The 106,702-nt window shown below is 39.3% G+C and overlaps 2 protein-coding genes across 3 annotated transcripts; both read left to right on the top strand.

Moving 5' to 3' along the window:
* Positions 1 to 234: 234 nt before the first annotated feature.
* Positions 235 to 63,020, top strand: LOC121373551. Of its 2 annotated transcripts, none has more exons than XM_041500228.1 (22): positions 235 to 365; positions 11,175 to 11,742; positions 14,546 to 15,553; positions 18,277 to 18,426; positions 18,891 to 19,059; positions 19,809 to 19,933; positions 21,302 to 21,371; positions 23,187 to 23,383; positions 25,459 to 25,626; positions 35,128 to 35,383; positions 36,307 to 36,422; positions 38,223 to 38,322; positions 38,918 to 39,115; positions 42,546 to 42,630; positions 43,822 to 44,063; positions 46,040 to 46,137; positions 50,424 to 50,594; positions 51,745 to 51,895; positions 52,633 to 52,686; positions 53,216 to 53,374; positions 59,340 to 59,465; positions 61,608 to 63,020. In XM_041500228.1, the coding sequence occupies exons 2-22, from the start codon at positions 11,239 to 11,241 to the stop codon at positions 61,925 to 61,927; spliced, it is 4,467 nt and encodes a 1,488-aa protein (XP_041356162.1). In that variant the 5' UTR covers positions 235 to 365; positions 11,175 to 11,238; the 3' UTR covers positions 61,928 to 63,020. The 2 variants fall into 2 exon arrangements, with proteins under 2 accessions (XP_041356162.1, XP_041356161.1); XM_041500227.1 differs by lacking the exon at positions 235 to 365 and adding an exon at positions 4,804 to 4,917.
* A 23,034-nt stretch (positions 63,021 to 86,054) lies between these two features.
* Positions 86,055 to 103,407, top strand: LOC121373041 (chitin synthase chs-2-like). Its single transcript, XM_041499484.1, has 11 exons — positions 86,055 to 86,144; positions 87,312 to 87,381; positions 87,881 to 87,886; positions 88,462 to 88,658; positions 90,752 to 90,919; positions 93,634 to 93,889; positions 97,426 to 97,510; positions 98,008 to 98,027; positions 99,985 to 100,082; positions 101,872 to 102,093; positions 103,390 to 103,407. The coding sequence occupies exons 1-11, from the start codon at positions 86,055 to 86,057 to the stop codon at positions 103,405 to 103,407; spliced, it is 1,230 nt and encodes a 409-aa protein (XP_041355418.1).
* The last annotated feature ends 3,295 nt before the right edge of the window (positions 103,408 to 106,702 follow it).

The raw sequence follows: 106,702 nt of genomic DNA, 5'->3' as shown, positions 1-106,702 counted from the left end.
GTCTTCGTAATTTGTTTACTTATTTATTTATTTAATTATTTAATTAATTAATTAATTAATTTAATTTATTTATTTTTAATAAAGTTGAGTTGAGTTGGCCCCAAAATTTAGTCTATCTCCGCCCGCAATATATTGTTGATGGGCCATAGTGCAATAACTGACGCAAGACGACATACACACTTTGAACCCTGGCTTAGTGTCACGGCAGGTAGACTGGTGTAATGTGAGGATTTATTTATAACACGTACTCGTGATCTAACCGTCCAAAAGATACGTGATACGATCCGCATTTTAGATCTTGTCAAGAGCTCCACTTTCGGGATAAAGAAAATGGCTTCGCCAGGTTTGACAAACAGTGCGAAGTGGTAAGTTATTATTAATTTTTTTCTGTGTGTGCGTAATGTACTGCTGTCAAAATACAAACAAAAGTGAGGTAGCAAATGTACATAAACAATATAGTCAAGGCGTAGAGAGCATAGTGTTTCTCTCTGCCTCTCTGTCTCTGTCTCTCTCTCTCTCTCGTTCGGTATCTGCATCGGTCTCTCTCTCTCTCTCTCTCTCTCTCTCTCTCTCTCTCTCTCTCTCTCTCTCTGTCGTTCAGTATCTGCATCTCTGTATGTCTGTCCGTCTCTCTCTCTCTCTCTCTCTCTCTCTCTCTCTCTCTCTCTCTCTCGTTCGGTATCTGCATCTCTCTGTCTATCTGTCCGTCTGTCTGTCTCTCTATCTCTTTCGGTCTCTGTCTCTCTCTCTCTCTCTCTCTCTCCCTCTCTCTCTCTCTCTCTCTCTCTCTCTCTCTCTCTCTCTCTCTCTCTCTCTCTCTCTCTCTCTCTCTCTCTCTCATGCTAACCCTGTAAGTTGAGTGTATTGGTGTGATATGTGTAAAGTACTCCACTATTCATCTCACTACAGGCGTGCACTCTACCGATCGGCTTAACGAATAGTTCTCACGTAAACAAGTGCACTGTTCTTGGGAATTGCACGGTTGTTAAACACCAGACCGATCCATTACAGGCGTTGCCCGGACACAAACTAAGGACACCGAGACAAAGAGATAATCCCCTTTTAGTGTCGTCGTCGTCGTAGTAGTAGTTTATTTACTTTAAGCCGTGTGGCTCATAAACATACAATTATATATATATATCTATATATATCTATATCTATCTATCTATCTACCTATATATATAACTGGTTCAACAAAGGCCATGGTTTGTGCTATCCTGCCTGTGGGAAGCGCAAATAAAAGATCCCTTGCTGCTAATCGGAAAGAGTAGCCCATGTAGTGGCGACAGCGGGTTTCCTCTCAAAATCTGTGTGGTCCTTAACCATATGTCTGACGCCATATAACCGTAAAATAAAATGTGTTGAGTGCGTCGTTAAATAAAACATTTCTATCTATCTATGTACATATATGTGTGGCCACCAGCAGCAGCAATCACTGCGCGACATCTCCTTGGCATAGACTGAATGAGTCTCTCAATCCGGGCACGTGGAATCCTAGCCCATTCTTCCTGCAGTGCATGTGACAGTTGCGGAAGCGTCAGGGGCTTCGGGTCACGCTGGCGTACACGTCTGTCCAGTTCGTCCCATAGGGTTGAGATCTGGCGATCTTGATGGCCATGGCAGCACATTAATGTTCTCATTCTGTAGGAAATCCATTGTTACACGTGCCGTATGCGGCCTGGCATTGTCCTGCTGAAATAGTGCTCTCTGTCGATCCAAAATGGGAAGCATGTGACGGCGAAGAATTTCATCCCGGTAGCGTACAGCTGTCAGGTTGCCTTGTACGAACAGAAGTTCACTTCTGCCGGTGTAAGAGATGACTTCCAAACATCATGACACTCCCTCCACCGAACCTGTAAACTTGGGCGACGCAGTTGTTGGCAAAACGTTCAATGCGGCGTCTGTAAACACGTTGTCGTCCATCACGTAGTTTTAGAAGGAAACGTGACTCGTCGCTGAACCATATTCGCCGCCAGTTTCCCAAATTCCACCCCTGTACATTCGTGCACCAGCAAACACGTAAATGTCGATGTTGACGTCTCCTAGCCCGTAAACCAGCTTCTCGAAGTCGGTTCCGAATGGTTTGAGCAGACACCCTTCTCAAACCAGGTATGCGTCCAGCAGTGTTCGTTGCTGTGGCAGTTCGGTGACGCAAGGGCAGAACCCGGATGTAGCGATCTTATGCTGCAGTTGTTATGCGAGGTCTTCCACTTCTGGGCCGTTCTTCAGCTGATTAAAACTGCTGGTACCTGTCCCAGATACGTGAAATGGTGCTCTGATGGACGTTCATGTGGCGTGCGACTGCTGACTGCGATTCACCTAACTGGAGGCGGCCTATTGCAATGTTTCGATTCGGCCGGTTTAGTCTTGGCATCTTTTAACTCGTCTACGTCGAAATAGAAATGAGGCATCATTTCGAGCAATGCATTTTTAAATACCCATCACTACACCAATCTTTTTCACGAGTTTCACGTGCATTCGCCAAAATCTGACCATTTCACGCCGATTTCCTGCAATTGTCGCGTTAAATTTGTTTTAGGGTGTATTTGTGGCATTTGAGCATGCTGATATGGTTATAACAGAGAGAAGCTAAAGTTTGTGATGTGTAAACGGGGAAATAACGTCGAAACTAATTTGAGCTTGTCTCGATAACCGTTACTTCTTAGACGAACGTGCGTTTTTAAAAACTAGGGTATTCTAAGTTTACGTGCTATATGTAGAGGCAGTCTTCCTAATTCTGTTAACAAAGCTGCATTCATTGTATCTTTTTTCACATTCAATATTATTTTACAAAAATTAGTATAAACATTTTCTACATCATGAGCTCGGTCAAAACCCCATACCTCGTAATATCTGAATGCTAAAGGACTTAGTACTCTCGAAAAATATTTATTCAGAGCAAATACTTTGTTAGACCATTAAATAGGTCAGTGGTCTGTGACAATATGCCTTTAATTTTTGTTGTATGACATATGGTTAGGGACCACAGAGATACTAAGAGAGGAAACCCGCAGCTGCAACTACATCAGTTACTCTTTTTTGCCTGCAGCAAGGGATCTTTTATATGCACCATCCCACATATTGGATAGTATATGTTACGGTTCACTGACGGGGATCGATCCTGGATCCATGGAGCATAATGCGGGCGCGTTACTACTTGGCCACGTATTGTGCCTAGTGAACTGAAACGTAACAAGGTCGTTTTCTAGCCTACCTTTCAAAAGACAAACTCGTGCGTGTGAATCACGAATGTTATGTCACATGATACTATAAATCGTTCAAGTTTTCTTGACAAAGAAAGGCGATTGTCGAATTTCGTTTTCCACTAGCACATGACAGATTGGGGTGGGGGTGGTTGGAGGGTGATGGCGAGGCGACACCACTTTTTGCAACAAAAGTTAAAAGTTAAAGTTTGTTTTGTTTAACGATACCACTGGAGCACATTGATTAATTAATCATTGGCTATTGGATGTCAGACATTTGGTAATTCTGACACGAAGTCATAATAGGAAACCTGCTACATTTTTTCTAATGCAGCAAGGGATCTTTTATATGCACTTTCCCACAGACAGGACAGCACACACCACGGCCTTTGTCCATTTGTGGTACACTATTTGGAACGAGAAAAAGCCAATCGGTTGAATGGATCCACCGAGGTGATTCGATCCTGCGACGCAAGCACCTCAAGCGAGCACTCAATCGACTATGCTGTTGACAACAAAGTCAACCCAACAACATTGGTTCTTTTTCATGTTTAGGGGCGGGACGTAGCCTAGTGGTAAAGCGCTCGCTCGATGCGCGGTCGGTTTGGGATCGATCCCCGTCGGTGGGCCCATTGGGCCATTTCTCGTTCCAGCCAGTGCACCACAACTGGTATACCAAATACCGTGATATGTGCTATCCTGTCTGTGGGATGGTGCATATAAAAAGATCCCTTGCTACTAATAAAAAAATGTAGCGGGTTTCCTCTCTAAGACTGTCAAAATGACCATATATTCGACACCCAATAGCCGATGATTAATAAATCAATGTTCTCTAGTGGTGTCGTTAAACAAAAAAAAAATTTCATCATATTTAATAGCAATATTCCACGTAAGCGGTGTCGTTGTGGACTCAGGAGACATATGGCACCCTGACCTTCCTATTTTAGTCAAGTAAATAAATGTTTTTAAAAAAGATGATATTTATTTTGTTTTGTTGTTGCTTTTTCAACGCCGTCAAACTACATGAATACGTGGTCAGTCTAGAAACAATCCCCGTCGGTGGGCCCAGACAGTGCACCACAACTGGTACATCAAAGGCCGTGGTATGTGATATCCTGTCTGTGGGATGGTGCATATAAAACATATCTTGCTACTAATGGACAAATATAGCGGGTTTCCTCTCTAAGACAGACAGGGTAGTACATACAACGGCCTTTGATATACCTTCCCCCTAAACAGTTATAATTTCATTATATACTAATTTTCATATTTTTTACGATCCCCCTCATGTCATTGGGGCTCCCTAAATCCAAATATACCCACACAAACCCGAGTTCTGCACGGATTGCTTTCGTATGCACCACGGGGTCTTTCTTGATTTACTTCCTGAATAAATTCTTCAGAGGAACGACAGTAGAGATAAGGGGGGGGGGGGGGGGGGGTTGTCTCATAAAGGAGGGCGACATTTCAACGCGGCTCTTTGGTTGTACCTGAACGTGAACGTGCAACAAGTATTGTTGTCACGAGACGGCAGGCGTGAATGCTTTTATATATATAAGAAGTAGGGCAGAATTTAACACAACATTTACCAGAAAGAAACGAAACGCAAGTCCAGGGGAAAGGAGTATAAACGCACCTACATACAAAGCCGGATTAAGGATATTTATTTTAAGGGTTTAAGGGAAAAGTTCGCATAGACCAACTCGTGTAAAAGGCAAGTCATTGATGTTTTTTATTGATTGATTGTTTTTAAGCTAGGAAAAAAGGCAGTTGAATATATTCAGGATCGGGCGTGTTCTCCCTGGATCTAGATATGTAGATATGTGTGTGTGCGTGCGCGTATGCGTGTGTGCGTATATATATATATATATATATATATATATATATGTGTGTGTGTGTGTGTGTGTGTGTGTGTGTGTGTGCACCTGTGCGTGTATGTATATATTATGTATTACTGATGGAAAGAAATAAGGGAACACATCGAATTGTAGACCGAATTCACAATTAGCGTAGTAATGTCTGTATTTCATATCAAGTTGTAATGTAGGATTGAATGTCTGTAGTGTTAAATGTGACGATATATTTTATGTCCCGATTGTATATTACATTTTGTATTTCACGCTTTTGTGAACAGTTCAATCGCCGATACTGACTTCATGCGCTACGTAGCCTAGTGGTAAAGCGCTCGCTCGATGCGCGGTCGGTCTGGGATCGGTCCTCGTCTGTGGAACCATTGGGCTATTTCTCGTTCCGGCCAATGCACCACGACTGGTATAACAAAGGCCGTGGTATGTACTACCCTGTCTGTAGGATGATGCATATAAAAGATCCCTTGCTGCTGATCGAAGGGAGTGGCCCATGAAGTGGCGACGGCGGGTTTCCTCTCTCAATATCTATGTGGTCCTTAACCATATGTCTGACGCCATATAACCGTAAATAAAATGTGTTGAGTGCGTCGTTAAATAAAACATTTCTTTCTTTTTTCGTGCTCTAAGTAACGATATATTTTATGTCAGATGTGCACACATATTATCATTTGATCTTTCTACGAAACAATTAAATCATTTACATCGTATGCAACTGATGCATATGCATATCTGTATCTAAATCATAAACGCATTGTAATCTTTGTTCTGATATGACATGTCACGCGCAAAATTTTCTATAGGAATGTCACGGGTGTATATAAAAATAGGACCTGGAAATTTTATCGTTTTGATAAAGAGGTAGTACGCACGAAATGTTAGATGGGGCCTCGTTTGGGAGAGAAAAGGTTGTTACAGTAAGCTGTTCTTTATCTCAGCAGTAACGATATCATAGCTGAGTGGAGAAGTATACTACTCAAAAGAATTTAAGGGTCAGACGATATTTTCGACATTATTTTCTGAATGTCAATTATATTAGCTAGACCATAATGTCACGCATGGTATTGTTCCATTTTGACGAAAGTGGGTCTAAGCAACCCATAAATGAATTAAAATCCACTGTCATTGACACTGTCGACTAGTTCTAATGGCGAAAACATGCTTACATTTGCACGTAAATTAGGGCGAAAGCGAAAGGTCTGCTAAGTGCCCATAACTTGCTTTTTCACAAAGCGCTTCATTTGCACGCTTTGCACGTGTATTCCATGTTCCCAATGCTGAATTTCCGTACAATTGGAGCTTGCGTTCGTGTACGGTGCACACTCCAAATTCGACAATAGTACGACTTCAACTGACTATCGAAGATCGAGGAAGGGCTATTGCTTGGCTTCAGGATGCCAATACGCAAAGAAATGTTGCTCTGAGACTTGGTGTCAGTCAGAATGTCGTTGGCCGACTGTGGCAACGGTACCAAGCAACGAATTCTGTTCGAAATCGTCCACGTTCGGGAAGACCCCGAAGCACTACAAATAGAGAGGACCGCTACATCACCAATATGGCTCTACGTCAACGCACAACCACTGCACGCCGATTATGTGACAATCTGCGGACTGCGACTGGAACTCGAGTGTCTGATCAAACCATATGCAATCGTCTGAGAGCCAATAATCTACGCTGCCGTCGCCAGGCTGTTCGACCACCACTCCTACCACGTCACAGAACGGCCAGACGTCACTGGTGCACGCTTCATCTGCGGTGGCAACGTGTTCAGTGGGGTCGAGTGATGTTCACTGATGAGTCCAGGTTTAGTCTCCAGTTCAACGACGGTCGGGTTCGTGTCTACAGACGTCCTGGGGAGCGCTTTGCTGACGTTAACTTTAGACAACGTCACCGGTTCGGTGGTGGCAGCGTCATGGTGTGGGGCGGCATCTCTATCCACCACAGGACCCCCCTCTATGTGGTGGATGGCAATCTGAATGGAATCCGCTATCTGAATGAGATTATCCGGCCGTTGGTTCTCCCAGGCCTTCAGCAGATTGGCGGCGGGGCAGTTCTGCAGGATGACAATGCCAAACCCCATCGCGCCAGGGTGGTAACGGACTTTCTCAGACAACAAGGTATCGCCAGGATGGATTGGCCAGCATATTCGCCTGACTTGGCCCCAATAGAGAGGCATGGGACGAATTAGGCAGGAGAATTCGAGATAACCATGCCCCTCCGGCCAACCTTCATGGCCTGGGTCAACTTCTTATGGCAGAGTGGCAGGCCATTCCCCAAGAGTTCTTCAGACGTCTGATCAACAGCATGAGGCAACGATGTGTCGAGTGTATTCGCGCCAGGGGTGGATTCACACACTATTAAACGAATGTTCTAATGTGTAAAATCCATGTTTGACAACCTTCAACTTTGACAGCATGTCATCTGACTTTCTTGTATACAGTGACGTTTATTTGTGTTTTTTTGTAAATATGGAACAATAAAAAAAAAATTTGGTGTAGTTTACATCATCAATCTAATACACTCTGAAAGTTATTTGGTTATACATTTTTGACCCTTAAATTCTTTTGAGTAGTATATTTTAGGAAGCAAAGGTATGTGTGCGGTAACAGTGATTTGCTAGCCTTTATGCCTTTGTGTATGCGCCTTTATGTGTAGCATAATCAACATCGGTGGTGTCGTGGTTAAGCCATCGGACACAAGGCTGGTAGGTACTGGGTTTGCAACCCCATACCAGCTCCCACCCTGAGCGAGGTTTAACAACTCTGTGGGTACGTGTAAGGCCAGTACACCCTCTTCTCTCTCACTAACCACTAATAACTAACCACTAACCAACTGTCCTGTACAGACAGCCCAGATAGCTGAGATAAGTGTCCAGGACAGCGTGCTTGAACCTTAATTGGATATAAACACGGAAATAAGTTGAAATGAATGAAAATATGTGTATGCTAAGGTATGTGTGTGGTAACAGTGATTTGCTTGCTTTATATGTCTTTATGCACCTTTATGTGTAGTATAACCGTATTCGGATATAAGGTTGGTATGTACTGGATTCGCAGCCCGGTATCGGCTTCCACCCAGAGCGAGTTTTATCGACATAATGGGTAGGTGTGAGACCACTACACCCTCTTCTCTCTCACTAATCACTAACCCACTGTCCTGGACAGACAGCTCAGATAGCTGAGATGTGTGCCCAGGACAGCGTACTTGAACCTTAATTGGCTATATATACACGAAATTAAGTTAAAATGAAAAACATATGTGTTTCACAATGATGTCGTGTTGCCCTAGGTGCCTGAGGTGCTTGCGTCAAAGGATCAAACGACCTCGATGAATCCATTCAACTGACTGGGTTTTTTTTTCTCGTTCCACCCAGTGAACTACAGTTGGTCAAGGGCCGTGGTATGTGCATTCTTGTCAGTGGGAAAGTGTATATAAATGATCCCTTGCTGCTAATGGGGAAAATGCAGTTTGGGATAGATCCCCCATCACTGGGCCCATTGGGCTATTTCTCGTTCCAGGCAGTGCGCCACAATTGGCATATCAAAGGTCGTGGTATGTGCTATCCTGTCTGTGGGATAGTGCATACAAATATCGCTTGCTACTAATGGAAAAGTGTAGCGGGTTTCCTCACTAAGACTATATGTACACAGAAACGATTTGCAGAACAAGGACGCAAGGCATTATTCTCAATATTGAATGTATGTAGGAACAATTTCTTCAATATCGAAACAATGCTTGCTGTTTTGATACATATATTAACTCTATCCTTAGTTATGGTGCTGAAGTTTGGGGCTTTCACTCGGGTCATGATGTTGAAAAAGTACATATACAATTTTGTAAAAGATTATTGGGTGTAAGAAAAGGAACGTGTAACGAATTTGTTTATAGCGAACTGGGACGGTTTCCACTTCAAATAACAAGAAAACTGAGAATGTTTAAATATTGGATAAAATTACGAAACACTACAAGTTGTATTCTAAGGGGTATATGAAGAAATGACACACTATAACGATAATTGGTTAATTAACATTAGGCACGAATTGTATTCACTTGGATTGAACTATATTTGGAATTTATCGTATATTGACGACAGTATTTACATTATAATCAAAAAAAGGATATTAGATACTTATAAGCAATTATGCTTCAGCAAAACAATGACAACGTCTAGAGGACTTTTATATCAACATTTATTAAATGAATTTAGATTACAAACATATTTAAGATTGCCAATGGAAACGCGTTATATGAAAGAAATATGTAAGATTAGAATATGCGCTCATAGATTAAATGTAGAATCTGGCAGGTATCGAAACATTGAACGATCAGAAAGAATATGTACTATGTGTACCACTAATGCTATAGAAGATGAATATCACTTTATAATAGAGTGTCCACAATACACTATTTGCGTTATAAATATATAGAAATGTATTATTATAAGCGGCCAAGTGTGTATTGTTCTATACAGTTATTAATCACCGGTAACAATAAGGAATTGAATAACCTAGGCAAATATTTAATGTAAACGAATACAATTAGAGATCGGTTAATGCAGGATAATAGTTAATGTAATAAATGTAACTTATATCACTTTATTTATCCATGATTATATATAAACCACACTCACTATTGTTTTGCACGTGTGTATTTTGTATAGCTATGTTGTATCATTTATGTTATGTGTTCAGCTGATGAGTTGTAAAGCTCAAGGCAAATAAAGAACTTGAACTTGAACTTGGATTGTCAAATGTTTGACACCCAGTAGCCAATGATTAATTAATCAATGTACTCTAGTGGTGTCGTTAAACAAAGCAAACTTTAACTTCATTGTTACCCTCTTATCTCTAGTCCGAGTAATTTGCCGTTCGAGAGTTAGAAATTTGTCCGCGCATGTAGTCTGCTGTTTGACTGTGATTATTTCATGGCAGACAGCTTTGAAGTAGCAACTATTTGACTGAAGATGATAGGGGAGAGCATGTAGTTTGTAAACATGTGTAATTTGTCGACATTGAAGACTTGTTTGTGGTAATTCCAGCCCATGCAAAAGTAGTGCTTTTTTGTATAAAATGGGTGTACTCCGGCCAGGTTTAGTGGGTGTGTTTGTTTAAACCAATATGCTGGGAGAAAGAGCTGGACAACAGGGGTTGTCCTTTTCAGGGTATGTGTCCCCCAGGCAGGCAAAGGTACATACAAAAATCCATGGGCCTGCTGATTTTTTTTTTTTTTTATTTTTTTTATTATTATTATGTTTTTTTTATCCCAGTGCCCCCTTTCCTTTCTCTACTTTGAATTCCATCTGATTTCTTCCCGATCTGGCAACTCCTCCTATCTTTCAACTTCTTTCGCTGTCCACCTCCACATCCCAGTCCTTGTCTCTCCAACCGCGACAGGTGCTTGTCTCTTGTGGCTATCTGTGCCACACACCTGTTCCCCATCAGCTTTTAGCTGTGGGCTTAGTCTGACCACTTCGGGGAGTGTTCAGTAGTTACTTCTGGCATTTTTAAGAGGCACTTGTAACCATCTACTATGCACCCCTACTACTGGCGGTCGTTAGTTAGTGCCGTGGGTCAGACCAGCTTTATTAGCGGCAGAGGACGAGGGTGCCAGGTGGGTGCAGGGATATACACAGAGACTGCACCCGTGGAGGAAGTTGAGACAGGTAGGCGATGGTGTGGACAGTTCAGAAGACAGAGTCGGAGGAAATTGACAGAAAGGGTCGAAACAGATTGAAATCGTGGGAGAAATTGGAAAGTTTTTTTTATATTAAGATAATGAGAATGATAGGCAGAGGGTGATAGATGAGAAAGATGAATGAATGTGTGAGCCAGCTTTGACGGGATTTGAACCACTGTCGTCAGCTTGATTGTCCAGCAGCTTATCCACTAGACCACGGAGCTCACTTGGGCCTGCTGATATTAATAAAAATGTTATAGCCACTAACGCTATATAGAAACATATAGCGTAATTAATTGTGATCAGTGGCCATTTGAACAGTTCTAATCGCTCTCTCTGTCTGAGATAATTCTATACCGAAAACACGGAATGTTTATCAATATTGTAATCATCCTCACCATTATTAGCATATTATGTTTATGTGTTGCAGGTAGCAATGGAGTCGATGACTGCCCTGTGACTCTGGCTGTATTTGTAACGGGGCCATATTTAGTATGCCTGGTCAACGCAGCGACTCTACCAGATCTGCAAACAACACAATGGGCTCCATTCCACAGCTTCCGTCTATAGAAGAGGCCATCATGTCTACTTCAGTGGCATCCACTTCCAACGTCAGCGCCACCTCGTCGCGAAGGGGCAAAACTCTTACGATATCAAGGAAAGAAACAATTGAATCAAAACGCGCTAAGAAATGGAATGCCAACGACAGTACCTCGCGCATCGCTCCGATGGTGAAGTGGTTCGTAGCTCTTACTCTTGGATTGAGTTTTCTGGCCTGTCTTGGCGCAAGCAAATTCTCCCTGATACGACTGACACAGAGTCTAAGAGATGCTTGCAAAGATCATAACAATGTCCAGATGAGGACAAGGGCGACCAGACGGTTTCTCATGTTGGTGATGACGATGGTGATCCCAGCGACTCTGAATTTCTTAAGAGCTGTTTGGATTGGTGGATCCAGAAGAGATTTGCCTTGGCCGAAGAAACGTGCAATCGTATTGGTAGATAGATATTAACTACAGTTATTTCTAACAAAACACAATTCTTAATATCGTATCAAAAGTATATTTTGAGAGAGAAATAGAGAGAGAGAGAGAGAGAGAGAGAGAGAGAGAGAGAGAGAGAGAGAGAGAGAGAGAGAGAGAGAGAGAGAGGGAGGTGTGTTTGTTTCGTTTTACGACACCACTAGAGCACATTGGTTTATTAATCATCAGCTATTGGATGTCAAATATTTAGGAAACCCGCTACATTTTCCCATTAGTTGCAAGGGATCTTTTATATACACCATCCCACAGACACAGAAAGAAAAAGATATACCCACCACCAGTTTCGGTGTATATATTTACGGGGGCGGGATCAAAGGCCGTGGTATGTGCTTTCCTGTCTGTGGGAAAGTGCATATAAAAAATCCCCTGCTGCATTAAGAAAAGGTAGCGGGTTTCTTCTATAGTCAGAATTACCAAATATTTGACATCCAATAGCCGAAGGGGCGAGAAGTAGCCCAGTGGTAAAGCGCTCGCTTGATGCGCGATCGCTCTGGGATCGATCCCATCGGTGGGCCCATTGGGCTATTTCTCGCTCCAGCCAGTGCACTACAACTGGTATATCAAAAGCCGTGGTATGTGCTGTCCTGTGTATGGGATGGCACATATAAAAGACCCCTTTCTGCTAATCGAAACGAATAGTCCATGGAGTGGCGACAGCGGGTTTCCTCTCTCAATATCTGTGTGGTTCTTAACCATGTGTCATATAACCGTAAATAGAATGTGTTGAATGCGTCGTTAAAGGGACATTCCTGAGTTTGCTGCAATTTTTAAGATGTTATCGACTAACAGAGACATTTTAACGATTGTAATTACATACCAAATATGTTTCTATGCATAAAATATTAGTGACTGTATATTAAACATGTTTCTGATCGTGCTAAAATTTTTACTAGGTTAAATTTCATTTTATTTCCTAAAATATTGTTTTTTTCGTACATACGAAATTATTTGAAGACAAAATCCAGTTTGAGCTTCTTACAAATATTAAGACGACCACAAACATATTGCATATAAAGACACTGATATTCTAAACAAGAAAATATATTTAATATGTAAGTTTAATCGTAGAAATATTTTATTAGTCGGAAATATCTTACAATGCAGCAAACTCAGGAAAGTCCCTTTAAATAAAGCGTCCGCAACAACAATCAGTGGAGACACCGGTGGACTGGTTGGTGGAGCTGTGACCACCACGTGCCCAGTCTCCACCGGTGATGGTGCTGCTGTAGAAAGGACCGTCACTGTCAGTGGAGCTGACAGCTTTGGCCCCCTCCCCCTTTGCAGCTCTTGGGGTGTTGAAGCAGAAGGATCCGCCCCCGGCAGTTGAGCTGCTGGTCTTGGTTCCCCCTGAGTCGTCCCTGTGACCTGACGGTCTCTTTGATTTGGCTTACGTTATCATCGTTTGCAATACAGCAGGTATGCGGCCACGTGTGTTAATCACAGATAACCCTGTGTACTTTATTACCCCATACCTCCGGAGCTGATAATTTAATGTTCTGCACCTCGAGGGGAGATGAATAACGGGGACATATCGGGTAGAGGGAGATGTCTACCCATTTGGAGCGGGACGTAGCACACGACTGATGTGCGATGGATCTAAGATCAATTCCCGTCGGTGGCCCCATTGGGCTATTTCTCGTTCCAGCCAGTGCTCTACTCAACTCAAACGAGAGCTTTACCAGTGAGCTACGTCTATGGATCATTAAAATCATTTAAAATGACATGTCGTATATTTTCTCATCTTAATTATGGACGTTATTGGGTTGACAGTGGTGATATATATTTCATCATGTGTGGGCGTTATTTAATTGGCAGTGGTAATAAAGTAAATGCATCTCAATTAATAGACATATATATATATATATATATATATATATATATATATATATATATATATATATATATATATATATATATATATATATATATATATAAAGAAAAATGACCAAATATGCGACAAATACATATAAATCACATCGCTTGAACCCAAAGGATCATTAAAAAAAATTCGGTTAGTAGAAGCAAAATTTACCACAGTAGTTTTGCTCTCGCCTGATGCGCGGTCGGTTTGGGATATATCCCCGTCGGTGGCCCTACTGGGCTATTTCTCGGTCCTGTCTGTTGGGATGGTGCACATATATTCCTTGCTACTAATTGAAAAATGTAACGGGTTTCTCTCTAATACTATATGTAAAAAATATCAAATGTGCTCTAGTGGAGTCGTTAAGTAAAACAAACTTTAACTTTCCAATAGTCGACGCTTAATAAATAATGTGCTCAAGTGGTGTCGTTAAACAACACAAACTAGAGAATATACATCAGGGCGGGTGGTGGGGATGGGGTGTAGTGGAGGGGGGGGGGGGGAGGCGCACACTTGCTGACGTCCATTTTGATACTTTTAGAGGTTTGTGTCCATTTGATACGAAAAGACATTTCATTTGAACTTATTTTCGTGCATATATCCAATTAAGGTTCAAGCACGCTGTCCTGGGCACACACCTCAGCGATCTGGGCTGTCTGTCCAGTACAGTGGGTAATTAGTTGTTAGTTGGTTAGTGATTAGTGAGAGAAAAGAGGGTGTATTGTGGTCTTACACCTACCCATGGAGTCCTTAAAACTCGTTCTGGGTGGGAGCCGGTACCAGGCTGCGAACCCTATGCCTACCAGCCTTATGTCCGATGGCGTAACCCACGACGCCACCGAGTCCGGTGCAAAATATATACATACCGTCTTGTAACGCAATCTTCTTTTATTTCAGACCGTGGTATCGGCAGTGATGGAATCTGCCGGTCTGTGTCTCTTTGTTTGCAAGATCCTGATTTATTACAAGGAGGTATCCAGTATTTTGATGACGAGCATGGTACTTGTCATTCCATTCGCCGACAACGCCCGAAGATTCTTGAGAAATCGACGGGACCCCAACGTCATGTCCAAGCCTCGGATGACAGTCGTCTCCCTTGGGCTGCTGTTGCAGGTCGCTGGGCTGTGCATCATGGCGTACTTCGCTTACCAGCATATTGATGACGTCGTTCAGATCTGGCACCTTCCCATTGCAGTTGGTTGTCTGTCCTTTGCTTGGTGTCCAAGTATTCAAAAGGACATGATGCAGTCTAGCGTTGAGGAGGAGAGAGATGATGATGAAGATGATGATGATGAAGATGGTCCACGTAACCTAGCCCACACGACCAGTACCCAGCAAAGTTCCATATATGGAAGTGCCAGTGCCAACTCCAGTGGCGTGGCCAAGGTGACGAAGCCCAAGAAGATTTTTCACAAGAAATCCACGTGGAAGACTAGCATCATCTCTCACGCTGTGAAGATTCCGTGCATTTTCGTCTTCAGTTTCGTCCTCTTCTACTTCGACGATTCCATATACGGCGGCATCGGACTCACGGAACAAGCCCATTCCGAGTTCGTAGATGCATGGGACGACTGGTTTACTAAACGCGAGTTTACCGATTTTCTAATCAACGTTCTGACGTCCATTGCGGGTTATTTCCTGGCGTTTCTTGCCTGCCACGGCTCCATGCAGAAGCTGGGCTTCGCCGTGCCTCTCTTCCTGTCCTTCCCAGCCTACGTGACGGTGTTGTTCATCTCAAGCTCTTGTGGGTTCGTTCTGAAGGGAATTCAAGATGTCTGCCAAGACGATTTTCAACCTCTGTGGTTGGGGATTGTCGGATGCGTAGTCGTGATGCTGGGGTTGATATTGTCCACATCCTGGTTCGTGTTCCGAACTGACCGGGTTATCCTTCAGAATGAAACTCGGGTAAGTTAAAGCTTGTTTTGTTTAACGACACCACTGGAGCACATTGATTTATTAATCATCGGTTATTGGAGGTAAAATATTTGGTAATTCTGACCTATAGTTTTAGAGAGGAAATCCTCTACACTTTTCTATTAGTAGCAAGAGATCTTTTATATGCACCATCCCACAGACAGGATAGCACATACCACGGCCTCTGATATACCAGTTGTGGTGCACTGGCTGGGACGTGATATAGCCCAATCGGCCCACCGACGGGGATCGGTCCCAGACAAACCGCGCACCAAGCGAGCGCTTTACCCCACCGGGCTACGTCCTGACCACTCGGGTAAGTGTCAATGGACATTTTTCACTTGATCGCTAGTATAAGGACAATTTTGCCCATCTTTTATATTCCCGCATCATATTACATTTTGTAACTCTGTGATCGTCCTGGCCTCTAAAGCAGTATGCAACGCTGGCCAACACCTTCAAAATGAAACTCAGGTGAGTGTCAGTGTTATAACTTTCACTAGGTCGCAAACATCCGCATAAAACGCCGTTCAACAATTATTGCTTATCACAAAATCTGGCCTATATTAATGCTGCCGTCTCATGTAACGCTCTGTAACTCTGTAATCTCTCCATTGTCTAAAAAAATAACACCGCATCCTTCCCCTGCCATTGAGGTATAACACAATTTCCACCATAGTATCATAAAAGTTTTTAAAAAAACCAAACCCCCTAGCAAACGATAATTTTCCGAGATGAATCACATATGTAGTGATGATAGCCAGTCATTGCTTTGTGATTCAAAAGTATGTCAAGGCGATATCAAGTTAAATCTGGAAATAATCTTTAATTTGTTTTTTTTAGGCAAACCCCAAGCCACCCTCCCTTCGATTTGACGTTTCACAGGCTGGTGGAACGTCACTTCACCCCGGCCCTCTATTCATACTCGGTATGCACACATATCTCATGGAAAGTGATATCTCATTCAAAACAATTGTTGACTATCAAGGCAGGTGCAATCCCTGTGAAAGATCCAATTTCTTACCTATTTTCAAACACTAATGGCGTGCATTTAAAAGGCACTTTCTGCTGATTGATCAGTTTGCATCTCTGATACCTTGAGACTTAAATCGCCTATTATTACTTAATTTTCTATTTGTTGTTTTTTAGGTGTTTTTTTTTTTTTTAATAATAAGCAAATCAAAACACAAAAGGATTTAAAATAACAATGAATGGTAAAGTTTGTTTTTATTTAACGACGCCACTAGAGCACATTGATGTTTTTATCTTATCATCGGCTATTGGACGTCAAACATATGGTCATTCTGACACTGGTTTTTTTAGAGGAAATCCGCTGTCGCCACATAGGCTCCTCTTTTACGACAGGCAGCAAGGGATCTTTTGTTTGTGCTTCCCACAGACAGGATATCACAAACCATGGCCTTTGTTGAACCAGTTATGGATCACTGGTCGGTGCAAGTTGTTTACACCTACCCACTGAGCCTTGCGGAGCACTCACTCAGGGTTTGAAGTCGGTATCTGGATTAAAAATCCCAATGCCTCGACTGGGATCCGAACCCAGTACCTACTAATCTGTGGACCGATGGCCTAACCACGACGCTATGTACCAAAATAAGACATTATTCTGAAAAGGCTTTGTAATTCCTGACCTTCTGGTTACCCCATGTCGTAATAAACAATGTATTAGTAATAATAAAATAACAATATAGAATCGTATCTAGTGGCAATCGGCTGGGGGTGGTGACGACGAGGGTCCGCGTTCGATGGATAACCTAGCTCACACGACCAGTACCCAGCAGACTTCCATAAATATTATACGGAAGTGCCAGCACTAGTCGAAGCGACGTCACCAATCATGGGGCAAGGGGAGGGTATTTGTCAAGACTAAGGTATCATGTTTGATGTATCTAGTTGAAAAAACTCTATGCTATTATGTTAGGATTCTCTTACTTCCATAGCTACCCCCACCCAGGCTAGGTACGACACTGTTTTATGAAGAAGAAAAACTTACGTGACTAAAAATATACTGAACAAAAAATTTATTGCCTATCTAAACATTGGTGGAACATAATAATGCATACAGATTATTATACGAGCTTGTGTGTCGTACAGATTTTAAGAAATGAGTGTCAGGATTTTTGTATTGTCCGAGCGAAAGCGAGGGTAATACACAAATCCTGACACGAGTTTCGTAAAATCAGTATGACACACACGCGAGTGTAATAATTTCTTTATTATCCATATAATTATTGTTACTTTTTACGAATAACAAAGACCGTCTCAAAATGTTTTAACCACAACTAGAAGGAGACGACGAAATGACGTCATATTCTACGTGCAAAGTCTTAGCTAGGACTGGGGGGAAACAACGTCATGTTATAACCTCGCTTCCCAAAATTACGTCATCACACATAAAAATTACCCTCCTCAATAAACTCCTAATTCACACACCAAATACTAATACACATTACTACAATTTAAGGGAAACGAAACTATTTGAAAAAACAAAACCGCACCAACATAAAGACGAAGGTGAAGGTTGACCGGTGTTAACGAAATTTCACGTCTGTCTGTCTGTCTGTCTCTCTCTCTCTCTCTCTCTCTCTCTCTCTCTCTCTCTCTCTCTCTCTCTCTCTCTCTCTCTCTCTCTCTCTCATGTTCTTCAGATAGTTGTTACACGCGTCGTAACCGTGTAATAAAACGTTTGTTTTCAGATATTTTGGTTGCCCAGTTTTAATGGCGTCTTCCTGGATCAGTGGCTGTTGCTGAATCGTCAGTGTTACCTACCAGACAAAGAGCCGGACGAACCGATGGTCAAGTTTAAACTTGGCCGCGTCTACATCTGCACCACCATGTACAGAGAGGTCAGTGAACAGGGACACAGGTCTGTTCGATGCTATAAACAAAAGAAAGATAGAAAGGAATGTCTTATTTAACGACGTACTCAACACATTGTATTTAAAGTTATATGGCGTCAGACATATGGATAAGGACCACACAGATATTGAGAGAGGAAACCCGCTGTCGCCACTTCATGGGCTACTCTTTTCGAGTATCACCAAGGGATATTTTATATGCATCATCCCACAGACAGGATAACACATACCACGGCCTTTGATATACCGGTCGTGGTGCACTGGCTGGAGCGACAAATAGCCCAATGGGCCCACCGACGGGGATCGATCCCAGACCGACCGCGCATCAAGCGAACGCTTTACCACTGGGCTACGTCCTGCCCCTAGGCGAACAGATAGCTTTTTTTCAGGAGAATAACGCAATTAATTTACACTTGTAATAATGTTGATTAATTCATTTCTCCTGATTGTAGACCACTTACGAAATGCGCCAGCTCCTGAAGTCTATCAGTAGAGTGAACTATGCCAGGGAAGATGGCGGCCGGTTTTTCGAGTCTCACGTGATCTTTGACGGAGGAGTTAGGAAAAGAGAACTCTCGTCGTTCGCGCTACAACTTATCTCCCTTTTAGAGCCAACGCTAGGTAACGTTTTATTTTCCTTTATTTTACATTGCATTACATTACATTACATTACATAAAGGATTCGTCACTAGTATTTTTTAATATGGAAAATATCAATCGAATCTATGTTGAGCCTTGAACAATGCTGATTAACTAGACGAGGTTGATATTTTACATATTAAAAAACCCACCAGTAGCGAATTCTATTTATCCTATATCACTTCTAAAATAACATTGTAATTCGATCTTTTAGTAAATCACACTACTAAAGTCGACGCCATCGGCAATATGTCGTCATCAAGATTAGTACAAATTAGTTTGATAAATTAGTTTTAGCTATGGAAGTAAGAGAATCATGACATAGTAAAATAGAGTTTCTCCAACTACAAGAATATCTTTCAAAGGTCAAAATGAACGAATGAATGAATGAATGAATGTTTAACGACACCCCAGCACGAAAATACACATCGGCTATTGGGTGTCACAAATGGTAAGTATATGAAAATATTTTCAAAGGTCAGGGAATAAACCTGGCTATTGGTTGATTTTCATTTGTTTCAGGTTCAAAGGTCGTCGTTTGTGCTATCCTATCTGTGGGACGGTGCATATGAAAGATACCTTGCTGCTAATTAAAACAAATAAATAAGGTGGTTTACCTCTGAGACTGTATGTCAGAATTGCCAAGTGTTTAACATCCAAAAGCCGATGATTAATAAATCAATGTGCTCTAGTTGTGTCGTTAATCAAAACGAACTTTATCTTTGTTTCAGGTATTAACCCCGACACGTGTACTAAACTAATCACACCATACGGCATGCGACTGAGCTGGAATTTGCCTGTTCCACGGCGATGTAATCCCATGACCTTCAACATCCATCTGAAAGACAACCATAAAGTAAAGACTTCATATGTTAATTAATTAATTAATCAATCAATCAATCAATCAATAAATCATTCATTCATTCATTCATTCATTCAGTCAGTCTTTTAATTAATTCATTCATTAATTCATTCGTCTATTCTTTAATTAATTAATTTATTCGTTCCTAGGTTCGTTCGTTTGTCCATTCCGTCGATCTGTTCTTTATTTAGTTCGTTCAATCAATCATTCATTTTTTTTTCACTCACTATCTCACTGACTTCTTTGTTCGTCCGTCCGTCAGACGCTCCCGTTATTTTCTTCCTTCCTTCATTTATTCAAACAGGGGTGATATGTAGCCCAGTTATAAAGTGCTCGCCTGATGCGCGATCAGTCTGGGATCGATTTTCCTTCCTTTGGTGAATCCATTGGGCTATTTCTCATTCTAGCCAGTGCAGCACGACTGGTATATCAAAGGCCGTAGTATATGCTATCCTGTCTGTGGGATTGTGCATATAAAAGATCCCTTGCTACTAATGGAAACATGTAGCGGGTTTCATCTCTAAGACTGTGTAAAAATGACCTTATGTTTGACATCAAATAGCCAATGATTAATAAATCAATGTGCTCTAGTGGTGTCGTTGAATAAAATAAACTTTCTATGTCAACATTGTTATATGTTTCATATCGAATAGCTAATGATCAATACATCAATCTAGTGGTATCGTTAAACAAAACCAACTTTAACTTTAACTTTATTTGAATGTTTAACGACTGGTATGTCAAAGGCCGTGGTATGTACTATCCTGTCTATGGGATGACGCATATAAGAGATCCCTTGCTACTAATGGAACAATTTAGGGGGTTTCGTCTGAACACTACGAGTCAGAATTGCCAAATGTTTGACATCCAATAGCCAATGATTAATAAACCAATGCGCTCTGGTTGGTCCTTAAAGGGACACACTCTAGTTTTTAAACATTATGGCATATGTTTTACTATTAGAGATGAAATCATACTTTACTTAAATTTTATTGTTTAGATTATTCATTTCCGTGCATTCGAAGTGTTTTTGGTCATCCTGGTGTTTTTAATATCACAAAATGCATTTCTCATATTTTTAAAAACGCACGTGTGTCTGAGAAATAACAGTTATGGAGTCAAGTTTTGATCTATTTTTAGATGATATTTCACCATTTTAAAGTCACGGACTCATGTTTCACTCAACAGTAACTTTATCCAAATGTGTTACAGGTTTGTAGATTAACTAAACTTAGTGTTAATTTTCACGGGTTGAAACTAGGGTCTGTCCCTTTAATAAATCAACGCATTTTAGTAGTGTTATTAAATAAAACATTAAAAACTTTAAAATTCTATTCATCCATTTGATATGAACTGTTCTAGGTTAAGAACAAGAAACGCTGGAGCCAGGTGATGTACATGTCCTACGTTCTGGATTTCCTTACAGACGATGGTGAGTGTTAAGTTAAACAAATCATGTATGTTGAATATCGTACTTACAAGTTTCAGAAAGAAAGAAAGAAAGAAATGTTTTATTTAACGACGCACTCAACACATTTTATTTACGGTTATATGGCGTCAGACATATGGTTAAGGACCACACAGATTTTGAGAGGAAACCCGCTGTCGCCACATAGGCTACTCTTTTAAGACAGGCAGCAAGGGATCTTTTATTTGCGCTTCCCACAGGCAGGATAGCACAAACCATGGCCTTTGTTGAACCAGTTATGGATCACTGGTCGGTGCAAGTGGTTTACACCTACCCATTGAGCCTTACGGAGCACTCACTCAGGGTTTGGAGTCGGTATCTGGATTAAAAACCCCATGCCTCGACTGGGATCCGAACCCAGTACCTACCAGCCTGTAGACCGATGGCTAACCACGGCGCCACCGAGGCCGGTACAAGTTTCAGATGTAGGCTAGCGAAAGGTAGCTTCATAAACATCACCAAGACAAAAAAGAACAATTAAGTCCAGTGTGGAATATATATATATATATATATATATATATATATATATATATATATATATATATATATATGATTATGATATAGATATTAATTATATATATATTATAAAAACGATTTCTTAAATGATTTGTTATTTATTTATAATTTATTTATTTTATTTATTTAAAACTTATCATAAAATGATTTGTTTTTTTTTATTTTGTTATTTTTTTGTTGTTTTTTACAAAATATTACTTATAATTTGTTTTTTTTGTTTGTTTATATGCCAATGGTTGTTTGTGTGTTGTATTTTTACAATATATTATTACACAATGTTTGTGTATGTTTGTTTATATATATATGCATATATATATATATATATATATATATATATATATATATATATATATGTGCTATGTACTGTGTATGTGTCTATCTATCTATCTATCTATCTATCTATCTATGTACATGCATATGTATATGTATATGTAAATGTGTATGTGTATGTGTATGTGTATGTGTATGTGTATGTGTATGTGTGTATGTATGTATGTATTGATGTATGAATATCTATATATTGTATATATGTCGAGGTTGACTATTACATACATAGATATTAACGCACTGGCGCAGGGGATAATTAAATCCTTTCTGGCCTCACAAATTGTCCCATGCCGTTGCTGGGACTCGAACCTGTGGCACCGATTCGCCCGCAAATTGCAAGACTAACCACGATACGCTCTGAGCTATCGAAGCTTCCATAAAAAAGGAAGCTCTTTAACTCAACCATATGCATGGGGCCTACAATCTACGCGGTCGATCCCGCTTACTTGCATGAAACAGTGGGCAGACCTGGCACTGGCTAGTATGTATTGATGTATGAATATCTATATATTGTATGTATGTCGAGGTTGACTATTACATACATAGATATTAACGCACTGGCGCAGGGGATAATTAAATCCTTTCTGACCTCACAAATTGTCCCATGCCGTTGCTGGGACTCAAACCTGTGGCACCGATTCGCCCGCAAATTGCAAGACTAACCACGATACGCTCTGAGCTATCGAAGCTTCCATAAAAAGGAAGCTCTTTAACTCAACCATATGCATGGGGCCTACAATCTACGCGGTCGATCCCGCTTACGTGCATGAAACAGTGGGCACCGATTCGCCTGCAAATTGCAAGACTAACCACGATACGCTCTGATGTATGTATGTATGTATGTGTGTATGTGTGTATGTATGTATGTATATTTGTGTGTGTGTGTGTGTGTGTGTGTGTGTGTGTATACACACACTTTAATTTGTTACGCAACAGCGAAGGATGAGGAGTGTTTCGTTCTGACCACGGATGCTGACGTCAAGTTCACACCGGAGTCTGTGGAGGCCCTGCTGGATCTGATGACACGTGACTCGACAGTGGGGGCGGTGTGCGCGCGTACCCACCCAGTGGGAAGTGGCCCGTTAGTGTGGTACCAAGTGTTTGAATACGCAATTGGTCACTGGTTTCAAAAGGTTAGACATTTGACATTCTTTCATTTCAACTTATTTTTGTGCTTATATCCAATTAAGGTTCAAGCACGCTGTCCTGGACAAACACCTCAGCTATCTGGGCTGTCTGTTCAAGAGAGTGGGTTAAGTGTTAGCTGGTTAGTGGTTAGTGAGAGAGAAGAGGGTGTAGTGGCCTTACACCTACCCACTGAAACCTTAAGAACTCGCTCTGGGTTGGAGCCGGTACCGAGCTACGAACCCTGTGCCTACCAGCCTGTATTCCGATGGCTTAACCACTGCGCCACCGAGGCCGGTTTTGACTTTCTAATGTAGATACTGTTAGTTTAATACATGTGTTGAACTTTGTTATATATATATCTCAACATACATGCATATGACTTTGCTTTAATTAATTATTCAGTGCATTCTTGTGGTATGGTTAATGAGAACTAACTCTATCAGTGGCGGATCCAGAAAATCCATTATGGGGGACCCAATGACTTGAGGCGGAATGCCAATAGAACTTTGGGGGAGATTTGGAGGGGATCGTAAAAAATTATGAAAATTAATATACAATAAAATTATAACTGCCATAAGACTATGCATCAGAATTATCAAATAATTAACTCTAGGTTGTACTATACCAAATAAAATCCCATAGGCGACCATGTCAACGTTTGTGTTTAAAAACACTATATACAATATATCAACCAAACTATGACCCATACATATCAGTACTACAATCCCACGCTCAAATATTAACTGAAAAATGTGGAACTTTTCGTGGCTCATTTTTGATGCAACAGGATATTTTTACAACCAATAGTTTCGCACAAAATTGTAGCACTTAGTTTTATTGGTACCCCATTGGAGCTTCAGACATAAGGCTACTTAACACAGTGGTACTAGATGAAATTAAATTGCACACAGAATAAACTTATAACTGACGTAGTCCTCGTCAGAATTATCAAATGTTTTACTAATAATAAGTGTACTCGACTAATATATTTCAACAAAACAAACTTTACCTGAACGATATATGTCAGAATTAACAAACATTATTTTTGGCATCTAATATTCCATTTAATAATTAACCAATATGCTCTAGTGGTGTATTTGAACAAAAAAACCCCAATACAAACAATAAAACAAGAACAACAACCCCCTCCCAAAAAAAAACAACAACAAAAAAAACAACAACAACAACAACCCAAAAACCCAAACAAACACAACAACAACAACAACAAAAAACAACAACCCAAAAACAAAAACAATAACAAAATAAACAACAAACAAACAAACCAAGACACATTAAGATTAATATAACATTAGATTAATTAATGAAAAAAGTAAAGTATGTTTTATTTAACGACGCCACTAGAGCACATTGATTTTTTTATCTTATCATCGGCAGTTGGACGTCAAACATATGGTCATTTTGACACTGTTTTTAGAGGAAACCCGCTGTCGCCACATAGCCTACTCTTTTTTACGACAGGCAGCAAGGGACCTTTTATTTGCGCTTCCCACAGGCAGGATAGCACAAACCATGGCCTTTGTTGAACCAGTTATGGATCACTGGTCGGAGCAAGTGGTTTACACCTACCCATTGAGCCTTGCGGAGCACTCACTCGGGGTTTAGAGTCGGTATCTGGATTAAAAATCCCATGCCTCGACTGGGATCCGAACCCAGTACCTACCAGCCTGTAGACCGATGGCCTAACCACGACGCCACCGAGGCCGGTTAGATTAACTAATGAATGCTGTTGGTTAAAGAAAAAACCAGCTTTACCTGAAGATTATATATGAGCCAATTTATTAAATGCTTGACATCCAATAACTTGTTCAACTGATTGGGATTTTTCTTGTTCCAACCAGTGCACCACAACTGGCCAAAGACCGTGGTATGCGCTTTCCTGTATGTTAAAAAGTACATAAAAGATCTCTTGCTACATTAGGGAAACTGCAGCTGATTTCCTATGATAACTACGTGTCAGAATTCCAAATGGTTGACATCCAGTAGTCGATAATTGATTAATCAATGTGCTCTAGTGGTGTCGGTAAACAAAACAAGATTTAACTTGTTTTGTTTGTTTCAGGCTGCCGAACATGTTCTGGGGTCTGTGTTGTGTGCACCGGGTTGTTTCAGCGTCTATCGGTGCCGAGCCATCAAGGATATCCTGTGCACGTACGCAACCGGTGTAGAACACGCGTTTGACTTCCTTATCAAGGATATGGGAGAGGATCGCTGGCTGTGCACGCTCATGGTATGTAGAAATAGAAGTTATATTGTTCTTTGTTTGACTTCCTCATCAAGGATATGGGAGAGGATCGCTGGCTGTGCACGTTCATGGTATGTAGAAGTAGAAGTTATATTGCTCTGTGTTTGACTTCCTCATCAATGATATAGGAGAGGACCGCTGGCTGTGCACGGTCATGGTATGTAGAAATAGAAGTAGAAGTTATATTGTTCTTTGTTTGACATCCTCATTAAGGATATAAACGAGGATCGCTGGCTGTGTATGCTCATGGCATGTAGAAGTAGAAGTTATATTGCTCTGTGTTTGACATTCTCATCAAGGATATGGGAGAGGATGGCTGGCTGTGCACGCTCATGGTGTGTAGAAGTAGAAGTTATATTGTTCTTTGTTTGACATCCTCATTAAGGATATAAACGAGGATCGCTGGCTGTGTACGCTCATGGTATGTAGAAGTAGAAGTTATAGTGTTCTGTGTTTAACATCCTCATCAAGGATATGGGAGAGGATCGCTGGCTGTGCACGCTCATGGTATGTAGAAGTAGAAGTTATAGTGTTCTGTATTTGACTTCCTCATCAATGATATAGGAGAGGACCGCTGGCTGTGCACGCTCATGGTATGTAGAAATAGAAGTAGAAGTCATATTGTTCTTTCTTTTACTTCCTCGTCAAGGAGATGGGCGAGGATCGATGGCTGTGCGCGCCCATGGTATGTAGAAATTGAAATAAAAGTTATATTGTTCTGTGTTTGACTTCCTCATCAAGGATATAAACGAGGATCGATGGCTGTGCACGCTCATGGTATGTAGAAATAGAAGTAGAAGTTATATTGTTGTTTGTTTGACATCCTCATTAAGGATATAAACGAGGATCGCTGGCTGTGTACGCTCATGGTATGTAGAAGTAGAAGTTATATTGCTCTGTATTTGACTTCCTCATCAATGGTATAGGAGAGGATCGATGGCTGTGCACGCTCATGGTATGTAGAAGTAGAAGTTATATTGCTCTGTGTTTGACATTCTCATCAAGGATATGGGAGAGGATCGCTGGCTGTGCACGCTCATGGTGTGTAGAAGTAGAAGTTATATTGTTCTTTGTTTGACATCCTCATCAAGGATATAAACGAGGATCGCTGGCTGTGCACGCTCATGGTATGTAGAAGTAGAAGTTATAGTGTTCTGTGTTTAACATCCTCATCAAGGATATGGGAGAGGATCGCTGGCTGTGCACGCTCATGGTATGTAGAAGTAGAAGTTATAGTGTTCTGTATTTGACTTCCTCATCAAGGATATGGGAGAGGATCGCTGGTTGTGCACGCTCATGTTATGTAGAAATAGAAGTAGAAGTTGTATTGTTCTTTGTTTGACATCCTCATCAAGGATATAAACGAGGATCGCTGGCTGTGTACGCTCATGGTATGTATAAGTAGAAGTTACATTGCTCTGTGTTTGACTTCCGAATCAATGATATAGGAGAGGACCGCTGGTTATGCACGCTCATGGTATGTAGATGTAGAAGTAGAAGTTATATTGCTCTGTGTTTGACTTCCTCATCAAGGATATAGGCGAGGATCGCTGGTTATGCACGCTCATGGTATGTAGAAATAGAAGTAGAAGTTATATTGTTCTTTGTTTGACATCCTCATAAAGGATATAAACGAGGATCGATGGCTGTGCGCGCTCATGGTATGTAGAAATTGAAATAAAAGTTATATTGTTCTGTGGTTGACTTCCTCATCAAGGATATGGGCGAGGATCGATGGCTGTGCACGCTCATGGTATGTAGAAATAGAAGTAGAAGTTATATTGTTCTTTGTTTGACATCCTCATCAAGGATATAAACGAGGATCGCTGGCTGTGTACGCTCATGGTATGTATAAGTAGAAGTTACATTGCTCTGTGTTTGACTTCCGAATCAATGATATATGAGAGGACCGCTGGTTATGCACGCTCATGGTATGTAGATGTAGAAGTAGAAGTTATATTGCTCTGTGTTTGACTTCCTCATCAAGGATATAGGCGAGGATCGCTGGTTATGCACGCTCATGGTATGTAGAAATAGAAGTAGAAGTTATATTGTTCTTTGTTTGACATCCTCCTAAAGGATATAAACGAGGATCGATGGCTGTGCGCGCTCATGGTATGTAGAAATTGAAATAAAAGTTATATTGTTCTGTGGTTGACTTCCTCATCAAGGATATGGGCGAGGATCGATGGCTGTGCACGCTCATGGTATGTAGAAATAGAAGTAGAAGTTATATTGTTCTTTGTTTGACATCCTCATTAAGGATATAAACGAGGATCGCTGGCTGTGTACGCTCATGGTATGTAGAAGTAGAAGTTATATTGCTCTGTGTTTGACTTCCACGTCAAGGATATAGGCGAGGATCGCTGGTTATGCACGCTCATGGTATGTAGAAGTAGAAGTAGAAGTTATATTGCTCTGTGTTTGACTTCCTCATCAATGATATAGGAGAGGACCGCTGGCTGTGCACGGTCATGGTATGTAGAAATAGAAGTAGAAGTTATATTGTTCTTTGTTTGACATCCTCATTAAGGATATAAACGAGGATCGCTGGCTGTGCGCGCTCATGGTATGTAGAAATTGAAATAAAAGTTATATTGTTCTGTGGTTGACTTCCTCATCAAGGATATGGGCGAGGATCGATGGCTGTGCACGCTCATGGTATGTAGAAATAGAAGTAGAAGTTATATTGTTCTTTGTTTGACATCCTCATTAAGGATATAAACGAGGATCGCTGGCTGTGTACGCTCATGGTATGTAGAAGTAGAAGTTATATTGCTCTGTGTTTGACTTCCACGTCAAGGATATAGGCGAGGATCGCTGGTTATGCACGCTCATGGTATGTAGAAGTAGAAGTAGAAGTTATATTGCTCTGTGTTTGACTTCCTCATCAATGATATAGGAGAGGACCGCTGGCTGTGCACGCTCATGGTATGTAGAAATAGAAGTAGAAGTTATATTGTTCTTTGTTTGACATCCTCATTAAGGATATAAACGAGGATCGCTGGCTGTGTACGCTCATGGTATGTAGAAGTAGAAGTTATATTGCTCTGTGTTTGACTTCCTCATCAAGGATATAGGTGAGGATCGCTGGTTATGCACGCTCATGGTATGTAGATGTAGAAGTTATATTGCTCTGTGTTTGACTTCCTCATCAAGGATATAGGCGAGGATCGCTGGTTATGCACGCTCATGGTATGTAGAAGTAGAAATAGAAGTTACATTGCTCTGTGTTTGACTTCCGAATCAATGATATAGGAGAGGACCGCTGGTTATGCACGCTCATGGTATGTAGATGTAGAAGTAGAAGTTATATTGCTCTGTGTTTGACTTCCTCATCAAGGATATAGGCGAGGATCGCTGGTTATGCACGCTCATGGTATGTAGAAATAGAAGTAGAAGTTATATTGTTCTTTGTTTGACATCCTCATTAAGGATATAAACGAGGATCGCTGGCTGTGTACGCTCATGGTATGTAGAAGTAGAAGTTATATTGCTCTGTGTTTGACTTCCTCATCAAGGATATAGGCGAGGATCGCTGGTTATGCACGCTCATGGTATGTAGAAATAGAAGTAGAAGTTATATTGTTCTTTGTTTGACATCCTCATTAAGGATATAAACGAGGATCGCTGGCTGTGTACGCTCATGGTATGTAGAAGTAGAAGTTATATTGCTCTGTGTTTGACTTCCTCATCAAGGATATAGGCGAGGATCGCTGGTTATGCACGCTCATGGTATGTAGAAGTAGAAGTAGAAGTTATATTGCTCTGTGTTTGACTTCCTCATCAATGATATAGGAGAGGACCGCTGGCTGTGCACGGTCATGGTATGTAGAAATAGAAGTAGAAGTTATATTGTTCTTTGTTTGACATCCTCATTAAGGATATAAACGAGGATCGCTGGCTGTGTACGCTCATGGTATGTAGAAGTAGAAGTTATATTGCTCTGTGTTTGACTTCCTCATCAAGGATATAGGCGAGGATCGCTGGTTATGCACGCTCATGGTATGTAGAAGTAGAAATAGAAGTTACATTGCTCTGTGTTTGACTTCCGAATGAATGATATAGGAGAGGACCGCTGGTTATGCACGCTCATGGTATGTAGATGTAGAAGTAGAAGTTATATTGCTCTGTGTTTGACTTCCTCATCAAGGATATAGGCGAGGATCGCTGGTTATGCAAGCTCATGGTATGTAGAAATAGAAGTAGAAGTTATATTGTTCTTTGTTTGACATCCTCATTAAGGATATAAACGAGGATCGCTGGCTGTGTACGCTCATGGTATGTAGAAGTAGAAGTTATATTGCTCTGTGTTTGACTTCCTCATCAAGGATATAGGCGAGGATCGCTGGTTATGCACGCTCATGGTATGTAGATGTAGAAGTAGAAGTTATATTGCTCTGTGTTTGACTTCCTCATCAAGGATATAGGCGAGGATCGCTGGTTATGCATGCTCATGGTATGTAGAAGTAGAAGTAGAAGTTATATTGCTCTGTGTTTGACTTCCTCATCAATGATATAGGAGAGGACCGCTGGCTGTGCACGCTCATGGTATGTAGAAATAGAAGTAGAAGTTATATTGTTCTTTGTTTGACATCCTCATCAAGGATATAAACGAGGATCGCTGGCTGTGCACGCTCATGGTATGTAGAAGTAGAAATTATAGTGTTCTGTGTTTAACATCCTCATCAAGGATATGGGAGAGGATCGCTGGCTGTGCACGCTCATGGTATGTAGAAGTAGAAGTTATAGTGTTCTGTATTTGACTTCCTCATCAAGGATATGGGAGAGGATCGCTGGCTGTGCACGCTCATGGTATGTAGAAATAGAAGTAGAAGTTATATTGTTCTTTGTTTGACATCCTCATTATTGATATAAACGAGGATCGCTGGCTGTGTACGCTCATGATATGTAGAAGTAGAAGTTATATTGCTCTGTGTTTGACTTCCTCATCAGGGATATAGGCGAGGATCGCTGGTTATGCACGCGCATGGTATGTAGAAGTAGAACTAGAAGTTATATTGCTCTGTGTTTGACTTCCTCATCAAGGATATAGGCGAGGATCGCTGGTTATGCACGCTCATGGTATGTAGAAATAGAAGTAGAAGTTATATTGTTGTTTGTTTGACATCCTCATTAAGGATATAAACGAGGATCGCTGGCTGTGTACGCTCATGGTATGTAGAAGTAGAAGGTATATTGCTCTGTGTTTGACTTCCTCATCAATGATATAGGAGAGGATCGATGGCTGTGCACGCTCATGGTATGTAGAAGTAGAAGTTATAGTGTTCTGTGTTTGACTTCCTCATCAACGATATAGGAGAGGACCGCTGGCTGTGCACGCTGATGGTATGTAGAAATAGAAGTAGAAGTTATATTGTTCTTTCTTTTACTTCCTCATCAAGGAGATGGGCGAGGATCGATGGCTGTGCGTGCTCATCGTATGTAGAAATTGAAATAAAAGTTATATTGTTCTGTGTTTGACTTCCTCATCAAGGATATGGGCGAGGATCGATGGCTGTGCACGCTCATGGTATGTAGAAATAGAAGTAGAAGTTATATTGCTCTTTGTTTGACATCCTGATTAAGGATATAAACGAGGATCGCTGGCTGTGTACGCTCATGGTATGTAGAAGTAGAAGTTATATTGCTCTGTGTTTGACTTCCTCATCAATGATATAGGAGAGGATCGATGGCTGTGCACGCTCATGGTATGTAGAAGTAGAAGTAGAAGTAGAAGTTATATTGTTCTTTGTTTGACATCCTCATTAAGGATATAAACGAGGATCGCTGGCTGTGTACGCTCATGGTATGTAGAAGTAGAAGTTATATTGCTCTGTGTTTGACTTCCTCATCAAGGATATAGGCGAGGATCGCTGGTTATGCACGCTCATGGTATGTAGAAATAGAAGTAGAAGTTATATTGTTCTTTCTTTTACTTCCTCATCAAGGAGATGGGCGAGGATCGATGGCTGTGCGTGCTGATGGTATGTAGAAATTGAAATAAATGTTATATTGTTATATTCCTCATCAATATACCGGCCTCGGTGGCGTCGTGGCAGGCCATCGGTCTACAGGCTGGTAGGTACTGGGTTCGGATCCCAGTCGAGGCATGGGATTTTTAATCCAGATACTGACTCCAAACCCTGAGTGAGTGCTCTGCAAGGCTCAGTGGGTAGGTGTAAACCACTTGCACCGATCAGTGATCCATAACTGGTTCAACAAAGGCCATGGTTTGTGCTATCCTGTCTGTGGGAAGCGCAAATAAAAGATCCCTTGCTGCTAATCGGAAGAGTAGCCCATGTAGTGGCGACAGCGGGTTTCCTCTCAAAAATCTGTGTGGTCCTTAACCATATGTCTGACGCCATATAACCGTAAATAAAATGTGTTGAGTGCGTCTTTAAATAAAACATTTCTTTCCTCATCAATAATATGGGCGAGGATCGCTGGCTGTGCACGCTCATGGTATGTAGAAGTTATATTGTTCTGTTTGACATCCTCATCAAGGATATGGGCGAAGATCGCTGGTTGTGTACGCTCATGGTATGTACAAGTATAAGTAGAAGTTATATTGTTCTGCGTTTGACTTCCTCATCAATGATATGGGAGAGGACCGCTGGCTGTGCACGCTCATGGTATGTAGAAATAGAAAAAAAAGAAACACATGTTCTATTTAACGACGCACTCAACACATTGTATTTACGGTTATATGGCGTCAGACACATGTTGAAGGACCACACAGATATTGAGAGAGGAAACCCGCTGTCGCCACTTCATGGGCTACTTTTTCCGATTAGCAGCAATGTAGCTTTTATATGCACCATCCCACAGACAGGGTAGTACATATCACGGCCTTTGATATATCAGTTTGGTTCACTGGCTGAAACGAGAAATAGCCTGTAGAAATAGAAGTAATATTGTTCTTTGTTTGACTTCCTCATCAAGGGTATAGGCGAGGACCGCTGGCTGTGTACGCTCATGGTATGTAGAAATAAAAGTTATATTGTTGTGTTTGACTTGACAGTTGCGCGTGTCCAGAGACTCCCGAGGGAGGGCATTCAAAATGTTTTGTGGTAGACATTTGGAGGTTATGGTAAGTAGAAATACTTGACAGTTGCGTTTGTCCAGGATCTTATGAGGCTATTCAAACTGTTTTATGGTAGACATTTGGAGGCTATGGTAAGTAGAAATACTTAACAGTTGCGTTTGTCCAGGATCTTATAAGGTTATTCAAAATGTTTTATGGTAGGCATTTGGAGTCTATGGTAAGTAGAAATACTTACGAGTTACGTTTGTCCTGGGTCTTATGAGGCCATTCAAGATGTTTTGTGGTAGACATTTGGAGGCTATGGTAAGTAGAAATACTTGACATTTGCGTTTGTCCAGGGTCATATGAGGCCATTCAAAATGTTTTATGGTAGGCATTTGGAGGCTATGGTAAGTAGAAATACTTAACAGTTGCGTTTGTCCAGGGTCTTATGAGGCAATTCAAAATGTTTTGTGATAGACATGTGGAAGTTATGGTAAGTAGAAATACTTGACAGTTGCGTTTGTCCAGGATCTTATAAGGTTATTCAAAATGTTTTATGGTAGGCATTTAGAGGCTATGGTAAGTAGAAATACTTAAGAGTTACGTTTGTCCTGGGTCTTATGAGGCCATTCAAGATGTTTTGTGGTAGACATTTGGAGGCTATGGTAAGTAGAACTACTTAAGAGTTACGTTTGTCCTGGGTCTTATGATGCCATTCAAGATGTTTTGTGGTAGACATTTGGAGGCTATGGTAAGTAGAAATACTTAAGAGTTACGTTTGTCCAGGGTCATATGAGGCCATTCAAAATGTTTTATGGTAGGCATTTGGAGGCTATGGTAAGTAGAAATACTTGACAGTTGCGTTTGTCCATGGTCACATGAGGCCATTCAAAATGTTTTATGGTTGACATTTAGAGGCTCTATCTATTAAATACGATGCATCACTGACCAAAATGATTTTAGAATCAAAAGGTTCACAACGGTTCGCGTGGACTGAAAGTTGCGTAACCGCTACGCGAACAGAACGATGGTCCGCTTACCACAACTCTATGCACTGGTTCAATTGGCTACCTGATCTGGCCGAAGCGTTTGCTTTTGTCTTTTGAAAAAAAGAAAGAAATGTTTTATTTAAAGATGCACTCAACATATTTTATTTACGGTTATATGACGTCAGACATATGGTTAAGGACCACACAGATTTTGAGAGGAAACCCGCTGTCGCCACTACATGGGCTACTCTTCCAGTTAGCAGCAAGGAATCTTTTATTTGTACTTCCCACAGGCAGGATAGCACAAACCATGGCCTTTGTTGAACCAGTTATGGATCACTGGTCGGTGCAAGTGGTTTACACCTACCCATTGAGCCTTGCGGAGCACTCACTCAGGGTTTGGAGTCGGTATCTGGATTAAACATCCCATGCCTCGACTGGGATCTGAACCCAGTACCTACCGGCCTGTAGACCGATGGCCTACCACGATTGTCTTTTGGAATATTTTATTTGTAACGTGTTCATATGTGTCATTGTGTATTTCAAGGAAAAGAAAGAAACGATTTATTTAACGACGCACTCGGCACATTTTATTTACGGTTATATGGCGTCAGACATATGCTTAAGGACCACACAGATATTGAGAGAGGAAACCCGCTGTCGCCACTTCATGGGCTACTCTTTTCCATTAGCAGCAAGGGATCTTTTATATGCACCATCCCATAGACAGGGTAGTACATACCACGTCCTTTGATATACCAGTCGTGGTGTTGAATGTGAATTTTGATAACTGCGGCGGGACGTAGCCCAGTGGTAAAGCGCTCGCCTGATGCGCGGTAGGTCTAGGTTCGATCCCCGTCGTTGGGCCCATTGGGCTATTTCTTGTTCCAGCCACTGCACCATGACTGGTATATCAACGACCGTGGTATATGCTATCCTGTCTGTGGGATGGTGCATATAAAACATCCCATGCTACTAATTGAAAAGCTGCACAAACTGTCCTCGGGAGTGTGCAGAGATCTACAAACAGCGCAGGCGCTTTTCTCATTTATTATTTATTTATTCATTTATTTTACTCAAGGTACAAAGTGGATGGCGCATTGAATACTGCGTGGCGTCAGGAAACTGTCCTCATGCGTTTGAATAGTTCTACAAACAGCGTAGGCACTTTTCTCATTTATTATTCATTTATTTATTTATTTTAACTCAAGGTACAAAGTGGATGGCGCACTGACTACTGCGCGACGTCGGAAAACTGTACGAACTGTCCTCGGGAGTTTGAAGAGTTCTACAAACAGTGCAGACACTTTTCTCATTTATTATTTATTTATGTATTTATTTTACTCAAGGTACAAAGTGGATGGCACACTCAATACTGCGCGGCGTCAGAAAACTGTCCACAGGATTTTGAAGAGTTCTACAAAGTGCGCAGGCGCTTTTCTCATTTATTTATTTATTTTAATCAAGGTACAAAGTGGTTGGCGCATTGAATACTGTGCGGCGTCAGAGAACAGCACAAACTGTCCTCAGGAGTTTGAAGAGTTCTACAAACAGCGTAGGCGCTGGATCGCGTCAACGATAGCGAATCTGATGTTGATCGTCCAGAAGTGGAGAGTTATCACCCGTGTCAACCAGCGTGTCTCTGTCCTCTTCATCATCTACCAGGGGTCACTGCTGTTCTCCACGATGATCTCGCCCAGCACCGTCATCCTCATTGTAGCTGGTGAGAGTGTCATACAAACCTACACATAATTAGGGTTGTCTGTTCTGTCATGTTTGTCTGGCTCTGGCTTGGTATCTATCTGTGTATATAAAAGGCATGTCTATTCCCCGCTTTCTCTTGCTCTCTTCTATTTTCCTCATTCCCTCGCCCCCCCCCCCCCCCCTCTCTCTGTCTGTCTGTCTGTCTCTCTGTCTCTGTGTGTGTCTCTCTCTCCCCATCTCCCCTCTCTCTCTCCCCATCTCCCCCCTCTCTCTCTCTCTCTCTCTCTCTCTCTCTCTCTCTCTCTCTCTCTCTCTCTCTCTCTCTCTCTCTCTCTCTCTCTCTCCACCTCATTTTCTTGTTCTCTTTTCCCTCCATTCCCTTTCCTATCTCCTCTTCCTGCCTCTACCATCCCCCCCCCCCCATTCCCTCTCGCTTCCCCTCTCTCACTCACTCTCTTTTTCTGTACGTCCATGTCTCAGTCCATATCCGAGTTACGGTGGTACTACTGAATGTAGACTATTGCTATACAATAAGATATGGTTGCCACATTTCGATTTAGCATAGAATTAAGGTGCATATACCATAATTGAGGTTCAAACTCCCCATTCTCTCCCCATCTCTCTCATTTTCTCTTTCTCTATGACTCATCCCCGTCCTCTCTCTCTTCCCTTTCCCCCTATAGCTCTCCGCCATGCCCTATCACTACTCTGTCTGTCTGTGTGTCTCTTTCTCTGTTTCTGTCTGTCTGTCTGTCTGTCTGTCTCTCGTCTCTCTCTCTCTCTCTCTCTCTCTCTCTCTCTCTCTCTCTCTCTCTCTCTCTCTCTCTCTCTCTCTCTCTCTCTCTCTCTCTCTCTCTCTCTCTCTGTGTGTGTGTGTGTGTGTGTGTGCGTTTTTACGACAAAACAAATCATGTTTGACCTTGAAGGCTTTCTTTTTTGCAGGAGGCCTGTCGTTTGCCTGGGATATTCATCCAGTGACATCCATTGTTCTTCAGATTCTAATCTCTGTCATATTTGTCCTCGTGTGTCTGTACGCATCCGACAAGATACAAATACTGGTTAGTTTTTGTTTATACTTTTTTGTGTAAAGATTACTATAGTCGACGACAGTCACTTTTCGCACCCAGTACACAATAAATAGCATATCTCACCGTAATTTCTCATGATATCCAAATTTTGTAAATGGTACAATTTTGTTTATTACAAGATTTTCTTCAAACACATCCAGGTGCATTAGTAATGTTAAAAAAATTCGATAGATTTTTTGCATTGGAAGTTTCCCAGCGTTCTGACAACGGAAATGGCATGTACCCAGTGTATGGTTATTGTAAGAAAATGTAAAGTGTTGTCTTTGGAATATTGACGTCATCCAAATTCAAAATTAGCTGTATTATTACAATGCCTCGCAAAATAAAAATAAAAACTGGTCTACTAACTTTGACCCCTGTCAAAATTTATAACGATCAGACAACGCTGTTTATATCTCGGTATTTGTTTATTTTTAATAATTCTGGACAAAATATTAAGGCCTCACTACGCAGTGACTTTGGATGAGAGTTCATTGATCATGGCCCACTATAGTTCCTAAATGTTGTGGTTCACATATTCACTTCTAGGAATTGGGCAAGAAATAAAACAATTTGTATATTTAATGGTAAGCCTTCTTGCTAGATTTTGCCCCATGTTATTTTGTAATATTGTACATTGACGTTTTGGTACATGGGTGTATAGCGGAAGTGACAGCCGAAGGGAATCTGTTAATGAACCACCTGTTCGGACCGGTACTACAGCCAGATGCGGCCATATAGCAAAATACTGAGACGAAAATGTTCTCAATTTTGGAGTCAAAATAAATGCTTATATAATGTACGTTAGCAAAGGTGTATGTTGCTAGTGCCAACAAGAACCCGTTTTATTGGCAATCTTCATTTGAAGTTGGGCAATTTAACATGCATTTCAATGACAGATATCTCTATGTATAAAGGGTCCGTCTCTTCCCCTATTTCTATTGGTATATATTTACTCGCGGAAAAAGGTTCCTGTGCACCAAATAATTGCATATAGAGTATAATGTACTTGATATCTGGTCATAAACATTCAATAAATAAACGTGTAACCATTTATTTCCATATCCCAGCAGTGCCCAGTCAATTGCACGAGCTATTCATGCTTTGTGATCATAAGTTGCGTTACTAGCATTCTTGGTCACGTGCTCCTCTTTGACGTCATTTTTCTTATCATTGGACTCTAAAACTATTGTATGGATTCTCATCACTCAGAAAAATACGTTTGTTGACATCTGATCGTCGTCAGTGTGATGTCACGCCTCCAAGAAAGTTAACTACTTCGAAAGATGTGCATGATTGCAGCTAGAATGGTACAAAACGTTGTTGCTAGTCATTTTGGTGTTCATTGGTGTTCATCAGAAAACTATGCAGTGTCAGCGGAGATGTTCTCGACAGTTTAGGAATACTAGGGATCTTTCAGATTTAGTGAGTCCACACGTGACGTCAGCGGGTACACATGTGGAATCATATGGAAATGACAAGTTAAATAGTACATCTATGTAAAACACAATATTTTAAAATGTTATAAATATACGTCTCACTGAAATTTTAATGATGCACGGGAACTTTTTCCGTGAGTATGTATATGTATATGTATGTATGTATGTATGTATGTATGTGTGTGTGTGTGTGTGTGTGTGTGTGTGTGTGGTATACATATATATATATATATATATAAACCATCGCTGCTGCTACACGGCCCCCCCCCCCCCCCCCACCCGCTTCCTACGACAGTGATTCAGGCTACAACTTATTAACGGGTGCAGTTAAAATGTTGTGTTAATTTTTCAGACTGCTCAGTTCCTAACGTTCTTGTACGCTATAGTGATGAGTGCCGTTGCCGTGGGAACAGCTGAACAGATAGTGACTGATATCTCCTCCGACGATAAAGGTGAAATATATTATCTATAATATCACTTGTAACTAGTCAAAACCAAAACAGACACACATACTAACGCACACACTCACGCACATACACACAAAATTCGAAGGCGCACCAAGTCAACATGCACAAAACCCCCCACAAAAAACACAAGCCTCCAAAACCAAAAACTATAGTAACAAACACATACAAACACGCACAAACGCGAACACATATATGCATTAATTTTAACTATTTTGTTTTCACCAATATAATACAGAGAGAGAGAAAGAGAGAGAGAGAGAGAGAGAGAGAGAGAGAGAGAGAGAGAGAGAGAGAGAGAGAGAGAGAGAGAGAGAGAGAGAGAGAGAGAGAGAGAGAGAGAGAGAGAGAGAGAGAGAGAGACAGACAGACAGACAGACAGACAGAGAGAAGAAGACAGAGAGACAGAGAGAGATACAGAGAGAGAGAGAGAGAGAGAGAGAGAGAGAGAGAGAGAGAGAGAGAGAGAGAGAGAGAGAGAGAGAGGTGATGAGAGAGATATAGACTGACAGACAGACAGAAATAGTGATAACAGAGAGCTTGAGATTACTGACATTATAATTAATTTCGGTTGCTTTTGTAGATATTTCTTTCGAATTGGGCATTTCGGCCACAACGTTCTACTTCATCTGTCTAGCGGGTATGTTCATCCTGGCGGCGCTGCTTCATCCGCGCGAGTTCCTGTGTCTGTTCCACGCGCTCTGGTACTTACTCTGCCTGCCCTCCGGCTACCTGGTCCTCAACCTGTACAGTATCTGCAACATCACTGACAGGAGCTGGGGTGAGATACATTGCATTTATTGGACTTTTGTGGGAGACTAAAAGAATCCTTCATATGTGTCCATGTGGGACAGGGTATTCCACCCGAGGGTACATAATTTGTTATATTGTTTACATTTTCATTGTTTCGAGGTATATAAGAAATAGAATACTACATTCGTCTCCGTTTGATACCATTTATCTTACAACTCGTTGTTTAAAAACATATCCGTTTTTAAACAACTCGTCCGTGACATCATATTATGTACCCGAGGGTGGAATAGTCCTGTCCCACATGGATACATAATGGACAATTACTTTTTCTCCCATCCAGTAGATGAAAAAGAAGAAATTTGGGGAAATGTGAAAAACATAAAAAAAAAATTCTTGCAATAAAATAATCATAACCATTGAAAAGATCGTACCCAAAAATGGTTTATACTAAAAGTATAAACCGAAAATGATAGTATAATTTCATTATGACAGCAGGTTTCCTTGTTTTTCTGAAATGTAAAAAGCATTTCTTGTGTTATTTTGCCGTTTACTTGACGTCACCCAATGTTATTGTCAGCTAAAATAACAGAAGTCACGTGGTCATGCAAGACCGATTTATTCTGCATGGGCAGACATCATGGAATACGCCTGTCTTGCATGGCTAGAGATGGGAGAAATAGAGAATAGTACACGAGTTTCCGTTTGATGACATTTATCTTATAACGAGTTGTTTAAAAACGTTTTTAAACAACGAGTTGTAATAAAAATTGTATCAAACGGACACGAATGTTGTATTCTATTTGTGACATACCTCGAAACAATGAAAATGTAAACAATATAATGAACTAAATTATGTTCTTACAGAATGTAGCCTAACTGGGTCATGGCGTATTGATACTTGGCTTTAAGCATACACATCACGTCATAACCAAATCACTACTGTACTAACAAATCCTTTTTCCTTAAAAATAGAGCACTCTAAAACATTTGCCAACCACTCGGAAAAAGAAATTGATGAAAAGCGAGTATTTTAATGTGGCGAAGCACTGCAATAATACAGCTAATTTTGAATTTGAATGACGTCAGTATTACAATGACGTCACTTTTACAGCTTCTTACAATAACAGTAAACTGGGTCATGACCTCTCAGAAACGGAAAAAAGTTCCTGTGCATCAGTACAATTTTAGTGAGACTTATATTTTTAAAATGTTAAAACATTGTCGTTTACATAGATGTACTATTTAACTGTTAAAAGTACAGTGATCCTCTCCTGCCTTCTGAACCTGAAGTGCAGTCTACACAATGCTTGGTACGCCGTCGGTGACGATGTAACATAACAATATATTGATGTACAGTCATAGTCGTACTTTGTGATCACCTAAGTGGTAGCGTACAGTACAGTATTGGGATGTTAAACTTGTCGTTTTGAAATGATTCCATATGTCTACCCGCTTGATACTGACGATTTTTTAATGTGACGTCACGTGTCGACTTCCTAAACATGGAAGATCCCTAATATCTCTAAATGGTCAAGAACATCTTCGCAGATACTGCACTGTGTTCTGATAAACACCAACGAACACACAAATGACTAGCAATTACATTTGTGCCATTCTAACCTCGATCATACCCATCATTCCCATCATTCGAAGAAGTTCATTTTCTTTGAGGCGTGACATCACACTTAAGACGATCAGATACCAACAGAAGTATTTTGTTGAATGATGAGAATCCATGCATTACTTCTAGAGTCCAATGATAAGAAAAATGACGTCAAACAGGAACACGTGACCAAGAATGCCAGTAATGCAACCTGTGATCACACCACATGAATAGCTCGTGTAATTGCCTCGTCTGGCATTTTCCCAGATTTATTTAATTTTTCCCATGATACTGATATTTATTTTAAAGGTCTGGGTTTGCATCGGCGTTTTTTCCTTTCTGGTACGCCCCAGTGTATGCAATCATTTGGTGTACAGGAACACAGAAAATATACCATAACACGCATGAGTTTTCCATCGACAAATCAAACACCTAGAAACTCCAACAACCAGAACCGCCGAACGCCCGTTATGGGCGTAGACAGACAATTGGGGTGATAGGGTAAGAGGAGTTCTCAAATAAAGACTCGTGATGAGTGGAAGCGCGTGCGTGCGGTCGGACTGTTGAGTCTGCGGCTTACGTTTTGGGCATAATAATACACTATAATATACGAGTATTTCAGACGTACGCATCGTACGCATCTAGTCTAAACTCTCTCAATGAAACTATAATATTTTGATTCGTTTAGCCTGCCCGCACAAGCCCTTATAGTTGTTGAGTGGATGGATTAGAGTGACAAACTGCGAGAATGTGGTGTGGAGGGTGGAAAGACCGATGTTGGAGAAAGGGTTTTGGGATTTGGACACATTTAAAGGGACATTCCTGAGTTTGCTGCAAGTTTTAAGATGCTATCGACTAACAGAGACTGTTTTTAACTATTTTAATTACATATCAAATATATTTTCCTGCATAACATATTAGTGGCTGTATATTAATGCGTTTCTGATCGTTCTAACATTTGTAGTAGCGTAAATTTCATTTTATTTCCTAAAAGATATTTTTTCGTACGTACAAAATTATTTGTAGACAAAATCCAGTTTGGGCTTCTTACAAATATTAAGACGACCAGAAACACATTGAATATACAGACACTGATATTCTAAACAAGAAAATATATTTAATATGTAAGTTTAATCGTAGAAATATTTTATTAGTTGGAAACATCTTACAATGCAGCAAACTCGGGAATGTCCCTTTAAGGCTCAAATAGATTGAATGCGACGCGTCCGAAAAAAAACCCCAGAAAAGAAAGAAAGAAAAAACAAACCCACCATAGTTTCAATGAAAGCGTCTAGATTGGATGCATACGTCTGCAAAACACACGTGACCAACCGCAATGAAATAATCGTAAATGGTGTACATGTCCAACACGCAAGACGCTGACGCATCGGACGCAAATGTGACGCATCAGTCGCAAAGGTGACGCATCATACGCAAAAATGACGCATCAGACGCAAAAATTACGCATCAGACGCAAAAATTAGTATATATGAGCCTTTATTGTGGATGTGGGGCGGGATTTAGCTCAGTCGGTTGAGTGCTCGCTTGAAGTGCTTGCGTCGCAGGATCGAACCACCTCGGTATATCCACCCAGCTGATTGGGTTTTTCTCGTTCAAACCAGTGCACCACAACGGAACAAAAGGCCGTGGTATGTGTTTTCCTGTCTATGGGAAAGTGCATATAAAAGATCCCTTACTGCATTAGAAAAAATGTAGCGGGTTTCGTCTGATGACTACGAGTCAGAATTAACAAATGTTTGACATCCAATAGCCGATGATTAATTAATCTATGTGCTCCACTGGTGTCGTTAAACAAAGCAAACTTTATTTATTGTTGATGTTTGTTTATCTACAGGAACAAGGGAAGAGAAAATCGAATCTTCTATAACAAAGGAACCGTGGGAAACAAAAGTGAAATTCTGGTTCAAGAAGATATTTTTGTAAGTATTTTGTAACGAACACCGTGCCAGTGTTAAGTTCTAGTGTATAGAACGGCTTTACAGTGTGAAAATTAATAGACTTAAACACACACACACACATAGACACACACACACACACACACACACACACACACACACAGAGAGAGAGAGAGAGAGAGAGAGAGAGAGAGAGAGAGAGAGAGAGAGAGAGAGAGAGAGAGAGAGAGAGAGAGAGAGAGAGAGAGAGAGAGAGCGACACACACACACACACAGACAGAGACACACACACACACAGACACACACACATACACAGAGTGAAAGACACACACATACACACACACACACACAGACACACACACACCACACCACACACACACACAACATACACACAAACACACACACACACACACACACACAAAACACAAAACACAAATTCTGACAAATATTCAAAGATAAATCAACAACTAGTGATTTGTTTAACGACACCAGTAGAGCACATTGATTTATTAACCATCGTTTATTGGATGTCAAACATTTGATAATTTTGACATATAGTCTTAGAGAGGAAACCCGCTACATTTTTCCATTAGTAGCAAGGGATCTTTTATCTGCACCATCCTATAGACAGGATAGCACACGCCACGGCCTTTGATGTACCAGTCGTGGTGCATTGGATGGAGCGAGAAATAACCCAATGGCCCCACCGATGTCCGGGCTCCCTTGGATGGGGTGGAGGTTAGGTTCACTTGTCTTCACACCAGACCTCGTGCCTGAATCAAAAACATCATTGGTAGTAAACCTTAAGGCAGAGATGAATTTTACTTGTAGAATGAATTTCATAACTTCTAGTTTTAAAATTGTACGGGGGGCGATATCCCCGAACCCCCTAGAAACCTTTTTTTAGCGTCCACCCATCTATATTCCGTCCCACGGGGAACGCCTTTTTTTCATACTATAGAAATAAGTACACGTTATTTATTTCTGAACCGTTTGTTTTCTCAATTGCACACAAAAATAGTATATTTTTGTTATTTCCAAAACACTTTTGCTTTTCTTTTTATGTCAAAACAAACTGAAATTATTTACAAAAAAACCCAATACAAAAACAAAAACACAACAGTTTTTTATGAGGATGGGACGGACTATATGTCAGCCCCTTTTCCCCCCATGTCTGCCGTGCCTGCCTTACACCAATAATGTGTATGATTATAGTTGCTGCTTCACCAAAGAAAACAAAGAGACGACGCAAACATTTGACGTAGAAGTGCAAACGCCGGCAGCCACTACGTCCACATCTTGGCGCCCAGCCAAAGAACACAGAACTTCGACAAGCGGTGACCACCATGATCAATATATGTCTGTAGATTCCTCCTCACAGTCGGAGCACCCTAGCGACAAGACAGATATAGACTATCACCAGCTTCCACCTGGCGAGTCGACAAGAGACAATCAAGGTACATTATAGTCCTTCCCCCTCGCCTGATGCGCCGTCGGTCTGGGATCGATCCCCATCGGTGAGCTCTTTGGGCTTTTTCTCGTTCTAGCCAGTCCACCACTACTGGTTTTATCAAAAGTCGTGGTATGTGTTGTCCTGTTTGTGGGATGGTTCATATAAAATATCCTTTCCAAAAAAATGTAACGGGTTTCCTCTCTAAGAGTATACGTCAAAATTACCAAATGTTTGACATCCAATAACCGATGATTAATAAATCGATCGATAAGAGCTAATCGATGTACATATAGTCTTTCCCCTCGCGGCCTCGCCTGGTGCGCGATCGGTTTGGGATCGATTCCCGTCAGTGAGCTCTTTGGGCTATTTCTCATTGTAGCCAGTGCACCACGACTGGTTTATTAAAGGCTATATATAGTCTTAGAGAGGAAACCCGCTCATGTGTTTTGTCATTAGTGGCAAGTGGCTTTTTATATGCACCATGTTACATACAAGATAGCACATACCAGGGCATTTGATATACCAGTCGTGTTGCACTAGCTGGAACGAGAAATAGCCACCGACTGGGATCTATTCTAGACCGACCGCGCATGAAGCGAACGTTTTACAACTGGGCTACATTCCGCTCTTCCATAATGAAAACATTACTAGGAATCGTTTCAGACTAAAAAGAAAGAAATGTTTTATTTAACGACGCACTCAACACATTTTATTTACGGTTATATGGCGTCAGACATATGGTTAAGGACCACACAGATATCGAGAGAAAACCCGCTGTCGCCACTTCATGGGCTACTCTTTCCGATTAGCAGCAAGGGATCTTTTATTTGCGCTTCCCACAGGCAGGATAGCACAAACCATGGCCTTTGTTGAACCAGTTATGAGTCACTGGACGGTGCAAGTGGTTTACACCTACCCACTGAGCCTTGCGGGGCACTCACTCAGGGTTTGGAGTCGGCATCTGGATTAAAAATCCCATACCTCGACTGGGATCCGAACCCAGTACCTACCAGCCTGTTGACCGATTGCCTAACCACGACGCCACCGAAACCGATCGGTTTCAGACTACGTCACTTCATTGTATTACTAGGACTGTCGATTTCACTTCAATGTGTTAACAAATCATCTGCTTAAAAATCCGAATGAAAATGACACCAGACATCAGGTTTACTTAAAGGTACTTAGCCGTCGAAATAATTTCAGCAGCTCGGCAGATAAGCGTGGGCAAGAGAATCGAATCCTTTCGACGGACAAACGGTGTGTGTGTGTGTGTGTGTGTGTGTGTGTGTGTGTGTATGTGTATGTGTGTATGTGTGTGTGTAAGTGTCTCTGTGTGTGTGTGTGTTTGTGTTTGTGTGTGCGTGTTTGTGTGCGTGTGTGTGTGTATGTGTGTGTATCATGTATGTGTGTGTGTGCGCGCGTGTTTGTGTGCGTGTGTGTGTATGTATGTGTATGTGTGTGCGTGTGTGCGTCTTTGTGTGTGTGCGTGTTTGTGTATGTGTGTGTTTGTGTGCATGTGTTTGTGTGTATGTGTGCGTGTGTGTATGTTTGTGTATGTGCGTGTTTGTGTGTTCGCGTGCGTGCGTGTTTGTGTGTGTGCGTGTGTGTATGTGTGTGTATGTGCGTGCGTGTGTGTGCGTGTTTGCGTGTTGTCTAAGACTTCGTTTAACAAATTCGAGCCAGTGCTATGTGCTGTCCTGTCTGTGGGATGGTGTATATAAGAGATCCCTTGCTGCTAATTGAAAAGAATAGCCCATGAATTGTCGATAGCGGGTTTTCTCTAACAATATATGTGTGGTCCGTAACCATATGTCTGACGCCATATAACCGTAAATAAAATGTGCGTCGTTAAATAAAACATTTCCTTCCTTCGTGTAAAAATATTACCAAATATTTGACATCCAATAGCCAATGATTATTAAATTAATGTGCTCTATTGGTGTCGCCACTTTGCTTTATATTATATTATATTGTCGATAGGTCGCAGCAGTGAAAGTGAAGACAACGGAAGTTCTGAAGCGGAAGATGATATAGCGCTCCCGGTATCAGTGGAGGACTGGTTACCAGTGGAGTTTAAGGTATATGCTAGAAATAGCAGGATAATACACTGTACACCATACTAACATAAATGTAACACCCCCCACCCCCCGAAAAACTAGAATTTTTCCCAGGTGAATCACATATGAATTGATGATGACTAATCCTTGCATTGTGCCTCAAAATATCTAGCTCCAGCCAGTGCACCACGACTGGTATATCAAAGGTCGTGGGATGTGCTATCCTGTTTGTGGGATGGTTCATATAAAAGATCCCTTACTACTCATAGAAACATATAGTGGGTTTTCTCTAAGATAATTTGTCACTTGCCAAATGTTTCACATCCAACAGCCGATACGTAATAAATCAATATGCTTTATTGTGTCGTTAAAGAAAACACATTCAATTTGTCCTTTATAAAAGTATCTGAGCTAGGGGATATCAATGATATATGCATACATGCATACGTATATACGTATATACATATATACATATATATATATATATATATATATATATATATATATATACAAATTTAACTTTGATGAATAGTTTTACAAAGAGCGCTCATCTTGTCAGGAGCAGTAATATTAAATAATTCCAGACTTCAGTAGTTCTTCATCGTTTTATTGCTACAGCTCTGTTTCGTATGGTCAAATAATGACCACACTCTTCAGGCAATATTAACGAATACTGTTAAAAACGTTTGCGACTGATGACGTCACAACATTAGTTGATGTATGACGTAATTCTCGACAACTATATCGCGTCACCAAGAAAGTTTTGAGAATTCAGGTCTTATACTAGCGCTTGGTACAGTTAGGTGGCATCGGTGTTACTGATGTTTTTGAGAACGAATTTATTTCGGTGGTGGCATGGACTTGCTAATTAATTGCGTTTGTTCAGGCTGCACAGGTGTTTCTGACATATTATGATAAACTTTTCGTAAAGGCATAGGCCACATTTCTTATTTATGTTACTGTATGGTTGGCATTTTTTGAGTACCTTCCACTTTATGCGGAAGGATTTGTTATTGTCCTTCAGGTTCCATATGTGTTTTGACAGCTCTGTTTTATTTCTTTTGTTTTCATGTTGGAAGGATGCCGTGTGGTTTCTGTATCGTTCTTTGAAATTGGTTGCTAGCCCTACGTATGATTCTGTGTTTGATTTTGTTGTCACTGTTGCTTGGTACACCACGTTGTATTGGAGGCATTTTTTCTCGAGTGGGCATTCTGGTGCCTTTCTACAGTTGCACTTTTTTTTTGGTTGCTGTGCTGGCGTCGTTGTTGCATCAGAGAGTATTTTCTTGTTGTGGGATGAGATGGTGTTTTTTATATTTGGCATGCATGAGTAGCTAAGTTTGAGTGTATGCCTGTTAAAGATCTTGTGTAATGGGTGGTTCTTGGTGAAGCATTTGTCGATTGTGTTTAAAAACTTTTTTCCGATGCTGCTTTTGACGTTAGAGTCCCATGGAGGATTGTACCATGTGATGTTTCTTTTTCGGTTCTTTCGTCTTGAAGGTTGATTTGGTTGCGGGTTGTATGGAAGTTTGTAATCGTATCCACTTTCTGTGATTGCTTTTTGGTAGGGGGCTATGGCTTCCTTAAATATTTCTTCACTAGATGAGATGCTTGTTAGTCTCTTGTTGATGTTTGCTGGGATGTTTCTTAGTATTGTCGGAGGATGGTTACTTTGATGGTGGACGTATAATAATTTGTTGTTGGGTTTCATGTATGGTTTGAAGTGCCCATTTGTTAGGTCGAAGGTTACGTCTAAGAAGTTTACGATTTTCTTGTTTGCTTCTATTGTGATTTTTAGGCCGTTTGATTGAAATACTTTGTTGACTTCTTGTTTTGTTTTTTCAATTTCTTTTGGGGTGGCTTTACATACTGCAATACCGTCGTCGCGATATAGTCCTATTTCATCTTTGAATTTTGATGCAATCAGCGACAGCATGTATGTACCTATTAACTCACAGGTTTCCGCTCCGTCATATGAACCCATTGTCACATCAAACATGTTGTTTGTGTCTTTCTTTATCCATGGTGAGTCTTTGTGGTACAGGAGTGATCTTTTTGTGTGAATAATAATTTCTTGGTCCTGTTGTGTAATATTAGTGAATGTTAATGCATAGTCGAGTGCTTTTCTTAGGAGATCTTCTGATATCGATGGGTAGAAGTTACACACATCAAAGGTGATAAATGCGTGTTTACGTTTTTCTGGGATATTTTAGAACCATTCTATGGCGCTGCTTGTGTTTCTCCACAGGTTCACTTTGGTTGCCTTGATAATCTGTATGTTTATCTTGTCTAAAATATGCTTGCTGATAATGCCAATTTCTGATTTGCTTGGGTTGATTAGTCTGCATGTCGGGTTGTTGTTGAAATCCGGTTTATGGTCTTTCAGTGTTATGAATGAATCTCTATTTGCTGATACTTCAATTCTATCATCGAGTTCCAGTTTTTTTGCAATTTCCTTGTCTGTTGAGGTTATCATGTTTGTGGTACTGTGGCTAGTTTTTTTTGTAGGATTTTGTTACGTTTTTGTTTACGAGGTCAATGTAGTCTCTTGGTGGTTTTGTAGAAGTTGCTTGTTTTGTCTGCTTTAACAAACACGTGCTTGTCTTCTCGTATATCTTTAAGGTCTTTGCTAAGTTTACTTTGAAGGTTGTTGGGGTAGTGGCTGGTTTTAAATTCAATGTGCTGTATTATATCTAGCATACAGTCCTCAAATTCCCGCAGTTCTTTCATATGTGGTGGTGATCGTTTAGATTTAAAGCCGTATGTTTCCTTGATTGCCTTGTCAATGTTTGGGTTGAGGTAGAAATAAGCCTTCCAACGCATTCGTTGTATAAGTGATTCAGTTTTTTCAATCAGTCTTTGGAGGAACGTAGTTTTGCTTGCCAGCGGGATATTCTTGGTGGAATACTCGAAGTCCTTCACTTGTAAATTCATTCTAAACAGCGCTCAACTGGTTTACAGGAGCATTATACAAATTTAACTTTGATGAATGGTTTTACAAAGAGCGCTCATCTTGTCAGGAGCAGTAATATTAAATAATTCCAGACTTCAGTAGTTCTTCATCGTTTTATTGCTACAGCTCTGTTTCGTATGGTCAAATAATGACCACACTCTTCAGGCATTAGTTGATGTATGACGTAATTCTCGACAACTATATCGCGTCACCAAGAAAGTTTTGAGAATTCAGGTCTTATACTGGCGCTTGGTACAGTTAGGTGGCATCGGTGTTACTGATGTTTTTGAGAACGAATTTATTTCGGTGGTGGCATGGACTTGCTAATTCATTGCGTTTGTTCAGGCTGCACAGGTGTTTCTGACATATTATGATAAACTTTTCGTAAAGGCATAGGTCACATTTCTTATTTATGTTACTGTAGGGTTGGCATTTTTTGAGTACCTTCCACTTTATGCGGAAGGATTTGTTATTGTCCTTCAGGTTCCATATGTGTTTTGACAGCTCTGTTTCATTTCTTTTGTGTATATATATATATATGCGTGTGTGTGTGTGTGTGTGTGCCTCTCCATTCCCGCACTTTTTGGCACCTTCCTACGTCACTATTGTTATATGCAAATTGAATTAAAATTATAGTACTAGTTCTGTCTGTTAATTATTGTCAGTCATTTTACTTGTGTAGCAGTAGGGACAACCATATCATACGAAACCGACTGTCATCCATCTATTTGTAAATCAGTCCATCATATAAGAATATTGCCTCTTTTTGAAGAATGTAACGATGTATCACTCACAAATGGAACAAAATCGTGTAGCGTAGCAAAGCGATTTATACTAAATAGTGTGTTATAAGTCAACAAATTCACACACAAGAAGGAAGAAGATAAAATTATTTTATAATTACAAACAAAACTTCTATTTAGTTAACTAAAACCAAATTAATAATACTATATTTTAATCAGTTTCTAACGTCTTTTTCTTTACCTTTTTACGTAATGACGTCACATTTTACCTTATGACCTCATGTTCTGACATTTTGCTAATAAAAACTTTAGAGTCTGGACTCGAGACACTAATAGAATCTGAGACACTAATGTCATGACAACGCCATACAAATTGTATGCATGTGACGTCATTTGAGATTGAGTCTGGACTCTAACAGTTTTATAAGCACGGGTCCTGACATTTATCGAATAATAGTATTCAGGTGTGGTTTTTTGGCGACGTCGCCCAACGAGAATAGAGTAAATCGTACAAGGGGCCTTTTAACAGGAAGTTTGTAAAATTGTATTTTATTAGAGTGTGGTCGAGATCTGAACAACTTTGGTTCCTATTCTGCCATTCATGGTTTCAGACAAAATACGCGCAATCGTTTCGACAGCATGGCTTTGACAACACGATGTTTATTTCCGGGATGAACGAGAAGGAACTGAAGGACATCGGGATTAAGACGAAGACCCACAAAAAGTTCATTCTGGACCAGATCGAACTCCTGCCAGCATTTGAAATCGAATATCACGTCCCAGTAAGTCTTAATAAAACGCGTTAGGCCATAATTATGACAAATATTTACGACGGCTTAAGACACACAAGCACACACACATACACACACGCACACACACGGACACACACACAGGTACCAGTCATACACGCACACGTCAAAGTCACACACACATAAGTGACAGTCACACATACACACGCACGCACACACACATCATTCTATAGATAAGACATATCTCCATGTACACAGGTACTAGCACACTCGTACATGCAACGACTATCACACAATGAAAGAACTAATACTTTCTGTCTCCATCTGCCTCTCTCTCTCTCTCTCTCTCTCTCTCTCTCTCTCTCTCTCTCTCTCTCTCTCTCTTTCGGTCTCTCTCTCTCTCTCTCTCTCTCTCTCTCTCTCTCTCTGTTGTCTCTTTCGGTCTCTCTCTCTGTGTCTCTTTCGGTCTCTCTCTCTCTCTCTCTCTCTCTCTCTCTCTCTCTCTCTCTCTCTCTCTCTCTCTCTCTCTCTCTCTCTCTCTCTCTCTCTCTCTCTCTCTCTCTCTCTCTGTGTGTGTCTCTTTCGGTCTCTCTCTCTCTCTGTGTCTCTTTCGGTCTCTCTCTCTCTCTCTCTTTCTCTCTCTCTCTCTCTCTCTCTCTCTCTCTCTCTCTCTCTCTCTCTCTGTGTCTCTTTCGGTCTCTCTCTCTCTCTCTCTCTCTCTCTCTCTCTCTCTCTCTCTCTCTCTCTCTCTCTCTCTCTCTCTCTCTCTCTCTGTGTGTGTCAGCTGTTTCACCATTAGGAAATTCAGAGGACAATTAATGCATTCTTCCTGCTTCGCCTGTAGAAGATATAACACTCCCATGACTTAATTTAAATCTCGTATAACGCCCTCTGGAAGGAAGTGTTACATATTCATTGCATTGCTTGTTTGTTACAGGGAAGTATCAAGGAATGACTGGACGCGGTTGGCCCTCTGGAAGGAAGTGTTACATATTCGTTTCATTGCTTGCTTGTTACAGGGGAGTATCAGGGAATGGCTGGACACGATTAGCCCTCTGGAAGGAAGTGTTACATATTCATTGTATTGCTTGCTTGTTACAGGGGAGTATCAAGGAATGGCTGGACACGACTGGCCCTCTGGAAGGAAGTGTTACATATTCATTGCATTGCTTGTTTGTTACAGGGGAGTATCAAGGAATGGCTGGACACGATTGGCCTGACTATGTATCAGGACTCCTTTAAGAGATGTCATATTCGCAGACCTAAGGATCTGAGTATTCTAAAAACATTCGGAAGAAAGGAAGTGGAAAAGGAACTCAAAATAACGAAAGCTGGTAAGAAGAAGAAGAATTTTGTGGTTTTTTGACGACGCCCATAACGCATTTTAATTACGTTTATTTTGTGTCACACATAGCGTTATGCACCACACTTATAATGAGAGAGGAAACCCGCTGTGACTGTAAGAGTTATATGCCTCTGATGCCTTTTTCTAAGATTTCACAGTTCTGAATATCCAGTACTGTACATGGGTAGCATACAATAAAACACAATTGTTTAGCAGATGTTTCTTCCCCTTTTTATACTTTTGGCGTTAATATTCAAAATTTCAAAATTGACCCTATTTGTTAGGTTATCCCTGTCCCGAGTCAGACCCCCGATCCTATCGGAGGCCGGACACGGGATAGGCGTGTTCGAAACCCTAGTGGTATATGGACACGTTAAACCAGTTACTAAGCTAAGCAGATGTTTACACACTTGCCCTCTGATTAAAATAGCGATTTAGTATTGCTCTTAAATTATTGTACTGACTTTAAATTATTGATGTTACATATCATTTACTGTTACATATTATATAGTGTAACATATCCACAGTTAATGGAATTAAGAACTCACGATTTAATTCTTAAAAAAAGAAAATTCACGAGCCCCGTATTATTAATATTGTTAAAATAAGTTGGCTTACATTTGGATTTATGACAAAAAAAATGTTGCTTAAGTTTTGTAGTGAGTGTCTTACTGTTTTATTTCGGTTAATTTTGTATCATATTGTCAATTTCGCTTTCTATTACAGGCCACATCAAACGACTGATGTATGCTATTAGAAAACTTCGAAATCCGACTGAAGGTTTGTCAGTATTTAATATATGTCATAATGTCAGACAATTACCACATTCAAAATCATATTTATGACCAATTCAAGAGTCCAAATGACATTACAATGAGAGATGCAGAGACCGTGAGAGAGAGAGAGAGAGAGAGAGAGAGAGAGAGAGAGAGAGAGAGAGAGAGAGAGAGAGAGAGAGAGAGACTAAAATATACGGTATAGTCTTGGGGTACACCTAAAAACCACATTCTTTCTCTCTCTGTCACTCTCTCTCTCTCTCTCTCTCTCTCTCTCTCTCTCTCTCTCTCTCTCTCTCTCTCTCTCTCTCTCTCTCTCTCTCTCTCTCTCTCTCTCTCTCTCTCTATGGTCACTCTCTCTCTCTGTCATACCTGCCACTCTCTATCATGTCTATCCTTCTGTCTTGTCTGTGTCTGTCTGTACTCTCGCTCTGTCTGTCTCTCATCTCCTCTCTCTCTCTCTCTCTCTCTCTCTCTCTCTCTCTCTCTCTCTCTCTCTGTCTCTCTCTCGACTTATGTTGTTTATTTTGTAGCTGAGAAAAGCGCCATTGATATGAAAGGCAAGATAGATGCCTCCCCTACCCACTTCCTGAAGGAATCTAATGTTGGGGAGTACGATTTCTGGGAGACGTTACGACATGAGTGTCTCAAACCCGGCACGAAGGCATTCGGGATAGAAGAGGAGTTGAAAGGTAAAATTACTTACATTTTTGTACAGGTAATTAATCAAACAGGAACGAGTGAAAGAACAGAGTACATACAAATGACTGAAGGGTAGAAAGGTGAATAAATGAACGAACGAATCATTATGAATGGCTGTATGGGATGATGGGCGAAACAAATGTAAGATGGAGGATGGATGCATGCATGCATGGATGGATCATTAATAACGTTTTGTGTACCGTTGTTTGACAATTAATAGCCGATATATTTGTCATGCTGGGGTGTCATTAAACGACCATTCATCCATTCTGTTAAACAAATGATTTGATGGATGTTGTATAGACGGATATAGTTGTTTGGGAGTGATTATGGATAGGAGTGATTATGGATGGGTGAATGGATAAATGAATGGGTGAATAAAATGGATGAATGGATGGGTGAATAAAAGACGTAAAGTTTGTTTTATTTAATGACACCACTAGAGCACATTGATTTTTTATCTTATCATCGGCTATTGGACGTCAAACATATGGTCATTCTAACACTGTTTTTAGACGAAACCCGCTGTCTCCACATAAGCTACTCTTTTACGATAGGCAGCAAGGGATCTTTTATTTGCGCTTCCCACAGGCAGGATAGCACAAACCATGGACTTTGTTGAACCAGTTATGGATCACTGGTCGGTGCAAGTGGTTTACACCTACCCATTGAGCCTTGCGGAGCACTCACTCAGGGCTTGGAGTCAGTATCAGGATTAAAAATCCCATACCTCGACTGGGATCCGAACCCAGTACCTACCAGACCGATGGCCTAACCACGACGCCACCGAGGCCGGTTTGGATGGGTGAATAAGTGATTAGTAAATAACGTTGAAGTATCGATAGACAGACGGAATACAAGATAATTAATACTAGTCGAAGGATGGATGTGTTGATGGCTTTTTTTTTTCTTCAAGTTCAAGTTTTTTATTGCATTAAGTTTTCCGACTTATCAGCATTATAACAATGAAATACAATATTATGTACTATAGTGCGGAACAATGGTGGAGAATGACTTACATAAATACATACACATATACCGATAAAACGATCCATCTATATCTATATATAAACAATCGGCAATATGGGTCACACAAATATAGATATATTAAGTTGTTTGTAGTAATAGCATATCCCTCATTTTGTTCGCCTGTATTAAGTATTTGCCAAGGTTATATATCTCCTTATTGTTTGTAGTTGACAATAGCTGTATTAGTTTAAAAGCACTGGGGTTCTTGGAGTAGTATTTCTTAATAAATCTATTTCTTAAAGTTTTCGTATCGTGGACACTGAAGAATAAAATGAAACTCCTCCTCAATCTCATTAATATTACATAATGTACATACTCTTTGTGTTCTCTCGATATTTTTGTACCTACCAGCTTTCAATATTTAGCCTGTGTGCACAAATTCTCATTTTCGTTATTTCTTTATATTACGTTGAATCAATTGGCTTCGTCAGATATGTTTGTAATTGATATTCCTTTATTAAGTGTTTTATATAGTGATCCTTTTGGCGACGCGTTATTAAACTGTAGGATTTTTTGTTTAAATAGATCAAATATTTTTTTCTTGACTTATAGTAATAAAACTTATATGGGTATGGGTCGATTTCCACATATAACTTAGCCCAAGCGTATCTAATTCCTGCTTAATATTCGTTAGCCAAATATCTCCATACTCATACATTCCTCGAACACAGCTTTTAGAATGCAATTACTGGTACTACCAAGGTGTATCCAATATTTAAAAATTCTCAGCTTTCTTATAATAGCTAGTGGAAATCGTCCCAATTCTCTATAAACAAAGTAATTACAAGTTCTATTATGTACACCCAATGAACGTTTACAGAATTGTATATGCACTTTCTCAATGTCGTGTGCTGAGTGAAAACCCCAGACTTCCGATCCATAATTAAGAACACTATTTACATAGGTATCAAATACTTCGTTTCAATATTAAAATAGTTCTTATTACAAATATATATGATCCAGTATTATGCTTTACGTCCTTGTTCTGCTAGCTGGTTAACTTTAGCCTGAAGAGTAATTGAATTAATACACGAAATAATGCACTAGACACTACGAATGGGTGTATAGACGGATGGGTAAATGGATGGATGAATGAACGAATCAATGAAAGGTGACAATCATACAATGATAAATGGGCTTTTACGCCTGGCGAAAACCATACAATATGCCCCGTGTTGATAGTAAAGTAATATAACTGTCTTCTTTTCAGTTAAAGGGACATTCCTGAGTTTGCTGCAATTTTAAGATGTTATCGACTAACAGAGACTCTTTAAACGACTGTTATTACATATCAAATATATTTTTCTGCATAAAATATAAGTGGCTGTATATTAAACGTGTTTCTGATCCTTCTAGTATTTGTTCTATGTTAAATTTTCATGTTATTTCCTAAACTGTTTTTCGTATGTTTGAAATTATTTGAAGACAAAATCCAGTTTGGGCTTCTTACAAATATTAAGACGACACACATTGAATATAGAGACACTGATATTCTAAATAAGAAAATATATTTAATGCGTATTTTTAGACGTTAAAAGATTTTATTAGTCGGAAACATCTTACAATACAGGAAACTCGGGACAATCCCTTTAAACCCATCGACAAGAGAAAACAAAACAAAACATTGTCTGGGCGACCACAGAAAATTATACAACACATTCAGTGTTGGTAATAAACTAAAATAATTATCATGGTTTTCTTTTAAACCCCGCGATGAGAGAAAATCATACAAAATATTGCGTCTTGCTAGTAAACTAAAGTGAGTCATTCTACAGAAAGCGTCACTTTTCAAAATACAAATTCAAGATAAAACAATTAAAATATATAAATATTTATTTTTCTCTTTTGGAAACTAGATGAACAAAGAAACATAAAATTATGTCTGGCCACGCAGAACTGTAATCGGCCTACACGTGTAATCGGCCTACACGTGCAGACACTCTATGAACAAGTTCATTATGTCATTGGTGTTACCGGACAAGTGGGGTAGTGATCCAATTGGTGTATAGTGATCAAGAGCACATGGATGTGTTATTTGGGTGTCCCTAATAACATATATGGAATAACTTTAGAATTAGAGTATAATTATACATTTCCACACGGATATTCTGTGGCAGTTTTAATTATTTAAAACTATGGAGTTCTTCAAAATAAATTTCATCAAAGTCATAAAGGTAGAAGGTATGCTTTCCTAAATAAATCAATTTAAATTTCAAAAATAAAGTTTCTTGAGAAATGACAGCTAAAATATTCTTGCGTAACACCAATGACAAAACAAGTAACACCAATGACAATGTGTAACACCAATGACATTCAAGACTGTATCCTTGAAACACTATTATTCTTGAGACTACCACTACACAACTTATATAAAAATATGTAATTAGTATTTCCTTAAATGTTTTTTTCTTCTGTTTTTTCTTCTTCAGCCTATAATTATTAAAGGCCTATTAGAATAATTGTGTGTTTCTGTATTGATAAGATACAGTCGGTCAGACAGTTTAAAAAATATACTAAATTAAGACACAAAATTTCAATTTTGTTTAAATGTTAAATACATTTTTTATTCATTCATTAATTTATGCAGTTATTTTCATTTTTATATTAAGGCTTAAAATCTATTTTACTGTATACTTGTGTATTCCCAATAACGAGTAAAATGTTGTACTCCTACTTTTGCTTTTACGCAACTGCTGCAAAACTCTACGTTAAATGTTCCAGATATTTCCAGGAAACGAGGATGCCTTATAAATATGTGATGTCATTCTAATGTTTTCCGTACATACACTATACAGCAAATCAAACACATTATGTCACTAATCACGAAATAAATCATACGAACTGCGTCATTATTCAAAAGAGTTAACTATTTCCTTTTAAATAGCCTTTATTAGAAATGAAAACATACGAATGTAATTTTCCGATATTTGACTACAACTTGGTAATACATTTTCGGTATGATTTTAACTTTTCTTTATGATAAAGTTAACCTCTTAAACAGGAAAGGTTAGTAGTTTCTAACTACGTTTAGCATTTGGAAAAAATAAATTTTTCGCGCATGCGCCGTTCAACATTTTCAATTTTTAAAAACAACTACATGTATATGATAAAATAAAAAAATTTTGAACTATGCACAGTGGACGAACACTTTGTTTAATTTTTTTTTTAAAGGAAAATATCAGTTTGTCCAGCGTTCCGGCCCGGTCCGCGTTTTACCAACGGTTCCACAGGGAACGCCTTTTTCATACTATGACATTTACTACATGCTATTTATTTCTGAACCGATCGTTTTGTAGATAATAATATTTATTTTTTTCTTTCCAAAACACTTTTACTTGTCTTCTTACGTCAAACCAAACTGAAATTATTAACAAAAAACCCCAAAACACAACACTTTTGTAGAAGAATGGGACGGACAAAGACCTATAGTAATCTTAATGGTTTTAGGGGTTTGTAAAGTTTTGTATTTAGATACTTATTTGTCTGAACTTTATTGTTAATGGAAATCTTAACTAACTGTGAAGAAAAACCTCACAAATGAATGACAAGCAGACGACAACAAATCGGATTTTAATTGCGCGAACCAAGCATAACGTAATTAGGGACGTTGCAGTTTTACTCTTTACATTCCAGCAAAACATTTATTTTACCCAAGTGCCATTGTGCAACTATGATGCTGCACAAGTCCCTTTAATTTTCAAATCATCTTCAAAATTATGCAAAGCGTGGAAAACGGCATCTTATTAAAACGCATTGTCTTTGGTGTTACTAATGGTCATTAGTGTTAGGCATACTCAGTACCCGGTAACACCAAAGACAGGTAACACCAATGACAAATAAGAGCATAATTAATTCATGCTCTCTAAAGAAACAGTTGAGAAAACTGAAAAAGTGCATGTTGTAGTAGACATACGATGTCTACAATAACATACAAAAAGGTTCATACAATTATTAAACATAAATACGATTTGTATATTTTGACAACACATTCATGCGATTTAAAGGGACATTCCCGAGTTTGCTGCCTCTTTTAAGGTGTTATCGACTAACATAGCCCTTTTAACGATTGTAATTACATATCAAAAATATTTGTCTGCATAAATGTTACTAGCTGTATATTAAACGTGTTTCTGATCGTTCTAATATTTTTGTACCAGGTTAAATTTCATCTTATTTCCTATTTAATATGTAAGTTTAATCGTAGAAATATTTTATTAGTCGAAAACATCTTACACTGTAACACACTCAGGAATGTCCCTTTAAAGAAACCTATTCACATATGTCTACTGTTTTTTTCTTCAAATATCTACCGGTGGAATGTTTCATCCAGAGAGCATTTAGTTACTTTTGTTTTCTCATAAGTATATACAGTAACACCAATGACATAAAACTCCAGGGACAAGATTATATTGCCCACCATCTTTTGAATACGGAAAATATTTACAAGATTCCTTCTTTAGTGAGTAAGTCAGCCACCAGTATGTATTACATTAAAGGTATTCAGTGTTATGTTTTCTATTATATATTTTAACAGTGCATGTTATGTATAGTGTTATGCTAGGGACAGGTAACACCAATGACATTTTTACACTAATCTCGAATAAAATCTCTATCAAAGCTAATTACCAGAGAGAACAAAATGCTATGACTGGATGATATTATTATAAGGTATCGTTAAAGACAACAAATTTAGTTTTCTGTAGAATGACCCAAATAACTGTTTTGGTTTAAGTTAAACTCCTCGATCTGAGAAAAACATAAAAAAAACAAAAACATTGCGTGTTGGTAGTAACCTAAAATAACTTTCTTGTATCTTGTTTTTAGTTAAACTGCGCGACTATATAAAACCATACAGAACTTTCCGTGTTGGTAGTAACTACAATAACTACATGTATATTAAACTAACTACATGTATATTGTTTTCAGTTAAACTGTGCGGTCTGAGAAACTCCTGGCTTCTCATTTTTGCTGTCTGCAACACTCTGTGGCTCATTCTTATCACCACTCTTGCTTCGAAAGGAAACCTGACCATTCTCGGGGCCAACCCTATAGGTGAGTTGAGTAGACAGGCACAGCAGAGAAAGAGGGAGGGTTGGGGGGGGGGGGGGGGGGGGGGGCTACTACTACTACTGTTACTACTACTGTTATTATTATTATTATTATTAGTAGTAGTAGTAGTAGTAGTAGTAGTAGTAATAGTAATAGCAGTAGCAGTAGCAGTAGCAGTAGCAGCAGTAGTAGTAGTCGTAGTAGTAGTAGTAGTAGTAGTCGTAGTCGTAGTCGTAGTCGTCGTTGTCGTAGTAGCAGTAGCAGTAGTAGTAGTAGTAGTAGTAGTAGTAGTAGTAAATAGATGTTATTATAAGAACTACTATAAGTATTATTATAAGTAGTCGTAGTAGTAGTAGTAGTAGTCGTAGTCGTCGTTGTCGTAGTAGCAGTAGCAGTAGTAGTAGTAGTAGTAGTAGCAGTAGTAGTAGTAGTAGTAGTAGTAGTAGTAGTAGTAGTAGTAGTAAATAGATGTTATTATAAGAACATGTATGTCGTACTGATTTTACGAAACGAGTGTCGGGATTTTTGTATTGCCGGTCCTTAACCATATGTCTGTCGCCATATAACCGTAAATACAATGTGGTGAGTGCGTCGTTAAATAAAACATTTCTTTCTTTCTTTCTCTCAATATCTATGTGGTCCTTAACCATATGTCTGTCGCCATATAACCGTAAATACAATGTGGTGAGTGCGTCGTTAAATAAAACATTTCTTTCTTTCTTTCTCTCAATATCTATGTGGTCCTTAACCATATGTCTGTCGCCATATAACCGTAATACAATGTGGTGAGTGCGTCGTTAAATAAAACATTTCTTTCTTTCTTTCTCTCAATATCTATGTGGTCCTTAACCATATGTCTGTCGCCATATAACCGTAAATACAATGTGGTGAGTGCGTCGTTAAATAAAACATTTCTTTCTTTCTTTCTCTCAATATCTATGTGGTCCTTAACCATATGTCTGTCGCCATATAACCGTAAATACAATGTGGTGAGTGCGTCGTTAAATAAAACATTTCTTTCTTTCTTTCTCTCAATATCTATGTGGTCCTTAACCATATGTCTGTCGCCATATAACCGTAAATACAATGTGGTGAGTGCGTCGTTAAATAAAACATTTCTTTCTTTCTTTCTCTCAATATCTATGTGGTCCTTAACCATATGTCTGTCGCCATATAACCGTAAATACAATGTGGTGAGTGCGTCGTTAAATAAAACATTTCTTTCTTTCTTTCTCTCAATATCTATGTGGTCCTTAACCATATGTCTGTCGCCATATAACCGTAAATACAATGTGGTGAGTGCGTCGTTAAATAAAACATTTCTTTCTTTCTTTCTCTCAATATCTATGTGGTCCTTAACCATATGTCTGTCGCCATATAACCGTAAATACAATGTGGTGAGTGCGTCGTTAAATAAAACATTTCTTTCTTTCTTTCTCTCAATATCCTATGTGGTCCTTAACCATATGTCTAAAACATTTCTTTCTTTTCTTTCTCGCCATCATAACCGTCGCCATAAATAAAATATGGTGAGTGCGTCGTTAAATAAAACATTTCTTTCTTTCTTTCTCTCAATATCTATGTGGTCCTTAACCATATGTCTGACGCCACATAACCGTAAATAAAATATGTTGAGTGCGTCGATAAATAAAACATTTCTTTCTTTCTTTCTCTCAATATCTGTGTGTTCCTTAACCATATGTCTGACGTCACATAACCGTAAATAAAATGTTAGTGCGTGTTGAGTGCGTCGATAAATATCTGTGTGTTCCTTAACCATATGTCTTTCACATAACCGTTCTTTTTCTTTCTTTCTCTCAATATCTGTGTGGTCCTTAACCATATGTCTGACGCCACATAACCGTAAATAAAATATGTTGAGTGCGTCGATAAATAAAACATTTCTTTCTTTCTTTCTTTCAATATCTGTGTGTTCCTTAACCATATGTCTGACGTCATATAACCGTAAATAAAATATGTTGAGTGCGTCGATAAATAAAACATTTCTTTCTTATCTTTCAATATCTGTGTGGTCCTTGACCATATGTCTGACGCCATATAACCGTAAATAAAATGTGGTGAGTGCGTCATTAAATAAAACATTCCTTTCTTTCTTTCTTTTTTACTCTTATTATTATTTTCCAGGGTTGAGTTTCATTTTCATCTTCGGGACCATTTTCCTGATACAGTTCTTGGCCATGTGGATCCACCGGTTCAACACGGCTGTTCACTTCATAGCTCGAGCACCCTACAGATGTGGCGCTCCACTAAAAAACGCGTGGTCCTTCAAGGACAAAAACTTAGAAAGGAGCACGATGGATCCGGACGAATGGAATGGCTTTCAGGCACTGCAAACGGAAAACAAGCGGATTCAAGAGCGGCTGCGACGGCCCCATCACCAGAGACAGCCAGTGGTGGATTCCGTGACCAGCATTGAAACTTCACCTCTCTTATCTGAAGCTTAGATTTGTGGAATCAGTTTTGCATGTCCTTTAAGCCACTACTTCCGTTAGTAGATCTAATCTAAAAAGTTGAAATAACCGAAGATATTTCATACAGGCTAATATCTAGCACTTAAGGCTTAAACGTACTTTGTTCTGCGAGTCAATAATCATTTACAATTAAAATTTCCTCCCGCACTCCAACTAAGACAACAACAACAACAAAAAACACACAAAAAAACACAGATTTTTATCGTACATGAAAAGATTATAAATATTTGCAGCTGATATACTATCATTTCATTTCAACTTATTTTCGTGCTTATATCCAATTAAGGTCCAAGCACGCTGTCCTGGGCACAAACCTCAGCTATCTGTCTGTCCAGGAAAGTGGGTTAGTTGTTAATGAGAAAGAAGAGGGTATAGTGGCCATACAACTACCCATTGAGCCCTTAAGAACTCGCTCTTGGTTGGAGCTGGTACCGGACTCCGTTGTCTAATGGCTTAACCACGACGCCACCGAGGCCGTTTGATGTACTATCAAATCTTGTTGAATACTTACTCACGGTCCAAGATCAAAACGCTTAGGCGAGCGGAAAATCACCCCCATCTACCTGCTAAGGCGAGTGAAAGCCAAGCGTTGTTAATTTGTTAAGTGACAGGTTCCAAATATTAATCAAACATCAGTTTATTTTTCTTCTAATTTTATGTTCAGTTTACTTCACTAGTGTAGTCCTGACTTATGCCCCCTTCCAGGAATGGAGTTATTCAAACATGTCATGGGCAATGCTGTGGAAATATAACTATGAAAGTAGCCCACGTTTTGACATGTCTTGATACAGACAGCTTGATTTTTAATTACAATATGTACTATTCTGATAATTTGACCCACACAATTATAGATGCCTTTCTAATGTCAGTTTGATGAATCCAAGTACACATTTGTATGAATCAATTTGTTTTGAATGACATTATTACAACGAACATGATTAGGATAGTTTGGTCCTCACACATACCACATGCTTTGGTAGAGGAGAGAGAGAGAGAGAGAGAGAGAGAGAGAGAGAGAGAGAGAGAGAGAGAGAGAGAGAGAGAGAGAGAGAGAGAGAGAGAGAGAGAGAGAGAGAGAGAGAGAGAGAGACACACACACACACACAGACGACAGAAAGAGATGAAGAGAGAGACAGAGATACAGAGAGAGAGAGACAGAGAGAGGGACACAGAGAGAAAGACAGAGAAATAGAAAGACAGGGAGAGAGAGAGAGAGAGAGAGAGAGAGAGAGAGAGAGAGAGAGAGAGAGAGAGAGAGAGAGAGAGAGAGAGAGAGACAGACAGACAGACAGACAGACAGACAGAAACAGAGAGAGATACAGAGAGAGACACACAGAGAGAGAGACAGAGAGAGAGAGAGAGAGAGAGAGAGAGAGAGAGACACACACACAGACAGACAGACGACAGAGAGCGATGAAGAGAGAGACAGAGATACATAGAGAGAGACAGAGAGAGGGACACAGAGAGAAAGACAGAGAAATAGAGAGACAGAGAGAGAGAGACAGAGAGAGAGACAGAGACAGAGACAGACAGACAGACAGACAGACAGACAGAAACAGAGAGAGAGAGAGAGACACGCACAGAGAGAGAGAGAGAGAGAGAGAGAGAGACAGACAGAGAGACAGACAGAGAGACAGACATACAGAAACAGAGAGAGATACAGAGAGAGACACGAACAGAGAGAGAGAGAGAGAGACAGAGACAGAGAGAGACAGAGACAGAGACAGAGACAGAGAGACAGAGACAGACAGACACACACACACACGCTACCTGACTTTCCTATTGCGTAGCTCATAAATGATTTATAATTTTGAAATTTCCGAATCATGGATTAAAGATTACCAATGAATACAAATGAAACAATTTTTAATTGTTAGGTGGATTCATTTATCCGGTGTGAGATAAAATGTTGCAGTATTGTTTAATGGTGTGAGATAAAATGTTGCAGTAATGTTTACCAGTGTAACATAAAATGTTGCAGTATTGTTTACTGATGTGAGATAAAATGTTGCAGTAATGTTTACTGGTGTGAGATAAAATGTTGCAGTAATGTTTACTGGTGTAAGATAAAATGTGGCAGTAATGTTTACCAGTATAAGATAAAATTTTGCAGTAATGTTTACCAGTGTAAGATAAAATAGTGCAGTAATGTTTACCAGTGTAAGATAAAATGTTGCAGTAATGTTTACCGGTGTAAGATAAAATGTGGCAGTAATGTTTACCAGTGTAAAATAAAATGTTGCGGTAATGTTTACCAGTATAAAATAAAATGTTGTAGTAATGTTTACCGGTTTAATATAAAATGTTGCAGTAATGTTTACCGGTGTAAGATACAATGTTGTGGAAATGTTTACCGGTGTAAGATAAAATGTTGCAGTAATGTTTACCGGTGTAAAATAAAATGTGGCAGTAATGTTTACCGGTGTAAGCTAAAATGTGCCAGTAATGTTTACCGGTGTAAGATAAAATGTTGCAGTAGTGTTTACAGGTGTGAGATAAAATGTTCCAGCAATGTTTACCAGTGTGAGATAAATTGTTGCAGCAATGTTTACCGGTGTGAGATAAAATGTTCCAGCAATGTTTACCGGTGTATTTAACATTTGTTTTTTCTCCAAATAAAACTTGAACATTTTCTTTTGCTTGTTTTTTGTTAGGCTATAATTATTCCAAGAGGTAATTGGGTTTATTTAGAATTTGTGCCTTAAGTGAGGTCAATAAAAGGAAGGAAGGAAATGTTTTATTTAACAACGCACTCAACACTTTTTATTTACGGATATATGGCGTCAAACATACGGTTAAGGAACACACATATATTGAGAGAAGAAGCCAGCTGTCGCCACTTCATGGGCTATTCTTTTCGATTAGCAGCAAGGGATATTTTATATGCTCCATCCCACAGCCAGGATAGTACATACCACGGCATTTGTCACACCAGTTGTGGAGCACTGGCTTGAACGAGAAATAGCCCATGGGTCCACCGACGGGGACCGATCCTAGACCGACCGCGCATCAAGTGAACGCTTTACCACTGGGTCAATAAAACTGCTATATGTCAAATCAGTATCACAGTTTACATATACTTGGCTTGTCAAAACCTCGTTGCCTAAATTTCTGATTAAAACCATCTATCTCGTAGATTATTATATCAAGATGAATTGCGACGCTCGAAATAAAATGAACAAAATGCAATGAAGTCAAAGCAATCCATGCTTAGTTTTTTTTTAAATCCAAGTGTATTTTTGTTTAACGACACCACTAGAGTATATTTAGTTTATTAGTCATCAGCTATTGGATGTCAAACATTTGGTAATTCGGAAATAGTCTTAGAGATTTGAAGCCGCGATTTGTTTTCCAGCAGTAGCAAAGGATATTTCATATGCATCATCCCACAGACAGGTTAGCACATAGTATTACCACGGTCTTTAAATTGAATACCAGCACATTTTAAACTACAGCTATCCTGTGTATATCATACTTATTTTGCTAGTGAGATATGAATCCGGCTGCAGCCACATAGGCTACTCGTATCGAATAGTAACAAGGAGTCTTTTATAAGCACATTTCCACAGACACTGATTCATGCGAAACATGTTTTACCTATCTGTGGGAAAGTGCATATACAAATATCAATTGCTGCATTGGGAAAAATGTAGCGAGTAGCTTTAAGTTTCCTCAGAATTAACAGGTGTTTGACATCCAATAGCCGATGATTAATTAATCAATATGCTCTAGTGTTGTCGTTAAACAAAAACAAACACTATTTTATATGAACTTTCTCAATGACAGAAACAGCACAGACAACAGATTTTCATAATATATCAGTTGCAGTGCATTGGTTGAGATGAAAAACTCCAGTGGGTCCGCCAAGGAGTGTAGCGCTCTATCGACCCAATAAGCTATATATCCGATAAAATGAATCAACTCCTGCAAAACTCCTCCTGATGATGTCAACATTTAGTTGACGAAACGTTGAGACTTTAAACTTGTATTTTTAGACAAAAAGGAAATGGTTTATTTAACGACGCACTCAACACATTTTATTTACGGTTATATGGCGTCGGACATATGGTTAAGGAACAGTCATATATTGAAGGAGGAAACCCGCTGTCGCCACTTCATGGGCTACTCTTTTCGATTAGCAGCAAGATATCATTTATATGCACCATCCCATAAACACATACGACGGCCTTTGATATACCAGTCGTGGCACACTGGCTGGAGCGAGAAATAACCTAATGGACCCACTGACGGAGATCGATCCTAGACCGACCGCGCATCAAGCGAGCGCTTTATCACTGGGCTACATCCCGCCCCTGACAGCAAATAGAGTTGTGATGCTCTGTGTGGAGCGAGAAATAGTCCAATGGGCCCACTGATGGGGATCGATCCCAAACCGGCTGGGCATCAAGCGAACGCTTTTACCACTGGGTTACGTCTCGCTCCTTTTAAACAGAGATATTACTTTTATTATAAAATAGAACAAAAGAGACGTACAACGTAAACAAAATATATTTTTATTAGCAATGCAAGAAGAAACGACAAACTAGGAATAATACGCCGGATATAAGCAATAACTTGTTGCACTATAATTAAGCCACATAAACAAAAAGTACTAAAATAATTGATGTCTCATTTCTTCTCTTTTTTTTTCCAAAATAAAGTGGGCGAAGGGGCTATTATTATTGTTTCTAAACAAAGTAGATTATACTCTGCAAGACAAGAACTTCATAATAGGAAGGAAATGTTTTATTTAACGACGCACTCAACATATTTTATTTACGGTTATATGGCGTCAGACATATGGTTAAGGACCACACAAATATTGAGAGAGGAAACTCGCTGTAGCCACTTCATGGGCTACTCTATTTTGATTAGCAGCAAGGGATCGTTTATATGCACCATCCCATAGACTGGATAGCACATACCTTTGTACCAGTTGTGAAGCACTGGCTGGAGAGAGAAATAGCCCAATGGACCCACTGACGGGGATCGATCCCAAACCGACCGCGCATCAAACGAGCGCTTTACCACTGGGTTACGTCCCGCCCCTCATAATAGGAGACGTCCCCCAATATTTCATGAAGGATTTTGTTTTTTTTACTTGGATTTGGGAACTCTATTTTCGTGCCCATATACCCGAAGGTTTCATGTAGGTCCGTCCCAAGTCCGATCTCTGGCCTGGCTATTCCTGTCCCGAGTCAGATCCCCGATCCTACCGGAAGCCGGACTCGGCATAGGCGTGTTCGAAACCCTAGTGTACGTTAAACTAGTTATGATTACGATTATGGTCTGGCCAGTAAGCTGAATTGGGACTGACACGTGCTATCCATGGGGAAATGCTATCCAATTAAGGTTCAAGCACGCTGTCCTGGGCACACACACCCCTCAGCTGTCTGGGCTGTCTGTCCATGACAGTGAGTTAGTTGTTAGTTGTTAGCGGTTAGTGAGAGAGAAGAAGGTGTAGTGGTCTTACGCCTACCCTCTGAGTCGTTAAATCTCTTTCTGGGTGGGAGCCTGTACCGAGCTGCGAACCCTGTACCTTCCAGCCTTATGTCCGATGGCTTAGCCACGACGCCACCGAGGCCGGTGCTATTTTTCAGCAATTTCCTACAAGGACATACATTGTTGTATAGACAGATTTTTCAAAAAAGTAGGTAGTAACTTCGAAATACACGGGGAATGGGGTGGGGGACGCCTATCAATTTTATTTATTTATTTATTTTTAATTATTATTGTTTCTTTTCTTTTCTTTTTTTTTAACTGTGGCGTTACCACATGTTTTACTCACGGGACTTCGGGGCCCGATTGAAATTTCAAGGTGTTTGATTAGTACCAGTCGATGGAAAACTCGAGCGCAACGCTATATTGTTTGTGATATATATGATGTAATTATATGAGTGTAAAGTAAAGTAAAGTTTGTTTTATTTAACGACGCCACTGGAGCACATTGATTTTTTTATCTTATCATCGGCTATTGGACGTCAAACATATGGTCATTCTGACACTGTTTTTTTTTTTTAGAGGAAACCCGCTGTAGCCACATAGGCTACTCTTTTACGACAGGCGGCAAGGAATCTTTTATTTGCGCTTCCCACAGGTAGGATAGCACAAACCATGGCCTTTGTTGAACCAGTTATGGATCATTGGTCGGTGCAAGTGGTTTACACCTACCCATTGAGCCTTGCGGTGCACTCACTCAGGGTTTGGAGTCGGTATGTGGATTAAAAATCCCATGCCTCGACTGGGATCCGAACCCAGTACCTACCAGCCTGTAGACCGATGACCTAACCACGACGCCACCGAAGCCGGTTTATATGAGTGTTCCACCGGCTGGATCTAATAAAAAAAAACCTGGACCCGACCGCCCGTGGTTATACTCTGTCAGTTTTACCCCCATTTCATTTCTTAAAATGAATTTCGTATAACAAAACAAAAATAGCACGATGATTTTAAACAAAACGAATAATAGGTCTATAAATGTATCTGTAAATCTACAAAATACACCCAAAATAAAATAAATCACTGCTTATTTTTTTACACAGATTATAAATAAGATAATCGTTAACAAGTTGTCACCAAACAAGGTTAAACGTTAAAATGTACACAAAATATGATCGTACTGGCTAAACGAAACAAATTCATACGAATATATATATATATATATATATATATATATATATATATATATATATATATATATATATATATATATGTATATGTATATGTATATGTATATATATATATATATATATATATATATATATATATATATATATATATATATATATATATATATACATATAATAATAACTTGGATATATACTCTTCAAAAGAAGAAACGCAAAACCACATTGTTGTAACATTTGGAGAATTGATTTAATTATTGAATGGTGAGTCCGATAATTACCAAATATTGCAGGATTGTTCACAATTCACTCTAGTCCATTGTGAGTAAGTGATCGGACACACCACCAAGGTCAAGGTCATCTGGAGTCAATACCGGGTGTGGCCTCCGCGTGTGTTGACAACTGCCTGGCACCGCCTGCCCATTCAAGCAACCAGAGTACGGATGACGTCCCGGGGGATGGTGGCCCACTCGGCCTGCAAGGCTGCTGCCAGCTCGGGCAGGGTCTGGGGCTGTGGTTGTCGCTGTCGGAGGCGTCGGTCCAACTCGTCCCATAGATGCTCAATTGGGTTCAAATCCGGTGATGTCGATGGCCAAGGAAGGACATTAATGTTGTTGTTCTGTAGGAAAGCCGTTGTGAGACGTGCTGTGTGAGGCCTGGCGTTGTCATGTTGGAACACTGCGTTGGCGTTGGCCATAACTGGAACGATGTGTGGCCGGAGGATCTGGTCAATGTAGCCCTGTGCATTCAAGTTGCCCTGCACGTGGACCAGGTCAGTTCTGCCAGTGTGTGAGATGGCTGCCCACACCATGACACTACCCCCGCCGAATCTGTCCACTTCCTGCACGCAGTTTGCCGCATAACGTTCACCACGACGCCTATACACGCGACATCTTCCATCATGACGTCGGAGCAGAAATCGGGACTCGTCACTGAACCACACCTGTCTCCATCGCAGTTGAGGCCATTGTCGATGAATCTGGCACCACTGCAGTCGGAGTCGACGGTGTTGTGGTGTTAAGATGACACCTCGAACTGGACGTCTGGCACGAATTCCTACCTCACGTAGGCGGTTCCGTACGGTCTGGTCGGATATTCTGCGCAAACCTGGTATTGCTGCGGCTGTGGAGGTGGCAGTAGTCAATCGTTCCCGAAGGTGGCGTACCCGGATGTAACGGTCCTGCCCGGGGGTAGTGACCCGTGGTCGACCGGATCTAGGGAGGTCACGTGTTGATCCATGTTGCTGGTAACGGTCCCACAGTCTGGAGATGGTGCTTGGGGACACATGGAATGCCCTGGCAACGGCCGTTCTGGATTCGCCTGCGTCTAGTCGGCCGATGGCATTGTTTCTCTGCGGTTCACTGAGACGTGGCATGTCCTGGATTGTCAACTGTCGGCCAGATACAGAGGCCAGGCAAGCGAACACCCTGCACTTTTATACTGTCGGTGTTCATGTTGCACGTGCAGACAACGCACGTGCAGTGGTGACATGGTTTGCACGTGGCTGCGTTTTTGCGAATATTCACATTTTGGAACTTTATTGTACAGTAGCTGCGTTTTATCGAATGTAACCGTGGGAATGTGTTTGGGACATGCAATGACCTTATATTCACAAAGCATGAACCGGTAGGAAACATAAAATCGGAGTTATAACCCATTTGTACCCTTTTGCGTTTCTTTTTTTGAAGAGTATATTATACTTTGACTTCCATGGTTTATTTACATACAATACTGTTTCGTACAGGTCGCGATGTTTGTGCGAACCTGCACTCTTCAGTGCATAGACCAGAGTGATTTGTATAGAACATTAATTACGGCAACGTGTCTCTTCTAATCATGTTAAATTACTCAAGAGGTATTTGTCTTTGTGTCTACATTTGCTGACCAGTTCGTTTCGCTTATTCAGGGACGCCGTTGTGGGATTGCAAATAATAAAGTACTTCTCGCAAATACAAAGGCCGCAACGCTTCGACGCGTTCGAATAATGTGGGGCACGGCATAGAATTTTCCAACTGATTACGTACTTAAGGTTGTTCTCTTTCAAGTGCCAGATATGTTTACTGAGTTCTGTGTCGTTGCGCTTCGTGCTGTGATTAAAAGAAGCCTTGTGGTTAGAATACCTCGCCTTGAAACCGGTCGCCGTTAACCCTACATAGGTCTCTATTTTATCCCCACAGGTGACTATGGTTTGGTGCACAACGCTCTTAGCGAGGCATTCGCCCCCAAGTGGGCACACTGTGTTTTTAGGGCAGCTGCACTTTTTTTCTGTTTCGGTCTTTCTGTGGTTTCCCAGTTTCCTTTTGTTGTCGCTGTCAATAATTCGCGCCACATTAGGCATGCAGCCTAGTGGCACACCGATAACAAGCTTCATTTGAATTTATATATATATATATATATATATCATATCATATCATATCATATCATATAATATCTTACATTTTCAGTGCAATCAAAGTATGTGATATTTTTAAGATGAGATACTTTAAAAAATTGATAACTTTGCAAATTAGATGTAAATTAATCGAGGTCACGACACTAGGTTTATTGACATTTAAGCAAACGTACTTGTGTGACACTCCATAATTGACGTATGCGTTTATAGTCATGGAATAAAATCATTTCAATGGCAATTTGACACTGAAAGCTGTCCAGCGTTCAGGAAACAAAAGAGACCCCCCCCCCCCCCCACCCCGTTAAGCCCTAGTTTGTTTTGATGTAAGGACATCCAAAATGACGTTATTCGAGTTCGACGTCATTTCCATTCAAAAATACACCGTGCCACATATTCTTACGTCATTTGAATATCTAGTAATGGCCGACTGGAATTAAAGTTGCGTGTACAGTTTACAAAAACACGTTGTATTAAACTTGAGATTATATGATAAAGAGATTATTACCCTCGTGTATTTCGGTATCGTCAGTATCATATATTAGGAATAAAAATAATGTAATATGCTCGCCAGAGGCTCGCATAATACAATTTTTATTCCTAATATATGATATTGACGATACCGAAAAACACGAGGGTAATATATATATATATATATATATATATATATATATATATATATATATATATATATATATATATATATATATATATATATATATATATATATATTATACAGTCAAACATCGTTACAACGACCACATTCGTCCTTGGGTCACTTTGTCGTTATATCGAAATTGTCGTTATTGAAATGTGTCTTGTTTAACAATGCCACTAGAGCACATTGATTTATTAATCACTGGCTACTGGGTGTAATTTGAATATATAGCCTTGGAGAGGAAACCCACTACACTTTTCCATTAGTAACAATGGATCTTTTATATGTAGCATCCCACAGACACGATAGGGCATACCTACAGCATTTGATATACCAGTCGTAGTACACTGGCTGGAATGAGAAATAGCCCAATGGGCCCACCGACGGAGTCCGATCACAAACCACTATTAAAGATATTATTATTAATCAAGGCGCATTCACTGTCATTCTAATCATTCCTTGCTTAAATATATCTACGTTCAGTACCCTCTTCGTTTACATAATATCATAAAATAGTAGAGTTAATTGTTGGAAGTTAATCGCGTTTGATGAGTTCCGTTTACATGACCCCCTCCCACGCTAATCATGCTGGCTACGGGCCTGAAGTTATATACAATCTTCATAAGTTAGACCAAACTAGGATCATATCGGGTTGCATGGGTCTACCACTCTGGAAAAGTTGCTGAACTTTATGTTACGTTTAATCATGTACGTTATCATGGCTATGCACTTATGGTAATCTTAGCGCAAAAGTCACCTTAACTGCATAAAGAACGTAGCTATGCACTTATGGTAATCTTAGCACTACGATCATCGTAACTGCATAAAGAACGTAGCTATGCGCTTATGGTAATCTTAACACTACGATCAACGTAACTGCATAAAGAACGTAGCTATGCACTTATGGTAATATTAGCACTACGATCAACGTAACTGCATAAAGAACGTAGCTATGCACTTATGGTAATCTTAGCACTACGATCAACGTAACTGCATAAAACATAAAGAACGTAGCTATGCACTTATGGTAAACTTAGCGCTACGATCATCTTAACTGCATAAAGAACGTAGCTATGCACTTATGGTAATATTAGCACTACGAGCATCTTTACTGCATAAAGAACGTAGCTATGCACTTATGGTAATACGTAGCACTAAAGAACGTAGCTATCTTAACTACGATCAACGTAACTGCATAAAGAACGTAGCTATGCACTTATGGTAATCGTAGCACTACGAGCATCTTAACTGCATAAAGAACGTAGTTATACACTTATGGTAATCGTAGCACTACGAGCATCTTAACTGCATAAAGAACGTAGCTATGCACTTATGGTAATCTTAGCACTACGATCATCGTAACTGCATAAAGAACGTAGCTATGCACTTATGGTAATATTAGCACTACGAGCATCTTAACTGCATAAAGAACGTAGCTATGCACTTATGGTAATCTTAGCACTACGATCATCGTAACTGCATAAAGAACGTAGCTATGCACTTATGGTAATATTAGCACTACGATCAACGTAACTGCATAAAACATAAAGAACGTAGCTATGCACTTATGGTAATGTTAGCACTACGAGCATCTTAACTGCATAAAGAACGTAGCTATGCACTTATGGTAATCTTAGCACTACGATCAACGTAACTGCATAAAACATAAAGAACGTAGCTATGCACTTATGGTAAACTTAGCGCTACGATCATCTTAACTGCATAAAGAACGTAGTTATACACTTATGGTAATCGTAGCACTACGAGCATCTTAACTGCATAAAGAACGTAGCTATGCACTTATGGTAATCTTAGCACTACGATCATCGTAACTGCATAAAGAACGTAGCTATGCACTTATGGTAATATTAGCACTACGAGCATCTTAACTGCATAAAGAACGTAGCTATGCACTTATGGTAATCTTAGCACTACGATCAACGTAACTGCATAAAGAACGTAGCTATGCACTTATGGTAATATTAGCACTACGAGCATCTTAACTGCATAAAGAACGTAGCTATGCGCTTATGGTAATCTTAGCACTATGATCAACGTAACTGCATAAAGAACGTAGCTATGCGCTTATGGTAATCTTAGCACTATGATCAACGTAACTGCATAAAGAACGTAGCTATGCGCTTATGGTAATCTTAGCACTATGATCAACGTAACTGCATAAAGAACGTAGCTATGCACTTATGGTAATATTAGCACTACGATCAACGTAACTGCATAAAGAACGTAGCTATGCACTTATGGTAATATTAGCACTACGAGCATCTTAACTGCATAAAGAACGTAGCTATGCACTTATGGTAATCTTAGCACTATGATCAACGTAACTGCATAAAGAACGTAGCTATGCGCTTATGGTAATCTTAGCACTATGATCAACGTAACTGCATAAAGAACGTAGCTATGCACTTATGGTAATCTTAGCACTACGATCATCGTAACTGCATAAAGAACGTAGCTATGCGCTTATGGTAATCTTAGCACTATGATCATCGTAACTGCATAAAGAACGTAGCTATGCGCTTATGGTAATCTTAGCACTACGATCATCGTAACTGCATAAAGAACGTAGCTATGCACTTATGGTAATATTAGCACTACGAGCATCTTAACTGCATAAAGAACGTAGCTATGCACTTATGGTAATCTTAGCACTAGGATCATCGTAACTGCATAAAGAACGTAGCTATGCACTTATGGTAATATTAGCACTACGAGCATCTTAACTGCATAAAGAACGTAGCTATGCGCTTATGGTAATCTTAACACTACGATCAACGTAACTGCATAAAGAACGTAGCTATGCGCTTATGTTAATCTTAACACTATGATCAACGTAACTGCATAAAGAACGTAGCTATGCACTTATGGTAATCTTAGCACTACGATCAACGTAACTGCATAAAACATAAAGAACGTAGCTATGCACTTATGGTAAACTTAGCGCTACGATCATCTTAACTGCATAAAGAACGTAGTTATACACTTATGGTAATCGTAGCACTACGAGCATCTTAACTGCATAAAGAACGTAGCTATGCACTTATGGTAATGTTAGCACTACGATCATCGTAACTGCATAAAGAACGTAGCTATGCACTTGTGGTAATATTAGCACTACGATCATCGTAACTGCATAAAGAACGTAGCTATGCACTTGTGGTAATCTTAGTGCTACGATCACCTAATTAGCTTTTCTTTAATTTATTTAAATTTATTCAATTGGAATCCCATTTGTTTTTGTGTCTATTCAAATTATCAGCGTCATGAATATTTTAGGCCGTTTTACACAGTATTTTTATCAAATTAAAGGCATACTGTCACGGATTTAAGGACCTTATTTCTCTAAAAATGGATAACAAATAAAATTTACATTAATTGTTGGAAACCAAATCTAGCTATCGCATCACCTTAACTGAACCATAATGGAGTGAAATTCATGTCAACCCTCTCGACAATTTTAGTTTTTGAATTATGGACCATTGCCATAATTCAATTATTTTTACAAAATATCATTAATAAATGGAGTATGGTGGTTTTGAAGATGGTTGAATAAAGTACATTTAGGGACAAATAAAATTAGTTTTGTTCAGGTAATACTTTGTTAGACCATTAAATAGGTCAGTGGTCTGTGACAATATGCTTTTAAAGGGACATACCTTAGGTTTTAATACCTAAGGCATATGTTTCACTATTAGAGCCGTTTATTATCACTGAAATGAAGCATTACTTGTATTGTAATGTTTATATTATCCATTTATGTACAGGGTGCATACCACCAAATCAAATCCCATAGACGACAATAGTAACATATGTGACTAAAACTCCTACCTGCAGCATATCAATCGACATAAACGCCAAGGATATAAATACTACAACCCCTCACCCTTAAAGTGAATTTAAAAAATGGGGGTCAAGCTGCTAATTTTTGAGATAACGCGTAGCGTCTATGACTACCCTAGTTCCGCATAAAATTCGAGTACCCTTTTTTTACAGTTACCCCATACATGTTTCATGCGCAAGGCGACTTGACACAGTGGTACTAGATGAAATAAAATTGCATACATTTTTTTGACCAGATGAAACTAAATCTTTTTTGCAACCAACTCACTCACATTTATCACCAATCACAGGACTTGTGGTGTTCACTTCTGTATCAAAAGGTAGGTGCACCTCGAACTTTGACCCAGTCGGACGTTATTTGATTTAGTACTACTACAAACGAAGTGCTTCTGGTCTTCCTGGTGTTTATAATACCACAAAATGCTCTTTTTTATATTTTAAAAAACACACGTGCGTCTGAGAAGTAACGGTTATGGAGTCGAGTTTTTATCTATTTTAAAGGATATTTCACCGTTTTAATGCCACATATTCTTGTTTCACTCTATTGTAACGTTATCAAACTGTGTCCGTTGTCACGAGTTGAAACTAGGGTCTGCGCTTTTTATCATAAAATATTCGCAATTCTTTTTTTTTGTTCGGTATACATGTATATATCTTTGCGTGCGTACGTTTAAAATGTTTGCGACATTGCGCCTTTAATGGTCAAAATGGATTTAAATGTTAAGGATGTATACAATATTGCGGCTTTAAATGTCATAAATTGGACTTAAATGTTTTCATGAATGCGACATTGCGGCTTTAATGGTCAAAATGTATTTACATATTTAAAATGAATGCGAGATTGCGGTTTTAATGGTCAAAATATATTTACATATTTAAAATGAATGCGACATTGCGGCTTTAATGGGCAAAATGTATTTACATATTTAAAATGAATGCGACATTGCGGCTTTAATGGTCAAAATGTATTTACATATTTAAAATGAATGCGACATTGCGGCTTTAATGGTCAAAATGTATTTACATATTTAAAATGAATGCGACATTGCGGCTTTAGTGGACAAAATGGATTTAAATGTCAAAAACGTATGCAATATTTCAGCTTTAATGGACAAAATGGACTTAAATATTAACACAGCGTAAATTTACGAATGAATGTTAAATGAATTTGAACAGAATGAACAGAAGAAATCTCAAGTTGGTGATGTAGTTTCTTGTATTGTACTTTCCAAACATGAAACGTAATTAATAAATTAACAACATCGTTATACAAATAATATACAAGTCAGAGCTCTTGGGTGAATGACACACAGGTCTCCCGATAGAGTTGACATTGCTTATGTTACAAAATTGTCCCTCGGATCTACCAGTAGAGTTTGTGCTTTGTGAGAGAACTTCAAGGCATGTGAACAGTATCTGTTCTCCCCAAGTCTGTCTTTCATGGTCAAGGTCAAGGTCAAGGTCAAAGGGTTTTACGTGCACGTTCAGAGCAAGCTGTTGTAGCGCACGCCTGTCGTGGGCACAGGTGCCGGCCTTGGCCGGCCTCTCTGTCCAAGACAGGAAAGGTCTTTCATGGGTAAATTATCCTTATTTATCAGACGCATACTAAACACGTATCTATGTAATATACAGTTGTCAAGGTGTACTCGTTCAGACGCCTGCAATACCCGTAGCAACAATTAAATTGCATTGTATTATATTGCTCGTTACATATTTAATTAGTGCTTGACACTAATTGGTTTGATTGGCATGCCTCTAAGTGGATACCATAGCAGACGTCAGATTACCAGTTAACTAATTCTAATTAATGCACATGTAAAAACTAAAGATATAATCCGTATTGTTATAAGCTGAAGTTTAGCACTGTGACAATATTAACAATGTATGCGATTTTGCGACTTTAATTGTCAACATGTATTTAAATATTAAAAATTAAATGCGACATTGCGGTTTTCATGACCAAAATGGATTTAAATGTTAAAAATTAAATGCGACACTGCAGCTTTAATGGTAAAAATCGATTAGCTCAATTTATCATAAAGAAGAGATTACGTGTGTTTACCTCAGATTACAGACGCTTTTGTGGGCTCTATGACATAGTTTCATGTTGCTAAGGGGAAAAAAAATCAATGGATTAAAAGAAACAAATGGAATAGGTTAACATCTAAAAACATTTTAAACTACGGTTATATGGCATCTTACATATAGGGGTGGGGGGAGGGGGAGGGGGAGATCGGGACGTAGCCCAGTGGTAAAGTACTCGCTCAGTGCGCGGTTCGGTCTGGGGTCGATCCCCGTCGGTGGGCCCATTGGGCTAATTCTCGTTCCAGCCAGTGCACCACGACTTGTGTATCAAAGGCCGTGGTATGTGCTGTGTTGTCTGTGGTATGGTGCATATAAAAGATATCTTGCTACTAATGGAAAAAAAAAAATGTAGCGAGTTTTTTCTCTAAGACTAAGTCGAAAAGAGTAGCCCATGAATTGGTGACAGCGGGTTTCCTCCCTCAATATCCGTGTGGTCCTTAATCATATGTCCGACGCCATATAATCGTAAATAAAATGTGTTGAGTGCGTCGTTAAATAAACCATTTCCTTCCTTCCTCTAAGACTATATGTGAAAATTACCAAATGTTTGACAAACAATAGCCGATGATTAATATTAAAATTGCCAATAAACACGTTTGTGTCGAAACACCCCAAAATTAAGTACAATAAACTGAACAATAACGAGGCATCTACATCATTGCAATTACATATTATATATATTATTTGTTGGTTCCAGCCAGAATAACTGTACATTGTTTTTAGAAGACTGTGCTCTTTTAATGTGATAATAATAATAATAATAATAATAATAATAACAATAATAATAATAATAACAATAATAATAATAACAATAATGACAGTAATATCATTGTCACGGGGATTCTATAATTCCCGTAACTGAATAAAACACGATTATTAAAATCTCTCTCCTAACTCTATATCTATTAGATCTCTCTGTAACAGGCGGTTACACCCTAGTATGGCTCGTCTCTAGGTATGATCAGAGATACGATCTTATATAAGTATATATTATTATAGCACGTTTAGCTCACTAGAAACACAACAAAACACAATACACTTTGGAATCTGTATTAATCTACGCTGACAAAAAGTACAGCCGTAGTAGTTAATTAATAACAACAATAATACAACCCAGAACTGATCACTTAATTAGTTAATCTCTAGGTGTCTAGTTACACAAAATGCGAATCACTTCACCGTTACACCACACCCACACGTGTGATAATTGAGAAACGCTTCCAGGAGAAGTTAATTAATAAAGGAATTACAACACCATTCCTAACTGGTTAATTTTTAATTAACCCTAACTACTCATTCAGTAACCTTGTGACACAGAATTAATATTGGTACCTATCACAATAAAGACAATAACCTACAGTGTACCTAGGTCCGCTAGGATGACTGGCTAAGCTTTATATTACCAAATACTCATATAATGTTAGAACAAAAGTCTACGATTTACTTCGTCAGATGACCGAAGACACTGTCTAAAGAATATTGGTATAATACAGTATTAAAATATTTAAAGTCACATCAGTCACATCAAGGTTATACACAGAGCAGAAATGATATTTACCAAAGTCCAAACGGACTAACGTTCCCTCGGAGCCTTCCTATTCGTTCTCCTCGATATCTCTAAAACACTAGCTATTTATTATAAATCAGGATTTTGCCTGGGGGTACAAGGCGGTACCTCACGTATCATCTCATAGTCTACCTCTACTAGAGTCGGTATATTTCTCTCTGATCGTCAGTCTGGCTGTCGCCAACCGCGAGCAATCTCCTGGCCATAAACAGCACTACCGGAGATATTACGTAACTACTAGCCACATGGCCTCCGCACCTGGCTGGGTGTGTATTAGGCGTACCGATCGAAGACCGTCGCGCAGAAGTATTACGTAACAAGTTGCCCATCTGGGCTTAAGTGCAATTAAACTGCACACGGCCCTCTAACACAATTAAAATCGCCACATGCGAAACAAATTTAAGAGCATGTACCGTCACAATCATTATAGTATTTTAATAGTAATAGCAATAATAAATTATGTTTTCTTTGAATAATCTTCTAATTACAAATGTATAATACATCCAGTTATATATATTGGCACATTCTGTTTTGTTCTGATCTCTCTCTCTCTCTCTCTCTCTCTCTCTCTCTCTCTCTCTCTCTCTCTCTCTCTCTCTCTCTCTCTCTCTCTCTCTATATATATATATATATATATATCTATATATATATATATATATATATATATATATATATATATATATATATATATATATATATATATATATATATATATATATGTATATATATATATATATATATATATGTATATATATATATATATATCTCTCTCTCTCTCTCTCTCTCTCTCTCTCTCTCTCTCTCTCTCTCTCTCTCTCTCTCTCTCTCTCTCTCTCTCTCTCTCTCTTTCTCTCTCCGTCCGTCTCTCTGTTTGACTTTCATACATACATCGCACGCACGCACACAGGCACACACATAGACACGAGGAAAACAAAGGTCACTCCAAAAGCCATCACATACATTGATACCATCCTCCATATATGAATCGATTCTGTTTTCGTCGATACATCCTAAACACAGTTTCAACGATTTAAAAAACAAAAAACAAAAAAAACAATTGTCCACGATCATTTTACGTCACACAAATCGATATCTCAATAATGCCATAATTTATCGACGACTATATTTAGGTGATCACACCATCCTTAATTACCTAGTAGTCATACGACTACATACGTCACACAAATTGTTAATCTCACTGACGTCACATAATATTCGCCGATGGTTATGTTACCCACATCAAGCAGTTAGTTCCAGTTACATTATAGTATGTAAGAGCTTGTTCAAGTTATACAGTAAACAGAACGAAAATAGTCACCAGGTTTTATACATCTAAAGGTCTAGCTTAGCAGTGCAGGCATGGGTAGTTTAGTCTACTTATTTCACCACACATTAAAGCGACAGACCCTAGTTTTTAAACATTACTAAACGGCCTCGGTGCTGTCATCTTTAAGCATGCGGCTGGTAGGTACAAGATTCGCAGCCCGGTACCGGCTCCCACCCAGAGCGAGTTTTAACGACTTTATGGGTAGGTGTAAGGCCACTACATCCTCCTCTCTCTCACTAACAAACTAACCCATTGTCCTGAACAGACAGCCCAGATAGTTTAGGTGTGTGTCCAGGACAGCGTGCTTGAACCTTAATTGAACATACGCACGAAAATAATTGAAATCAGACATTAACTAGATTTTATCGTTTAGATTATCCATTTCCATACACCCGAAGTGTTTCTGGTCATTTTAATGTATCCAGTACCAGGAAATGCATTTAAAAAAAATATTTTTAAAAACGCACGTACCTCTAAGAAGTAACGGTTATGGACACGAACTCTAGTCAATTTTTTCAAGGATATCTCCCCGACTCAACCTCCCATACTTTTGTTTCACTCTGTTGTAACTTTATCAATATGTGTTACAGGTTTGTAGATGATCTCAGAGGCGGATCTAGGGGGTGGGGTGGGTCAGTACGAAAACAATCAAGTCAGTAACACAGCATCCTGATAGAATGAAACCATGTCAATTTTAACCTTTAACAGACACTTTTTCAATAATAATAAAAGAATGAATGTCGATGTTGACCTCTGCACTCCCAACCCTTCCCGCACTAGGTACGACTCCGTGGATTCAGTGTTAGACGGCCAGAGTCTCGTTGACGAAGCCGTCGAGGGGGCTTGAACCCGCTCTCATCAGGAAGGCCGTGACGATACCGCCAACAAACATGAAGGGGACAGCGAGGAAGCTGAGCCACGCCATTAAAGCCATTCCCGACAGACCGTGACCACTGAAAATAGAGAAATACACAGATGGATGGATGGATGGATGAATGGATGAATGAAAGAGAAAAGCCACGCCATCAGAGCCATGCCCGATAGACCATGACCACTGAAAATATACAAATACACAGATACACAAATGGATGGATAAATGGATGAATGAAAGCGATAAGCCACGCCATCAGAGCATGCCAGACAGACAGTGACCACTGAAAATAGACAAATACACAAATACTCAGATGGATGGATGGATGGATGGATGAATGAATGAATGGATGAATGAGAGAGATAAGCCATGCCATCAGAGCCATTCCCGACAGACCGTGACCACTGAAAATAGACAAATACATAGATACACAGATGGATGGATGGATGGATGGATGGATGAATGGGTGAATGAAAGAGATAAGCCACGCCATCAGAGCCATGCCCGACAGACCGTGACCACTGAAAATAGACAAATACACAGATGGATGGATGGATGGATGGATGAATGGATGAATGAAAGAGATAAGCCACGCCATCAGAGCATGCCAGACAGACCGTGACCACTGAAAATAGACAAATACACAGATACACAAATGGATGGATAAATGGATGAATGAAAGAGATAAGCCACGCCATCAGAGCATGCCAGACAGACCGTGACCACTGAAAATAGACAAATACACAAATACTCAGATGGATGGATGGATGGATGAATGAATGAATGGATGAATGAGAGAGATAAGCCATGCCCGACAGACCGTGACCACTGAAAATAGACAAATACACAAATACTCAGATGGATGGATGGATTGATGGATGAATGAATGGATGAATGAGAGAGATAAGCCACGCCATCAGAGCCATGCCCGACAGACCGTGACCACTGAAAATAGACAAATACACAGATACACAGATGGATGGATGGATGGATGAATGAATGAATGAATGGATGAATGAATGGATGGATGAATGAGAGAGATAAGCCACGCCATCAGAGCCATGCCCAACAGACCGTGACCAATGAAAGTAGACAAATACACAAATACAGGAATTGAATGCTAAATGCAATAGAAACAAATATTAGTATTTACATGATTATGGCCTATGGCCTTTTATCTATTATCCGTGTACGTGTGCGTGTACGTTTAAGTGTAAGTGTACGGGTACGTTTAAGTGTACATGTACGTGTACGTGTAAGTGTACGGGTACGTTTAAGTGTACATGTACGTGTACGTTTAAGTGTACATGTACGTGTACGTTTAAATGTACGTATACATGTACGTGTATGTTTAAGTGTACATGTACGTGTACGTATACGTATTACTATGTTTACCAGTACACGTGCAAGTATAGACTTGGGTCAACGATCTCTGTTGTAAGAAAACTAATTATTATTATTTATTATTGATGGATGGATGGATGGATGGATGGATGGATGAATGAATGGATGAATGCATGAGCCACGCCATCAGTATTGACTGCCAATAAAACAGTCAAAATTCTAATTAGATGCATGTGGGTTTTGGTTTCAGTCAATATTTGCTATTACTATTTAGTATTTGTGTATTCCTTTTGTATTTTACTCTTTTTTTCCCCGACAGTATATTTAATATGTATTTGCAATAGATAAAATGGATCAGCTGATTAGAAACATTTTACAGTGGCTCCAAAGTCAGGATGGTCTCTTTTTAATAATTTTTCTCGTTCCAAACAGTGCACCACAACTAGTCAAAAGCCGTGGTATGTGCTGTCCTGTCTATGGGAAATGCATATAAAAGATCCCTTTTCTACATTAGGAAAAATGTAGTGGGTTTCCTCTGATGATTATGTGTCAGAATTACCAAATGTTTGACATCCAATAACCAATGATTAATTAATCACTGTGCTCCAGTGATGTCGTCAAAGAGACATTCCTGAGTTTGCTGCATTGTAAGATGTTTCCGACTAATAAAATATTTCTACAAACAAACTTACATATTAAATGTATTTTCTTGTTTAGAATATCAGTGTCTGTATATTCAATGTGTTTCTGGTCGTCTTAATATTTGCAAGAAGCCCAAACTGGATTTTGTCTTCAAATAATTTCGTACGTACGAAACCAAAAAAAAAAAAAGGAACTAAAATGAAACTTAACCTAGTACAAATATTAGAACGATCAGAAACACGTTTAATATACAGCCACTAATATTGTAGTCAGACAAATATATTTGATATGTAATTACAATCGTTAAAAAACACTATTTTAGTCGATAACATCTTAAAAAGTGCTACCCCGACTGGCATATCAAAGGCCGTGGTATGTACTACCCTGTCTGTGGGGTGGTGCATATAAAAGATCCCTTGCTGCTAATCGAAAAGAGTAGTCCATGAAGTGGCGACAGCGGGCTTCATCTCTAAATATCTGTGTGGTCCTTAACGATATGTATGACGTCATATAACCGTAAATAAAATGTGTTGAGTGCGTCGTTAAATAAAACATTTCCTTCTTTCCTTAAAAATTGCAGCAAACTCAGGACTGTCCCTTTAAACAAAGCAAACTTTAACTACACTGGTATAGTGAAAAGATCGCGTTCACATTTACATTTTAAACAGGTGTAGTTCTACCAGTGTAGTTAAACTAATTAAAATGTAAGTGTGAACGCAGCTAAATATAACACATCTCACCTTGTACACTTTACTATTTAACTTTACTTTACTTTACTATTTTACTTTACTTATCTTTACTTTACAATTTTACTTTACTTTTACTAATTTACTTTACTTTTACTAATTTACTTTACTAATTTACTTTACATTACTTTACTTTTACTAATTTACTTTACTATCTTACTTAACTTTACTTTATTTTTACCAATTTACTTTACTATTTTACTTAACTTTACTCTACTTTTACCAATTTACTTTACTATTTTACTTAACTTTACTTTACTTTTACCAATTTACTTTACTATTTTACTTTACATTACTTTACTTTTACTAATTTATTTCACTATTTTATTTAACTTTACTTTATTTGCACTTAGGTAATTTAATTTAATTAATTTTTTTATTTGTTTTATTGTTTTAGTTTGATTTGATTTGATTTGATTTCACTTGACTTTAATTTAATTATTTATTTTTTCTTTTCTTTTTATAGCTCCAAGTTTCAATCCAGCACTTACAGGAAGTGCGATAGTATGAGCGCTGACAATGGAGATAATTTGTAAGGGAGACGAGGGAATGTCCGTGAAATTTGATGTCTTTTGCTCTTTTCTTGTGGATTTTGAAGCAAAAGTGTATGAATAATTCAAAGATAATTAACACAATTAATGTTAAATAAAACACTTCCTTCATATGGGCCTAGCTATACATGTACAAGTAATCTATTACATGTACTAATAACATTATTTAGGCCACACCCACCTGCCGCCAGTTAGCCAATCAGCATCTGAATTTGGCGAAGTAAGGAAACATATTCTGTAGTTTGTCGGTGACCACCCACAGTGACACCAGAGTGACGTAAGCGGATCTCCCGCCCAGACTGTCGTCTGCCACCAGTACTATAGGAACCTGCAGAAAACCAACCAGGATTCCTGAAGAAGAACAAATCAAAATACAGCATACAGTATCGGATCCAGACAATCCAATTGTGGAGGTGGTAGGGAACCGGCAATGCCACACACGTTTTCAACTGGATTCATCGGATATATATATATATATATATAACTATCACAAAATTTAGGTGTGTGTGTGGGGGGGGGGGGGGGGGGGGGGGGCACCTGCCTCTCCTAGATCCGTCACTGTCATATGATTAATACACTAAGCTTAGTATAGAATGTCATAAATCTTCTTTAATTGCTTAACGATACCATTAGACTATCTTGACAGGGAAGATTTTCTTCTGTATTATGTCGCAATTGCCTACACAAGTTACGAAGATAGCTACACAATTTAAAAAAATTAAACAGCAGTTGGTCATCAGTTTCCAGCTGACTAGAACTATCATTAATCAAGAATTGATTTATTAATCATCGGCTATTGGAAGCCAAACATTTGATAATTCTGACATCAATGTCTTAAGGCGTAACCACACAATACGAGTGTCTCGTACAATGAAATCGTACTGTTGTCTTGTATCAATCGGCTATTCTCGTGGTTAAAAAAGAAAGGAATGTTTTATTTAACGACGCACTCGGAACATTTTATTTACGGTTATATGGCGTCGGACATATGGTTAAGGACCAAACAGATATTGAGAGAGGAAATTCGCTGTCGCCACTTCATGGGCTACTCTTTTTCGATTAACAGAAAGGGATCTGTTTCATGCACCATTCCGCAGACAGGGTGGCACATACCACGGCCTTTGATATACCAAACGAGAACGAGAAATAACCTAACGGGCCCACCGACGTGGATCGATCCCACACCGACCGCGCATTGAGCGAGCGCTGTACCACTGTGCTACGTCCAGCCCCTATTCTCGAGGTTGTTGTCGTACAAGAACTCGTATCGTATGACGTCGTCTTCAGAGAACACCGGGTATATTTTTCCACTAGCAGCAAGGGGTCTTTTACATGCACTTTCTTACAGACAGGACAGCACATACCAAGACATTTGGTATACCAATACCGGGACACTGGTTAGGAAGGAAAGAAAAAAAAATAGAGAAGAGAATATGTCTACTAAGGGGACCCAAGCACCTCAGGCGAGCGCTCTGCCCAATGGACTAGATCCGGACCTCAAGATGCCAAGGAAACGAAAGCCCGTAACGAGTGACACACGTAGCAAGCCCTGAAGCTTACACTATGACAGTTCAGAAACCTCAAAGATTCGTAAAAACCAAAACTATTTTGCGGTTACTCTTAGTTAAAATTAAAGTTTGTTTTGTTTAACAACACCACTAGAGCACATTGATTAATTAATCATCGACTATTGGATGTAAAACATTTGGTAATTCTGACACGTAGTCATCAGAGGAAACCCCGCTACATTTTTCCTAATGCGGCAAGAAATCTTTTATATGTACTTTCCCACATGCAGGATAGCACATACCACGGCCGTTCATTCATTTGGTCATTCATTCATTCATCCATTCGTCGGTTCTTTCATTCATTCATTTGTTTGTTCTTTCATTCATGAATTCATCTGTTCTTTCATTCGTCTGTTCATTCATTCATTCATTTATTCAATCAATCAATTACATATTCATTCATTCTTCTGTTCTTTCATTCATTCATTCATTCATTCATTTATCCATCTGTTATTTCATTCATTCATTCTTCTGTTCTTTCATTCATTCATGGATTCATTTATTGGTCTATTCTTTAATTAATTAATTCATTCATTCATTCGTTCATCGGTTCGTTCGTCTATCCATTCCATCAGTCTTTCGTGCTTCTGTCAGTCCTTTGGTTCTTTACTTGGTTCGTTCAATCAATCATTAATATTTTTACTCACTATCTCACTCACTTCTTCATTCGTTCGTCCGTCAGACCTCCCGTTCCTTCCTTCCTTTCTTCTTCCATTTATTAATAAACAAAACAAACTTTCTATATCAAAATTGTCAAATGTTTCACATCCAATAGCTAATGATTAATACATTAATCTAGTGGTGTCGTTAAACAAAACAAATTTGAACTTTAAGTTTACTTGAATTTTTAACGACTGGTATGTCAAAAGCCGTGGTATGTACTATCCTGTCTATGGGATGGTGCATATAAGAGATCCCTTGCTGCTAATGGAACAATTTAGAGCGTTTCCTCTGAAGACTATATTGCAGAATTGCTAAATATTTCATATCCAATAGCTGATGATTAATTAATCAATGTGCTCTAGTTGGTCCTTAATAAATCAACGTGCATTAGGAATGTCATTAAATAAAACATTAAAAACTTAAAAATTCTATTCATCCATTTAATTTGAACTGTTCTAGGTTAAGAACAAGAAACGCTGGAGCCAGGTGATGTACATGTCCTACGTTCTGGATTTTCTTACAAGAAATCGTTTTTATAAATCAGTATAAATCATCTATATCATACATATTCCACAAGTTAAGCAAATCATGTATATTGAATTTTGAACTTCAGATGTAAGCTAGTCAAATAAGACAAGACAAAAAAGAACAATTTGGCCCAGTGTGGAATATGTATGATATAGATGATTTATACTGATTTATAAAAACGATTTCTTAAAATTATTTGTTAAAATGATTTATTTATTTATTTTATTTTATTTTATTTTTAAAAATTTTATTTATTTATTTTTATTATTTATTTTATTTTTAAAAATATTATTTATTTATTTATTCATTTATTTATTGTATGTTTGTTTGTTTGCTGCTGCTGCTGCTGATGATGATGATAACTAGTTTAACGTGCCCATATAGCACTAGGGTTTCGAACACGCCCATCCCGAGTCCGACCTCCGATAAGATCGGTGGCCTGACTCGGGATGGGGGGGGGGGGGGGGGGGGGTTGAAAATAGGCAGAATTTTGAAAACAGCAATTAGTAAAAAAGTTAATAGATAAAAAAAATTAAAAGGTTACAAGCCAAAAATAAAAAGAATTGACTGCTCGGCCGAATATTTATATAATTTGGAGCATTTTAGAAGGACAGTCAACAATTAAATAAGAGAAAGAAGAGAGGATCGGACTATTTAATAACATTTTAAAAAAAGAAGTAATTTCGACATAAATTTTAAAGTTTAAAGTCCGATCGATATGTGTTTGTTTGCATGCCAGTGATACATATGTGTTTGAGTTAAGTACCTAAACAAGTTGTAACCGAATAGACAATGCATTTTTCGTGCAGGGTGTCGTTTCTATTCTATTCGGTTCTATTTCTGGGCTATAAGTGGATATATAGATAAGATAGATATATCACCCATTTTCCAATTATATATATACATACATATATATGTATGTATGTATGTATGTATGTATGTATGTATGTATGTATGTATGTATGTATGTATGTATCTATCTATCTATCTATCTATCTATCTATCTCTATCTATCTATATCTATCTATCTATATATATCTATCTATACATATATATATATATTACATTTGTTACGCCACAGCGAAGGATGAGGAGTGTTTCGTTCTGACCACGGATGCTGACGTCGATTTCACACCGGAGTCTGTGGCGACCCAGCTAGATCTGATGACACGTGACTCGACAGTGGGGGCAGTGTGCGCGCGCACCCACCCCATGGGAAATGGCCCATTGGTGTGGTACCAAACATTTGAATACGCAATTGGTCACTGGTTTCAAAAGGTTAAACATTCGACTTTCTGGTGTAGATACCAGTATATAGTTTAATAAATGTGTTGTTTCAAACTCGTTATATAACTCAACATACATGCATATGGTTTATCAACTCTGCTTTAATTATTTATTCAGTGTATTTTAATGGTATGATTAATGAGAACCGACTATAAGGGAAGGCTATGCATCAAAAGTATCACATAATTAGCTCTAGGTTGTACTATACCAAATAAAATCTAATAGACGACAAATTTAACGTAAATGGTTAACACACTTTATTACAAACCTGTGAGAGATACCAGGAGTTTAATAACAAAATCGTACGTCACTTTGTGAGATACCGTTTTCCTTAACAAAACAGTGCCGAGTTCAGCCAGACCGAGCAGAAAAAACGTCCGCCAAACTGCTTTAAGCGCTTCATGTTAAAAAGAATGACCATCTCGGAAACCAGTCAAAATAGTTCGCAATCGTTAGTAAAAAACGGCTGGCTGAACTTATGTCTGATTTTACTATCAGAAATCAAACTATGTCCCATAATTATTAGTACTACAACCCCTCCCTCAAAGTATTAACAGAATAAACGTCCAGTATTTATTTTCGATACATCCAGATGTTTTTACAACACCTCTAGTTTCCGCACACAATTGTAGTACTTAGTTCTACACACACTCCCCGTGCACATTTATCACCAGTGGCATGACTTGTGATATTAACTGCTCTGTCAAAAGTCCGGTGCACCTCAACCTCTGACCCAGCCGGGTGTTATTTGATTTAGTCTACCTCTAATGGTGTCGTTACAGAAGCCAACTTCTAACTGAAGGCTGCGTTGCTGGATATTGGACTTATCAAGTGTTTGATATCCGATAACAGATGATAAATGTATCAACGTGCGATGGCGGTAACAACATAAAACAAACTCATATCTGACTTACTGCGCATCAGAATTATCAAATCTTTTACTGTTAATCAATGCACTACATTGACATATTTAAACAACACAAACGTTATATGAACGCTATGTGTCAGAATTATCAAAAAGATTTGGCAAACAACATCCCAATTAATGATTAACTTAAATGCTCTTGTGATGCCTCGAAACAAAAACTAATACAAACAATAAAACAAGAACAACAAAACAAAACAGCCACCCCAAAAACAAAACAATAAAATAATGAAACCACAAAAAACAACAACACCAAACCCCAAAACACATTTTAAGTAAAAACTACATGTATGCACATAATTATCAAATATATGGCATACAGTAAATATTATTGATTAATGAATGCTGTTGGTTAAACAAAAACCAGCTTTAACTGAAGATTATATACCAGAACATTTATTAAATGGACATTCCTGAATTTGCTGCAATTTCTAAGATGTTATTGACTAACAGAGACTTTTTAGCGATTGTAATTACATATCAAATATATTTTTCTGCATAAAATATTAGTGTCTGTATATTAAACGTGTTTCTGATCGTTCTAATATTTGTACTAGGTTAAATTTCATTTTATTTCCTCAAATATTTTGTTTTCGTACGTACGAAATTATTTGAAGACATAATACAGTTTGGGCTTCTTACAAATATTAAGACGACCAGAAACACATTAAATATACATACACTGATATTCTAAACAAGAAAATATATTTAATATGTAAGTTTAATTGTAGAATTATTTTATTAGTCGGAAACATCTTACAATGCAGTAAACTCAGGAATATCCCTTTAAATGTTTGACCTCCAATAACATGATTAATTAGTATTATTGTTAATTTTAACAGTTGTTGTTAAACAATCAAACTGTTTTGAAGTATTTGATTGTAGGATTGAATCTCCTTTCAACTGATTTTTCGTTCCAACCAGTGTACCACAATTGGTCAAAGGCCGTGGTATGTGCTATCCTGTCTGTGAGAAAAAGTGCATATAAAAGATCCCTTGCTACATTAAGAAAAATGTAGCGGATTTCTTCAGATGACTACGTGTCAGAATTACCACATATTTGGCACCCAGTAGCCGATAATTAATTAATTAATTAATTAATGTGCTCTAGTGGTGTCGATAAACAAAAACAAGCTTTAACTTGTTTTGTTTATTTCAGGCTGCCGAACATGTTCTGGGGTCTGTGTTGTGTGCACTGGGTTGTTTCAGCGTCTATCGGTGCCGAGCCATCAAGGAAATCCTGCACATATACGCAACCAGCGTAGAACACGCCTCTGACTTCCTCACCAGGGATATGGGCGAGGATCGATGGTTGTGTACGCTCATGGTGTGTAGAAATAGAAGTAGAAGTTATATTGTTCTGTTTGACTTCCTCATCGAGGGTATAGGCGAGGATCGCTGTCTGTGCACGCTCATGGAATGTAGAAATAGAAGTAATATTGTTCTGTGTTTGACTTCCTCATCAAGGTTATAGGCGAGGACCGCTGGCTGTGCACGCTCATGGTATGTAGAAGTATAGGTTATATTGTTCTTTGTTTGACTTCCTCATCATGGATATAGGAGAGGACCGCTGGTTGTGCACGCTCATGGTATGTAGAAATAGATGTAGAAGATGTATTGTTCTGTTTGACTTCCTCATCAATGATATGGGAGAGGACCGCTGGCTGTGCACGCTCATGGTATGTAGAAATAGAAGTTATATTGTTCTGTGTTTGACTTCCTCATCAAGGATATTATAGAGGACCGCTGGTTGTGCACGCTCATGGTATGTAGAAATAGAAGTCATATTGTTCTATGTTAGACTTCCTGATCAATGATATGGGAGAGGACCCCTGGCTGTACACGCTCATGGTATGTAGAAACAGAAGTAGAAGTTATATTGTTCTGTGTTTGACTTCCTCATCAAGGATATGGGCGAGGACCCCTGGCTGTGTAAGCTCATGGTATGTAGAAATAGAAGTAGAAGTTATATTGTTCTGCGTTTGACTTCCTTATCAAGGATATGGTCGATGTGCACGGTCATGGTATGTAGAATTAGAAGTTATATTGTTCTTTGTTTGACTTCTTCATCAATGATATGGAAGAGGACCGCTGGATGTGCACGCTCATGGTATGTAGAAATAGAGGTTATATTGTTCTTTGTTTGACTTCCTCATCAAGGATATGTACGCTCATAGTATGTATAAGTACTTGACATTTGCGTTTGTCCAGGTGCTCCCTTTGGCATCCAAAACGTTTTATGGTAGGTAGACATTTGGAGGCTATGGTATGTAGTAGTACATGACAGATGCGTTTCTAAAGAACCCTGAGTGCATTCAAAATGTTTATCGTAGACATTTGGAGGCTATGGTAAGTAGAAATACCTGACAGTTGCCTTTGCCCAAGATCTTGTGAGGCCATTCAAAATGATTTGTGGTAGACATGTGGAGGCTATATCAATTAAATGCGAAGCATCACTGACCAAAATGATTTTCGAATGAAGAGGTTCACAACGTAACCGACTGGCGGTTCGCGTGGACTGAAAGTTGCGTAACCACTACGCGAACAGAACGATGGTCCGCTTGAAATAGTATGCCCTGCTTCACGTACCACAACTCTATGCACTGGTTCCATACCTGGTCTAGCCGAAGTGTTTGTTTTTGTCTTTTGGAAGATTTTATTTGTAAAGTAGGTCTAGGATCGATCCCATCGGTGGGACCATTAGGCTATTTCTCGTTCCACCCACTGCACCACGACTGGTGTATAAAAGGCCGTGGTATGTGCTATCCTGTCTTTGGAATGGTGCATATAAAAAATCCCTTGCTACTAATGGAAACACTATGTCAAAATAACCAAATGTTTGACATCCAATAGCCGATGATTAACAAATCAATGTGAAAAGTGGATGGCACATTGAATGCTGCGCGGCGTCGGAAAACTGTACGAGCTGTCCTCAGGAGTTTGAAGACAACGTAGACGCTTTTCTCATTTATTATGTATTATGGGCGATCACACTGGCCCGAATGAGCTTCCGTTTGTTTTCCGTATGCGAAAGTGGTGTGATTTTTTAAACTGGCCGAATGTCCCTCCGAATGTGTTTTCCCCAATGTATCACCGAATGCTTTCCGTTTGTTTTCCGAATGTTTTCGGTATGGTTTCAGAATGCTTTCAGAATAGACCGAATACTTCCCGCATGTTGACTTCGAAAGGTTTCCTTTCCGAACGCTTGCCGTATGCTTTCCGAATGCTTTCAGAACACGGCGAATCGACCTAGAATGGACTGAACTCGTTCCGCATGCGTTCCCGCAAGGGTTTGGAAAGCATTCGGAAAGGATTTGTCATGTTCTATGTCCATTCGGGGTGTTCGGAAAGCATACGGAACATACTGTGCATTCTGGAAGTGTACGAGCAGTTCGGAAAATGTTCTGAAAGAATACTGGAAGGGTTCTGGCTATTCGTTATACATTCGGCGGCATAAATGAAAAAAAAAATCCGGAAAGGATACTGAAAACGTTCGGAAAGCTTTCGTCATGTTCTAGGTCCATTCGGGTGTTCGGAAAGCATACGGAACCCAGCACCTCCAAATTTTCATTCCGAATGCACCAAGAACTAGACGCATGCTTCCCGAACGTTTTCCGTACATGCCGTATGCTCCTAGAATGCTTTCCGAATACTTCCCGAATACACATGGACGCCACATTCGGATGGTCGAAGGAAATTATTTTGAACATGCACAACAAATTTTTGGAACTCCCGAATGCCGTTCCGTATGCATCCGTACGGAGCCAAACAGCCAGTATGCTCCTAGAACACACCGAATGATTCCCGAATATGATCCGTTCGCTCCCCGAACACCCAAATTCCTATTCGGAAAACAAACGGAATGACATTCGGGCCAGTGTGATTGGGCCATTAATTTATTGATTTTTATCAATGTACAGAATGGATGGCGCATTGAATATTGCGTGGCGTCAGAGAACAGCATGAATTGTCTTCAGGAGTTTGAAGAGTTCTACAAACAGCGCAGGCACGTTTCTCATTTATTTATTTATTTTAATCAAGGTACAAAGTGGATGGCGCATTGAATACTGTGCGGTGTCAGAAAACAAGCCGAATTGTCCTCGGGAGTTTGAAGAGTTCTACAAACAGCGAAGGCGCTGGATCGCGTCAACGATAGCGAATCTGATGCTGATCCTCCAGGAATGGAGAGTTATCACCCGTGTGAACCAGGGCATCTCTGTCCTGTTCATCCTCAACCAGGCGTTGCTGCTGTTCTCAACACTCATATCCCCCGGCACCGTCATCCTCGTTGTAGCTGGTGAGTGTGTTGACTGTCATATAAAATTACCCATAACTAGGGTTGTCTGTTACTTCATGTTTGTCCGCCTCTGACTTAAGGCCTGTTTACATGCACCTATATACCCTTGTGGCAAATTTGCCGTCTGGGGCAAAAATACCTATAGGAGGTAAATTTTATCATGTAAACGCATTTACCTCCTGGGGTAAACATACCCCTAGGTGGTAATTTGCCCCATGTTATCAGGTGGAGCAAGTCTGTTACCCCCATGGTAAAAATACCACCCAGAGGCAAAAATGTCATATAAACGCTGTTATGAATTATTTAATAGAGGCAAATAAAAAACCTTACATCTCGGAGTGCTGATGACAGTACTTACTATAACTTGTAACGATCATAATGGTGTTCACATTGTTGAGCCCAGTGCGTGGGGAAAATGACATGCCACATGAAACATACAACCATGTTTCATGCAACATGTACTGAACTTTTTGTGATTTAGCAGGAAAGCTAGTTTAGTTAGTGATCCGTTTTTTTTTTTGCTGCTGCAAGATACGTTTATTTCGGTTAAGTTTCAGTTTTATTTTACCTTTTAACCAAATAATAGTATACTTCAAAATCACTTATTATTTAAAAGAAATTTCACTACGTTGACACAATGAACACTTTAAAAAAACATAGATTGGCTTGTGGGTATAGCTGTTAATAAAATATATCTTTATTTCGGGTGTGTGTGTGTGTGTGGGGGGGGGGGGGGGGGTCACATTTCTTTTACTTTTTTCACCAAATATGAAAACGTCACTTGTAAGTACAATATTTGTACATGTGCGTATACATAGTGTGGATCACTTTAATTAAAATGTCCTCTGCATCGATCATGAGCAAACTGAAGTGTGAGTGCTTCACGAGCGGTCACTCCACTGGCATTTGGCTGTTCTTGTAGCTGACACGTTTAATGTACAACAGAGAGATCAAGTCAGTTCAACCACTTTGGATCAAATAGCTCTTTTTCCTTTTCACATATGTTATGCAATGTTACGGCAGCTGCTTTTATTGTTGGAGCAAAGTTGACATCGACGTCTGTTCTCTTGGTGAATCTTCTCCACCTTCCCTTGAAATGAGCAAAGGCATTTTCAATTCTCACATGTGCACGGCTCAGTCTATAGTTAGAGTATGCTTTCTACTCTGTGGGGGCTTCTCTATTACCGTAGGGATTAAGGAGCCAAGAGCACATGGGATAGGCTGGGTCTTCTATCAGCACAACTGGCATATCAACTTCCTTTCCAGCTATCATCACTCGGCGCCGCCACTGTGGTGTTTGCAGTAGGAGACCATCTTCTGCTACAGCTGTTAACATTGAGTTTGAGAACACCCTAGCGTTGTATACTCTGCCAAGCCATCATATGCACACATCTGCCAATCAGTATGCATCATCGCACACAGCCTGCATTATTACAGAGTACCAACCTTTCCTGTTAACGTTTGTTTGTTTGTTTGTTTTATTTAACGACGCCGCTAGAGCACATTGATTTTTTATCTTATCATCGGCTATTGGACGTCAAACATATGGTCATTCTCACACTGTTTTTAGAGGAAACCCGCTGTCGCCACATAGGCTACTCTTTTTACGACAGACAGCAAGGGATCTTTTATTTGCGCTTCCCACAGGCAGGATAGCACAAACCATGACCTTTGTTGAACCAGTTATGGATCACTGGTCGGTGCAAGTGGTTTACACCTACCCATTGAGCCTTGCTGAGCACTCACTCAGGGTTTGGAGTCGGTATTTGGATTAAAAATCCCATGCCTCGACTGGGATCCGAACCCAGTACCTACCAGCCTGTAGACCGATGGCCTGCCACGACGCCACCGAGGCCGGTCCCTGTTAACGTAGTCAGCGTGGCAGTGTTGAGGAGCAATGATTGGAATGTGTGTCGCATCTGTTACCCCAGAAGAGTTAGGAGACTTCCATTTTTCTTCAAAGCTTTAGATATCTTGTTTGAGTTCATCAATCCCAGGGAACAGATTGTGGATTTGTGAACACCAAAACGATTATCAACAGTACGGTATTCTACTGTTGTAGCTAAGTAGTATACCAGTACTGCCACCCTATGCTCTGTGGTCTAAGCTTCTCGAACCCGTGACTCCTTCTGGAGGTATGGTTGAAGTTTATCACATAGAATATCAAACATGGCACGAGATATTCTAAAGTTCTCTCTCCACAATGTGTCGTCAAAAGTTTGCAACACAGTTAAATTCCACCAGCTTCTGCTTCGTTCTCTCTGCTATATTCTACGCTGTCTTAATAATAATGCAGTTACGCTAAGAATAATAGTTTGAGTCAATCTCTCTCTTCGTCGTTTTCTTACCCAAAAACTGTACTTGTCCAGGGTCAAATAGAAATCGAATGAATGAAACACCCCACTTACGTTATAAATTATATAAACCCAACATGAATCTGCCCTTTACCCCTAGGGACAAATTCACCACAGAGGGCAAAATTAGCTATCTGTATGTATAAAGGACCAGTCTTTTCCCCTCTTTTTCTCTCTCTCCTTTTCCTGCGTCTACCATTCTCGCCCCTCCCTTCTCTCTCTTTTTCTGTATCTTTCTTCCATGTCCAAGTTACGGTGGTACTACTGAATATAGACTATTCCTATTCAATAAGATATGTTTCCCATATTTCGATTTAGCATAGAATTAACGTGCATATACCATAATTGTGGTTCAATCTCCCCATTCTCTCCCTATCTCTGTCTCTCTCCCTCTTTCGCCATCTCTGCCTCTATCACTCATCCCCGTCCTCTTTCTGTCTCCTTTCCCCCTATCTTTCTCCACCAAAACCTACCACTAGTCTCTATATCCCTCTTTCTTTTCTCTCTGTCTCTAACTCCCCCTCGATCTCTGTCTATCTGTGTCTCTGTCTGTCTGTCTGTTTTTTTCTCTCTCTCTCTATACACACAAACACACACGCACAGACACACACGGACACACACACACACACACACACACACACACACACACACATATATATATATATGTGTGTGTGTGTGTATGCATATATGCATGCATATATATATATATATATATATATATATGTGTGTGTGTGTGTGTGTGTGTGTGTGTGTGTGTGTGTGTGTGTGTGTGTGTGTGTGTGCCCGTCCCCTCGTACTCAACATATACAGCATCTGTAACATCACTGACAGGAGCTGGGGTGAGATACGTTGTATTTATTTGACTTTTGTGGGTTGTTTTTGTTTTCTTTATCGTTGAGTTTAGTGGGAGACATACATTACCTTCTGGACTTGGTACTTTGGCACAGTTTAGGGGACGAGACTTAGTTTAGTCGTACGGCGCTCGCCTGATGCGCGATCAATCAAGGATCGATCCCCGTTGGTGGGCCCAGTGGGCTATTTCTTGATCCAGCCAGTGTTCCACAATGAAATAATCATATATGATATATATGCCCAAACCACAAGACGCTGACGCGTCAGACGCAACAGTGACGCATCCAGTATGTATGAGCCTTCATTGTGGATGTGTTGTTTTATCTACAGGAACAAGGGAAAAGAAAATCGAATCTTCTATAACAAAGGAACCGTGGCAAAGACAAGTAAAATTCTGGTTCAAGAAGATATTTTTGTAAGTATTTTGTAACGACCACCGTGCCAGTGTTAAGTTCTAGTGTATAGAACGACTTTACAATGTGCAAAATAATAGACTTAGACATATATAAACACGCGATCGCACGCATGCACGGACGTAAAGGCACACACGTACACACACGCCCGCACACCCACACCCACACACACACACGGAACACAAATTCTTCGAAATATTGAAAGAAAAATCAATGACTAGTGTAAGGAATTTGATGGAAGTATTTTTTTTTTTATGATCGTTCATCGATTAAAAATCGGCTGGCACCAACTGATCAACTTTTGGATACATTTCCTTCCTTCCTTCCATACGCGCCTCCTGAAAGTTGTTTTATTACGAAAACATGGAAACCCTGCCACTTAGTTATTTTGTATGGGCGTTGTTGTTGTATTAAATTAAGACACTTCTTGACGTTTGCCTTTTAGCCATGCCTTGTGGCCATAATGCCCTAAAAATTGACTTTGCCTCTCAATTTGCAGGGATAAATTCTCAGATACAAGTAAGACATATGATAGTTTTTATTTAATTGTATTCAAGTTTAAACCAAACAAAATAATAATGTGTAGTTCCAATTACATAAGCCACTTTCTTTTCCTTTTAACTCGTTTTCGTGCTTATATCCAGAGATTAATTTTACTAGTAGAATGCATTTCATAACTTCTTGTTTTAAAATTGTACGGGGGGCGATACCCCCGTACCCCCTAGAAACTTTGCTTTGCGACCTCCCATGTATAGTCCGTCCCACGGGGAACGCTTTTTTTCATACCACACATTATACATTTCTGAGCCGTTTGTTTTCTAAATTGCACACAGAAAGACTTTTCCTTTTCTTTTTACGTCAAACCAAACTGAAAAAAAAACAACAAACCCCACAACATGTTTGTATGAGGATGGGACGGAATATAAGTCAGCCCTTCCCTCCCATGCCTGCCTTACATCAATAATTTGTATGGTTATAGTTGCTGCTCCACCAAAGAAAACAGAGAGACGACGCAAACATTTGACGTAGAAGTGCAAGTTAGTCCAGTCAGAAAAGACAGCACTTCGACAAGCGGCGACCTCCATGATACATATATGTCTGTAGATTCCTCCTCTCAGTTGGAGCACCCAAGCGAGTCGACAAGAGCCAATCAAGGTACATTATAATCCTTTCCCTCGCCTGATCCGCGGTCGGTCTGGGATCGATCCCCGTCGGTGAGCTCTTTGGGCTTTTTCTCCTTCTAGCCAGTGCATCAGTACTGGTTTTATCAAAGGTCGTGGTATGTGCTGTCCTGTTTGTTTGATGGTGCATATAAAAGATCCCTTGCTAGAAATGGAAAAAAATTAGCGGGTTTCCTCTCTAAGAGTATACGTCAAAATTACAAAATGCTTGACAACCAACAGCCGATGATTAATAAATCCGATCAATAAGAGCTAATCAATGTACATATAGTCTTTCCCCTCGCGGCCTCGCCTGGTGCGCGATCGGTTTGGGATCGATTCCCGTCAGTAAGCTCTTTGGGCTATTTCTCGTTGTAGCTAGTGCACGAAGACTGGTTTATCAAAGGCTATATATAGTCTTAGAGAGGAAACCCGTTACATTGTTTTTGTCATTAGTAGCAAGTGGCTTTTTATATGCACCATGCCACATACAAGATAGCACATACCATGGCATTTGATATACCAGTCGTGTTGCACTAGCTGGAACGAGAAATAGTCACCGACTGGGATCTATTCTAGACCGACCGCGCATGAAGCGAGCGTTTTACAACTGGGCTACGTTCCACCCTTCCTTAAAAAAAGATTACTAGGAATCGTTTCATACTACTTCACTTCATTGTATTACTAGGACTGTCGATTACACTTCATTGTATTACTAGGACTATCGATTTCACTTCATTGTAATACTAGGACTGTCGATTACACTTCATTGTATTACTAGGACTGTCGATTTCACTTCATTGTAATACTAGGGTAGTCGGATTTCAGGACTGTCGATTTCACTCATTGTATTACTAGGACTGTCGATTTCTCTTCATTGTATTACTAGGGTAGTCGGATTTCACTTCAATGTATTACTAGGACTGTCGATTTCACTTCATTGTGTTACTAGGACTGTCGATTGCCAAATATTTGACATCCAACAGCCGATGATTATTAAATCAATGTGCTCTAGTGGTGTCGTTGCATTGCATTACGTTACATTAAAATATATTACATTACACTACATTTCATTACATTATATTATATTATATTACATTATTATATTACATTATATTTGATTACATTACATTATTACATTACATTACATTACATTCTATTCCATTCGTTCCATTGCAATACAATACATTCCATTACATTCCATTACATTCCATTACATTCCTACAATGCAATACGTTACATTACATTTCATTACATTACATTACGTTATATTATATTACATTTCATTACATTACATTATATTATATTGTCGATAGGTGGCAGCAGTGAAAGTGAAGACAGCGGAAGTTCTGAAGTGGAAGATGATATTGCGCTCCTGTTTTCAGTGGAGGACTGGTTACCAGACGAGCTTAAGGTATACGCTGATAATAGCAGGATAATACACTGTCTAACATAAATGTTAAAACATCAAGGAAAACAAGATTTCCCCCAGATAAATCACATGTAGTGATGATAACTAATCCTTGCATTGTGCCTCAAACTCTGTCACACCAGCTAGTGGATCTCGATATCAGGCCGTGGTATGCTCTATTCTGTATGTGGGATGATGCATATAAAAACAAAAATATCTCATTCTACTCACAGAAAAATATAATGGGTTTTCTTTAACACAATTTGTCAATTACCAAATGTTTGACATCCAATAGCCCGATACTTAATAACTCAATATGTGTCGTTAAAGATTTTTTTTTTTTTAATTTATCCTTTAAAAGTATCTGAACTCGGTAATATATTTTTGAAGGTACTCCCATTTTGATTTGATTATCCAATAAAATATCTTATTCACTGGCATAGCAAGCGGAGGGTGGGTGGGCAGGGGCACTTTTCTTGACCCAGTAGCAGCAGCGATGGTTTTATATATATATATATATATATATATATATATATATATATATATATATATATATATATATATGTATATATATATATATGCGTGTGTGTGTATATGTGTATGTGTATATGTATATGTATTTGTATATGTATTTGTATATAATATAATATAATATAATATAATATAATATAATATGTGCGTATGTGTCTGTCTATCTGTGTATATGTGCCCCCCCCCCCTCCCCCCACTTTTTGGCACCTTTCTACGCAACTATTATTATATGCAGATTTAATTAAAATTATACTACTAGTTCCGTCTCTTAATTATTATGTCAATCATTTCACTTGAACAGCAGTAGGGACATAAGAAATCGACTGTCATTCATCTGTTTGTAAATCAGTCCATCATAAAAGAATGTTGTCTCCTTTTGAAGAATTTATTGATGTATCACTCACAAATTGATTAAAATTGCGTAGCGTAGCAAAGCGATTTATACTAAACATGTGACTGTTATAAATCAACAAATTCACATACAAATAGGAAGATAAAATTATTTTATAATTACAAACAACACTTCTATTTAGTTTTACTAAAACCAAATTAATAATAACATATTTTATAATCAGTTTATAACGTCCTTTCCTTTACCTTTTTACGTAATGACGTCCCATTTGACCATATGACCTAATGTTTCGGCTTTGTGCTATTAAATCTTTTAATCTAGACTCGAGACCTCTAGTAGAGTCTGAGACACTAATGTCATGACAACGCCATACAAATTGTATGCGTGAGACGTCATTTAGGAGATAACCATGTGGAGTTTTTAGAATTGCGGGTGTTATTGTCTATTTAATCCCAAATAGACAATAACACCCGCAAATATAAAAACTCAATATGGTTATGTCCATTGTAAACTGGATAGTTTTTCAACGGAACTAACTGAATATTTGGTATTTCTTGCAAAAAATACCTGGCTACAATCTAACTGTAGATCCTTGAATCATCAACGTCGCCTGTTCCAATTGCTAATGACGTCACTTTCTAATGACATCATTAGCTTTCCGGGTGTTATTGTCTATTTGATCCCGGAAAAAGAATGTAATTAACCAATCACAATACAGAACACACTCGCCATCAGTTTACAATTGAGATTGAGTCTGGACTCTAAAAGTTTTATAAGCACGGGCCCAGAGGTCTATCGAATAATAGTATTCAGGTGGGCGAAATTTTTGGGCGACGTCGCCCAATCAGAATAGAGTAAATCTTATAACGGGCCTTTAAAAAGAAGTTTGTAAATTGTATTTTATTTGAGTGTGGTCGAGATCTGGACAAATTTGGTTCCTATTCTGTCATTCATGGTTTCAGACAATATGCGCAATCGTTTCGATATCATGGCTTTGACAACACGATGTTTATTTCTGGGATGAACGAGAAGGAACTGAAGGATATCGGGATTAAGACGGAGACCCACAAACAGTTCATTCTGGACCAGATCGAACTCTTGCCAGCATTTGAAATCGAATATCACGTCCCAGTAAGTTTTAATAAAACACATTAGGCCATATGACAAATATTTATACGACGGCACACACACACACACACACACACACACACACACGTGTACCAGTCATACACGCACAGGTGACAGTCATACACGCTCAGGTGACAGTCACACACACATAAATGACAGTCACACACACACACACACACACACACACACACACACACACACACACACACACACGTGCCAGTCATACACGCACAAGTGACAGTCACACACACACAAATGGCAGTCACACACACCACACACACACACACGACATATCTCCATGTACACAGTCACTAGCACACAGACAGAGTCCATATGACGTTTAAACAACACCATAATTGTAAGTCGACTGTTTCACCATTAAGATATTTGCGACCCCGGGGGACATTCTCAATCACACATATGTACTAGACAGAGATCATATGGCGTTTAGACAACACCATAATTGTAACATTCGACTGTTTCACTATTAGGAGATTTGTGACCTCAGAGCACATTCTCAATCACACATATGTACTAGACAGAGTTCATATGACGTTTAGACAACACCATAATGAACACTGTCGGGTGTTTCACTTTTAGGATATCTATGAGAGTAGATCCTTCCTACTTCGCCTGTAGAAGAATTACCACTCCTGAGACTCATTCAACTTATTTTCGTGTTTGTATCCAATTAAGGTTCACACACGCTGTCCTGGGCACACACCTCAGCTATCTGGGCTGTCTGTCCAGGACAGTAGGTTAGTTGTTAATTGTTAGTGAGAGAAAAGAGGGTGTAGTGGTCTTACACCTACCCACTGTGTCGTTAAAACTCGCTCTGGGTGGGAGCTGGTACCGGGCTGCGAACCCTGTACCTACTAGCATTATGTCCGATGGCTTAGCCACAACACAACAGAGGCCGGTCACTCCCAAGACCAAGACCAAGACCAAGTCCAGCATGTTTAACGTGCACATTCAGAGCAAGCTGCTCCTCCGTCCAGAACAGGAAAGGTGGGGTGGGTAGAAGGGGGACCGCCTGCACTGGCAGGTTCCAGGGAGCACCAGCAGTCCGACTGTAGCCGGTAACAGGCGGAGGGTGGTATGGTGCTATGGAATTTGGAATGTCCCGTAGGTTTAAGTCAAAGAGAATGGGTGCGCATTTTGATGTAGAACAAATTAGGCGCAATTTTGAACGGTCGATCGAAAAAAGAAAAGGTCGCCCCCAAGACTTAATTTAAGTCTTATATAACGCTCTCCAGAAGGAAGTGTTACATATTCATTGTATTGCTTTGTTTTTTACAGGTGAGTATCAAGGAATGACTGGACGCGGTTGGCCTGACTATGTATCAGGACTCCTTTAAGAGATGTCATATTCTCAAACCCAAGGATCTGAGAATTCTAAAAACCTTCGGAACACAAGAAGTGAAAAAGGAACTCAAAATAACGAAAGCTGGTAAGAAGAAAAAAATATATTTTGGTTATTTTTTGACGAAGCCATTAAGCGTTTTGCTCACGGTTATTTTTGTGTCAAACGTAGCTGTAATTGTAATAGTCCAAGTGGTATGCCTTTGATACCTTTTCCTAAGAGTTCACAATTCTGAACATCCAGTACTGTACATGGGTGACATAGAATAAAAGAAACTTGTTTATCAGATGTTCCCACACTTGCCCTCTGTTTAAAACAGTGATTTAGTATTGCTCTTAAATTATTGTACTGACTTTAAATTATTGATGTTACATATTATTTACTTGCATGTATCTTACGAAAGTAAATTGGTAACATCGGTATTCTGTAAACCATATGAAAGGGTCATAAAATGTTTACGACACTATATTAGTGTGACATGCCCATAGTTAATGGAATTAAGAACTCAATATTTAAAGGCATACTGTCACGGATTTAAGAACTTTATTTCTCTAAAAATGGATAATAAATAAAAATTACATTAATTTTTGGAAAGAAAATCTAGCTATCGCATCACCTTCACTGAGCCATGATGGAGTGAAATCCATGTCAACCCTTTCGGCAATTTTAGTTTTTGAATTATGGACTATTTCCATAATTCAATTATTTTTACAAAACATCATAATAAATGGAGTATGGTGGTTATGAACACGGTTGAATAAAGTACATTTAGGAACAAATCAAATTATTTTTGTTCAGGTAATACTTTGTTAGACCATAAAATAGGTCAGTGGTCTGTGAAAATATGTATTTAATGGAGAATGCACAAGGAGTTGTAGATTCGTAAAAAAAATAATTCACGAGCCACGTAATTACTAATATTGTTAAAATAAGTCGGCTTACATTTGGATTTATGGCAAAAGTTTCTTAAGTTTTGTAGTGAGTGTCTTACTGTTTTTATTCGGTTAATTTTCATATTTATGACCAAAATCATATTTATGACCAAGTCAGAGTCCAAATGATATTACAAAAAATGTCTTGAATTACTCTGTTTCGCTTAAATGATGAGTTCCATTAGTTAAGGGGCTGTTCGTAGTCAAGTGGTAACACACTCGCTAGATAGACACACATATGCAGATACAGAGAGAGAGAGAGAGAGAGAGAGAGAGAGAGAGAGAGAGAGAGAGAGAGAGAGAGAGAGAGAGAGAGAGAGAGAGAGAGAGAGAGAGGGGGGGGGGGCGAAGATGCAGAGAGAGACAGAGAGACAGACAGAGAGAGAGAGAGAGAGAGAGAGAGAGAGAGAGAGAGAGAGAGAGAGAGAGTGAGGGAGAGAGAGGGGAAGAGAGAGAGATAGAAGGAGAGAGAGAGAGAGAGAGAGAGAGAGAGAGAGAGAGAGAGAGAGAGAGAGGGAGAAGGGAAAAGAGAGAAAGAGGCATAGACTAAAATGCAGAGACAGAGAGAAGTAGGGCTTGTCCTTAGAACGCGCCGTGTATAACACGTCTTACGATATATAGTCTTTGGGGTACACCTAAAACAATTTGTGTTATCTTGTTGTTTGCTTGAAACATACAAACCACATTCTCTCTCTCTCTCTCTCTCTCTCTCTCTCTCTCTCTCTCTCTCTCTCTCTCTCTCTCTCTCTCTCTCTCTCTCTCTCTCTCTCTCTCCTGACTTACGTTGTTTATTTGGTAGATGAGAAAAACGCTATAAATATGAAAGGGAAGATGCATGCCTTCCCTACCCAGTACCTGAAGAAATATCATACTAGGGAATATAATTTCTGGAAGAAGTTAAAAGATGAATGTCTCAAACCCGGCACAAAGGCATTCGGGATAGAAGAGGAGTTGAAAGGTAAAATTATTTACATTTTTGTACAGGTAATTAATCAGACAGGAACGAGTTAAAGAACAGAGTACATACAAATGAATGAAAGGATGGGCAGGTGAATAAATGAACGAATAAATCATTATGAATGGCTATATGGCTTGATGGATGGATGAAACAAATGGAGGATGGATGAATGAATGCATGCATGGATGGATCATTAATAACGTTTTCTTTACCATTGTATAATAATTAATAGCCGATATATTTGTCATGCTGGGGTGTCATTAAATGATTTGATGGATGTTGTATAGATGGATATAGTTTATTGCGAGTGATTATGGATGGGAGGGATTATTAATAGCTGAATGGACAAATGGATAAATATCGATAGACAGTCGGAATACAAGATAATTAATACTAGTCGAAGGATGGATGAGTTGATGGCTAGCTGGCTGACTTTAGCCTGAAGAGTAATTGAATTAATACACAAATGAAGGAAGGAAATGTTTTATTTAACGACGCACTCAACACATTTTATTTACGGTTATATGGCGTCAGACATATGGTTAAGGACCACACAGATATTGAGCGAGGAAACCCGCTGTCACAATTTCATCGGCTACTCTTTTCAATTAGCAGTAAGGGATCTTTTATATGCACCACCGCATAGACAAGATAGCCCATACCACGGCCTGTGGTGTACCAGTCGTGGTGCACTGGCTGGAGCGAGAAATAGCGGAATAAGTCCACTGACGGGGATCGATCCCAAACCGACCGCGCATGAAGCGAGCGTTTTACCACTGGGCTACGTCTCAACCCTGATACACGAATGAATGCACTGGAGACTACGGATGGTTGAATGTATGGATGGTTGAATGTATGGATGGTTGAATGTATGGATGGTTGAATGTATGGATGGATAAATGGATGGATGGATGAACTAATCAATGAAAGGTGACAATCATACAATGAGAAATGTCCTTTTACGCCTGGCGAAAACCATGCAACAAATGCCGTGTTGATTGTAAACTGAACGAACGATCTTCTTTTCAATTAAAGGCACATTCCTGAGTTTACTGCAATTTTAAAGATGTTACCTACTAACAGAGACTTTTTTACGAGTGTAATTACATATCAAATATATTTTTCTGCATACAATATTAGTGGTTGTATATTAAACGTGTTTCTGGTCGTTCTAGTATTTATACTAGGATAAATTTCATTTTATTTCCTAAAAAAAAATTGGTTCGTGCGTATGGAATTATTTGAAGACAAAATCCAGTTTGGCTTTCTTACAAATAATAAGATGACCATCAACACATTGAATATAAAGACATTGATATTCTAAACAAGAACATATATTTAATGCGTATTTTTAGACGT

This window comes from Gigantopelta aegis, chromosome 5 (assembly GCF_016097555.1).
Source record: "Gigantopelta aegis isolate Gae_Host chromosome 5, Gae_host_genome, whole genome shotgun sequence".
Lineage (NCBI taxonomy): Eukaryota > Metazoa > Mollusca > Gastropoda > Neomphalida > Peltospiridae > Gigantopelta > Gigantopelta aegis.
This window is presented reverse-complemented; position numbering and strand designations above follow the sequence as displayed.

What these genes read in the sequence shown, in the direction of transcription:
- LOC121373551 (XM_041500228.1), top strand. Translation starts at nt 11,239, where the DNA reads ATGCCTGGTCAACGCAGCGACTCTACCAGATCTGCAAACAACACAATG. An exon ending in TGGTTCAAGAAGATATTTTT is followed by an intron (nt 42,631 to 43,821) that starts GTAAGTATTTTG and finishes GTATGATTATAG; the next exon opens with TTGCTGCTTCACCAAAGAAA. An exon ending in ACTTCGAAATCCGACTGAAG is followed by an intron (nt 52,687 to 53,215) that starts GTTTGTCAGTAT and finishes TTTATTTTGTAG; the next exon opens with CTGAGAAAAGCGCCATTGAT.
- LOC121373041 (XM_041499484.1), top strand. Translation starts at nt 86,055, where the DNA reads ATGTCTACTAAGGGGACCCAAGCACCTCAGGCGAGCGCTCTGCCCAAT. An exon ending in TTGGTCACTGGTTTCAAAAG is followed by an intron (nt 88,659 to 90,751) that starts GTTAAACATTCG and finishes TGTTTATTTCAG; the next exon opens with GCTGCCGAACATGTTCTGGG. An exon ending in TGGTTCAAGAAGATATTTTT is followed by an intron (nt 97,511 to 98,007) that starts GTAAGTATTTTG and finishes CTCAATTTGCAG; the next exon opens with GGATAAATTCTCAGATACAA.